At 44.2% G+C, this 121,896-nt stretch overlaps 2 protein-coding genes across 3 annotated transcripts in view; both read right to left on the reverse strand.

Annotated features, from left to right (window-relative positions):
• Positions 1 to 986, reverse strand: part of yl (Putative vitellogenin receptor yl) — a 14,195-nt gene extending 13,209 nt beyond the window's left edge. Inside the window, exons 1-3 of the mRNA XM_075879395.1 lie at positions 851 to 986; positions 483 to 608; positions 1 to 152 (exon numbers count right to left, since the gene is read on the reverse strand). The exon at positions 1 to 152 is cut by the window's left edge and continues 241 nt beyond it. Of these exons, the coding sequence (XP_075735510.1) occupies positions 1 to 152; positions 483 to 608; positions 851 to 899 (327 nt within the window). The 5' untranslated portion in view covers positions 900 to 986. The remainder of the gene's footprint in view (positions 153 to 482; positions 609 to 850) is intronic.
• Positions 987 to 25,189: 24,203 nt separating this feature from the next.
• On the reverse strand, positions 25,190 to 118,734 carry LOC142776188 (uncharacterized). Of its 2 annotated transcripts, none has more exons than XM_075879397.1 (9): positions 118,250 to 118,734; positions 46,729 to 46,936; positions 41,358 to 41,467; positions 37,447 to 37,542; positions 36,711 to 36,815; positions 31,275 to 31,337; positions 30,674 to 30,746; positions 30,334 to 30,424; positions 25,190 to 28,349 (listed from the first exon to the last, which is right to left on the reverse strand). In XM_075879397.1, exons 1-9 carry the CDS (start codon positions 118,268 to 118,270, stop codon positions 27,932 to 27,934), a joined length of 1,185 nt encoding a protein of 394 aa, XP_075735512.1. In that variant the 5' UTR covers positions 118,271 to 118,734; the 3' UTR covers positions 25,190 to 27,931. The 2 variants fall into 2 exon arrangements, with proteins under 2 accessions (XP_075735512.1, XP_075735511.1); XM_075879396.1 differs by lacking the exon at positions 118,250 to 118,734 and adding an exon at positions 82,449 to 83,095.
• Positions 118,735 to 121,896: the final 3,162 nt, after the last annotated feature.

The following is a 121,896-nucleotide window of genomic DNA, read 5'->3' on the forward strand; positions in this document are numbered from 1 at the left end:
CCGGAAGCCGGTACAATTGCTGGAGTGGCAGTCCTGTTCATCAGACGAGTCGTGGCAGTCCGCCTCTCCATCGCAGACCCATATTTGCGGAACGCAGTAGCTGGAGTCGCGGCAGGCAAATTTGTCCGCGGGACAGCGGCTGTGAGTGGCACCTGTATGGAATACAACGATAGCATGAAAAGCATGCGGGTAGGAGGGCCAAGACACAGCTTGAACGTAGTTGCCGAAAGCTGCACACAACATAATGGGGCTGCGCGCAGTGCCTGTGGTAAAGTCTCACAAAGAAGGAAGGGGCTAACAGAACCAGTAAGGCATGAAGTGCAAATACTGAAGTGAAGAAGAAGACGAGGAACCTAACGGCCAGTGCTCAACAGTTAGAACGAGACATCACTAAAACTGTGCTCGCTTCTTTTACGGTTGAACTTTTGAAGAGCTCCGAGGAATTCACGAAACACTGGCTAGAACAAAAAGCCGTCACTCACTGCATCCAGTCTCGTCCTTGTGGTTTCCGCAGTCGTTCTGGCCATCGCACCTCCAGAACATGGCGATACACCGACCGTTCCCGCAGTCAAACCACGCTTGCGGGCACTCGCTGAAGACGTTGCCTACTGCAGAAACAGAATAGTGTATTGGGAGCGAGATATCACATGAAGCAGTACGCGAAACGAAGTCTTCGTTGGAATTAACACCGCTCCTGAAACGGTTCCCCAAACCATAACATCATTACCCACATTTGCGTAACACATCTGAATTTCAAAAATACCTGAAGGTACAGTACGCAGTGCTCGAGAACCAAAACAGCCCGACTGCCATAGTGCAAGCATTACGACACAGCAAAATAGTAGCTCACCCAGATACAAGGCAACCACTGCCAGCACAGCACAGGCGGTAAACTTCATACTGCTGCTTCCGTACCAAGCTCTTCCTAACGCCCACTCTCGAGGAAATTCGCGTTCACTGGGGAAGCATGCCGGTGACAATGCCGGCGGCCGACTGCGCGGTCGTTCCTCAAGCGTTGAATTTATAATATTACCAGCGTGGCCTCTAGCGAATCACAGAATAATATTTTAGTGACGTCATCATTAGAACCCACGTAGCGCTTGGAACCACTTAATGCAGCCAGTGCAGTTGTAGATAACAAAAAAAAATACCTGCAAGAATCGGCCGTCGCGTTAATATCTGTCTTTCTGTTCTTTTTTTTACTTTCTGTTCTTTCGCAAGCTGCGTATACAACTAAATCTGGAACGTGATACCTACCATGTCTATTATGAGTGGTTTTTGATAATATCATACAAGTGAACATCCTCACAAGCTCATCTACTAGAAAGTGATCAATTCGTTTTTACAAGAGACGTTGCTTCACTTCATACACAACAGTGGCCTAACATCGCACATTTATTACACCTATATATATATATATACACACAGAGTATATTATGTCCTATGGGCAAGTCTATATCCCAACAATAAAAAAACAACACGATTTCTGCGTCGCGTCTTGTTCATGCGGCCAACATCACGAAACCAGCCAGAACCATTTGCTACGACCCAGATCTTCCTTTGGCAATTAGCTCGATAAAGAAATAGAAGGCAACACTCGTTAAGGTGCCGTTTACTCGAAAGACGCGGGTTAGATTCCAGTCGGGGTGGTCGTGTATATTTTGGAAGAGGCCCGCATACTTAGATTTAGGAATGCTGACCCGCAGGTCGCGGGATTGAATCCCGGCTGCGGCGGCTGCATTTCCGATGGAGGCGGAAATGTTGTTGGCCCGTGTGCCCAGATTTGTGTGCACGTTAAGGAACCCCAGGTGGTCGAAATTTCCGGAGTCCTCCACTACGGCATCTCTCATAATCATATAGTGGTTTTGGGACGTTAAACCCCACATATCAATCAATCAATAAGATTTAGGAACATAATAGAAAAAAAACAAGTGGTCCTAGCTTTAGGAGCCCTCCATGGTGACATACCTCATAATTCTATTACCCAGTGGCGCAATTGGTTAGCGCACGGGACTTATACGACCGTTATCGTGAGTACCTCATAACTATAACGTTATTATGGCAAGTGAAACCCGAACAATTAAACAATTATTATAATTATTATTACTATTACAATTCCATTCACTTTTCGTGACAAAACTGTAGCGCAAAAAAAAAAGATACCTGCCTATTGTAGAGGACACGGAAGAGCTTGTCTGTCTAGCAGTAGAGCTACCCAGCTTAGCTCTACTGCTATTCCATTTACTTAGTCCCAAGTGCGGTCGTTCATAAAATTTTCGGTATCTAAGTGGTGTTCATCGCAAAAATAATTAAAATAGTGAATGTGCTGAACTTGTGGGCGCGTATGTTAAGCGCAGCGTGCTTTGATGAGTTCTTTCGCACAATTCTTTGAGTGCAAAATTTTTACTAGTGGAGGGGGTTGTAACATAACTAGGTGAATTTCGCTGAAATGACTTCAACACGACGTGATTCGCATCGCACTAATTTTGAATACAGCAGGTCAGGGTGCTTGCCATTCACATATACTCGTGCACCGCATGAAACGAGTGCGTCCTTGTAGGTTTTGATGCGCCATCAAATTTTATTATCTTCAGCGTCCCATTTGAAGGCGGCGCTCGTGTCTTTCACTTCGTGATTACACCCTTCAACGTTGGCGTGATATTTAGGCGACAAAATTGCGGTTCACTGGAAGGCATTCAGGCCGAGTTTAATTAGTGCAGTAAAATGACTTTTGGGCAAGTTTTATGCAAGTGCCGGGCACTTCCGCGTATACTATATAGCCTAAATGAAAAATATTTAGGCACACGACAGGGCGAAGATGCTACCAGTGGTTTTAAGAATATTGTTGCAGGTCCACCGTAAGAGGTATTCTAATTAGATAAAGTCTGTTATCTGCTTGTAGCATCGTGGTACACTATACTTTTATGCAATATTAGGACTACGGCTTCTATTAAGCTTCTTCCACATCGTCTGCCCGCAATGAGATTTTATATTTAGAAAATAAAGCCACGAGGTGGGCACATTTGGTGAGAATAAACCACCCCAAAAAATTACGAAGAACGAGCGCATTACTATATGTCGGCATTATCAGCCTTCGTGGCACATTTAAAGACGCCAACAGCTTATTATCGTGATGTCAGGATTAAATAAGGTCGATATACGAGACGTATCGGCAGTGAATTGTAGCCTACCCTGCCTCGACATGCAGTCACATGCCCGGTATTTCTTGTCTCGCGTGGCTATCGTGCGCGATAACTTGATTCGACTCGGTCTTCAGCGTTTGCCACTGCGCAAGCGTAGATAACAGTGCGTAGCAGAAAAGCGCGAAACCCCGACTAGCTCAGTGCTTACTTATGGCATTCCACGTGTTTTCTGAAGAAATAAGCGGAACAGAGGAGGTAGCGCTTGAATGCAGTGCAGTAAAGACGATAAAGAAACTACTGCATTTTCCACGCTTTAACTCGATGTGGCTAAGGAGCCCTTTATGTGATGGCAGAAAAGGTAAAGATAAGCTTTTCACTTTGGAAGAAGCAAGAAACGTCCTCACTGCCGTCTCCCATGATGCGTTTTGAACTGCCGGCAAAACACGTGCTTTTGAACTGAGCGCCGACTTTAGCATTAAAAAGCCACCACGAGTTCTTCCGAATTTAGCTTATGAAATCAGAGGCCTAATTATTTAGAACCGTGGTCACACTAGTGAAGGTCAAAACTGACGTCAATTGACCAACAAAAACACTACCGTGACCATAACTGATGCAACATACTTGCGTCTTCGTTCATAATATCAGCATTTAACGTACCAAAACCAAGGTATGATTGCAAGACACCACGCTGTTGTGAAGTGGTCCAAACATTTTGACTATCTGGTGTTTTCTTAGCGTGCGCTGACTTCTCACAGCACATGTACCTCAGTAATTTCACCCCCTATTCCCGTCGCGGTAGTCTACTGGCTTAGTTACTCGACTCTGACCCGCAGGTCGCGAATCCCGGCTGCGGCAGCTGCATTTCCGATGGAGGCGGAAATGTTGTAGGCCCGTGTGCTCAGATTTGGGTGTACGTTAAACAACCCCAGGTGGTCGAAATCTCCGGAGCCCTCCACTACGGCGTCTCTCATACTCATATGGTGGTTTTGGGACGTTCAATCCCATATACCATTCAATAAATCAACAATTTCGCCTCCACCAAAACGCGACTGCCGTGGCCGGAAGCGCACCAGCGACCTTCACTTCAGCAGCAGAGCACCGTAGCCACTGATCTACCGAGGTGGACGCGGCTTCTTCGTAAGCCCGTCATTCCTGTTTTGCAAAACTGCTCGTGATCGCCTACATTGTATTGCAACGAAGATGCACGAGCCTACGGGGTGCGGAAGAAGAAGAGTAGTGGAGCGGCGCTTGGACTGTGTGGTTGGGTGAAGCGGACCAGGCCTGTTTCGGAAGTACGCTGCTCTTTCCCAACGCCATTTCACCTCATCTGTAAATAAACAAAACCACTCATTGCAGTTTCGTGGAAGGTGCCGGATACATTGATCTGGACGACCCAGCTCGTTACAGCATTAATCACTCGTTACAGTATTAATAACCCTCATACCCAGGAATTCGGAACATCGCTTTTAGTTCACCCGTTTTCGCACCCCTTGGCTTACAGGCCTTCAACGTCCAGAACTGGCGCGATAACGTATGCAGCGTGACAGACGAAGGGGCCAAACGTAAAAAACAAGCATTTTGATGTTGACTATCGTGACCAAGAGCGAGCCGTGATCGCTGACTGATAAGCGCAAGTCATACGATGAACGGTCGCTTGGTTGCTCGATTGTGAATCAAGTGTATTTTTCTTTTTAATGAATTTGTGCGCACAAGCCACTTGGTTGTGCTTGAAAAACTCTTATTTTGAAAGGGAGTACTGCACTTCTTGTCATCTATTTCAATATATTTCGTCTGGTTGTATAATCGGTGCCACAGGTTCTTCGAAGAAAGTTTGGACGTCTTTTTGTCGCTGCTGTTTTTGCAATCTGCAAAAGCTAATTTCAAGAAAATATCAGCCTATTCAATGCCGATACTTCCTTGAGAATATGCAGAAACAAGCCTCAGGTTGCTAATACTTGTTGGCGTCACATATCAAGTGATCTTTTTTTTTTTTGCGCTATAGCTTGCAGTGACGTATTCTATGCCAGTGACAATCTTTTGGGGAGCTCAAACAGAAGCAGAAAGAAAGGCCAAAATAAATTAAGAAACAAAATTGCTTTATTATCTTCCAAATATGAGCATTTCAAATAAGACACTTTCATTTAAATAACGCTTTTAATGTTTCAAGAGCACATAAGAAAAGTCATGCGAAATAGTGTATTTTATCACGTGAATGACGTGCTATACAGCTCGTCTTCCTTTTTTGCAAACTGTTCGTGGAAGTGTAATGAAACCAATTATATTCGTTTCATTACGACCGTAATGGGAAAGCGTCCGCTGCTACAGAATATGCGACCGTCCGCTGCTGTGATGTAGGGGTTACAGTCCTCGAGTACTGACCCGAAAGCGTTGTGTTCGACCCCGGCCGTGGAGGTCATATTTGAATGGAGGCAAAGTGGTGCAAGTGCGCATATATACTGTGCGATGTCAGTGCATGGTAAAGATCACCAGATGACAGAAATTTACGGCGCCCTACACGATGGCGTCCCTCATAATCATGTCAAGGTTTTAGGGCGTAAACCCTCGGATTATAATTGGAGGTACACAACCGTAAGACACGCCTTCTTGTTTCAATGGCTGTGCGGTCTGCACATTGATTTATATGTGGGGTTTCACGTCTCAAAACCACCATATATGATTATGAGAGACGCCGTAGTGGGGGGCTCTGGAAATATTGATGTGGTCTGCACATCGGCATCAGGTCTTGGTTCGAGACCCAGCTATTTCGGCCACTTTTATTTAGAACGAAGAACACGCATAAGCAAGTTTGAGGATATATCGCTCGTCGGGTTTCCATGCTGCTACTAACGTAATTTTTTCTTGGCGAGCTTTGCTCGAGAACAGTGTGGTGAGATTTTTATACGTGGTAATGTTTCTTAAAGGTACCTTGTAAGACCTATGGACGAGATAGTGTTAAAGAGCTCATTTCGCAGAAATTCTCGTGTCGGCATCGTTCGTTGTGAACGAAAAACGTTCTTGTGCGAGGCCGAAAATTCAAGAGTAATGCAAATAAAACATAAAAAACACTGAAAATCCGAGGAAGGATCGAACCTACATTGTTTGCGTAGTAAGTGGGTGTTCTACCACACTGTCTCGAGTCCGTTTCTGAACATGATGAAAATAACTTCCTCTGCTTGGAAACACACGCGTCCTCTGCTTCGCAGTACAATAAAAAGTATTGTAGTGATAACTCATGGTACAAGCGTTCATTGCTATCGGGTGTCAGAACACGTGAATAAAACGCTCACCTGACTAATCCCATGATCTATTCACGCGTTTATCTGGACCCAATAAAAGTTTATTCATTCACTCACGCGCTCGGAACATGTGATTATTATAATACCTTTATGGTTTAAGGTCTGTCACCCAATAAAAAAAACACACATGTTACCGCACCTATTTTTTTAAGGCCACGTAGTGGATGCATAGCTTGTTAGAAAAGATTTTATACACTAAGAGTTTGGAGCTCGTACTATAGGGACAGGATATCACTATTTCGTTATACTTTTAGAGGCGCAGCTTCAGTATCAGCTAATTTTTTTGTTATTACTTGCTTGACGCACTTATTGGTGAGTTTTTAAAGGAGCCACTAACTGTGCAATTCAGTGTTTTACGATGGTGCCATTCTATGCTTCTGCAACGCAGCATTACACGCGATAAGGGGCCTCCTACAGTATATGATATCACCATAGCTTTTTCATACATTTTCAATCACTGGCTTGGCTGTGTTATAGGAAAATTGATTGATTGATTTGTGGGATTTGTGGGATTGCTTTGTGGGATTTGTGGGGTTGTAGGGTTTAGGAAAAAACTTCTGTTTTTCGTGCATAAGTACTGGGTTCAATTCATGCACAAGCTGACTAATAATATTATTAATTTATTTGCATCTATCACGGCAGACTCCGACACCAGGGCCGACACCACATTTTCGCAACAGATCACTTTTTTCGGTGTATTTAGCCACCAATAAAGAATCTCGCGCAGCTCCAAAAATGCAAAGTTTGTGTAATAACTGTAGTATTGCATGCATCGTTCCCGTTAGTGACGCTTCTAACAACAATATACTCACTTTTTCAAAGAACATCGGTGGCTTACATAGTATTATTATCAGTAATATCAATTATGTTATTATTATTAATCATAACGAAAGTAATTACATTTATATTACCAATGTATTAATCTCATATGATTATTCTATTGCTGTTCTTGTTGCTTTTCAAAAGTTTATTGAATTCTGGCGTAGGGATCGGCCGGTAGCTTAATTGACCAAGGACTCTAATAAGCAGATGTTGCAAGCGAACGAGCAGCGCCTTCGAGCAATGCGTGGTATAGAGAGACCTGTCATGTCACAAGAGATGATGACCCACTATAGCGGGCTGTGGCGGCTGCATTTCTGATGGAGGTGAAAATGCTGTAGGCTCGTGTGCTCAGATTTGGGTGCACGTTAAAGAACCCCGGGTGGTCAAATTTTCCGGGGCCCTCCTCTACGGCATCTCTCATAATCATGCGGTGGTCTTGGGACGTTAAACCCCACATATCAATCATCAACACACTATAGCGTTCGTTCCTCTTCACTTCATTATTATTATTGACTAAATCTGGCAGTGACGTAATTGAGCAAGTCCAGAAAACATTCATAAGCATTTACAACCATCGTTTTGCTAGAAAGCCTCTGGATGTCGTTCCAACACTGCCAGAATATTATCATTGCCATCACTTCACTGCCTACAAAATCGCGCTGACTTCTTATTTCTTTACAAACTAGTTCATGGTATGATATTCTGCCCTTTCCTTCTCAGTTTGGTAAATTTTCGGATTCCGCGTAAGATAGCCAGAGAGAATCGACCATTTGATGTACCTGCCAACTTCTTCCAACGCTATACTGCTCACAGAAAGTAAAGTCTATATAATGTTAACTTTCATGACCTTGATGATTTTCACAGTCCACTGTTATTGTTTTATTTCAGCTTTTCACTGTCATGATAAGTGCTGATTGTTCCCCTATCCGTTTTTCAGGAAGTCTTCCACATAATTTTGTATGTTCTTTTCATTTTTCACTGCGATTCCATGATTCTCATCTTGTCTGTTATTCTTCCCATTTCTCGCTGATTTCTTTTTGTCTATGCGTGTCCGCTCTCTTTATTTTTTTCTGTAGACTGTATTGTATTATTTATCAGTTTATTTTTGGATGCGCCTGCACAAAGACTTTATGGTTGTTCCTGGGCAAGTTGTTATTTATTATTATTATTATTATTATTATTATTATTATTATTATTATTATTATTATTATTATTATTATTATTATTATTATTATTATTATTATTATTATTATTATTATTATTATTATTATTAAACAGTTTTATTTGTATTCTCTGATTGCTACTGGAATTCTTGGTGACTCTATGATAGGTTTTGGACGAAAATACGTAGTCTGCAACACTCTTGTGCTCGTATTAGAAGGGCTAAGCAGAGACGTAGTCACAGCTGGATGTCCGCAGTTGTTTTTGAAGCGATTTCCGAGAAAAATTTGCTTTAGAAACATTTTAAACGCTCCCTAGGTAATTCAGAACTTGGTATCAACTACAGAATTACAAGGAATAATGTGGTTGCCCTCACCCAATCGGCAAAATGACAATATTTTCACTATCAGCATCAGTTATCTGCAAGAATCCCGGCGCGGATGGGGCCACTGATAAACCACCTTCGTGCTAAAGAAAGCAGCGATGCTAAACCTACTGCTGCGTTTACTGGTGATCCTGCATTTACAGCCGATACATTTAATCGCCACTTTGCAAAGGTGTGTGGTGGGGTATCATCAGCTCCAGCCGACCACTCTTGTTTAGATAAATCAATACCTGCTACTGCCTTCTTCCCAATCGTTTCATTCATTCACTACTTATTCAGACAAAAACAATGATTGCCTAGGTTGAAGGGACTTAAGGCAGATTACCTCTGCCTGACTAAGGTCCCTCCACCCATACATTTGCTCCGGTGAAGTAGAAGAAAGGATACAAATTACATTCTGCTTTTGAATGAGGAGTCACAAAATTCAAAATTCAAATTCAACAAGTATAACAGATGTTGACACATACGTTTTAAAATAACACATTACAGTTATCACCAATTCGCAATACCAATATATATATATATATATATATATATATATATATATATATATATATATATATATATATATATATATATATATATATATATATATATATATATATATATATATATATATATATATATATATATATATATATATATATATATATATATAAAATGAAACAAGGAGAAATTTCTGACAGAATTACTAAGCATCATAGAGAAATACATTCGAAAAGAAAGAAATTGAGCAATTTTCATCTAAGATGCAAAAGCACGAACGACGCAAAAGAAATATTTATAACAAATAATACAATTAGGCTCCTTACAAGGAAGGAAGTACATCTTAACTTTTTTCTTCTCACTGTTTTTAGTGTTATGTTCTTTCAAAAGTTCATGGACATAGCTATTTTCATGGAGAAGATAAGGTATTTGATATGATAAAGTTTGCTTACCATATGTTGTTATGAAAAAAGGCAATCGAAAACGATCAAAGCGTAGTTCACAGTGAGTATCGCTTGGATAGCAATGCTCCATATAAGTGCCAACGGTGTTTTCTATTTCATCTTTGACATATAAGCTGAGTTTATGATTGTATAATTGGTAAACAGTAAGTATCTGAAGCTTGCCCAAAAATGGACGAGTATATTCTCTAGTTTGCAGATTTTCTATGTAGCGTACATACCTTTTTTGTAAAACTAACAGCCTGTCAAGATTGGTTTTCGAAGTTGTGCCCCAAATTAAAAAACAATAATGTAGATGGCAATGAACCAAAGAATAATATAGCTGGAGCTTTAACCAGTTTGGAACTAGGGACCTAAGTTTATTTAAAACCGAAATCGATCGAGACATATTAGTGTGTACTTTATTTATTTGAGGTGTCCAACTCAGGTGCTCATTAAGAAATACACCTAAAAATTTAAACAAAGAGACTCGTTGGATTTCATTATTTTTAAACCAGAGAGAAATCCTGTAATCTTCACACTTCTTTTTGCTTTTAAATAAAATAAATTTTGTTTTACTAACATTCAACTGTAGTTGGTTTGAATCTAGCCAGTAAGAGAGTGAGACCAGGCATTCATTCGCTCTCTTCTCAAGATCATTTAGGCAGCTGCCAGAGAAGAACAAACTTGTATCATCTGCATGCATAACTGTAGAATAAGGCACTGGCATATGAACAATATCATTTATATAAATGATACTGTTCATGAGCCGATGGCGTCTTACGACGAACTCGTTTGAATAGTTGCTAGTTTCAAACGGCAGAAACTAGCAGGTATTGATGGTATCTCTGTATCTTTGCGGCAGCGAAATCAGGACTCTTTATCAGAAATCATGCTCTTCATGCTTAACGGATTCTTGGAGACAGCTTCTCTGCCACCATATTTAAAAACAGCAATTGTAAAGCCCCTTTAAAAAGGCGGACTTAAACATAGTGCTGACAGTTGTTGACCTATATCAGTTTCGCCTATTTTTTTCCCGAATAGCTGAGAAATTCTTATTGTAATGCATGACTTCATTTCTAGAAAAAAAATTGTTTATTTCAAATTGCCAATTTGGTTTGTCGCAGGTCGAGGTACCATTGATCTACTTGAAGAATTTTCCGATGAACTGCATGATGCTTTAGAACTTAACATGCTTGCCTGTGCTTTATTTTTTGATATCTCCAAAGCATTCGACACCGTAAATCAGTCTATCCTGCCTAAAAACATGTACTTTCTTGGCTTCAGAGGTCCGTTCTACGATTTTCCTGAAAATAAAAAAATATCTTTCTGACCGCTTCCAGGTAGTTCGAATAGACAATCGGTTGCCTTTCAGCAACAGGCTTTCCCTTAGAGATCGCGTAACACAGGGATCTATTTTATCCCTTGCCCCGCCGTGATGGTCTAGTGGCTAAGGTACTCGGCTACTGACCCGCAGGTCGCGGGATCGAATCCCGGCTGCGGCGGCTGCATTTCCGTTGTAGGCCCGTGTGCTCAGGTTTGGGTGCACGTTAAAGAACCCCAGGTAGTCGAAATTTCTGGAGCCCTCCACTACGGCGTCTCTCATAATCATATAATGGTTTTGGGACGTTAAACCCCACATATCAATAATTTGTTTTATCTCTTTTTTGTTTAATTCATTCATAAATTATTTTACTACTGCTGTTCCGAAATTCCTCGAATTTCAGTACGCAGACGACACTGTTCTTTTAACCAAACACGCCTGTTACAATAAAGCTTTGTCACTACTACAAGACAATGTTCGTGAGGCTGCGTCATGGTTCGCCAATAATTGCTTAGTGATTAATAAAAAGACTAAACTAATTTGTTTAAAAAATTTATTGAGAGCAATAGTGACAACGGTGCCCGTATTTCTTCATGCCCGTGATAGCACTTCCTGTAAGTGTGCTCCCATCGAATATGTTAATTTTGTGAAATATCTGGTTGGGTTCTTCGATAGTGACCTTTCTTGGAATGATAATTTTGCTTACATATGTTGCACACTACGCAAAATCTTATGGTTACATTTTTAATATGAGATCAGTTGCGGCCACCAATATTGAAGTGACCATTATTCTTGCTCTTGAGTAGAGAGTACTGCATTATGGTATCACATTATTTGCTTTCTGTTCTTCATGATGGCAGTGTAGGGTTGATAACATTTTGAAAAACACGTTGGAATTCATTTTTTACACTCGTACTTTACAGACAATGCAGCTTTATTTTTCTTTACTTTGCCTGCCATTTTTCAAAGCGTCATTTATTCCCACTGTGGTATTATGGCCTTTCTGCAACTCTGAGTTCAAAAAAGAGTGTATTGCCCTTTGTATACTGAGAAACACTTCCCATTTTCTTGTACCATTCGTAAAAACATGATATGGCAAAGCTATTGGAAGGGTCTACGTTCCTTCTGTTTTTAATAACCCCCCCCCCCCGACAGTGTTTTTTATCCTGTTTTTTAACGAAAAAACGCAATTTACAAAATGCCCTAAAATCCCTTTAATGCTGCTCAATTATCGCATGACTATTTTCCTACCCTCTTTTATGCCGGGTATAATCAGTTGAAATATTGTTCAATCCTCAAGTCAACATTGTCCTGTTTAGGTAGTATTGCTTCTGTTAGTTTGATGCTTGTGTTATATTGTGTTTTGCAATGTAAAAGAGTAACATGTCTTCTTATCCTGATCATTTTACGTAACAAGCTCTTTATTATACATGTCATCTCTCGTTTGCCGATGTGCCGGGCCTAGCCATCCAAGCCACCGTCTGGCTTCTACATGAAGTTATCTGTGTTGTACTCAAAATGAGAATTATTATTATTATTATTATTATTATTATTATTATTATTATTATTATTATTATTATTATTATTATTATTATTATTATTTACGCGTGTAACCTTCAGGATCTCAGACAAAAAATTATGCACTCGCGAGCCTTTTGCATGGTGTTCTCACAAAATGCATTGTCGGATAGTTTTAAACAGTACGTGTTACGTGCACAGGCGTACTTATTTTTGCGGCAGGGTAGATGTGTCCGCTGAAAAATTAAGCGAATCTAGCGACTGAGAAGGCGAAGCGAACGAAGCTCGATAGCGCTGACGCGTTCTCCTCGTGAAGGCGAAGCTCGGGCGCGCTTAAAGTTATTTAATTGGTTTATGGCGTGCTAAATATAAGCCCGTCGATTGGTGTACTCCAGTGTCAAAAAATTTTCCCTTGAATAAGTACCTGTTATACACAACACGCGGCTGACGTGATGTGCCTAATACACGTCATCTCCTGTAAAAATTACACAAATGAACAAGCTATACTTATAGATGATTTAGCTGCACAAGGCACCATCTCTGCTGTCTTCGTGATGGAAACAAGTGCCCTAAATATTTTCAATATGACTGAGGACTAACACACAATGATGTCAGGAAAAGTATAGGAAAGGTTAGTATAGTAATTGTAATGTAAATATGTAGAAAGAAAAGTGCACAAAATATAACTTGCCGCGGGCAGGAACCGAATCAGTGACCTCCTAATCACGACTTCTGTGCTCTACCAACTGAGCTAGAGCGGCGGTGATCACCCCGTCTATTTTATGTAATATATATCTTCATTTAAACCCGGGAGCATTAGTCGGTGCCGACTAAAAAACCCAGGAATAATTTTTTCGGAGTGCGTGATCATTGTGATTTAAGCTGCATGCAAATACACTTCCAGTTCAAATGCAATAGTATTGAAAGTTGGGCTTGATGGTACGGGTGAATTTTCAGTTTCAGCATGAAAACGGTGAACACGGAAACAAAAGGGATACAAACGAGCGCTGACTCGCAGCTGAAATTTATATTTGAAAAACACAAGAACAGGAAAAAAACATGAAAATAAGTATCAACATTGCGCAGAAGGGTCAAAAAGGAATATAAAAAGTTACATAGGGTCACATCACTTGACGGCGCATGTGCTAAGAATATATGCGAACTCTTTTTCTGTGGGATATATCGATGGCTCACTGACACACGCATCATACGATCGTTTAAGATGGAAAGCTTCTATCACTTCCCCAGTTATCTGGGATCTGTGCTTCGAGAAAACCTATGTATTGGTAAATTCAGATTAACAGCCACATGTGCTGTGGTGCAATTCGCTCAGAAATTCTGAGCGAATTTCTGTGCTCTTTTAAACGCACAATAATGCAACGGCCGCTCTGCTCCACGTATGATTGCCCATGTGTAAGAGGGATCTGATAAACGATACCACGCTTACAGAGCACAAACGTGGACACAATAATAATTACATAGTCACCTCTTTCCATGTCAGTTTACTCTGTTTTACTCCGAACCATTGAACAAATTCTACTGCTGTTTACTTACATGCGGCAATTATCAAGTAAAAATAGCAATACTACCGATAAATATAACTTTATTATGTCCTACTATGCTGACAGTTTTCTCACATATTTTTTTAAATAATTGTTACATTAAACAGCACCATTGATTACCTACGTCTAAGAGAAAAACATTCATATGTATATCAGTGTGTCTTGTCGATTGTTACTTCTCACTTTGAACGTCAAAGAGCTATCCTTATCTTTGATCGTTTACTCTAATTTACCGGAGACTTGTTATTGCTAATCATCAACATATTATCTACACAGTATAAATACGCTGTGCCTATTTAACAGCCTCAAGAAAAACAACCTTGCATAAAAGAGCTGCGAAATTTTTACCTTCTGGAGTAACCGCAAGCACAACGAAGTGCGTGTGCCCCTACAAGGGAGTTTCACCAGAAAACATGTATTTTACAAAAGTGCCCGTTGAACCTCAGAAACTTTTCTGATATCAACTAAAGCTCAGAGGTACGAGGACAGAATGTTCGAGATTTTGTACCTGCAGTGATTCAGTGAGATGAAGGCTAATTGTATTTATAAAAATTTTTGAAATTCTCTTCAATGCAGTCTCTCGTAGCACATAGAAGTCGCTCTCGGACCCAGAAACCTTACGGGAATAAAGCTAATTTTCTCTGATTATGGAAGATTTACAACCATATTATATATATGGAGTGATTTTAGTAGATACTCACGTGTTCAGCTGCTACAAATGTTTAAAGGCCGTCTCCCATTGAGTGACGCTGTCGTTTAGCAGCAAACCCAACAGATGGCGCCAGTTGTTGATGACCAGATGATGGCGCTGAATTTTTCAAAGCATTAAGGTTTAGGGACAGTGAAGGCAAAATAGACTTTAAACTGGTAGAAATAACCACGAGGAGGCTAACTGATTGGTGGCTACAATCGAGGCACGAGTGAAATTCAATGCCTAAACACACAGTGATTGTACTTAACTTTTGGCTAGGTGGCGCGAGCCACCACCCGATCTAAAAGGCACAGTCGGATACATTCATCTATCTATCCATCCATACAGAATTCCAAGACTTAATACTCGACGTGAATTTTCTCAAACAAAACTATTTATGTCTGTTCCTTTTTCCTTTGATTACGCTGTTGTCTTCCTTATTAGTGCAGCTTTTTCTGAGTTAAAGCAGAGAAAACTGACAAATGGAAAATTAATCACTGCTTTCATTCGTGCAGCGGCTGAACCACAAAATCTGGTTGCAAATCAAGGGATGCCTCACTATCTGTGATACATGTAACCACCTCGTGACGAACTCAGTAGGGCTAAGTGACTTGTGTTCCACGATACAGCTATAACGCGCTTCAATTCGAGTGCTCTTCAACACTGATCCCTTGTTCATGCTTCAAAATAAAGGTCAGAATATTCAAACGCACCAGCGGAAATCAACAGCGACTCACACGTATTCGTGTAAAATCGCAGAATGCCCAGGTAACACTCACGATTATTGTTTAGCGCCAAGGTATACAAGAAAAAGAATGCTAAGAAGAGAGAAGCAGAACAACGTGCCCCCATAAGCACCTTCCAAGAGCACTAACAGAATGCGTTCTTACGAATTGTTCAATAAATACAACTCCCTGGCTAAATATGTGCATACAAAACACATTGAAAAGGTCAGAAGTTTTGGTTATTAATCGTCAATGCACCCTTCATTAGTGCATTTACCTCCCGTAAACAGGGCATCGTAACTCCCCTGTAATATTTCTTTCCGCACGTTTTTAACAGTACAGGCATACGATGTGTTCATTCTTTTGATAGCGTATCTAACACGGTTCTCTATTGCTTATGGGGCGTCTCGCTGCGATCTAAATATATATAGCTGGCACGCATTCACCCCTCAAGCCATGCGTCGAACTGAGGAACGCACCAGAGAAACCACCCAGTCCGAGTTCCAGATAATGATTTCTTTCTCCCGTTTGCTTCAGTTTCTACACGCGCTCTATCTCGTTGTCACCACGTGCTCCTAGAGGCACTAACCCAACGTCAGCACTGATCGTCACAATGGCGCTTTTTTCTATATTTCTATTTAATAACACGAACTTACGTTTATCAGGTCTTAGCGCTGTGCGGCTACCCACTGCTGTCATCGTAAGCGGTGTGAAACACACATCATGAAATCACATCCGTTTATGCTACTACATTACCGTCAAGTGGAATGTCAATAAAACGGGCGTCTGACTTCATGGCGAGGCAGGCGTGGTATCGGGTGCACCAGAAATCTCATCCCTCGCATAATGGAGCAACGGACAGCTCGCACTCTCGTGAGGTCACGTGCATCGCGCTGTTAGCGTCATAGCGTAATATGAAACACTGCAGGGAAGGTCACAGAGAGATAGAAACACAGTTCTTTGTGTCAAACTACCTGAAATTATTCAGCTCTAAACACGGTAGGACCAGACACTGAAACAGAATATTTTTTGTAGCGCTCGTTTATTTGTCAATTTTGTACAATCCTGTGTGAATAGGTAATGAGCTTTAGATCTCTATATGAAGTGCTGTTGTCCTATGCGATCAATCGTATATAATGGTATTAAACTGGTTAAGACTCAATGCGACAAGCGCTAAAGACATAACGGAGACACATGAAGGAAATATAGAACACAGAACGAGCCCGAATTTCATTGATAACTGAGCGTTCGCTGCTGCGGTGTAGCGGTTACGGTGCGTTACTTCTGACCGAAGTTTGCAGGTTCGTGTACGGGTTATCGAAAAGTGAAACCATTTGCAAGAATGTAAAACTCACCATCGATTTCTTTGGTAAAGCTATTGCAGGGCAGATAAAGAGCTGAGGTTGCGTCCAGGCCGGGTTAGTATCAGCATTTAGCGGTGTTGTAAAGCGAGATGTCCTGTCGAGGGTGTTGGTGCTATCGAAGATTGATATTCAGGCAGCAACTAGTTCGTCTTTTGTAGCTGCGCCCACATAAAGGAATAATTGTTGTAGACAACATTATAGTTATGTGAAACAGACGACGTGATACTTTACCCACCAACCTGGTCTACTGGCTAAGGCACTCGACTGCTAACCCGCTGGTAGCGGGATCAAATCTCGGGCTTGGCGGCCACATTTTAGATGGAAGCGAGGATGGTTGAGACCCGGGGGCTTACATTCAGGGGCTCGTAAAGGGAGACCCAAGTGGCCAAAATTTACGGAGCTCTCGTAATCCTGTGGTGGTTTCGGGACGTTTAACCTAAGAATTACCTGCGTGATACATTTGTTTTTATATCGAACCTTTTTTTGTCACGACTTTATTTAGTCCTTGCTATCGCAAACAGAGCTTAGCTTATATTTAGCCGTAAAGATCACGTGTGCACAATGCAACGAGAGGCCACATTTTTTATGCGTAGCTTCATTAAAGGACCCCTCACCACCCTGCATTCAATGACTGAGTAGTTTTCTCCTTGCCTTCGATACCCTTCCCACAGGAAATATTTCCTCCTCGCCACCTATTTCTTAAAAACACGTGTTCAATGTCAGCACTAAACGTTAAACCTATCAATCAAACGCGCTGGCCGGCGATACTTTGTTATACCCGCTTGCGTAGTTACTATAATAATGAAACACACAAAATGAAATGAAATCATTTGATCGAACACAGCAATCATGAGAGAAAAAGAAAAACGGGTGAGCGGCTGCATGGCAAAGCAGAGTAGGAGACAATTCACACCTCATATTTTGCATATGTGGACCAATTGAAAGTACGTATAGAATACCGACGTCACGAGAATCACTGTTCTTGCACCTCCATGTACTCCAGAAAGACTAGGGGCGTCAGGAGAGAATAGTGCGGGGGGGGGGGGGGATGTTGAGGGGAAAGCAGTACCACAGAAGAAGAAAGAAGAAGTTTGCTGCAGTACGAAAAACCCTTTTTAGAAGTATACGTTTACGTGGTATTAGAATGGATTTATCTGCGCCGGTCATTTTATCTTCTGGGGCCTCTATTTCTGGGTTCTCCAACGGGAAGGTATGCTTGGCCGTCAGGGTCTATAGTAATTACACTAATTGGTTAATTAAACTACCAGTATTATTATCCTGACGTGTCTACACTACGACATACGTATAAAAACCGGGGTATTGCTTTATTTTATTACTTCTTATTTAGGAAAAAGCTTTTCAGATAGAAATATAATTTAGATGGAGCATCGTATAGTCCTATGTAGTCTGTAACCTTTCTATCATATAACCTCCGTTATTCTAAAACTTCATATATACTATTTCATAAAACCACTGAATTCGTGGCCGATCCTCCGCTGTCACTATGCGCCACAGTTAATACGTGAACAAGAACAAGAAGAAAGAATTTTGTTATTCGGCGAACTTGATTTGGGGTGGGCCTCAGCTCTGGTCTAGGCATCAGCCACGAGCCCTTGTGCTCGACCGGCGACCTCGGCTCACTGGAAAGCCCACAGTTGGTCTTCTAATGTGGAACTGAGCTGAGTCTCGTGGTTGCTTTCTGTTTGGGGAGGAGGGGTCGCCTGCAATCTGCGACGCCAGCATAGCTCTCGCTGACTGGTTCGCCCTTCGCGACCTCCTGACGCCGTGCAGCTCTCGCCGTGTGGTGCCCCGTCCTCAGACTTCTTCGCCTGGATCCCAACTTTCCTATCTCCTTCTTTTTCTGTCGCATGCCTCTCCTATTTCTTTATCTATATCTTTCCACTATTCTTTACATCCCTCCTTCCCCTCCCCTTCAAGTCAGTGCGCCGCGTCGCCCAATAGGCAGACAGAAATTACGTGTCTTTTTTCTCTTCTCAAAAAATACTCATTCATTCTGCTTGGGCATCTAATCTCCAGCACTTCCCTAGTGTGTAGGCCATTGTTGCCCTTGCATGCCATAAACCTTTTTCGGGGGTGAGAAGGGGGGGGGGGGGTTCCATTGTTGAAGGCTTTGAAATACGCAAATTTTTATTATTTATTATCGGTAAAGCACCCCTTCATACGAATTTCGGGAAAAAAAAAGGGGGGGGGGGGGACTAAGGCACCCCTTTTGGCTCGGACCTAGGGGGGGGGGGAGGCGCTTTGAAAGAGTGAAACTGAAACGTTTCAGATGCTTCATCCTAGATTTCGGGGAAAGCATCCCATTAAAATGGTCCTTTTTCGCTCAGTGTGCCATTGTGAAAACAATTTTAGGGGTAGCGGGGGCATAGTCCGATGTGCCACCCCCTGGCTACTCCACTGCTTCAAAGATTACTGCATTTTAAGGACACTGTCCGGTAGGTGGCAAAATGAGTTCAAGAAGGGCTCTGTTCTGGATGCTCAACAACGACCATAAACAACTAAAATGTGCATCATCTGTGCAAAGCTTTGTGTTCCAACCATCAATTGAGCATCCAGGAAATTGATTTTGTACCGCAGGGACAAACTGTCAATGCTGCCTTTTGAAATTCCTGGTCGCGCACGTGAGCGCTGACATCAAACACACAGCCGAGCTCCGCCACGATAACGCCTCCAGCCATACATCCTTCATCCTTACCAACTTCCTAACCCGGAGCAACACTTCTTCGGTCCCCTATTTCTTGTTACGACCCTTGCTTGGCTCCGTGCCATCTCGATTTTGTTTGCCCCAATTGAAAAGAGTGTTTAAAGGAAAGCATTTGAGAAAGCATGAAAACACCAAGAAGCACGTTACAAGGTTCCTTAGAGACGTGCCTGTTGAGAACCTTTGGTGTTCCTTCCAGAGGTGGCAGACACGTCTCCGCAAGTCTTTTGATGCTTGGGAAGTGTAATCGGAAAAAAAAATTGAACCATTTGTACAGAATCTATGAATCAACATTTTTCCCTGAGAATGTGCATTCCAATTATGATGGGTCTTTGTAGGCGTAGACGGGCAAACATACGTACAAGCGTACATGAAGTAAGATTGGATTCCCCAAGACTAAAATGTCTGACTACGCCCGCAAAGCACGCCATAGAGAAGGGCTTCGAAAATGTTTGCGCATCTCTTGCTCACGGGCGTGAGCAGACAACTATCGCCGACAACCGTGGCCGAGATCACCCACTATAAAATCAGTTCCCCTTCTTCCAGTGCTTTTATAGCTTTTAGACACTTTGGCTCACTGTTGCGATGTTGGCCCTTGTGATCCTCGAAGCTTTTTTACATTGCGTGCGCAGGAGACACGTGCATTCATCATCATCATCATCAGCAGCAGCAGCCTGACTACGTCCACTGCAGGACAAAGGCCTCTCCCATGTTCCGCCAGTTAACCCGGTCCTGTGCTTGCTGCTGCCAAATTATACCCGCAAACTTCTTAATCTCACCTGCCCACCTAACCTTCTGTCTCCCCCTAACCAGCTTGCCTTCACTGGGAATCCAGTTAGTTACCCTTAACAACCAGCGGTTATCCTGTCTATGCGCTACATGCCCGGCCCATGTCCATTTCTTCTTCTTGATTTCAGCTATGATATCCTTAACCCCCGTTTTTTCCCTAATCCACTCTGCTCTCTTCTTGTCTCTTAAGGTTACACCTACCATTTTTCTTTCCATTGCACCCTGCGTCGGCCTCAATTTAAGCTGAACCCTCTTTGTAAGTCTCCAGGTTTCTGCTCCGTAGCTAAGTACCGGCAAGATACAGCTGTTATATACTTTTCTCTTGAGGGATAGTGGCGATCTACCTGTCATAATTTGAGAGTGCTTGCCAAATGTGCTCCACCCCATTCTTATTCTTCTAGTTACTTCAATCTCGTGGTTCGGCTCCGCGGTTATTACCTGCCCTAAGTAGACATAGTCTTTTACAACTTGGAGTGCACTATTACCTATCTCAAAGCGCTGCTCTTTTCCGAGGTTGTTGTACATTACTTTCGTTTTCTGCAGATTCATTTTAAGACCCACCTTTCTGCTCTCCTTGTCTAACTCCGTAATCATGACACGTGCGTTAGTTTGGCATAAGTAGCATTTGAACAAAAAGACATCACCTTCATGTCGCGATAGAGCCTGAGCACGTGCTGATGGTGTTGTTTCATTTTACATTCATAAGTACTAGTGTTACCTTAAATAAACTTCACTTGATAGTTCGTGCTCGTCTCTTGTAAGTGCTCCTTCTGTCCTCGTATTTTTTGCGCAACGTTTTACCTTATAGTACTCCCACGTTTAGATTCGCATATATACCCTATAAAGTAGGCGGGCCGCCGCTGTGGCTCAGTTCGTAGAGAATCGGACGCATTATTCGAAGGTCGAAGGTTAGGTCCCTGCGGTCCTCAACTTATATATTTTCGTTCACTTTACTTTTTTTAGATTTACATCACAATTACGGCATGTAACACCTCCGATACTTTTCTGGGCTTTTTCCTATTTTCCCACCCCCGGGCTGAGCAGCAAACCGGATGCTAAGATCTGGTTAACCTACCGGCCTTCCTCTTCACTTCTCTCTTTCTTGCCTGTTGCTTTGAATTATCATGGTGTATAGCACTGTAGAAGCACCCATCCATGCATAGATAGGGCTTGTCGAATGTATCGACCTAATCAATGAATGGATAAACTTCTATTAAAGTCCGACAGTGTCCTTCAGGCGAGGTGGGGGAAGAGGGGATGACCCCTGTCCCTTCCCATCATCCATCGATGATTATGGTGGTGCCTCAGGCGACCACTCGAAGTCCTTGGACCCGGCGGCATGTTCGGCTTGCCGGTCGGCCCAAAGGCCAGCTCAACGTCGGTGAGTGCCGCCTCCCAGCGGCAGCGTAGCGGAGGCCCTGATCACAACGTCTGCTGATCAGCAGCAGCGACCACAGCCGCGGCGGCCGGCCCCTGTACTCGCGTGGTGGTAGCAGCAGCAATTCGCCTCGGAGTTTATCCCTGCCTAACATTCTGCGTGAAGGGAGCGATGGCAGCGACGATAGATTTTCCGGCACACTCCCAAAGCATGAGCCACAGTGTGGCCTTTTACCCGCACGCGTTACACGCGCGCGTCCATCGGGTATAGGCTTGGATGACTCAAACGTATAGATTGCCAGGCTGGGGGTATACGTATTTCTTTGTAGTAATCTCCCAGTCACCGCTTCTCTTTTGTTCGATTTTTCGTGTGGTGGTTGTTATTTACGTCTGTTCAGTCTCTAATGTCGTGTAATGTCGTTGAGTGTGGTCAGGTGATCACACCACGACCATTCCGGTTGTTGCTGTTGTGTTGATAATGTCATCGCCCCACTTTCAGAGGTGGAAGCTGCCACCAAATCGGCCGCGGCTCGGTGAATGAGATCTCTAGCCGTGGTCTGGGCCGCCTGCTTGCCTGCGAGCGGGACGCTGGTGTGAGCCGCGGTCAACAGAAGAAAGACAGTCACATTCTCAGTTTTGAGATAAGAGGACGACGACACCGAGGCCATCGCTCATCCAAGCTCACCGCCGTCCTTGCTGTTATAACTTGATTGAAGTATCCGGGCCGCCTCACACGAGATGCGGCCGTGCGCGAAGCTATAGACGGCAGCTTGCGAGTCGCTGATCATGACCGCAGCCTCTGGTGCCTCGACCAGTGCAAGAGCAATCGCCTCTTCTTCGGCCGCCTCTGTGTATTCCATGCATTTGCCCGTGCGATTCACAACTGCGATCACGTGAGCATGCCTTCCCTCCGGGTATCGCGCGGCGTCCATATACACCACCTCGTCGCTGTTGTCATACATTCTTTGCAGGTCAATCGCTCTATTGTTGTGGGGCCCGACGTACTGCGTCCGGTGCATGTTCTTGGGGAGCGGCGGGACGATGAGATGGCCGCGGACCGTGATCGTACTAAAACATTTTTTTTTAATACAGGTCCACGCCTGATATCGTCCAGAGTATCATGAAGGAGGAGGAGGAACGGAAAGACAGAGATGTTAGCCAGCCTTCTCAAACCAGCTGGCTACCCTGTGCTGAGAAAGGGGGTAAGAGTAATAGAAGTTGATAGAAAAGAGATGTTTAAAAAATGACAACGGTACGATCAGCGACACTGCTTACAGTCTGTCTCTGAGACCACTTTACCGCAAGACGCGCCGCAATGATCTTAATGCCTTGCGTGTTGAGGACGGCCCTTTCTAAGACCCTTTGTTCATAAAAGCTCCGTAGCCTCTCTACTGGGTGGTGCCCATATGAATTATTCGGTGAGTTAAACTGTCAGGGGCATTGATGTTCAAAGTGTAATTGCGTCCCTCGAAAAAAGAACTTAATAGAACTTGTTCCAACGTATTAAGTTCGCTCAATAAGAGAGTGAAAAACGTCCGTTAAAATTGAAACAATTGAAGTAAAGGCAGATGCTGTGGTGGTTCTAGCACAGTGACTAGATTCGGTAGATTGATTTGTTTCTCAATATAGATAAAGTGGAAGCAACGTAAAACACGACTTAAAATATATAGTTTGTCAGTGTACCAACCTTTACCGAATTACATTTTTTCGCGCCTTTTTTTTTTACACTGGCGAAGTAGCTGCTCCAATGATTTCGCATTACCAAGATATATCCGCATGTTCGTACGTATTAGACCAGTGCCGCAAGTGCGGCTGGAACCAGTTGGTAACAGCATAAAGGTGTCGAGTGAATTCACCGAGGACCTCGAGATAAAAAATTGGTGATTTCACCATTGTCACTTTATCCTCTTTAGTCGTGCTTTAGTGTGATACGGTATACCTTCATTATATTTAGGCTGCATAAGTGAACTCAATTTTTCCGTATTCATCATTCTGATCATCTAGTACCGTTGTCACATGGTGCACAGCTGATTGCGATTGAGCCTGATCAGGATCAATATCTTCACTAGGAGCTGTCTACCCTTCTGCATCTCACGTATTCGGATCAGGCCTGATCGCGATAAAGATGGCATACAACACCGATGTAGAATCGTTATTGGTGCCACCGTGGTTGGAACCAGGTACTATTATAGTTACTTGAGCGTGCCTTTCTTGCACCCTTTGGCTCTCACTTTCCGCTTCGAACCAGGTGACTGAGCTAACTGTATTACTTTTAAACGCGAAACATTTCTTTGCGTACTGCAATCCCTTTTGGCGTCAAGCTTCATATCTATCTATCTATCTATCTATCTATCTATCTATCTATCTATCTATCTATCTATCTATCTGTCTGTCTATCTATCTATCTATCTATCTATCTGCGTCTGGGTGCTCTCACGCACCTAACTTGGGCACACCAAAATTTGTGTGGGAGAGTACGATGGTTTGACGAACACGACACGCTGATCATGACATCTATAATGCCACAATCTCGTCAGGTACGTCGTCAAACACTTTCCACAAAAGCAGTGGCACATACCCGGGGGCAGGTATGTACCACTGGTGGCGGGTATGTGCCACATATTATGAATATATTTTATCTACCTAGGAACGGTGAGAAGACACATGAGTAAATTAAACGCCTGAGTTTTAAGAAAAAGCTTTCATGGGCAGCGTTGACCGTACGAATGCAAAAAATAAGTGTCAGTGTTCCAGCAGGAATCGAACACTAGTATTCTACGCGGCAATCAACTAGTCTACTACAGAGCCAAGCCAGGTCTCGCAAATACTTTGCAAATAAAACCTTAAGTTCGTGAAACGCCATGGTTGCAGTACTGGCTATCCAAATTTTATAAATGTTACATAGGTAGTCCTTTGATACAGCCGTCATGTCGGGTTAACGTCAATTGTACTTAGACGCCATCCGCTAAGGTTGATTTGTGTAGCCGTGTTAAGGGCTGCCATCCTCGTGAGCCCCAGAACACCAGCCCTTCATATCGGCTTACCGCTTCTGGTTTGTTAATATTCATGTTGCTGTTGGCATCGTTACGCAACTGCAAACAACTCCTAATATAAAACATATGGGGCTTTTTAACGTATGTGTGTGCGTTAATTTTTACATACATCGAGCGTCACTTGATAAAGTCCTGCTCAATAAAAAAATTAAAACACATTCACCTTGCATCCGCATGCTTCCCATAAGATCAATTCTGAAAGTACGTGAGATCTGCCGATTTTTTCTTGTCTTTTTTCCACTAACATGCTATAGTTCAACGCCCCATTTGTCGTGTTCAGCTAGGCGTATCATTCTATAACCAAGAAAAAATACAAACAAGCACTGACCTATTACAATGAAAAGAAAGTTTATTACCATAAAACTACACATGAAAATCAATGCACAGTGGTGACGCTTGTACAGAGCGAAGTTCAGTATAAAATAAATAGATTCAGCAATGCACGCAAATTGTTTTGTGTGCAAACGGTAACGCACTTGGAACGCAACCTGCTCTTTTTATTTATTCGGCATCATGCTTAAGATTCACAGTCTAAAAGCAGCACACCACGGTTTTTAACCCCATGTAGTAAAAGCCTCCACTTTCTATTTTTCTTTCGCGCATATAGACAAAATTCATGTCGAGATTTAGCCCGGACCTTTTCTTTTTCCTCAGGTTATAGACATAAATTTTAGCGGGGAAAAATCATCTACAGCGAACGAGTAGTCTATCAGGCTACTATACACAGTACTCTGGAAGTCCACACATCTAATGGCAGATGCACAGATCGCTAGCTGAAGCGTGCTCCAAGCGAACCATCCCACCAACAAACATCTGGGTCGAGCATATACCGCTGGGAAAATAGCAATACGGTTACAACCGTAAGTCAAGCTGCTTTATTCTTTGCACCAAGCTACGATGTCTTTCTTTCTTCGTGACACTCAGAGAGAACGTCTTATTAGTACGCTTTCGAAATTGTATCAGTGTTACACATGGTTAAACAAACGAGAACAAATTTACTAGAAAGATTTCTCACCGCTATGATATAACAATGTAGGTGGGTTAGGCTTGAATACATATTTAATATGTCGCCATGGTTTGCGCATCTGAAGCAATAAATAAGTTATTACGCTGAAACTTCAGGCGTAAAAATGAAAATCTTGAGTTCCAAAGAAGTTTTGTCAAGGTTGCTATTGCTGCATGTGTTTAACAAAAACCTTTTTTTTTTTCAGCTACAACAAACGTGTATGCAGAACGGTGTTCAGTTGTGCGTTACGGCAAATTCAGCATTCTTGACTATGGCCCAACGCACTGAAGATGTCCACATTCTTACATCCTCTAACGCGATTTCCAAACTATTTCCAGCTAAAGAAAAATCACTTAGAGCTTCATAAAAAAAACGCTTGAGCTGCTTGTGACATAATTAACACTCCTGAACAGACAGTCAGTTCAACAGTCATACACAAACACGCACACACAGCGCTTAACCTGGCTGATTGCACCAGCTAAGATTGTCACGTCCAATATGATGACCGCGTACATAACAGCCACAGGACCGCACGTAGAAATGCAAAATGCTGGACGGCAAAACACGCTTAAGTGCGTAAAAAAAAACTTCAAGAATTTAAGTAGTATACTGTTGTAGTTTACGGCGACAATTTATGAACATGCACAATTTCAGACTATCTTTTCTTCCGATGCTACACTAGCTTTTCTTTTTCATTCCTTTGTCATCCAGACAATGATGTGGAGGGAACTCTTCTTACGACGCATTTCAGTTGAACCTTAGTGACACTCTACACTTGGATATACCCTTTGCTTAAACCTTTTCACATTGAATACGAATGTTCGTGTAGTTTTTAGCGAGTGTCACGGTCAACTGTTATAAAACGACCCTACTATTGAGGTGTCATTTTCATGATCTCAATATGCACTAGCATTGCAGGTAACGCGTCAACTTTCCGCTATCTGTACGCTATGCCATGCCATGTTACCGTATCTCGTCATTTCCCAATATGCAGACATTAGGCGAGTGAAATCACGCGCAAAATTTTTTGTTACAACCAAGTCGGCATCTTCTTTGCGAAGGCACCTTTGAATCACGAGAACAACTCTCCATATACCGTGCTCATCCGGCATTAAGCTTACACAGTCTCCCACAATGTTTACCACGGTACATTTTTTAGTAAAGAAGATTTTCATGCACACAAAGAAAGTAGAAGCATTTGTATGGTTGCCAGAAATCTGGAAATAAAGAAAAGGTATGAACGCGTGACTCGAGCTGTCCACTTATGCATAAAAGAGTGCGCACTAAGCCACAACTTAGATTCACTGAATGCCACTTATAGGCGTCCGGCGCTGACGAACGCACAAACTAGAAATGTCATATCGATGCACACAAATATATGACTAAAATAGAATCGTACGCCGCACCCCTTTTACAGTTCGTATGAAATGCACATTTTCCGGTGCACAGTTACATATTTATCGGTCAAATGGCTCCGGTGAATGCGATAGATCCAACAGGATACAAAATTTCCTCAAACCCTAGCTTGGTCATTTCATTTGGATTCCTGCAATGCTTAGGTGGTATGAGTGTGGCGCTACGGCCGTGCTGATACCACCCCGCCGTTGAACGTATTGTTTGCGGAGAGCCGCCTTCGTAGAATTAGCTTGCCAGGCATATCGGGTCTATTGCGATCTCACTTGTTTTGGTAAGCTAAACCTCTAGCCCAAAGTTACGAGCTGACACAGTGGCAGCTGATAAAGGAAGCGTCTGACTGCACACTACTGCACTGAACAGGTACTTCACAGCACTAGTAAGAACAAGGAGCATCGTTTGTCACTTATGTGACTGAATATAAGCGCCCGTGCTTCCTAGTGCCCACGCACAGAGAACGACAGGTGCCCTGTTTGATGTCGCTGTAGGAAAGCGCAATGTACCCAGCGCCTCCCGTGTTCTCATTTGATTCAATGGTCCCACCAAATGTTCCTAGCGCTAACCAGGTGCTACGAGCTAGCCAAAGAGTCCATCCCAGGAAATTGTCCTAGGTGTCCTTGTAATGCCTGGACTCGGTGCAGGACCCACATATGCTCAAATAGAGCGATAGAGTAAGATTGTCATGTCCCGGTAGGCCATTCGCACGTAACACTGCTTGGAGTGGGTGACGCAGCTTCCCCAGTTGCGCCCCACCACGCAGTGCCACGTCGGCTGGAACATTTGGTCGAAGTCCTGCTTGATGCTCTCGGCCACGTGCTTCTCGGTCGAGTACAGCTTGACGGCCTGCGTGGCCGACTCGACAGCGGCGCGCTGCATCTCCTGTGGCATGTCCGCCGCCTGGATTTTCACCTCTGGGTTCTCCTCGCCGCCGCATATCGTGGACGCGGTGGGCGTGACGCACGTCAAACGCGCGCCGGCGACACCGGCGCCCAGGATGCCGCCCCGTTCGGAGCCGCCTGTGCCCGCGGGGCGACTGCTCACGTAGAACGAGGACTTGTGGCGCCCGTTTTGCCTGCGTTCAGCGTGAGATACGACCAGGTTGTCGGACGCAAAGTAACAAAACGAGGAACAACGCTTGGTGGGTGACAGAGGAATGTAGAGGCAAAGACAGGGCGGAAAACGAGGAGCACAGCGGATCGCTATCCTTCGAAGGGAAACGGGGTTCTGTGCATATAAGATGTGAATTTGCGAGCTCAGAGTGCTCCTGTTTTATGAACTAGTTTTCACATTTTCACATTAAATAAAAACTGTCGCTATAAACACTTCGCCCAGCTTACTTATTTTCCTGAATCATTACATCTCTCAGAAGTTTGGCCATTGTTTTCTTATCGATCGTTGCTTTTTCATGTTCATGCCACTTCATGAAAGCACATTTCAACTATTCTCTTTCTATTTTTAGCGCTTTGTTTCATAAATTTTGTATCACTTTATGCCATGTTATACAAGTAAGTTTATTTGGTATGCCTTATGCATGATTGTCTGCCATTCCTGCTGCTTTGCCGACTTGTGAACGAGGTCTGGACCTCGCAAAGCTCTTGAGCTTTCGGTCCTGTACACCTCCTAACAAAAGGAAATAAAATGATTGATTGAATAATTGATCGAATAAATGATTGGTTGATTGATCATCAGGTGCAGGTATATATGTCAACATTGTCACTGTCCCGTATATTGTCACGTTTATTTTCTTGACATGTGTACTTCTGGTCTGACGTCCCAGAGAGGCCGCGCTTTCTGTGCGCCGGGTGCGATCAGTTTCGATATCGCCCTTGAAGGGACACTAAAGGCAACTATTAAGTCGACGTTGATTGTTGAAATAATGGTCCTGAAATCTCGTTGTGTTACTTTCGTGCCAAGGAAGTACTTATTTTGAAATAAAATCACGTTTCAGTGGAGCGCATTGGATTAGTGCACTTCAAGTTACTCGCCTCCAGTGGAACGTCACACGTCACTGTTGCCGTGCACAATGTTGCCCGGCTTTATTGCGCGGCTACCGACACACAGTAGCAGCAGAGGGAAAGTAGCGGGAGCCACAGCAGTGACAACGGCCATTGAACAATTTTTAGCCATGGCCTTCAAGATTGCAGGCGTGCTTGGTTCAACTGTGACCGGCTAGATGGCACGACCTGTCCAGTTTAACCAGGCAAAAGTTGAACTTTTGAACCACTCGCACCACTACTCATCGTAACGTTCGGTGTTTTTTTTTTCATAGATCAAATAGAAATGAACAAGAAGCATTTTATTACGTCCCATTATTTAGTCTTTTATTTAGTGCAGCTAGATCGATTACAAGTGTATGATTGTAGGCAGTTCGTCTGACGTCATTGGGATCATTTTGCGAACGTCCTACTATGGCACATTTGTTATCGAGCACTTACCTTAATTTCTCGGTAAGTATGGCACTGCTGTGTATAATATTGTCGTTTCATACGCTCTCATATATTGAGCTTTCAGCCTGACGTAAATTGTTATTTGACTTCATTGTCCCTTTAAAATTCGAATATTAATATCTTGAACTACGTGTAGCTTTTGTGGTTTCTAAAAACTGGATAAGCCATGAATTATCATGTACTGCGACTTTCTATAACATAAACAACTGTGCTGAAGTCAATAAATAAACAGTAAATAACGAGAATTTGTTAATTAGCCGCATTATACCAATTTTAGGCGCAGAAAAGTATTTCCGCCTCAAGATAGAGTGCATGTGCGAAAACGGACGGAGCCTGGCTGTCAGAGAATTTTTTATCAAAAGCTTGTCATGTATATAAAAAAATACCCTGTATATTCCCGTTCTGTAGGTGTGGTGTTTCGCATCATACTCTGAACCCTGAGCCACCAAAAAAATGCATTCTGTTTCACACACTTATACATTTACTGCAACATTACTTCACCTATATCTCTACTGAAAAGGAGCGTCGCAGTGGAATGGACGGAAGGACACAGATTGCACATTGAGTATGGATAAAAATATTTACGCATTAAAACAAAAAAAAACTTACATAGGTGCTATCATAGGCTTAGGCACGTAGTCTTCGACGTCCTTCAGTCGCTCCAGCCTCTCGGAAAAGTAGTCCGCGTTGTTGGACAATTCTGTGGTACAGCACACGGGTCATCTCACTCAGTGAGGCGAAAATGAAAACCGATGAAAGTTTCAGGAAGTTGCTTTTTTGGCTAGCTTTCAGCTGTGTTACATTGATTGCTCAAATGCTAGTTCCGTGTCACTATTCCTTCAATCTCTATAAGCACATAGTACCCAGAACATGAATCTTGCAGGAATGAAAATCACACAAAAATTAAAACGAGAAAACGTTGTCGGCAAAATCTGTTTGTCACGCTTACCTTTACGAAAGGCGCTCAAGCCACCATTCTTTGCTTTCTTGTAAAACGAAATGACGCAGGCTACGCTGTATATCTGCGAGGGTAAAAAAGGCGTAAGGTGTTTTTAAAATGATTCAGGTGGGGACAAAGTTGGGGTGGCTTGTCGAAATAAAACGAATTCCCACTAACTTTATTGTGTTAAGTTTCGAATCGCAGAGCACCGTCGTTTAGATGTAATTCAGCAATTATTGTATAGCGCAATACAAGACATTTATCTTTGAGGTTAAAAAATTATGTCTACGAGCCCACGGGCACACATATTGAGAGAGAACAAGAAACTATGCGACATGCCATCTAAATGACCATCTGAGTGACAACACGTGGTGTGTTTCAGCTGTATCGTATAATGCTGTCATTCACCGTAATTATTCACAAAATTCATGATTATTCTACTACTACTCTAATTGCTCCCTTTAGCGTAAAGTGTTAGGAACAGATCTTCGCTTTTACTAATATTTCTGGCCCAAAAACGGGACAAAGCAGTGCTAAATAATTATTGAGGAAAATGCACAGCACGAGTACGGCTCGAGCTGTGATGGTGGACTGGCGAAACCCTACATACCCGTAGCCCGGTCAGGAAGCCCACAACGATGGACACAAGAACGTCAGTGGTCCCGCAGCTTGACTGAAAACATGAAAAAACAAAACAAAAAGAACATATGTCAGACAGACAAAAGTGCGTTAGTAAGCGAGGCATATGAATTCTATTTTTTTTTTGTAGCTTCTCACGGAGCGTAAATTTACGAACATCAAAGATTTATCTCATTGATCGCACTTGGCATTCAGAAAACAGCACAAAGAAGCATGACATAGTGCGCCACGTGCTGCAGCGCGTGATTGAATGATGGCACACTGACTTCGGAACAGAAATTGATTTCCTGCGACCCATTCTCCTGACAACTTTGCGATTTGTCGTGTCGCCATGTCTCGGGATAAAATGGCAGTGCAAAAAAGGTGTGTTGAGTTTGGAATACCCTTACGCACAAATATTCACTGGAATGTATTCCCGGGGTATCCCGGTCGATGGAGGTGAAAATGCTTGAGGCCCGTGTATTTTTATTCAGACACAGATAAAAGAACCCCAAGTGATCGAAGTTTCCGGAACCCTTCACTATGGCGTGTCTCATAATCGTATATTGGCTTAAGGAGGTTAAATCTCATAAATTATTATTATTATTATTATTATTATTATTATTATTATTATTATTATTATTATTATTATTATTATTATTATTATTATTATTATTATTATTATTATTATTATTATTATTATTATTATTATTCCAGCGTGGGCGTATAGGAGGGGCACGTTGCGTCTTAATTTGCGCGATAGTCTTATCCAGCTACGCCAGCCAGCTGATCCCGTAGATGACGTGAACGAATCATCGTTCTGTCCTGTCTGGGCGAAAAAATCCTGGGAAAGCTTCAGAAAACGCATCCCTACAATACCCTCATGTTTGCCACGCTCAGCATGGCATGTTGGACAGCTGTGTCAATTCGGTGCCTTGCACGACGTGACTGCATTTGAAATCCTATATAGGAGACGCTTTTCGGTTCTCTGCAGCGTTTCACTTGATACATTCCCATAGCTGTGAGTTTTTTAAAGAAATTCAGCACATGACACCATACCCTGTTGCCTTCTTGTACCGTCTTCTGAACTTGCAAGTGCAAGTTTAGAGAGCTGACTCAGCAGTGCAGGACATTCAATGCTAAGAGGTTACAGTGACAGCTTCACGCATTGACCGCGGTCGCAACTGTAGCCACACCAGCTCTGTCCCATGGTGGCCGTCAGAGGCACTAGGCAATGACCACGTTATGAAAATCAAGGGACAATGTAAACACTGCAAATTTTGAATTTAGACTATACACGTCAATGAATGCCGTACATCAGCCCAAAAGCATGGTAGTCGCACCGCACGACTTTGCCCCTCCTGTGAAACTTCAGTTGTCTTTTGATCCAGCTGTACGAGAGCCGAGATCTTCGCATAGCGTTCACTGGGCCTAGAATGTGCAGTCTTGGCAACTCCGCAGCGCTGACTGCATTTTACCAAGTTTTATAGCTACCACCACAAAGGCCACTTCACTCCAAAATTAAACATATTCCCGCAAATATAGTCCCTACACCCATCCCCATTGCTCAAATGTTACATCACTCTGCTATTTTGCACCAAAGGCCCACACCGCAGCCTGTGACCATCGTGGCAACGAAGAAACCATTGGACTTGTCTTTTGTGATCGCCTACAGTGTAGTGCACAGTGATGACGTCTTAATTAGCAATGCGTTCAACAAAATAGATAATGAAAATCTGTCGGAGAAAAAAATTTAACGTCATTTTTAACATGCAACGTTGCAGAAGAAGGCTCTGCAAGTGCTACGGCACTTTTTTGCAAATGACTGGCTTTTCTGAACGGTTGTAGCCAAGATTACCTTCCTGTGTGCGTCTTTTTTTTTTCCTCCTGCGTGCACATGCTTTTTTTTTTCTTTTTTTCTCTTTCTCTCTACACCCTCTTTTTTGCCCCTACTTCCCCACTCCCAGTGCTTGGTCGTAAACCAAATGCTATCATCTGTTTAACCTCCCTCTTCATCTATCTCTGTCCCTCTCGCAAGACAGAAGAACTTGAAGATAACAAGATCCCAAAACCGCGACACTGCAAACATTCATTATTAGATTTTTAAAACGAAGCACTGCTAAGCACGCTAAAGAGAACGCACGGGATGTATGTGAGAAAATTGGCGTCCTAACAACCAACGTATACTTGCGCAAGCATATACAGCGTGCCCCAGCTATCTTTAGCCAGAGTTCAAAATATGCCGACCCACGCAATTGCGAAGCGAGAAAATGGACGTTGCTGACCGTTGCCTGGATTTAGACTAGTTTTCGTGTTCTGAAATATGGCCAAATTACATATGTTTAATTAACTAATTGATTGATTGATATGTGGGTTTTAACGTCCCAAAACCACCATATGATTATGAGAGACGCCGTAGTGGAGAGCTCCGGAAATTTCAACCACCTGGGGTTCTTTAACATACATCCAAATCTGAGCACACGGGCCTACAACATTTCCGCCTCCATCGGAAATGCAGCCGCCGCAGCCGGGATTTGATCCCGTGACCTGCGGGTCAGCAGCCGAGTACCTTAGCCACTAGACCACCGCGGCAGGGCATGCTTAATTAACTAACTTTTGAAGGAACGAAGATGGATAAAACGTTTCAAGGGGAAATGTGTATTGGTTTGCAAAACGTCCGATTAGACCATTTCTAACTTTTTATTTGTTAATTAGTGTTTTTCTGCTAACAACAAATGCCCATGCAATATAAAAAAATTGGGGGAATCTTCGCCTTTAAGAGTTGAACGCGATAGCTAAATCCGGTCCCTAGTGCACCCTTCAACCACTAAGTGCATACTTATTAATATGTTTTGTTACATACACACGCACGTACACAAACACGTACACAGTAGATTGGACCAGCACGCACACAGTAGATTGGACCAGCACGCGCTATTATCGCCAAATGAGCTCGTTTTCATTTTGACACCTGTCAATCAAAATGCGTTAAAGGGGCCCTGAAACACTTTTTCAAGTAACTATGGAATGAATTCACTAGAAGAGCTTATTGCCTCAAAATTTCAATGCCGCAAGAATTTTAAGAATCCGCTCTGCGCGAGTGGAGTTACAAAGGCTTGTCGCATGCTGCAATTGCATTATCTCTTTTCTCGTCCCGACGAAAGTGCTGGAAGCTAAGTAGGGAGGGGTGGCAGGGCAAAGAAACTACCACGCCTCGTGACCTTGAGCACTTTTTTTTTCTTCGAATGCCCGACTTTTCCAGCGGGATCGCGCGCGCATGCGTGGACAAGTAGCGGCCTCCCACGGCTATCTCGGTAACTTGATTTTTCGGTCACAGATGCAGACAATTTTTCACTCACAACCAACGGGGCCGACGCCGGTGGCGGGTTTTCTGCGACGCGATCTCTATCATGGTAAAATACCACGTGACAAACATGCGCGTGTCAGTACGCACGACGATTCTAATGCTCCCTAACGTTCCGCATACGAACGACCATAAATAACGCTTGCCCCATTGTCCTGTCTCGACAGGGCCGCAACGATGGTAATGGCTTTGCGACGAACACGTTTTGCTATTGGTTACAAAAGCGATAACCGCTGTGACTGCTTATTGTTGTCATTAGCCAGTGCAAGGGAAGCGTATCGTTCGTACGCAGAACATTGGGGAACACCAGAATCACGGCGCGCGTAGGCGCGCATGTGGATTTGTTCCGTGGTATTTTTTTATTTCGCGGACATTTGTAGTTAGCAGAAAAACATTAATATTTATCATATATAATATTCGAAACTGCATAATCGGACGTTTTGCAAAAGAATCCGCAACTTTCTCATTTAAATTTTTATTTATCTGCGTTCCTTCAAAAGTTAGTTAATTAAACATATCTAATTAAATAATATTTTAGAACACAAAAAAAATGTCTGACTAACTCCAAGCAACGGTCAGCAACATGCATTTGGTCGCGTCGTGATTGTGTGCGTCGGCATATTTTTACACTCTGGCTGAAAATTGCTGGGGCACCCTGTATATACCAACATATAAATAACCAGGGTGAACAGTGGAAGTGCCTCAGACAGGCTGGCCGATGTTTCAATATGAGCACCGATTTCGATAGGTCCTCCCACCTAAACGTTGGCAAGCCTGTCTGAGGCACTTCCACTGTTCACCCTGGTAATCCTACTACGTGTTTCCATCTGTCGGTGGTGATGATCTCTTTATTTCTCCCAGAAAGAAAAAAAAATATGAAAGGAACCAGTACAGAGACTCGTGGCGCTATTACAGAGAAGGTCAGCGTGGATTCCTTCTCGGTTCCCATCTTGATTTTAGAGTAACATGTAAGGTCATACTTTCAGTGACATATAACTAACCCAAAGAGCCGTAATGTCCATATTATAACATTTAGCGCACAAAAAAAAAACACAGATCAAGAAAACGATCGTCTGTCTCTTTCTTGTTCTGTATTTTGTGCGCGCTAAATGTCATAATATAGATACATGCCGACTCATCCAGCAATCTGTTTTACTGCCCCGCCGCGGTGGTCTAGTGGCTAAGGTACTCGGTTGCTGACCCGCAGGTCGCGGGTTCAAATCCCGGCTGCGGCGGCTGCATTTCCGATGGAGGCGAAAATGTTGTAGGCCCGTGTACTCAGATTTGGGCGCACGTTAAAGAACCCCAGGTGGTCAAAATTTCCGGAGCCCTCCACTACGGCGTCTCTCATAATCATATGGAGGTTTTGGGACGTTAAACCCCACAAATCTAATCTAATCTGTTTTACTGCAAGCCGTAATGTGTGCTTTTTTTTTCGAAACGAAGTATAACTGCCTCGCACGTACAAAAACATCTGATCCCACTTAAGTAGCTCGAAAAGCTTCATTAAAATGTTCATAGAGGATGTATAACAGAGAAGAAGAACTTTTCAGTTCGGTCACAATATTGGTTGATAAATTCTGTCTCTTCAGTGCGTAAGTGCAAATAATAATGAAAAAAACTTGCATATATCAGTATCACACAAAGAACTCGCATTACGTGTCTTTTTTTATTGTTACTATTATACAGCATCTGTTTTTATCGATGCAATATATATTGTGCAGTAAAAGATGAGAGAGTTGTTTTTTGTCAATTTTGTACATTCAAAAATTTAAGTTCCATAAACTAGTGTTCTGTGTGCTCGTTTCAAATACCCGAGGCCGTAAAAATTATACAAGAGCCTTACTCTGCACATTTTGTAGTAGCACTTGCATGGTTTGGGATGCGAGGCGCTATCGTCGTCATCATCATCGTCATCATCATTATAATCTTCATCATTATAATGATCATTTTATTGACAGCGCTGTTTGTTAGCAACCACCTCCCGGTACATTTTTCAGCGTGAGGTTTTGTTCGCTGCATTTGTTTCTTAGAGTAGGAAGAATGGAACGCTGATACAAATACCTTTAGCGTTGCCAGTCGCAGCGCGGTGAAGGCAGCGAACTGGTCCGCTTCAGTGATGTATGGTGTTCGCATCGTCATAGGGTACAGGCGGTCTCGCATGACGTACTGAGGAGAGATAGAAATGGGGCTCGTATCATTCTTGTGAACAGTGAAGATACAGTATTTAGTTTCCACGGCGGAATTATGATGGATGCACAAAGCATGAAGTTATAACCACATTCACACGTCACTTTTTTAACCGTTTTTTTTTCGCGGAATATCTGATGGCATTTGTTGAGCGGGGGCAAAGTGCGCTTTTTTGACATTCCTAGCACTTCACTCGTTGTATTATCAGGATAAAGGGAATGTTGCACGAGCAATTTATGCAGGAGGGGGGTGAAGGGTGGCATTCTTCTTTTAGTCATTCGCCACAGATTATCATTATGCTGGCCCACAAAACTTAGTTATGAGACCCGAAAATAAATATGACTTATATCTCGAAAAGCAGCCTATGGGTCACCCTGACAATGTAAAGAATGGTTTCATCCTGCTCGTTTAGAATGCTCGTTTAGTAGCTAACGAGCACTTGTTCAGCGTATGCCACTCTTATGTCTTCGCAAAAAGCTATATCGCGTCACTTTTAGTAGAAAAAAAAACAGTGTGACAATACATTCAGAAATTAAACACATTAGGTACGCAAACAAGGCAAAACATTCAGAAGCAGTGCGAGGAAAAATGCTGAAGATGGATCGTTTACCATAATAATCCGTAGTAGAACGAAGCCGGTGCTAGCAGCGATATCCACGGCTGCAAACACGGACAGAAGCAGCACCGTCCGCAAGGATACGCTGCCCTGTGATGCGTAATGTCAAATTCGAAATTAAATTTGCAATCAGAAACAGACTTCAAGAATGCATGTTCGAAAGTATCGTGAAGCAATGTAAATTTAAGCTGCGCACTGAACTCCACAACACTCGCAAAGCATCACAACTTCTGTCATAAATAAAATGAATCATCGATCTCACGCAGTGTCGGACTGCCATTTCAAGAAGACCGTGCTTTGTGAAATGGTATTATTAAATTTGAAGCATTTCTCGGCATACTGTAAGCAATTTTGGCGTCTGTCTGTCTGTTTGTCTGTCTGTCTGTCTGTCTGTCTTTCTGTCTATCTGTCTATCTATCTATCTATCTATCTATCTATCTATCTATCTATCTGTCTGTCTGTCTGTCTGTCTGTCTTTCTGTCTATCTGTCTATCTATCTATCTATCTATCTATCTATCTATCTATCTATCTATCTAGCCGCATACGTCTGGGTGATCTCGTACCTTTAACGTGGGTACACCAAAATTACTACGGAAAGGTAAGATGGTATCACGAATACGACGCACTATTCATGACATAAATAATGTCACAATCTCGTCGTGTACGCCGTTAAACACCCTCCAAAAAACAGTGACACATACCCGGGGGCAGTTATGTGCCACTGGTATGAGGGTACGTGCGACAGGTGATACACGTTTTATTTACCCAGGAAACAGCCACCACACCCTGGGTAATTTAAAACTTGAGCATTAAAAAAAAAGCTTACATCGGCAGCGTTAACCCCTGGAATGCAAAGAAAAAATGCCCCAGCAGGAATCGAACCCTAGAATTCTGTGTGACAATTAAGCATTCTACCTATGAACCAAGTCACGTCTCGCAAATTCTTAGCAAATAGACCCTAATGTTCGTGAAACATCAATTCTGGTTGTAGTACTAGCTATAACAGTACTAGCTATAAACATTACATATGTGCTCCTACTACAGCCATCAGTTGTAGTTAGACACAATCCACTGAGGGTGATTTGTGAAGCAGTGTCGAGGGCTACCATTTTCGTGAGCCCAGCCAAACATCAGTGCTTTATATCAGCTTACCGCTTCTGGTGTTGTTAATACCCGTGTTGCTGTTGGAATCGTTAAGCAACTGCCAACAACTGCTAATATAAAGATATGTGACTGTTTAGCGTATGTGCGTGCGTGGACTTTTACATATATTGAGCACCACTTCATAAAGTCTCGCTCAATAAATGTTAAAACAAATTCACCTTGCATACGTATGCTTCGCATGAGATTGATGCTATTCTTCTTAATCAAATTAAATTGTAAAATTTTACGCAGTTTTTATACTGTAAGAAGACCAGAGAATAAACAACAAACGACCTCGAATTTAACCTCATTTTCGTTTCGTGGGCCATGCAATAATAGCGATGTGCATCGTGTGGACCAGACACCAATGCAGGCCAAGTAGCCTTGCGGTTCTGACCGTTTTGTCCTCTGAGTTGCAAGTTTGTGGGGGTTTATTGAGTGTTCTGGTCGGCAAAATAGGCACTGCACCCCCTTTTGTTAACGAAGACTTCCCTAGATTATTGCATGATTCAGTTGCAGTTGTGTGAAGCGGTCCTGACTAAGGAGGTTATGTTCGGACCTAAGGCGCTGGGGTAGTGATGCGAGATTGAAGACATGTATCCGTGTCAAGGCGAAACGCACCTATGGTGGGCTTGTTGGCATTACACATGCAACAATTGATATCAGCAGTAAGTAATATCTTGGTTGTGAATGTAAGGAGGGCGTATAATAACAACAAAGTGGAGTGGCTCTAATATTCTCGGACCATTACCAACCACGTACGGTACACTTCGGTCCTTTTCACCTCAGTACAGTTGTGTGCTGTAAAAAAGCGCACTAAAATAACCAGGGGGCTAATACAGCGGTGATGGGATACAGCATGTTTTCAGGCCTTCCAGTGAAGCTTTCAGACGCGGGTGATCTTACTGTACCTTCTAATTATACGGCGCGTGCCCGTGTGTGCGCCTAAACAACAAAATGCACTGTGTACTGTGACAGCTATTAGTCCCGCGTCACTCTTAGGGTGTTTTATTGCATCACCTAAATGTACTGCTGCAAAAGTGGCTAAAGCATTCCACTTTTCATGGACAAAGTAACGAAAACTTTCAAATTGCCATCCTTTGTAATTTCTATTTTCTCCTTGTTATGACGCAAGCGTTCTTCTACGGGAGATCTATGGCTGTGCCCATTTGGGAAGGTCACTCAAAATTCAGAAGTCTCTTAAGAAAACCAGAAGAGTTGATGAACAGAGAAACTTGAAGTGTGTTTTGGATTTTTAACTCTATCAAACAAACCAAATCACTTCTGCGCGTTTCTGCGACAGTAAACACACCTTCCTTTTGTGGCTTCCGTTCATAGCCACAAGGTTTATTTATTGCTGTTAGGCAGTAGAAGCACCCTAAATGTGGTTTCGCTCTTGCAACTTTTCATTTATACGATTCCTCGCCACGCCTTTCTTCAATATTGTATCACTGTAGCCGGGCATTCTATGTCCGAACGTAACCTCCTGGTCTGAACATATTCACAGAAGAACGAGAAAATATTGCCATTAGTGCAAGAAAGCGCCGTCAAGTGGGGTGGGTTGCAAGGGGTTCAGTGCAACCAGGTCCACGCGTTCGACAGCGAAGTGTATTTTGTCGTGGTCCACAAAATAACGTTGAAGGTTATTAGGTTGACGGTCTGGTCGACAGAATATAGTATGAATTCTTCCTCTGCTCTAAGCCACTGAATTAAGTGAGAGACATTTCTGTGATATGGTTAGCAGAACAGGCACTGCGTTAATTTTGCGCACCAAGCGACGTCCTCATTATGAGGCACAAAGTAGCGAGTGATTAATGGTCGATTTCGATAATCCAGAGTTTTATTCTTACCGTACATCCAAATTTGATCTCATGAACTACATCGCACCTAGATACCATTGAAAATGTACCCATCACGGACGCCATTGAACCAACTACGTTCCTCGACTCCTAAAGTGCAGCAGCACGTCGCCATAGCCATTGGGCTACAATAAAACATGGGATGGAGTGCGTTATCTTGACAGGCCGACACTTTTCGACGCGTACTTTATAAACACGGAGTAATATGCCTGGGAAGTAACTGCTCAGCTTCAATGTACAGTTTAGGTATATATTATAAACTTGTGATTAGGGCGTCTCTTCAGTCGTCCAGAAAAGCGAATTCGTAGCACTAGCACCACAGCACCGAGTCTCAGCTGGTGCGCCACCAGCACACACTGGATTCCGTTGCAATATGCTCCATCTGCTCTTGCAACATTTTTTTGAATAGACAGAAATACTAATGACAAACGGTTCATACATACTGATCAAAGTACTACAATTATTATTGGTATGAATGTCGAATGTCAGCATAGCACTCAGCAGTAGTCGACGTGCATCTTTCAACTTTAACCGCACGCTCATATTCTGTTCTTGTTACTTCTTTGGTCGCACAGCGAAGCACCGTCAAGATCCCGACCCATTCAATACTTTTCAATCCTTTAACTGTGTGCATGTCTCTGCAGAGAGAGGGGAGGGGCGGGCACGGTTATCAGTGCGTTTGAAGAAATTAATGCTAAGGTTCAAACTTGGGCAAGTTGGTTCACATACATCGTAAAAAATACAGTGCGAAAACAACAGAGAAAAAACATAAGTTCTCTCCTGTTTCTTCCCTGTCGTTTTCACGCTGTATGTGTTTTTTGTTTTACGGGAAATTGTTGGCCGTTGCAGCTTCCACAACCCTGCTTTCCCCACCATAGGTGCAGTTTCAGAGCAACACTTACATCATCTTTGGCCTGCTTGAGGGCGAATGCCATCCACCACCAGCTGAGAATGTAGATGATCACGAACACAACGCTCAAGGCAAGCGTCGTCCGCGCTGACGTCAGTTCCACTGCGATTGAACGCGATCACGTTATACGACATTCACGGTGAAAATTGCACACATTTCAATTTCTGTTATAAAAATCAACTAGGCCAAAGAAGGTTAAATGACATGATCAGGGTAAGTTTAGGGGAAAAAATAAACAGGAAAGTCACCACATTTTTAAAATACTTCTATGATGTTCGTGGTGCGCACAACTTTGTGGAGTCTTCTGGCGTTCTAATTGGTGGATTGCAGTCCTAACAGTTTTTTTTTTCGCGCTCTCTTGCAGTTTAGTCATTCCAGCAGCCACAGCGGGAAACAGCACAATATTTCACTGCAAATATTTTTCTCTCTTCGCAAATCAACAGCCCCACAAATGGCGGCAAGCCTAACCTGAGTTGCAAAACAAATGTATTTTTTGTCCGTGGTGAAGCTTTTTAGAAAACAAAAGCATCGCGGAGTTTCTTAGATGGTCGTTTCTTAGACCATAGTGACTTCGCTACGCTTCAATCGCACCTCTTCGGCATGGCGACAGAATTTCATTGAACGCCTACGAATACCTCGGCCACACAAATATACATCGTGGTGTTAGGTGGGGGAATACAGCGATAAATAGTAATCCAAAGGGATCGTTTAGCTCGAGCATGAGCGAATAAAAGCGATGTCCAAGGTGATGTTAGGCTTTGTGAATGAGTCTCCGAATTTGGCTGTGCAGCGATAGTGATAAAAGCTGTAGCTGTAAAATTTGCAAGGATGATTAAATATAGAAACCGATTATTTTATCGATCACAATTTGTTTTAATTGTATTAGGTGTTTTCGTTTCGTTTTATTTTTTTTTTTATTTTTTATACATACATACTACATATTTTGTTACGTTCTAATGTCTGCAGAGTATCGCAGTTTTCTGCAAAGGTAGCAACCAAGGCTTTACGAAAGTGAACTACGTCCAGTTTGCTACCCTACACGTAACTAAAAAATACAAATGCACTTACGCTACTGACTTGAGCTGCAATCATGTAAGTGTGACCAAATAACACATGTATTTTTTGTTTGCTTACGTACGAAAGTTTCTGGGGAAAAAAAGGGTATGCAAAGTTCCAAAAATGTAATTTTTTTACAAAAACGCAGAAATCACGTAAAACTACATTCGGTTTCTCTACCAATGCTTCGAAGAAAAAAGATCAAACAATATAATGAAAACCGCAAGTGCCGAAGGGTGATATTTTTTGAAAGATAAAAAAAAAATCTCTCCCAGACGACTGCAAAATATCAAAATCAAATTTTAGTTGGATATAAAAGGCACGCCACCTTAAAGATGACCTTGCAGCTAAGACATCTCTGAAAACTTTCCTTATTCGTGCAATTGGACACGAGGAAAGGGAAGTGCTTTGAAAATCACACACACACACACACAAAAAGGAGTGAAACCCTTCATGTCGCGCTGACGCGCACTACAGGAAAGAAACAAGGGTTCAAGCAAGCGCCGGCATGGCTTCATCCTTCTTGCTCTCACGTCTGTGTCCTGCTTGTCCTATTTTTGTTCTCGGGAACATGACCTCCGTTTAACGATTCTGTCCCCTAAAACACTGAAGGCTCTGAGATTGAGCTTCTCTTTGGCCATCAGGAGGACAAATTCAAACAAATTATTCAAACCTAATTGCTTACCTTGGACATTTCGTTAACTACAAAACACTTTCAGGAAGCATATTAAATAAATTATTTAATACAGGATATAATTGTGAAGCCAGACACCCCAACTTTATTTCTTTTTAGTAGTAAGCATGACGTCAGATTTTTGCCGTATGTCAAAAGTTGCCAAAAAATTTGCATTCTCATGCTCTAACGTTTACTTAGTTATACAAGCTTAGCAAACCATGTCGACAAAAATTTGTCAAGTTTTTCGTAATAAGAGATGTGTAGCACACAGAGGTCAGTGAATTTTTTTGTCATGGAATTTTTTTGTAACATGTCGTTAAGAGCGGGGGCTATCGTTATTTTCTGATGCAGTATGTGGGTAAAATTGCACTCAACAGTCAATGTAGTCTCAGGATTGATAGAACGAGGCTTCGAGCTAATCTAGTACGTGCCCTGCTATTACTTTATAATATCCTGGGCGCCAAATGTAGATTCATTGCCGATGCAGCAGCCTCTCATAGATATAGGAGCCAGACTGACGTGTATCTACCCTGTGAACACCCACTTTACATGTTTTCGTCGCCAATTGTATGACCAATCATCAGTTAAATGTCCGTCAGAGACACCACCAATCTGTCAGTAACGTGGGAATATCTGCGACGTGTTATTTATTAATACACAAGACACATAAATTATAACCACCACAGAAGAGAGGCAAAGAAGAAAAGAATGCCTTCTTCTGTCTCATTTTTCTTCTGTGGTAGATACGCGCCTTGTGTAAGCCTGCAAGTATCTGTCCAGCATCAATTATAACTAAAACATAGCACTTTTCAGCCTATACGCTTAGAGACCGCGATATTTGCGGATCGTGAATATCACCGGAGGCTTTCTGTAAGTATTGGTATTGCGTACTAAGGTTTCTAAATGTGAACCACGAGGTGGCATTGTACTCGTGGATGGGAAATTAAAGATTTGAACTGTAGTAAATTCCGCCCACTGGACGCAACAAAGCAATGCTGAAGATTAGAGGTGCAAGTGCAGAGTAATTATCACGGCGCTGCGTCATGGTTTCACGTAAACGACTACACCTGATATCCCTGAAGAAGGAGGAATGAATATACCTGCGTGCCGTTATTCTTAGAAGAACAAGTAATGTTGGTTAAGACTGAAGTGGAAGAGCATATTTTTCTTTAATGCTAAAGGCAATAAATAGCCTCTTGAGGAGAATAAGGTGTGATGACCCAACAGTATTTAAATTTTGGATGCTCCGAAATTTAGCGAAGCTCCTTATTAAAATTGTTTCCTCTTTGCGAAGCTTCGATTGTGTGTGTTCTTCGCAGTGATGGAATCTCAACCTTTCGCGGACACCGGACACCTTAGTGGCAAAAAGGACATAAGAAGGGTATAGTCATGCACCTGGAATATATTATCACAAACTGGGCTGTTTTTGTAGAGGCGCGTTAAGAAACTACAGCGTCAGCTATGAACATGCATTTACCGGGTTGAGGATTGCGAAATTAAAAAAGGAGTAGAAAGACTCCGAAACAGCTGGTGCCAAGTACAGAATGTTTAATGTCTGCACACTTTATAAAGCACCGTAGAGGATGCAGTCACAAACGCCCATGATGGAACTATACAAGGTGTTTCAGAAAATGTCCAAAAATCCTAAAAAAAATAAGGAAAGAGAGATGTCACGCCACCTTTATTATCACTATTTTTGTGGTGGCAGGCACCTTATGATGAGTAGAGACATTAATTACGAGAGTACTGGATTACGTTAAGTTAATTTAACCTTTTTTTTTAGTGGAGACCAGTGGAAGGGTCGAATAGAAAAACTGCAGCCGTTCTTACAAAAAACCTGCTGCTGCTTTCAAATTTCGCAAAAGGAGCCGCTGGCAATAATTAACGAATAATCGGACCAGTTTCGCCGGCGCGCGCAACTGCCCTACTTTTCAGAGTCGTCCAAAATGAACGGACGTCGATGTATACTAATCTTAGATCGCCTAAGCTTCGTGGCTATATGCGAGTTTCGTTCTTGATTAGAGTACTCATGGTGCACGTATACATTAACAAATGTCGAACACAATTGTAATTGCGATCATCGGGGCTTCAATTTCGGTTTCGCCAGTTAATTTGGGCGAATTTCATTGCTTGGCAATAATACCAAAGGCCAATTTTTGAAAATCTCGAAGCAGTTATATCTCCTTCAGGGGAAGCACAGCGATTCTCCAACTTGACCTGACCTCCTGCTCCTTCTAATTAAAAGGTTTATAAAAAAAGTTATTCAGTTTAATAACTGCCGAAACTCCTGAGTCTACTAATGTCAAGTCTCGCGCCTCCAAAAAAAGTGATTTATGAGGCAGCGAGCAATATTTCATTTGTGTCATTCTGTTTCACGATTAAGACACATTTCTTGAAACACCCCATGCAGTCTTGATCTAGATATTAGGATGACCTCCGTGCATAAAAACTTTGTTGTCTCAATAAATTCATAAATTGCTTGGCATTCAGAGGATTTGATGGTTATGAAAGTTATGGTGAGTGTCCACACTCATGTACATTCTTGAAAGTCATCACGAGAGGCTAATACACCGCCACTGCGGTTCTAATAAACTATTTCTTATTATCCCAGAACTCACCGCCTTTTCCTGGCTTCTGCAAAGGGGCTGAGTAAAGCAGATGAGAGAACTTTAACGCGCCTGCAGACAGGTACGCTACGCTGGCCTGCAATTATCAATCACTTCGACCCGAACACGGATATGTGGTGCCCACACTGTGGGGAGACCTGTGACATCTTTTACATGGTGTGGGTATGTGCAAAAATCGCCACCTGCCCCCTTCTTCCACCCTTTCCCGAAAGGCATGGGAGACTGCCCTCCTCCATTGCTCCTTGCTGGAGTCTCAACAGGCTCTGGTGAGACGGGCGCGAGTCGGGGCCTCGTCATGCGGTGTCCCGGACTAAGGGACGCCGACCATGTAGCGGAGTCATGTTTTGGCCCTCAAACTCACTTTTTTTTCTACAATAAGTGATTCTATCATCATATGCAAAAATTAAGCCAATGATATGAAGACGTCTTATACTGTCGCGTCCTCCCCTTTTATTTCTATTTTGACATATCATTGTTGTTGTTCCGAAGAGAGTCATAGGACGACAGCATTAACTTAGAAAAAGGGTGCCTTTTTAACCTCGTAAAGGCGCATAATTTTTCTTTAATTTAGTCGGTTTAATAACCACAAAACTGAATAATGAGTTGCAAGGAAGGTTGTGGTGTACAACGACACCGAAATCATTTTTAACTAACTGCAATGCAGGAGTTTTCTAACGTGCACCAAATATGCGGTAAGCTAAACCTTTTTTTTTGGGGGGGGGGGGGGGGGGCTCCAGCTTATATAAGTGAGGTCGCCGTGGCCGGCATCTACGGGGCCGCTTGCTCGGGCTCAGCATTCTCGTGAACAGCAACCTCCTGCTCAGCATAGACATTCAGTAACAAGAAAAAACATTTTTCGCTGTTGATTCATGTAGATTCAAGTATTCGTTAGTTACCAAGACACGCACCCAAAAGCAACGTTCCTTCTGAGCAACAAAAGCTCAGAAGGAACGTGGCACATGGAGCGCATTCGCGTAAGACAAACTCACGGCCGGTATACTCACGCAAGAAGGCTTCAAGGTCGCCCTTGAGATTCGTCAGCGTTTGCCGCGTTCGGTCCAGCACGATACTTTTGTGGTCGTCGGCGCCTCCCAGTAATAAGTCCGACTCGGAGGGCATCCATGCTGCCAGCACCACGCGCAAGAAGGCGATCTCCTTGCTGGCTTCATACAACCTCCCTGACAGCAGAATGAGTGCCAGGAAAGACAGCCCCTGCAATCATGCAAACCATGCCGTCAGTGTACCACAAACGGTGTTCATTTTCGACGAAAAAAAAAGAACACAATAACAAACAAGCAAAATGTGAAGTGATACGCGCAACTTACCGGAGGAATAGCATTTTAATCTCTGAAACAAGCTATCAAAATAAATTCTGACTTCCAAAAGAGTGAGAAAAGTGTCCCCGGTCGTACGTAATCTATAGGCATAATTCACGAGCTTACTTTATCCGTACAACAAACAAATTCATAAATAAATAACAATACCAAAGGATGACACCGCTTGCTAGAAGGGCTAACACTGTTTGCATATGTTGCCCCAACTCATTCCATTTGCATCGACCTTCGTTTTGTGACTGGATCATTAGCTAAAAATAATTATGTCAGAAACATTCTCTTTTGTCCTTTAATGAAGTAGTCCTTGTGTTTTATCCTAGAACAAACCATCTTCTATTCGTTTTCCTGTACTAAAAAACAAACTATGCAGCGCAGTTTTTCTTTCGGAAATACTAGGCTCCATCCTAAACTCTTTTCTTGCTTTGCCAACGCATACCTTCATTTTTCAACTCAAATTGGCGTACGTTGCATCACTAATACATCTCGACTTATCTCGAAACTATACTAACAGTTCAGTCCCTTTACTCTGTATGCGTCTGTAATAGCGTGGTCTGTTCTTCGTACTTATTATGAGATTCGGTGCAAATGCAATTTAAAGAAATATCATCTAACTGAAAATCTAACAACGCATGTTACACTGATCCATTTTTGGTGAACAGCTAATTACGTTATAGCTGCATGAAAGTAATTCCTTTATTTTTTGTGAATATTTTAGTTTAAACTTAAGTCAGATAAAACGTACGGGAATACGTTTGTACAGCACTGCACGCACTTATTAAAGAGTAAGTAATTTCGCGCATCAGCGCCACTATACTCGAAACTTTGTATAACTGCAAAGCTGTGACAAGAGAGATGAGCCCTTGCCTTTAATGTCCATATATTTAAAAGTACAGGGAGGTTCAAAAATTCTCAGGCCACACTCCCATGGGAATATAAGGGGTAGTGGCCTGGGAACTTTCGACCCACCTCCTGTACAAAAATTGGGGGATCCTTAAGCTTCACGATCAAAGGCCAACTGCAGCGATATTTCGAGGTCAATCGTAACTCGCTTGCTTCAAGATCACCACCGAAACTACGTATTGAGAGGTTGCGTCGTTGGCCGCTCAGGCATTCAACAACTAAACAGTTGCAGCTGTGTGGCCGCAGTGTGCATCTGGGTATCGAAACAGCTGCCGAGAGCGGTTAACCGAAACAATGCGCTCCGCACTGTGGACGCAAACCTGGTTCGATTTCGGACACAGAGAGTAGCGTGGGAAAGCGTTCGTATTCTCGACGCATATTTAGCACGCGGCGGATCATCCTGCTGTAACCCGAATTCCTCCGTAAGTAGTAGTGCCATGCACGCCTGCTATGCGATGCTCCGGAATTCAAAGCTATCTTAAGATTACCAGTTTTCATTCTGTCCCAGAAATGAAACTGACTTATCCAACGACAAGGGTATGCCTAAGGTGCCTGCATAGTTTCTCGCTTTTTCTGTCCAAGATTTCTTGAAAGGGGGGGGGGGGGGGGAGCAGAGGGTCTTGTTAATCAAGAGTTGTTTTTATACCCTCTTGTACGCAATTCTTTTTTTTTCTTTGAACTCTCTCTTAACTATCATTAAAGCTGCACTTGTAATGATTGATTGATTGATTGATTGATTGATTGATTGATTGATTGATTGATTGATTGATTGATTGATTGCTTGATTGATTGATTGATTGATTGATTGATATGTGGGGTTAAACGTCCCAAAACCACCATATGATTATCAGAGACGCCGTAGTGGAGGGCTCCGGAAAATTCGACCATTTGGGGTTAAACGTGCACCCAAATCTGAGCACACGGGCCTACAACATTTCCGCCGACATCGAAAATGGAGCCGCCGGGATTCGATTCCGCGACCTGCGGGTCAGCAGCCGAGTACCTTAGCCACTGGACCTCTGCGGCGGGGCTGCACTTGCGAGTGTCCGCAATCAATGAGTAGGGTGTGCCCCATGATGAGATGCACTATACAATACCCCCCGCTACTTTGTTTGCCTGAATAAAAGTTGCGAAAACAAAGAGATAGTGTTGAAGTACACTTAGTTCTTAACTGATTAGGTTCGAATACTGTCATCGCCATTATCAGCCTTTTTTATGCTCACTGCAGGATGAAGGCGTCTCCCAATGATCTCCAATTTGCCATATCTTGGGTAAGCTGATTCCATGTTATCTCTGTGAACTTCTTCATTACGTCACTCCATGTCTGTAATGCACTGCCCTGCTATGCTGGGTTTCATTCCGTTGCTCTAACTGTTATTATTATTTGTACAAAACGCAGTGTTACGTGCAAACTAGTACAGCCCCCTTTTATCGTAAATAACACGAAAAAAAGCCTCCATCTGCATATTCTATTGGAACAAGAAGGATTATATTTATTACAAAAGCAAAACGTACGCACACTTCCAGCATAATTCTATGAAATGGTCTCATCATTTTTATCCTTTGTTTTCCTCATCATCATTTCGCCAAGAACCCTTCGGGCTACCTTATTTTGGACATACTGCGCGTTGGACAATCTAGTGCTGACATCTCTGATGCCACCTCATCCAGTTTTTCCAGCAATTATACACGGCACCATTTGTCATAACGTGGCAGTGAAACCGTGATGCGATTAGCTCATGAGGGTGCGTAATTTATATCGAGCTTCGTTCCGAGTGCGTACATTCAGAACTTCTGTTGTCATGTATTTTCCAAGTCACCAAAGTAAACGTTAGTGTGTAAGCTCCCCTTATTATTTAGGTATGCTCCAAACTATCTTTAATCAGCAATCAATTTCACGCTGATTTAACCAGGAAACTGTGACCCTACTGTCATGTAACATGAATCACTATAACAAATAATTTATAAAACAAAAAAAAACTTTCTTGGCTGTGCCGCGTTTCGAATCTAGAGACCCACGCTCGGAAGCTGAGTGTCTGGGCTAAACAGCCACTTTTTTTTTTCAATCGGAAAGCAAAGTTTTGGACTCCCGGGGATATGTCAAAAATGAATAATCAGGCATATCGAAATACATATCGAAGACACGATAACCAGTTTCACTCTAAAGATCATATATCCGGCTTCTTTGAATGACTAGTTCCTAATAGAACTACACTGCAACCGACAGACAATTTTCCCACTGAAGACATTACTTTTAATTCCGTAACTGTACTACAATGCCACTTACTTACGTTTAATTAAATTAATATGGACAAAAATACCCCTTACCGCCTGTGGTATCCGAACCCACAACACTCGAATAACGCGTCCGATGCTATACCCTTTGAGCTACAAGGGAGCGCACTACCTCATTCACTTTTGTGGGGTATTTATGTGTGCTTAATTCCTGGGAGTGTAAGCCTGAGGGTTCATGCCTGAAGGTTTGTGCTTAATTTTAGGAAGTGTTTCGTGGAGGCATTAAGTACACATATATACCTACCAAGAAAAGTGGACAGGGGAGTGCCCTCTATCATAGCTCAAAGGGAAGACAATCAGACGCGTTATTCGAAAGTTGTAGGCTCAGATCCCACCGGCGGAAAGGGTAATTTTGCGTCCACTTTATTTTCTTCATATTTAAGCTAGAATCATAATAATCTGGTTAAGAATCTACAAATAATCTTTCATGTGCCTTCCTTGCAAAAAATGTCGGCTGGTTATATTAGTTGTGTTTAATACAGAAAAACGACCTCCTCGGACAACTTCCACTACTTCCGCCATTTCTAATAGTTGCGGAGGAGGAGGAGGAGGAGGAGGAGGAGGAGGAGGAGGAGGAGGAGGAGGAAGACAGGGAGGTTATCCCGTTCTCAGACCAGCTGGCTACCCTGTGCTGGGGAAGGTGGTGAGGCCAGTAAAGAATAACAGAAAAAAACATGTTACAAAAAGGAAGAGTGTTTTATTGACCACGAAGATTTAGCATCCCTAACCATCAGTGTTGCTCTCAAAATGCTATTCAGGCCAACAAGAAAGACACGGTCATAGGGTCATGTCTTCTCATTCGTCTGCTTAAGGTCACGCCTGCAGAACGCGCATAAATGTAAGCGATACGATCGTGACATTGGACTAAAAGGTTTGTACACAATGTAAAGCCAAAATGGTGCAGTGTACTTATTATGAAAAGTGCAATTTTGCGGCAACTTAATGCCAAACACGCCGTTTCGGTGATCGAGAGACGCGCCTCCCATATGACCGGTTCAGTCGCCGAGCCTGTTCATGTTGTGCAGAAGGACCTGTAGCGTGATGTGCCAACGATACAGTAAGCCCCTGTACGGCGTCCATACTTCGAAATGGACCCGTCGTGCAGTATGACATCGTAGGCGAACTCAAAAATTAAAAGACACTAAAGCTTCGCCTTTATATTTGAACGCGATGGCGACAACGTGTTTCTAGTGTGCACTTAAAACACTTAGTGCGTGAAAAATTTTTGAATTCGCTATGCACCCACTACATGGACTTAAGGAAACAGGCGCCGTAGCATGTGTGCCTTTTGTAGTGGGGTACCGGCTTTCAACTACGGAGCAATTATGATATTTACATATTCTGACACCCGTTGGCAACGGACGCTTGTACCACGCATGATTACTGCAATATTTTATGTTTCATCGTGAAGCATGTATACAAGACGCGTGTGTTTGTGAAGCATGAAAGCTACTTTCACTGCATTTCCAAGCAGAGGAAGTTCTCACTGTTTTCAAAGCAGAGGCGTGGCCGTGTGTTCGCTTGCCAGAATGGGGATCGAACCCGGGTCGCTTACCACGCAAACGACCCGGGTTCTATCCCCATTTGGACCCAAACAACCCTGGTTCGGTCCCCTCTCTGCTCCAGGATTTTTTATCATTTATATATCTTATTTGAATCGTTCTCAATTTTTCGGTCACGCTTAAGATCATGATTTTTCACAACCAACGACGCCGATGCCGGAATTTCTGCGAAACGAGCTCTTTAACGGTATCACATCGATACCCGTATCCTTGACATAATATCAACGTGACTTTCGAGCGCTGACGAGCCGCTGACACACATCTCGTACCTTGCCGGTTCCTGTGAGGAGTGTCAGCTGCAAGGGCGACTACGTGTTTGGCAGGGAAGTGACAACGAAAACGAGTGCAGGGTGAGTTCTTAGGGCCATATTCAAAAATATTATTATTTCTTACGAAAATTTATAATTCGATAAGACTTGCTTCTTCAATTAGCGATGAAGTGAACAAATGCTGCCTTATGAGGACATTTACGTGGACAGAATCAGTATGAAAAATACGGACAAGTATGCGATGAATCGTTTTACTGTCTCTGATTTCATAATAAGAGGGGGGGGGGGGGGGTTTAAAGTCTGTTATAGCCGTAAACACTTGTGTACAAAAATACACTTTTTTTAAACCATATTGAGATTTTTTTTTAAGAACTCGAGTTAGCCGAAGAAAAAACAAAAACTCCTAGCAATGAGTTTGTTGTTCTTGAAAATATGTAGCAGTCAGTTTAGCAGAAAATTTTCAGAATTGTTAAACAATACAACTAAACAGAACATCTGCAGTAGCGTAAGTGCTGTTTCGAAGCTGAACACGCAAAAATGAATTTTATATGCATTTTTTTTAAATTCACACAGTTTAACACATGCAAGTGAACCTTTTAGGAGGTGCCACGGTCTTGAAAACTTTTACTAACAAATGTTTAGGCACAAAACGTGTGTTTGAGACACCTGGTGTGTGTGTGTGCGTGCGTGTGTGTGTGTGTGTGTGTGTGTGTGCGTGCGTGCGTGCGTGCGTGCGTGCGTGCGTGCGTGTGTGTGTGTGTGTGTGTGTGTGTGTGTGTGTGTGTGTGTGTGTGTGTGTGTGTGTGTGTGTGTGTGTGTGTGTGTGTGTGTGTGTGTGTGTGTGTGTGTGTGTGTGTGTGTGTGTGTGTGTGTGTGTGTGTGTGTGTGTGTGTGTGTGTGTGTGTGTGTGTGTGTGTGTGTGTGTGTGTGTGTGTGTGTGTGTGTGTGTGTGTGTGTGTGTGTGTGTGTGTGTGTGTGTGTGTGTGTGTGTGTGTGTGTGTGTGTGTGTGTGTGTGTGTGTGTGTGTGTGTGTGTGTGTGTGTGTGTGTGTGTGTGTGTGTGTGTGTGTGTGTGTGTGTGTGTGTGTGTGTGTGTGTGTGTGTGTGTGTGTGTGTGTGTGTGTGTGTGTGTGTGTGTGTGTGTGTGTGTGTGTGTGTGTGTGTGTGTGTGTGTGTGTGTGTGTGTGTGTGTGTGTGTGTGTGTGTGTGTGTGTGTGTGTGTGTGTGTGTGTGTGTGTGTGTGTGTGTGTGTGTGTGTGTGTGTGTGTGTGTGTGTGTGTGTGTGTGTGTGTGTGTGTGTGTGTGTGTGTGTGTGTGTGACAGCCAACAGCCTGGGGTGACAGCCTGTTGGCTGTCACCCCTGTAAAAAACCGCGATGTAAAGTTTGTGCCCACATGACCACTGCGACTGTTGCTAAAAGCACGGCATCTAACTGTTCACTTAAGATTAAAGGGGACGATAGCAGCAACATCATTTACTTACTCGAATGCTCAATCTGCCACATGCAATACATAGGTCAAGCCGAGACATCCTTTTGCATCCGTTTCAACAACCACAAATCACACGTAAACGGTTTGCCACATCTTCCATTGTCCAAGCATTTTCATCTACCAGGTCATTCGTTTGACAAGATTATGGTGACGCTATTAGAATCAGGCTTTAAATCGCACCATGATCGCGAAATTCGAGAATCGTTTTTGATTCACAAGTTCAATAGTTTGTTGTCCGGCATTAACGAATGCGTAGGCAAAAAGTGTCCTGCCTTTCTACGATGCCCTGACGTCCGCAATTTTGCGAAATATTTAAAGAAACATCCCTAATGAATTATATACTTCCTAAAGGTTATCACATATATAATTTTTTTCATGCGTGATCCTCGTCGTCAATCGTGAATGTTACAAATGCCTTTTTACATGATCATAATCTTGTCTATTGTATTACATTTTTTAATGGTTTTTAGTGTGGTCACTGCTGTTTCAAAGAATTTTTGTGACACTCACATGCTGATCGCACGTGTTCATGCCTGCCCATAAAAGCGGCCACATACTCTTATTTCTTTTAATCCTGACGAAGTCCGTGCCACGACCGAAACGTAGAGTAAACAACTATTAAATTTTCGTAAGTGTGCTCCTTTATTTCTCAATTATATTTGCACCGGACCCACAAGACTTTTTTTAATCATATATATATATATATATATATATATATATATATATATATATATATATATTTATTTATTTATTTATTTATTTATTTATTTATATATATATATATATATATATATATATATATATATATATATATATATATATATATATATATATATATATATATATATATATATATATATATATAATGCGAACGTTTTTACGTGCAGACACACCTGTCCCATCAAAATGCTACGACTGGGCATCATTAAATCTTATACCAGTTCCCAAGTGTCACAAGGTCTAATAAATTAGGAAGAGAATATTGAAAGGATGAATATGCCACAACCGAAACCACACAAGACATTGAATCAGCACAGGTTTGTTTACTCAAAAGGCTAAAGGCTTCGTCGTTCTCTTCATCGGTCATTGCGCCGAGCTTTCTTTAGTTGTGTCAGTGTAGTGAAATTTATACTCCCCTGCCTATAAGAAGCATCGTTTACATGCCGAACTATAATGGAACGGATACTCTGACAAGAATAGGAAATTAAGAGCGACGTGTACAAATTTGCTCGCACTGGGAGTAATACGGCTTCGACCGAGGTACGTAATGGACGTCCTACTGGCGTCGACGCCGATGACGACGTAAATGGTAGCTTCGCTTTAAGGAAGCAGTTCGAATGCAATGTCACTGAGCCATAAGACAATCCTATTAGGGCCAAAGAAGCGGCATCAAAAGTTTTCTCTGACCAACCACACCAATCATGTCCCATCGAAATGTGGCATGTGCATCTATATTGGCACCCGTCAATAAGTATTATAAGGTACGTGAAAAATGAAAGGAGGAAGAGAATAACAAAAAGACTGATAATGTAGTAAGAATATGCCCTTTCCTTGTCCCCACCTTTTTTTTACGCATACGCATTCGTACTGTATAGCCCTGTGAAGCAGCCACGTGGTCAGACAATAGCTGCTTCGCAGGGTTCTTTATGTCAGTCTGTTTGTCGGTTTATAATAATAATAATAATAATAATAATAATAATAATAATAATAATAATAATAATAATAATAATATATTTAGGGTTTCACCTCCCAAAACCACGACATGACCGACGACATGACTATGAGAGACGCCGTAGTGGAGGGCTCCGGAAATTTCGACCACCTGGTGCTCTTCAACGTGCATTGACATCGCGCAGTACACGCATCTCTACCCCTTTTCCTCCATCGAAATGCCACCGCCGCGGCTGAGCTCAAACAGTGTACCTCTGGGTCAGCAGCCGAGCAACGTATACGTGCACTGTTCCGCCGAAACGGACGTCAGTTGGACACGAACACAGATACAAAATGTTAGCGAAGTTCACAGGAAAGGTAATTACACAACGGCATAATTTACATGACCACTATTCCAAAATAACACTACATATCAAATGCTGGGTTTGACAGAGTGTAGCCGGTGATATGAGCCCGCTTTCCGAAGAAAAGTAAAAGGGCTTATGGCATATATTGCTTGCCCCCCTCGCGTTGCTGGTTGTTACGCATAAGTGAGTATTGAAACCACAGCGCGACTTTCGGGTACGTGTGCTATTTAGACAAGGTAATTAAGAAACACATTACTGAATTCGTCTTACCAGTGGCACGTAGAGGCAGGGCAGTTTTTGATCTTCTCGATCGGTGGAGTACATCTCCGTTTTTCCTCGAGAACTTTCGGAGGGCTTAGATGCACAGCGATCACTCGCACTCGACGTCTCTAGTCCTCGTGGTGACGCGGAGTTTTCTGAAGAACATGTTCACTGTACTCTAGCTAACGAGCGGGCAAACCTGACAGCGCATCAGCTCAGCCCTGTCTCGCGACATAAGCTCAATGCGCGGAACACGGAGGTCCGAGACAAATCATTTCAAGGATAGGCGAGTAACCTGAGCCCTGCGGAGACTGCGGCATTTGTTCGAGATGTTACTTGTCCAACGCCGTAGTATAGGCTGAAGCTTCAACACTGGACTTCACTGTCGTTTTGAGCCCGATTTGCCAGGCATTATGTCCAAGCGGGCAATTTGCTCGCTTACACTGGCAATGCATGCATATACGATACAACAGCCACTCGAACTTTACTGCAACGGTTCGTGAGCAAGAGTTCTTCGGTTTCGACACGAAAATGTCACTATAGCTAACACTGATTTCAAAGTATTATCGCCTTCTGCTTCGACAAGTATTCACCCAACGTGAAATGCGACTAATGAACATTCCTATGTGGCATGGAGTAGATGTGTTTTCGAGGAAAAACTGGATCGCAAAGTTTGGAATATTGTCTACACTCGATCTGCGTGAGTAAACGTCGGCTAGTCTCTCATCCTATCAGAACACAAATCTTCGGAACAGACGAAAGTCTGTTGCAGGGGATGAACAGCAAAATGATACGCGAAAATTCTTCGTCGAAGGCATTAGCTCCCAAAATTACCTAAAGCAGCTAGTATTCAATGACCTAAAAATTGGCCCTTCGTACACTTCAAAACAATGCTCAAACTTAGTGAATGTTGCAAAACGCACCGCCAGAAGAAAACCAATACCATGTTGAGTGCAAAAAGAATAACTGACCTCGTCTCTGAAGATCGAAATGGCAAGCTATGTTGAAAAGGGATGTCAGTTATACAATAGTCAGTCGTAGTGGTACAGCTTCGTAACAAACACAGGAAATATAAAGAATGACATAATGCACGAAGCTGAATTGGAGAAATAATTCACATAGTCCGTTTAAGCAGTGTTCAAGTCCTATTGCGTTTAGCGCTTTCTTTTGGTCAATACAAAAACAAGTGAATAAACTGCCGAAAGGCACGTCAGCGAGTCACTACACCAACGTTTCAGACTACACCACAGTTGTGACGAAAATTTCAGAGTGAATGAAGATGCTCTCTAAAACAACGGCTTTACGACGTTATAGCAATGTGCGTTCCGACGTTCTGAAATGTCCACTGAATTTCAGAATGTTTTAACGAGCATTGTATGACAGAAACGAAGGTAACGCGCACTACAATGGGCTTTCTCGGGGCCCCTACCGCTAAAATGTGCAGGCGGTAGAATAGCAGTGGTGCAGTATTTCTGAATTACGAAACAACACTGATTTAATTAAGGACATAGGACGGGAATCTGTAGGTTTTAAACGCCAAAGCTGCATACAGTTGTGAAACTGTGCTGAAAAGGAATGCAAAGCAATGCGATACGGATACAGTATACAAATTGTTCAGTATTGCTGTCCTTGTCCTTATGAAGTGAAGGCTGATTTTTCCTATACTTGACCAAACATACATCAAATCCATAGACCGATTACACAAACACTCCTGGTGGTGTTCTCACCACAAAAATGTTCCCTTCCAACATGGAATTTTCAAGACCGAATCCGAGGACGAAGCAGAGTATACTGCTGTGCATAAGTCACCACTAATATCGCCATCGCAGGAGCCAACGGAAGAACTTGGAGCGCTCCCTCTACAAGCAAGCAACTAAAACTGAGCCCTGTCTAATTATAAAAACAAGTCGCACAATTTCAGTTGCGCACACCAGGACGTTGATATAAACCAAGCCACAATTGGATCTCCACCGCATAAATCACTCCGGGATGCACACCACAGCTTTGTCGAGATAGACCATGGAACCCGAAACAAAGGCCTCACGCTGGATTCTTTCCTGTGGGCCACTCACTGCGGAAAGACAAAACGTGCGCCGTCAGGGATTGCCTTTCGTTGGCACATTACACTACGTGTCAGCTTCTCCACGCACACAACGAGTAGCACGCACAACGCCGGGAACGCTCAGCACACGACCACCTGTACTGACCAACGGGAACGCAAGGGCCGACTAAAGGACATCACCGCAAACTGAGGAGCACACGTCCGTCGAGCCGGCCGGCGCATCACCGCGAGACAAGAATGAGGGCATTCCCGGAACCCGTGGAGGACCTCAACAAATGGACGGATGCGCGCAATCCGATTGTGACATCTGACCGGTTACCCGGCCGTTCGACCTCAGCAAGCAGCAGAAGCTGACGGTTGCCGCAGGCGGCGCACGGTTGCGTTCTGGGGGGGAGGAGGACGGTAGACCCGTCGAAGACGAATATTTCCGCTGTCGCTCTGCTCAGTGTGCACAGCTAGGTGTGCGGAACGAACGAATGGAGGGGGCAGGTCTGACGGCCTGGTCGGCCCGAACTTCGCAGCAGCGGCGACTTCGGCAGTTACGTCCGGCCTACGCAGCCGAGGCGAGAAGGCTTGAAAGAAAAAGAAAGAACGACCGGTTAAGGAGGGCAGACGGGCTACCGTAAACTCGAGTTCCAGCAATTTTCTTCATGCGAAGAACAGTAGTGGTCGAAAAGGAGGGAAGGAGAAGAAGTCGGGTTCACCCCCTCTCTCTTCGGAGTCCTATACGTCGCAAGCGGCTGTTCAAGGGACATTTACCGGCGTTTAACTCCCCCCCCCCCCATTTTTTTCTCCCTGTTGGTGTCTGCGCAAATGCGGACCCTGAACGAGAAGAATGCGGAGCCTAGCTGGGTTTGTGAGCCGAAATTGCTAACTGCAGCGAGGTTAACTCACAAACAGACACAGAATCGGACAGATCCGAAGGCAAGAGGTCAAGATCGTGTTTACATTCTTCTCTCCTCTCTTGTTCTAAAAGGAAAAGGAAGTAAAGATGCGGTGGAGGAAGTCAGTAGGTGGTGTCAGCGGCGCTACATGGCAAACATGAGTCATCGTTCGGAAGTCAGACTCAACAAAACAGCAGCTGAGGCGGTATTCGGTTTGAATATGTGACCTAGATGTCTCGGCACGCCGAGGACGAGTTTAATGTGCCGGTAACACCAACCAAAGGTGAGGAGGGAAAAAAAGGCTCCAGGCAGAACACGTTAGCATGCTTCTTTCAAACGGATGGTGGATAGAATGATTTTACGCTGCGCCGCAAATACCTTTTCTCAGAACTAGGTATATATACTTGCAGATAGATCATGGAAAGGTCACTGAAGCCGCAGCGCAGATAAATTATAGTGGCACCACGCTTGTAGGTAAAGATTCACATGGATGGCTTAGCGGTATATTCGAAAACATTCAGTAATTGAGGTTCGCACATACGCGGAAGTTCAGGTTTCTGAATACGCGTACCAATGGTCATAACTACACAAGTGCTGTTGAAAACTTCTGTCGTCTTACGCGCACCACTATTTAGAATTTCCCAGCTGACCGGTTCGTTAAAAGAGACTGGGCCATGCACAGCTGCCCATTATAATGCTGTGCACGAGCCCAGGCCTGCCCGTAACTTCGGGCTGGGCTTGTGCTTAAAGCCGCAGGGCCGGTCCCACTTGACTTCACGGAGACATGCGACATTGAGTGTGGAATAAACGTTTCAAGTTTATATCCACGCTCAATACTGACACCGACCACATTTCAGCACAAGTGTCGCAGAGATTAGTCGTTGCCCCCTGATTTCTCGCTAAACAATTTCTTTCTTCTCATGGCAATCATAGAAATATTGAACATTCTATTGTTTGTCTCAGTAAATAATATCAATTTTTTTTTCATTCCTCTTGATGCGTGAGTTGTGTTCATTCCTCTTGATTTGTGGAACAAATGAGGTGGCGAAAGTGTTAGCTAATCAGCACCTAAACATTAACTTCGGTGCTAACGCCTGCTGAGCCATGGTGGCAACCATTTAAGAGATCTTAATACACAGATTATAGAGTTTTGAGCTTTATGTGCACATTCTAGAACCTTCAAAGTGAACTAGTAAATTCTGTCATTGTGGCCTTTCGCAACAGCGAGGTATACGTTTAAGACGGTCAAATGTAAAAAACATGAGATTCCTGCGTGTACTGTCACTTCAATGCGATACGCGAATAAAAAGTAAGTGATTGGAATTTGTAGTACGTGCAAATATGTATTGCATTACCACGTCTCATCACGCCTTAACAGATCTGTATTCACGAAGTAATCTTAAGTAGACGTCTGTCTGAATTAGGCAAGTGTTACAAATTCAGGTAAACTTAGAAATGTATTTCGGTATAGAGTATCGGAGTATTTCCAAGAGAGGAGAGATGTAATGCCGATGAGGTTACGCATGTGCAGGACAATCAATTTGTTACCTTGCACGTAGGAAGATGGTGGGGGATTGAAATATGGAAAGAAAAGAGAGAGAATGACCGCACATAGAACAGCACACACATGCACACACACACACACACACACACACACACACACACACACACACACACACACACACACACACACACACACACACACTGCAGTTAGTCACAATCCGTCACTCTTGCGGGGTTCACAATATTGTCACAGCCGCCTAAGTCCGTTTCATTGGAAAGTCTAACCAGGGCCTTCGTCTTCTTCCACTGCGGTGTCTTCTGTCGACGACACGTAAGAATGCTGTCAACACAATGGCATTGTTTCATTGTCAAAGAGTGCTACAACCGACGCCAGGGAGTGTCTCTGAGCATTATATCCCGGACAGCCACACAGATTATGCTGTAGTGTCTCCTCGCAACGACATGCATCGCAAAGAGCATGGTCGGCCATTCCAATGCGAAAGGAATAAGATTTCGTGAATGCCACCCCTAGTTACAAGCGATCAAGCAGTGTGGTCTCTCTTCGGCAGAGTCCTGTTGGCCTACAGCGATTCACGAAAAGAAGACTGGTGGCTTTGACGATTGATCCGGTTGATGTGCATGGTTGGTGGACACCGTAGAAAGAGCATTATCTCCAGCTATTTCAAAAGATCTCGTTATAATATATACTGATATTTGAGTACTAACAACATCTAATTTTAATGGATGTTTATACTATGTATATGGGCTATGAATTTGTATGGCTTTACAGTCATACCATGATGAGTCTTATTAGATGTACAGAATTCAACTTATGCAACTACTGTTGTGGAAGGCTGGTCTTATGCTTTAGTTTAGTATCAGCTGAGATTTCGTTATGGCAATTTATCTGGCTGAAAACGAAGTGCAACAAAAACAGGGAAAAACAAAGGTGGTAGCAGTGGCAGTTACTTCCGTCCCATTGATAAATGCTGCTACGTCGGCGACTAGAACACAACAGACTCTCGGAGATATATAACTTAAAGAGCAAAAAATTAAATATGTCTTAAAGCAGGTCACCACCGTTGCTCTGGAGGGTGCATATATATTTGAATTAAAAGCCAAGGATGTAACCGAAATTGTCGAGGCGCATACGGCTGCTCAGTACCCCATTTGTTTGGAATTAATGTGCCTGGCGCCGACAAAACGTGTTATTACGTGTTAGGTACTATGCACGCCTGCATAAGTAGCTATATATACTGCCAGGATAAGCAGGTGTATGCAGAGCATTTGCATATATATTAAGTCGTCACATTAGTATATACACCAGAGACATATAGACAGAGGTTAGAGGTCCAACTCTACCCCACCCCCTCCTAACTGAAGTACTCCAAATGTGTATGTATACATATATGGATGCGTCCAAACAAACACACGCGAACAAATACATGGTGGTGTCACAAATATCGTTGTATACTATATAAATAGCTATTGAGGTATTTGTTCAACACCGGCCATACAGCGCCCTATATAACCAGACGCGCATAACTAACTTTTTTTTTTGCAACGACATTCATATGAAGAGATCAGTGCGTGGAAAATAATGCAACACTGCAAGCCCACTGCAGTTTTTGTTGAACCAGAAAATGAAACGTTTGGCATTTATATGACTGCCTTGAGAGGGAAAAATTTTTTTTTAGCCAGAGATCAGGCGATAACAACAAATCTCTGCGATTATTTTGCTGAAATTTGATTCGCGTCTTCAGCGTGTACATAAACATGAAACGTGAGTACAACGAGACTCTAGAACGTGCGCAACCAGTAGCATTGATTACGGCGATCGATATTTCTCTCTGTGTGTATACAGTCACTGTTAATAAATTATAGCAAGCAGACACGTTTGCGCACTGCCAAACGCACGCGGCACGCCACGAAAAACGCGACACGACGACGGGAGAACTACAGTGACGACTGGCAGTTGACGAAATAAACTCTAAATTTCCTCGCTTCTTGACATATTCATTCTCGCTCACGCGTGGTTGTCACGCCGACCCCGCATTCGACTCTGACAGTGTTCCATCAGTCGTAATCACATTCTACAAGCGTTCGAGAGGCGTGGTCTTGAACCCGACGGCCCGGTGTGCCCCACTGATTTTCAGAGTAGTACTACGCGCGCGGTGCTCCGCAGCCCGGGTGCGTGGTTGCGCCCCACTTGGTGGACGCTCCGCTGCCTCCGACTTGCCCACCTCCCTTTCCTGCTGGCGAACGTCACGCGCTGTTTCGGCCTGTTACGAAGTGCTACGCAAGCAGACCAGAAGCTCTGCTTTCCGTCTTGGGAGTGGTATGCGCTGCTCCTTTCTTTCTTTTCCTTGCGGTTACTGCGCCTGGTTTAAGCAGTCAGCCACGTAACCAGCCGTGCAGTGCAAAACGTTATACAAGCAAGCACCAGCGAACCGCAGTATTTTGTTCATTTGCATAAACTATCCCCGGAAGCTTTATGCGCACATCCTATGCGCATAAACCTTAGATTCTAGATGGCCAAACGGCAATTTCAACTTTATTTTCTGCGAGACAGACGTAGTTAAAAATAACACCAAAAAATGGAGACCGTATGAAGATACGTGGCCCGGTGCGAAGCAGATAATGGAGGAATGGGGTAACGCCCGTATTGTCAGTTATCCAATGGGTGTTGTCTCGTTGAACATGAGATATTTGGATTGAGTTCGGATGCAACCGATTTGATTGATATGTGGGGTTTAACGTCCCAAAACCACCATATGATTATGAGAGACGCCGTAGTGGAGGGCTCCGAAAATTTCGACCACCTGGGGTTCTTTAACGTGTACCCAAATCTGAGCACACGGGCCTACAACATTTCCGCCTCCATCGGAAATGCAGCCTCCACAGCTGGGATTCGATCCCACGATCTGCGGGTCAGCAGCCGAGTACCTTAGCCACTAGACCACCGCAGTGTGGCCGGATGCAACCGAAACACTGTGTCAAGTAATATTTTTTTAGCAGATTCAACTACCGTATTAACTTACGCAATACCAGCTCTGGTCCTCACTATAGTCAGTCGTGGTTATACAATGGCTAATGTAGTCTACGGTTTGTCAACATCGGCTGTCCGCTGTTGTAACAATATTTCCTTCGACCTCGATCGGGTTATTCTGTTGTATACGAGTTGCAATGTGTAGATGTGTGAGCGGGTAGCAGGCGCAGTATTTAAGGACTCGAAATAGGGCCGAAACGCACTGCCAATCTTCACGTACCCACTCTGGCACATTAGTATAGAGAACCAAGCGTATAACTAAGCCAGCCGCGACTCTGCTCACAGCTATAGCCCTACAAACAGAAAACACCGAGCACAGGTATGTGTCGCTGAAATTGGGCACGCCCCGCGAATCCCCACACGTCCACCGAAATATCGCAAAACGTAGAATGCGGCGAAAAGTCGTACGATTAGCACATAGCGATTCAAGGCCGCGCAGAAAACGTCAAGTGCATGCGGCAAGCTAGACAATAAAACGACGAATGTCGGGAGATAAAGTACACATGCTGCTCAAACTGACGACTTTCAATGAGCATACGCTGAATTCAAGAAATACTTCCTCTACCTTCATGCCCTTTTCACGGAAATTCTGGCACTTTCTGTAACTTTTCTTTAAGTTCCTGGTCACCTCTGTAACATCTGCTTCACAGCTTCACCGAGTCATCCATCTTTACAATGGGGAATGACTCATGAATTATGTTTCGTTTTTCAGTCTTGTCTGCGTTGTGTTTATCGTATACTCGAAGCATGTAGTTAACGAAAATGCTTCAATGCCCGTAAGCGTGAGTCGCACCAGGCATTTTAAAAATACCTAACCGATAATCTCAGCAAATGCATTTGGAAACATGAAAACATACACATGCCGCTACACACACACACTCATTCACTATATAAATACGCAGTCAACTGCTTGATAGAAAAAATAGCCACAGAGGATGCTGCAATAAATCTTTCGGTTTGTCAAGCTTAGCGCTCTACACTGTATACGTCTAAATATACAATTTCCCCTCTTGCGGTTCATCATCTTGTAATGGTACCGTTTTGCACGTCTATAGATTCATAAGTGATTACCAGTAGTAGTACAATCACTATAGGTAGATATGTAAACGTGTATCAAATTAATATACTTATGTCACACACATGCGTTTTCAGGGTTAATTAAGTTTTCGACAAACGTGTGAGTCATAGCCAGTTCGGAAAAGCTGCTCTGATTTAAAATGTGATTAGGGGTAAACAGCAATTTACGAGCACTCTAGACATAGTTTCTCCTCGTGAGACGTCTCTTTTGGTGTGTTTTAAGGTGCCCAAGACTGTGAAAACAAAAGAGTATAACATGGAAAAAATATTTCAAACGGAGCCACAAGGATATGGAATCAAAGGGAAGATAAAAGAAACCTAATGCATGGCAGTCACATTCCCCACGGGCACACGAAAGCAACATGCGACAGAAGATATATGCACGCAGTGGCCACAAGAGGAAGCACGCGGGCCTGCAAAATCGCGTCTTCTACAGTTGTCGGTGCGAATGTGTCCTTGAATGAAAATGTAGCTGGGAAAAGAACCGGAGCTTCTGCAAGCTAAGTAAACACCGATGGGCCACTTGCAGGCGCACTCAAGCGGACGACAAATTTGCGTTTTTGCATACGCGAAGGGCCTTCAAAGCAATGGCCTGTCATCCACTTTGGTCGAATGCTTTCTTTGGTAAGAAAGACAAAAGACCGACTGAAAATGAGGCCTAGGAAGTGGGACGTCAGTGCATGCGATTATGATTTCTACGCCATGCTTTCTTGGGCCATGCGCGAATGTCAAGTGACAGTGCGTATATACAGGGTGTCCCAAGTAACTTTAGCCAGAGTTAAAAATATGCTGGAACACGTAACTACGACGCGACCAAATGCATATTGCTCACCGTTGCCTGGAGTTAGTCACACTATTTTTTATGCTTTAAAAAAATTATCATAAAAAGCATCTTCAGCAGAAATCAAACACTTTCCTAATGACCTTCTTAGTGATCGCTGAACTACATATGCATGCACTTGTGATGAGCAGCTGTAAGTAGCTATATACGAAGTGATGCGTTACCTCTTTTGTAGTGGGCTCAATGCGGAAAAATATGCGTGCGTGTGAGCATTCTATTGCAAACTCCTGTATGCGAACTGCCCATTTACAGGTACTTTTTTATATCAGCTTGCTATATGTTTTTTTCTTTACTTGTTCATTTTTCTTTCTGAGTGTTTTTAACGCCGCAACGATTGTAAAAATAACACAGCCGAGGTAGTATGAACGCAAACAAAAAAAAAAGCTCTGTGAATTTGACCCCCCTTTTATTGACTCTCCAAACTGCGTACAGAGAAAGCATACATGATCTCGACTCCACCAATAACTTGTCTGCGCGACTAGCCCAGGTATCGTAACAAGACAAACTTGGGCTAGTTTTCCGTACTTCATAATCAAATGGCAGCGCAACCACACGCGGCCAGAGGAAAGCAAATACAACGAAACTCAGCGCTGACTCACAGCTGATTCTTTTATTTTAGAAACGACACTTATAAAAACAACCACCCTAAGTTTTTCAGATGCGTAAAGTGAAGGAAAAGTCAGACGCAGACACAAGTGCCATGTAATGTGGGAGGGGCATATTGCATTCATTTAACGTGCGAGGGATAAATGAACCAGTGGGGAGGAATGTAACCATAAGGTTGAAACAAGACTCATTGAATACAAGACGGTATAGTCATTTGGCTTTGCATGTGAACAGTTGTGATTGTGAACCAATATTCAATGAGGTATTTATTTTGAAGAGACGGAAGAACGTGTTTGTTAGAGAGTTAAACGAGATTTACTACAATAGGAAGCAATCTGGTTCATGCATCTGTGAACCATCAGTTACTTGATTGTGAGTTGGTATTTTTAAAACAGTACATGTGACTTTATAGTGCAAAATTTTTCTTTGGCTTGTTTTGTTTTTTATACACAGTCATTTGTGAGTTCCTTCAGTTTGCGCATGCTGAAAGCGTATGCTGTGGTTGTACTTATAAGTGTCGTTAATGAAAAATTAAAAAAAGCAGTTGTGAGTCCTTGCTGTGTTTCATCTACCTTTTTTTTCCCTCTATCCGCATGTGGTTCCGCAGCCGTTCCATTATGTAGCGCAAGTATATACTACGTGTTCGGTGACGTATGAGTTCACGGCGAGCGAAGAGGGGCGGTATGCATGCGAAAAGGCCAGGCCTGACGCTAATAGTGGCGGTGAGTTCCAACAACACCTCCTCTATTTTATCAATGCCAGCCATATGCGCCCTATCTAGTCATCACCATCTTCTCCTCTAACCCTTTCCTGCTCTCGTCTGTCACCTATAGCCTTTACTTGTGCTTTGTGGTCATGAGAGCCTCTCATGTAGTGCCTCAAGAGAGAAATCATATGAAGTAATCTTTTGTTCAGTTGTGTACAGATCCGTGGGGCGGAGTCTTGCATTACTCGTGTTTACAATATTGGCCGTCACGCTGGCTTTGTAAAAGATACATTGTTTTGAGATAGCGTGTCGCAGTTCATGGCCGTATGCGGGCAACCAATGGGGAAGCGTCACTGGAACGTCACCACGTGCGCTGCGCTCTGATGCGGCAGTGGCGTTGCCTCGAGCCACAAAGAAGGAGCATGAAGGAACAAATATGGCAGACGGGTGATATTGATGTGGGGAACACGTCTATTGCATCTAAGGGGGCAAGTGTGCCGCATATATAGCGTCATATAGCGCCGCATCACGACCACTCCCTGAAATAAGGTGGACCGACGGACGGCTCCCGTTGAGAAGCTCGCATTTGCACTGGCATTAAAAGAAATAGAGGAAGCGTTGGTTCCATTCACAGTGATTCCACTTAATCCACAGCCACTAGCCTGAGATGGTTGCCGCCTACAGGCGGCATACATTTCGGACTAGAGAGCCAAAGTCGCTGACACCGGCCAGTTCTTATACTGAAGTGAGCATATCGTGGATGTCAGCGTAGTGTCAATGCCGATATCTTCTTGTCAGAAGAGACAAGACGATGGATGGCGAAATGCTCACATATAACAAACGCTTGCATTTTGTGCACATAGTATAAGCGTAATCAAAAGGTTGAAACGGATAAAAAGTCTTAGACGAGATGATTTCGTACGATTTATTATCAAGTACCACAAACGCAGGTGCGCACGTATACGATTGAACGCATTCAAAGAGCCTAACCTTCCCGCGTTCAAAGACGAAGGCGTGGTTTCTTCATCGCCTTATTTCGCTACCCTTCCTACAGACGATATCTCGTGTTCGCCACTTATTTCTTAAAAACACGTGCACAATCACAGCACCGCATTCAGTCTATCAATATTTCCTGCTTATCGGATAAATGCTGTTCTTTCCGCTTGCGCAGCCGGAAACAGTGAAACTACTTGATCGCGCACAATAGTCTCGCGAGAAAAAAAAATAGGACAGGCGGCTGCGTCCATGGCTGCACGGCAAAACAGAATAGGAGACAATACACATCTGATATTTTGCGTGCAGGGTCTGAGTGAGGATCGAACCCGGGTCAACTGCGTGGCAACCGGGTGTTCCACCACACAGTCACGCTTCTGCTAGTGAGCACAGTGAAAATAACTTCCTCCGCTCGGAAATGAAGTGAAAGTAACACGTGTTTTACAAACACGTGTCCTGTATACATGCTTCACAATACAACACGAACTATTGCCGCAATAATGCGTGGTGCAAGCAGACATTGCCATCGGGCTTTGCCATGGGATTATTGCCATGGAAATATTGCCATGGGATCATTGCCATGGGATCATTGCCATGGGATTATTGCCATGGGATTATTGCCATGGATTACAGCCAAGGGATTGTTGCCATGGGATAATTGTAATCCCGCCATAGTTCAAAGCCACTCACCAACTACAAAGGCACACACGCTACTACCCCCTAAAGCAATAGCAAATTGGAAAAGATTTCATACAAGTGTCTGAAGAACGTACTAGGAACAGAATATCGTTATCACGTTCAACTTTGGGGGGGGGGGGGCCTTAAGGGCGCCCCCCCCCCCTTTTTTTGTTTTCAGATGCTGGTAGGGGCCTTTTAAAATATTGAAAGGCTGATAAATGTCGCAAGAATTATACACGTAGTCATCTTCACTGGCGTGGAAAGGAAGAGTTACACCCCGACAGCAAATCTTTTGCATTTCGTCTGCATATCCGCACAAACATACATACAAAGGGGTTCGGATTACCAACCCGTTTTCATTTTTGCTTTTCTTGCGAATAACTCGAAAATATTTTTTGTTTTCTTTTGGCACCCATTATAATAGTGACCGGTGGAGCCCGGTGACTGCCCGTACACAGAGGCAAAGAAAAAAAAACACAAGAAGTGAGAGAAAGATAAGATGAAAGCTACGCTGGATAACCAGAACGATGATCCGATTTCCTACCATACATAAGGTAGGGAAAGAAAAATAAAGTATCAGCAAGAAAATTGAGGCCATTTTATATTAGAGGAGTTCAGGGGCTCTGGAAGGCACCGCAGGGAACTATTTGACCCCCCAGTTATTACAAGACACCTGTGTCTTTATTTTATGTGTTTTTTTTTTGCATATCACCCCCCCTCTCCTTCACCCCGCTGCTTTTACCATGCTCTCGCAAGTGACGAAACATGTCAGAAAACGTACACGAACAAATGTACATTCCGCTGTAACGGCTCGGTTCTACAATGTATGTCTGCCACCTACCCTGCAACATATAATAAAAAAGCAGACAAGATAGCTAGAGTGCTTGTCCTAAACAGACTTAATTTCGATGGGTGTGGCCACATAAACCGACAGCTAAGCGAGATCAAAAACAGACCAAGGTCATTCCATTTCACATCTGACAACTTCCCCTTGCACCCCTCTTTTTTCTCTTCTGCGCGAAACACGCGAGGAGAACGAACTCTATAAATAAATATATCGCAGATCATTTATCTTTGAGCTGGTCGTTATCTTTCTCGGCCTTTCTGCGTCCTCTTCTCTCGCCCTCTGATTGGCGCTTTTCCTCGAAGGAGTGCTGTCGCAATGCATGCGCGTGCCGGCAGGAATAGTGACCACCGTAGCCATCTTCGACCATGTCACGCCACTGCACTCCCCCTTTTACTCAACTAGCCGCCAGCCTGCCCAGCTTTCAGTGGGACACGCATCCACTTTTCCCGTTGGTCACGCCACACGGCCCTTTTTTGCATCGGTGCGTTCCGTAAGCAGCCCTCCGAACGAACGCGTTCGCGAAGGGCCGCCGTGCGGCCGACGCTCACGCGCGCACAAACACAACGCGTGAGGAGATGCTGTCCCCTTCCTCGGTTCGCTTTCTTTTTCATTTTGTCCTGCGCGCACGCGGTGACTGCATCCGAACGCGCGAGTACACAAGTTATCCACGCATCGCGGTCCGCAGGCGGGCACGAGGAAGGCGGCCGCTGCCATGGACGCTTTCTGCCGTTTCATTGCTTCCTTTCTTTTCCCCAGGGCCTTGTCGGCAAGCTTATCCTGATTGATTTGATTGATTTATATGTGGGGTGTAACGTCCCAAAACCACTATATGATTATGAGAGACGCCGTAGTGGAGGGCTCCGGAAATTTCGACCACCTGGGGTTCTTTAACGTGCACCCAAATCTAAGCACACGGGCCTACAACATTTCCGCCTCCATAGGAAATGCAGCCGCCGCAGCCGGGATTCTAACCCGCGCCCTGCGGGTCAGCAGCCGAGTACCTTAGCCACTAGACCACCGCGGCGGGGCAAGCTTATCCTCTCAACATAAGTAAAGCAGCTAAGTATACTCGCGAGATGCTCAGGTCTGCGAAATGATTTCGGCCGCCGTAAGTCGCGAAGCGGCGCGGGCGGCACCGATTTCTCCGAAACCGAGCATCGGCTGCCTAAAGCAACAAGTGCCGCATCAGAGCTCGTGACACACCGATGAAAAAGCGCAAACGAGTTGCTATCAGGCGCGCAAAAAAAGCAAGGCACCATCCCAATCATGGCCTATCCCCCTAGGTGGATTGCGCCAAGGTGTTGAGGAACTAACCAACCAACCATCGCGAAGCCACTGTGCAAGGCATGCGGTGCCGTAAGTGCCGCATTGTATATGTAGACGTGCGGGACCAATGTTTAGTGGCCAGAATTTGTGGCCACTTCGAGTACGCACTCACCCCCTAGAGACAACTCTATGCCTTAGCAGAGCTGTCTTCGATAATATCTGCTTGTTGTGCCTGTTGAGGCGCTCTCTTACACCCACCGGTATCTCCTCTAAATTTCATAGACATTCTGTGACCCACTTTATAAGTGAGTGAGTGAGTGAGTGAGTGAGTGAGTGAGTGAGTGAGTGAGCGAGTGAGTGAGAGCTCTAGGCCTTAACTCCAGTGGTTAGACGTCGTTGTTGCTTTCAAAGGGCACACTATGTAGCTGGCCGCATAGACGTGCGCACGGGAGGGGGCCAGGAGGGCTGTAATGTCAACCCCATACAATGACATGAAATGGACAGGGAGCTGCTGCTACTTTGGGGCGGGAGGTGTGGGTCGCAAAGACATTTAATACATTGACATAATAGGAAGGGGCGCACTGTGACGAACCTTAGGCCTACCCGAAGGGGAAACCTGCGTACGCCTCTGGTCAACCGATCTCCCTCGCATCGGTCTTCGATGGTCACCCCGCTTACAATGGACAATTGCGGTATACAAGGTCGCGACGCGACTTCAGTGCGTTCATCGAACACCGTTATTTTCATGCCTCATCACAAAAGAACTACGCTTGACTGACGACGTCGACACAGTTGCGGTCAAGGGATCAAGACCTTTTTCACGAATAAGATGGATTGATGCGGACACACCGCTGCCACTTCGAGGCCAATCTAGAAAGGTCGCTCTGCGCGGGTAACTTGCACGTCGAAAAAGGAACTCGCAAGCCGATGTGCACATCGACTGTGACCTACAAGTCCCTGTAGTTTTCAAATAAATGGCACTATTCAAAGCTGTCCCAGATACTGCCGGCCTCACTTCATCACAAGATTGGTGCCAGTGGTATAAAGCCTCGCAACAGTGAAGTCTTGGTGAAAGAAATGTTGCATGTATTTTCGCATTTAACTCGTTTTCTTGCTATTAAGAGCTCTAAACTGTTTCCTGAGACCGTCTGTCCAGCTATTATGCGGACAAGAAACCCAGTCGTCACCAACGTCATTGAGTCATCGTCAAGTGGCCCCTTCTTCTTCAGCTCTACCGTAACCATAGCGCAAAGGAAAAAAAGAATACGTTTGCCAGCTTTTCCACTGCGTTTCTGACACTGCAGACACTGCGAGTCTGCGTGAACCAGGTTATAGTAAGCGAAACTTTGACGAGTCGAATAAGCGTATAAACTATCTTTTCCTTTAGGGAAAAAAAAAGATCCTACCAGAATATTGCATATTACAGCAACGTTAGGTCTATCTTATGCCCACGTACAGACGGAATCGCACTTGTTGGGAGCGGCGAAGCGTGTGGTAGTGGACGCTGTTGTCCGCTGCTACTGCTACTTCACGTTAGATGCAAGCTTCCCGTTTTGCTTTAATTATAGGGCAATGACCTAGCATTCAGTGGGATTATGCTAGCTCTCATTACAGCGTCAGTCTTGGCACACTTCTGTAGAAAACGGCAGATGAAATGACCGCTTGGGTGTTCTAGACAAGCGTGATTGGGTCTGTACTTGCTAATATAAAAGTTCAGGGTGTATTGCAAGCACACGTAAATAATATCACATGAAGGATTGGTGGTAATTTCTGTTGTCAGAAAGCTCCTCATAAATTAATAAAAAAACAGAGTATTGCTATGAGTATAAGCTAATGCAAATGTTTTAGCGATTGTACCGGGCCCAGAAGAACATAATTATTCACAGCATCTAGAGTGGCATTGGCGGTAGTTACAGCACCACTGATAGTACTATCGCATGCACTATCTATGGTTCATGGGTAGTAGTACTGTTGCTAGTATTTTTACACTATTGATAGTTTAAAAGAAACTACCGAAGCTACCTGTAGTCGATTTGCCGATAGGTTTTCACATGATATTAAACAGTTTCATACCAGAGCTTCAGAACATCAGTTGTTTGTACAGGCGAGGTTTCACGAACGCGTTTTTTTTTTACGTTTACGCTCCTCTTTTATTGCGCTATTCTTTAACTGAACCTTCTACCCTGTTTGAGAAACTCTATAACACTGAATTCGTGGCCATTTTTCCGTATTACGTGAAAGCGGTTAGCTGAGCTACAAGCAAGCAATCAAACTTCATGGTGGTTTTCACTGTGTGAGGAGGTTTTTGTCGAAGGAAATTAGCTCGAAGTGATTGAAATAACCACATTCTGGCTTCTTTGTCCTGCATGCTCAATGGTGTAACACTTACACGAATACAAAATCATAGTCGATAAAGCACGATGTCCTCGCATTGAAAAAAAAAAGGAGAGAAGAATATACGTCGGGAAGGCGTGTGTCCGTAGCGTGGTACGCCCATAAAATAAACAAATATTGCAAGAACATAGCTTACTAGAACCAAAACTTGGGCTATTTGGCTGTAATTCATTATGCAGGAACAACAGCGCTAAAAACAAACAAGGACAAAAAAACGACATGACGCCAGCGCTGACTCTCAATTAAAACTTTTTCGAAAGCTCACTCATACGCTTATAATGCACTGTCCCACTCACAAGACACAGTATAGCGTCTGTATGCGCAACAGAATAATCAGGACCGACGAAAACAACTGATCAGGACAAAACAATACGCGTGTGAGATAACCCCTACAAAACAATATAACCGTATCCAAGCAAGAACATATATGACATGACGGTCTACAAATTACTAAACGCCTTTATCGCGGCAGCGTTGAATCCAAGTAGTGAACTAATGGAAACGTCTTACATTAAAGGGAGGGGAAGGTTGCGTGATGATATTAATTGTTAATTGTCAAGGTTCAACCTCTCAAAATAACCATATGATTATGAGAGACGCAGTAGTGGAAGGCTCCGCGAATTTCGACCACCTGGCGTTCTTCAACGTGCACTTCAATGTAAGCACACAGGGCTCAAGCATTTTCGCCTTCATCGAAAATGTGACCACCGCGGCCGGCATTCGATACCGTGACCTGTGGTTCAGTAGAAGGTTGCGCGAGAAACTGTTCGTAGCCTTTTATGACAAAATGGCCCTTGTTCGTAGCCCTTGCCCCGCCACGGTGGTCTAGTGGCTAAGGTACTGGGCTGCTGACCCGCAGGTCGCGGGTTCAAATCCCGGCTGCGGCGGCTGCATTTCCGATGGAGGCGGAAATGTTGTAGGCCCGTGTGCTCAGATTTGGGTGCACGTTAAAGAACCCCAGGTGGTCGAAATTTCCGGAGCCCTCCACTACGGCGTCTCTCATAATCATATGGTGGTTTTGGGACGTTAAAACCCTACATATCAATATAAATCAATTGTTCGTAGCCCTTGGTGCCCCAGTTATCAGTGAAGCCTCGTAATTGCTGTGGCGTACCTCTTAAGTGCCCCTAAAGAGCTGCGCCAAACACGCATCCGTGAATCAGGGGAAATCTCGGCAGGCATCTTCAAGGTGTAATTACGACACGGGTATTGAATGTGGTGCCCTTTTTTTATCTCACTGAGTGAAAAAATTAAGACGGAAATGCCTCCATATACTCGGCTTACTTCATCCTTAACTATCGCGCTATAGTCCTTCGCCATGGCGCTAGCATGATTGAAGATCACAAAAAAGAATTGTTATTACAACACAGAAGTGTTCGCCAACATAACACCCGGCTTTGCTTTTGTTGCTTCGTTGGTTAGTTTGTTTTTATTTTGTCTTAGTTCATTCAGCCCAGGTACAGAGCTACCTTTGTCTAACCTAAGGCCGATTCGACGTTGCCGGGACACGGCTGAACGCCTCTCTTTTCGGGTCACACCCGCGTCGTCGTTTGTCCTGGTAATGACACCGTTATACTCGATCGAGCGTGCACTATGAAAGCATCATTCATGCATACGCCGTTCCCATGAATGTAAGGCTACGGGACCGGCGCCAACGACTGAGACGGCGATGCGCAGTGGATCGAAGCCCTTCCCTTCGACTATCATGTAGTAGTTGGGCTATATATACGTGCAGCACCGAGACATCGCAGAGCTCTTGCTTCAGTTTCTTCACGAGAACGCAGGCGTAGACTTGCATGTAAGCACGGGCAAAAATGCGTTCACAGGCTCCCGGGACGATGTATTCACACAACCAGCAGGAGCGCACCCAGAAACTGAGAATCTCGCTGCGTATAAAACGGAAACGCGTGCAGATATGTACACGCCACACACGCTACGAGAGGGGCAGATTTGCATGTGTGCGGGGGGGGGGGGGTGCACGTGCGCGCGCGTTTGTGTGTGCGCACGTTTTGTGGAGAACTTCGAATACAGTTGTAGCCTATTTCGTTCTTTCAGAACGGGGCTCGGTCATGTACAGCAAACTGGTAATCCTCGCCTACGTATCTGAGTGTTATCGTGCCGAATTTCGATTGTCCCGGCAAGTACACGCGTATTGATTTATCTGCAAGATAAAAAAAATAATGTGGGCGAGCACCAGAGACCAATAAGGTTTTCTGAAAAATGGCTGCTGGAATTGCGACTGCGCGTATACTGCTTGTGTGGAAGTCCTACTTTCTTTCTCTTTTCTTGATATATCTCTCTCATAGATTGAATGCCCATTATCACACTCACACTACATTCATTTGAGGTCGGCGTTCAGCGCAGTGACCCCTTGAAAATTAAGGATCTTGTTTGCAGCGAGTGAGGATTATCATAGTAGTGGTACATCTACTTCAAAGCAAAAACTGATGATTTTCATCTAATACTGGCGACAAAGCGGCAGGCACTGCGTTGCACTGCACAGCAGCCTCAATCCTCGTGCGTCCTCCACCCCTTTCTCTGCGTTCTTTCCTCCGGCGGACGACACAGCGTCAAGAGATGTGCGAGCGGCTCACTTATGCAACCGGCCATCGAGCCGTGGCAGCCACGAGCCGTCGTGCGCGACGTGTGCTCTAGCCGTTCTCCTTCGCGGAGAAGGCGCGGTGTCGCCGCGCTGCGAAACAGGAACGGTAGAAAGAATAAAGGTTAAGTACACCGCATCAAAGGAGGGGGGCGAGGTCGGCCCCAGCCCAGGTCAGGGTGAAGGAAACCGCGCGCGGGGAAAGGTCATGGCGACGAGGATGCAGCTGTCTCTTTGACAGCGTCCCATTACTCTATCTAAAGAGTAGGAAGCTTTGGCGGATGCTGGTTAGGGGCCTTGGCTCGCCACGCAAGCGTTAAAATCGGCGCGCGACCCAGTCGCTCGAGCCGTCCACCCGGCGACAAGATGGACTTAATACCGTATCAAGGGAACCATTTCGCGTGCACTTCGCTCTGCGGACAAGCGGATGCGCTCAAGATTACGGAGGCCGACTAAGCGATTGGAAAGGGGGTCCCTTTTGAGTAACTGGGTGATGAGTACCGATCGTGGTGGCCTTACGTATAGCTTATCAGACTTCCTTCAGGAAATAAATGACATGGTTTTCACGTTTCAGCGCTATATATGCCCGGCGTTACGACGGCAGTCATGGCGAATTTCTGCAGCTTATAGTTTAGATAACCTACACGGTTACGTAAGCGGCTCAGCCATGTCACGACACGAGTGTTTTCTGACACAGGCTCCGTGTGACATCGTAATAAAGATATTTATGTAACGGTGGAAACCACTAGCATGAAAGTGTCCGCTGTGAGGCGAAAATATAAAAATTGCTTGTGATACTACACTTGGCACCGTGCTGTGGTAACATGGCATCTGGCAATTTTTTTCTTTGAAATCACCTGATTTTTCTAGGTCTTTGATTCACTTCTTAATGAAATATCTGTCACTAAAAAATAAATACTGCATAGCTGAGAATGTTTCCACAAAGCTTTTTTCACTATGTTGCCAATCGAACAATTCATACATAGCTGTACACTAGGAAATATTCGCAATGTACACCAGCTCCACGAAAAAAAAACTAACAGCCATTTGATCTCTGTCTTGAAGTTCAGATCTCCACATTAAAAGAGAGACTTGTGGCAACACCGATTCGAGTATAGATTGCATCCAGTAACTCATTCTCCTTCATATATCACCCCTTCGGCGACCTGTGCAGTACCAGGTTGTAAAACTACGTGAGGTGGTTCAGGTTCTTCATGGCAGTGGTGCAAAAAGCACAAGGATGCATACAAGTAACACAGAAAGAAAATTGACGTAAGCTCACAAAGAAAGCTCTAAAGGTTACTTAGCAAACGGCGGATTTACGTGGTAAGCATGGTGTCAGTGAGCGACTGTGAGCCTTCAGAAAAATTGAAGTTTTTCACACCCGTACCAGAGGCTCCTTTCACCGCGGCAGATTTGGTTAGCGCCACATATCGATCATACAATAGATAATGATTATTTTATTACAAAACGCTTTTGATAGCATCGCGAAGTGTACGGATGAATTGGCCACACCAGAGCTTAAGGTCCAGGCTATGGTTGCCCCTTTCTTCATCTGCGATAGGCCCATGTTTCTGCGCGTGTTTCTGACAGCACGGTCCATTGGACTTTCCATGTTCATAAAAAAATGTCAGAACAGGGCATTCCATTTGACTAAAACGTGCTTGCTAGGCGGGATTCATAAGTCGAAAAACTAAGGATGCTTTGCGGCGGACCGAGTGTTCTCGTTTTGTGGGTGTCTATACATGTACACACTCGAAAAGAAGATGCACCCGTTGGGACGTCTGAGGGTCCCCCATTATTTTCACGTTGCCGGAGCTATCAGCTTGACATTGCATCCTTGAAAGGAAAGTGGTGAGAGCCGTGTTTTCAAGAAAAAAGACGCAAGCAAGCAAAGTGGCAATTATTGTGGCGACAAAAAACAAAAAACACTTCCCGAAGGAAACAAACTGTCTTCAAGAGAGCAAGTGTCACACTGCTGCCCCGCCGTGGTGGTCTAGTGGCTAAGGAACTCGGCTGCAAACCCGCAGTTCGCGGGATCGAATCCCGACTGTGGCGGCTGCATTTCCGATGGAGGTGGACATGGTGCAGGCCCGTGTGCTCAGATTTGGGCGCACGTTAAGGAACCCCAGGTGGTCGAAATTTCCGGAGCCCTCCACTACGGCGTCTCTCATAATCATATGGTGGTTTTGGGACGTTAAACCCCCCAAATCAATCAGTCACACTGTTGCCTCTGCCGCAATCAGTATGAGCTGCGCAGCAACATACAAGATAACTCACGTATAGTATACGTATACGACAAGCCGAGCGCGTAAACAACATTGCTGCGGTAGCAGGTCACATTACTTTGGAAATGCATGCAGTAGGTCAGTGTTCACCTGCATTGAGCTAATGCAGCACGTAATTAGCAGTTTATTTGTTTCATTATTGCAACCGAAAACGAATATATTCTGCCAGTAATCCGACTGCTGGTGGAACAAAAAGCCAAACAACTTTGCCAAACAATTTTCAACTTTGGCTGTTTCATCAATTACTCTGCCTAACTTAACTCCCGAAAGTTAAAAAAACTATTCTTTGACCCTGCCTCGTTTCCTCGATCTTCAGAAAACCTGAAGCAGCTGACCACTCGATAAGCAGTAGCAAAGACCTTGTTTAAATGTGCACGGGTCCATCCCGCTATTACGTGGTTGTCGATAAAATTCCCGTGGGAAGCAGCATGAATGCTTAAATATACAATGAGAGTGCAAAAGCCTTCGCTCAATTATTTTAGCATGTAACCATTTTTAGAGTTAACAGCCATTATAAAGACTCCACCGGGGGACAAATTCTTAAAATGTTTGCCGTAATAGATAGACCAAATAGCGAGAAAGAAAAGGTAGGCAGGTAAGCTGGGCACTGAAGGCAGCAATTGTAAGTAAGCGACTGTCCTGTCTTGTCTTTCTACACTTCTGCATAGAACCCTTCATACTTTCATGACACGTTTTACGAAATAGCCCAGAAAACTACTGTTACTTGACTATAATTGACCATCTCTAAAGGGTCAAGTGCTGATCGGTGTTGAAAGCCTGAGAAGGTTGGTACAGAAGCATAGCTTTGACTGAGTAGCGCATAAGACACGAATGGAAAGGATAGAGACGTAGATCGCACAGCACAAGCCCTTATGCTGCCTACGTCCATATTTTTTTGTATCCGTGTCTTATGTGCTGCCCAATCGAAGGGTTAAGTCCGCGTGCTCGAGAGAACTGTTCTATCAAGCAGTGGTGCCTAGTATGACCTAATTTGCTATGCACGATACTGCTTGACACGTTCTTTGCGTTCCTCGTTAAAAGATTAAATGAATGACAGGGCTAGTTTCATAAGAGACAACATTACCAACACTCAGCCAAAGATGACACTTTTGCCGGGACTATACAGGTGGTATTTTGCAATTGAATGAGCACTTGCACGCATAATGCAAAAGCACTAAACTTGTCAGTGAAGTCTACTACAGCTGGTCAAGTATCCCGGGCAGTAGCAATAATGGGGCAATGACTTGTTTTCTAACAACATTTGATATAGTTAATTCGGCTATAGAGAGGTTAAATTCCAAACTTTCAGGATGTTTCGGGGAGCTCACGTTTTCGTGTTAGCAGGCAAACGGAAATCACAGGATGCAGAAAGCTCCGAACAGGGTCGGACGAGAACCGTCGCATTCAGCATGGTATAGCCGATGGCTCCAATCAGGGTCGCCGTGGGGTATATTCGAAAAGAAGCCAGAACTCACGCTAAACGTATCCAAAGCAGCCATGCCATTTAATTTTACCGTCATACCTGTTGCTGATTATTATCGACGCGCTATTATGATTAGAAAATTTCTACCACTGAACACTAAGTAATACCATTTTAAATAAGGAAGACCGCAGAAATAAGAGAACCATGTTTTCTGCTTGCTCCGTCTTCAAGCCTCAGATGAGTGCACTTAAGTTAATAACCATCATCTAGACTACGCCTACTGTAATTGTAATAAATTCTGTTTGTCTTGCATATAGCTCTTCTCAGATACAGAGTGATTTTGGACCATTGCAGCCAACAAGCCAGTACTAGCCAGCACAATTTTTCGCTCAGCAGCGTCCCATCCGACATGATTAGTGAAGCTTACATAATTACATGATTAGTATAGCTTACAAGTAAGCTTCATTGTGTTGCGGATCAATACTAGCCGCGCATCAGAATCACATACTTGCATTAGCATAGATGGCGAGTAGCGTGAGAAGCGTGCTAGCGACGCGTTTGCTAACGTACACGCTACTTCGTACTTGGAGGCGCGCCGCGCGTTTCGTTGTGGTGCCCCGATACGCACTCGTATGTGGGTGGTAAGAGGACGCATGTGCGCATCGGCTGAATGACAAAACAGCTTAGAAACGGTGCATTTTGTCCGAGAATTATGCGAAAAACGGCTACCTAGTGTGTCACAAGTTAAAAAAAAAGTACCCAGAAAGTAACCGTGCAGCGAAATTGAAGTTTTAGTCGTAAAACGAGGCCATAAATTGGTCAATTTGGTGCAAAGTAGACCCCAATGGTGACTCTGGTAACATTACGAGCTCTGCGAGCTTGGATACCTCCGTCTCACGAGTTCTTGAGAGCTTGCAGAAGAATGACTGAAAAACTGACACGGGCCCACCGTATTCGTTAATTTATAATATGACACGTTCGCTATTTACATGGGAGCCCCGGTGATTATTTTCTCAGATGACCAAGAGCTTGGCAGAGCCTTGTGGAGAAACGACCGAAGGCTTGGCATGCATGAGTGAGCCATCTTCTTTAATATGGGGTGTCATATAGTCACTATTATTAATGACTGGTGCGAATGTTTGTTCTCAGTTTATCTATCCGGAGTACGCACCGAACCATGCCCAGGTGGACAATAGGCTTCCAGGCATTTTTCATAGAACTGTCATGTACATTTAGTTGCGCAAACGCCAAACATTCGCAAGCTTCAAGAGAGAAAACAGGGATGAAAGCAGAGTTAGAGGAAATGATTGACGACTTCTCGTGAAATCAGCTTCAGCGACGTGTCGTGTTGCGCCTTGTGTTCGCTGCCAAATTATGCGTCATTGCCTGTCTATTACTCTTCCTAGACTTCAGCCCATATTGACAAAAGGCTGATTATATCCGTGATCTGTGAATAGCGTATAAAATGGCTCCATCTCTTTAAGGACGATCATGTACGGATGTTTTTCTGATATTTAATTTAGTTCAAATAACCTGCTTCTGTTTGGAGTATACCCCAAAATATTGCGTTAGCGTTAGCACTAGCGTAATAAGATATGCCAATGCACAAACTGTTCTAGTCATTTAGCTTTTAATTCAGAAACAAATGAGTATATATGTGCTGCTGAAACCTAGAAAACGACCCTGCTGCGTACCTTTTCCAACCTGAAGGTACGATCCCCATCAGCGTATTCAGGAAATGCATTTATGGAGCACATTTTACTGGCAACAGTCCTGTATATGATGCACCGATTTTTTGCCGTAGCTTCAAAGCTTGTTCTGAACGCCATGTCGTAAGTAACTATAATTTGGGGTAGGGGTCTATTTCAAGCTGGAAACGTCTCCAATGTCCCCCACCATAATATTAAATACATATACATTCCTAGCCTGTGCAATTATAGGCTTTCTGAGTGAATTTAGCGTCGACTGATATTGGATATGGCCATTAAAATGCTTTCACCACTGGTTTATTTCATTGTAGAGTCACTCCTTCACTTCTGCGCCGACACTCCACGTCACAACGACCCTTGCGCGAAAAATTTATTTTTTGGTTCTTTTTTCTTCTTGTCTTTCTTCAAGTGGCATTAGGAAGTAAATATAAGAAAGAGGAAGCATCTATATACTTTCAGCAGCCCTGTAAGATTTCAAGGGAAAAAAAAGCATTGATAGCAAAAGGTATATGGTTATGTAGTGACCAGACACAGCCAACGCTGTTGAGAGAAGTTCCGCCTATACAGGGGCGCGCAATGAAAATTTGTTTCTCCAAACTGGCATGATTGCCATAAATTCACATCCACAACCTTTCACTGCCCAGAATGCCATGAATGTAAAAATGTTGTATGCCTGTTACACCGACAACACATTCATATTGACTGCCCAACGCCGTCGCACGAATGGTCCATCACCGCAGAAACCAATGATGCGAAATTCCCGAACTATGTTGCGTTCATTGATAGTAAAAAAGGAGGTCAAACGTATAACTTCCCCAGACCAAAAACAGCTTGAAAATTACGTACTTCTTGCTAGAGCCGTAATCCGTAATCAGCAAGAAGTTTTATACGTATATATAACTTCTTGCTGTTCTACGTGTAATTGAGTAAAGTACATTCCATCCATAAGCAAAATGCCCCCTGCGCCCACTAGACAACTCCCGTGGAATCCGGTGGATACCGGTACAAACGTTATTAGAGCCTATATGAATCCAAGTGTATTCGTCTGACTTACTGCTAAAAGATAATAAAGAGAATACGTATGAAAAATAAATTTAACGACAGTACCACAGCACTTTGCTTTCCTCCTTCATTTCTTACGAGCTATCCGCCTTTGAAAGTATGCTTACAGATATAGGTACTCACAATTTAGAGATAATCAAATATGTTGGTCGGTACCATTCCGATTTGCTTCTGCTTCATGCATACCAAGTAAGCTTGAGCTCAAATTTCTCCAATTATTTTGTTTCGGCGCCATGCACATAAACAGTATGGATACCTAAAAGTTAGAATAGGAGGCAAATAAAAACGTGTTTCTGTCTGCATAGTATATAGCGTCGGCCGATACAACCACGCAAACACGAACCAAATGTCGTGTTTGCTGCACTATAAATGGTTTTGGCTAACTTAAGTATTTAATATACGCACCGCGGCCGAAAGACTTGTATTTAATTCACCGCATTCGTAAATTCTTATTAGTTCGCTGTAGAAGATGTCTCGCACATGGACATGTGAGAAGCATCTACTAGCAGCACAAGTTTGTCCGGTCAGTGGATCAAGGTCGTACAGAATTGCCGTTGGAAGCTTTTCTTGACACACAGTGGAGACAATGAAAAACAAGACACTTCTCACCATGGCATAGTGGCAGATGACGATGGTGCCAGACTTGAGATCGGCGAAACCACTGCAGCTGGTCATCGACATCATAACTCGGAGATGTGAAACGTCTCCGTGAAATCAGTCCGCAAATTCCAATCAGATGAGTGGTGCACACACAACGACGACGGAGAGAAAAGATGGCTATCGCCACATGGTCGATAACACCCGAACAGCAGCGGCCGGCGGAAAAGTGGCACCCGTTTATCGGTGTCGTCTACGGTCCCGTTAGATTAGTTTAAGCTCAGGCACATCTTCGCAGCGCCGAGCATGCATAGCGGGTGGTCCCGGTGGTCTCCCAAGCGGTCGAGCACGCAGACGACGGCAGGACGTCGACTGGGCTGGCACGTGTGCGCGCGACGGATCGTAGGCGCGCGACTGGACAGGATGACCGGACCCGACTGAGCTCAGAAGCTCTGCCCAAATAACGAAGCGAATGACCGCGCTGCGAATGCGGCATGCAGGTGCCCCCACCAGGAATTATCAGGTCCGACAGGGAGCGCAAAACAGTTCTCGCTGGCCTCGACGCTCGCGTGCGCGGGCTCCGATATCTGGTCAATTGCGGGAAGAACGGCGACGCTTCGCGCCCGTATCGAGGCACAAATCGGGGGGACCTAGTTTTTCGGCTGCGCGGCGCTAACGGAAGTCTGTCCCTCGGCCGCCGGCCATGTTGCCGAGAGAGAGAGGAAGAGAAGAGGAAAATAGTAGCACACGGAGGCGAGCGGGCGCACGCGAGGGCAGAAGACGAAGAAGAAGAAGAAACATGCGACGTCGAAGAACGGCGGCCTTACCTCCTCACCGCCACGGCCTCAGCTGGACCAGCCGGCCCGGCAGAGGAGCCAGCAGACGCGAGTCGTCGAACGCGTGTAAAGGCTCTCACATGACCTTTTGTCTGGTAGTTTGGTGGTGTTGGGACGGACAAATACAGAGAGAGGAGTAGTCGAGGTACAACACCTGCAATGTTCTTCTTAGTTCCTTTTTTTTTTTCTCTTACGCGATGCCCGACGGCCGCTTAAGCGAGGGTGCCCCGTTAAATGGGAGAGATTCCTTCTTCCTTTGTGCTCCTAGGCTTCTTCTCAAAGAGCATGTCTCGAGCACTATTCGCCGCCGTTGCTGAAGGGGCGAGGAGCAACCAGTGACGCGGGAAAGCCCCCAACGCCGTTGCATCGCCGTGACCCAGTGAAAAAGCCGCGTAGATCAACGAAAAATGAGCCGCAAGCGGGCTTCCCCGCACGATTGTCGCTCTACAGCGATCCGTAGGGCAGCGTTCTCAAGTACCAAAGTGAATGAGCTGGCGTCAACTAAGCCCTTGCACCATTTCGCATGGCGTATATAGCGCGCACACACCACGCCTTGCGTCGGTTCCGTATTATCTCTCAAACAGCGCTGTCGGTGCGTCACGCCAGGTTTAAGGTTTGCTTCTGTTCTGACGGCAGCCTGTCACAAGGCGCAAACTATGCTCAGCAGCCCGTCCATCTTGCTCTGGAGTATGTGGATCGCACCACTTATGTCGAATGGTAGTCGCAAAAATGGCACGCACACGCTGAAGTTCGATCAGTGTGCCCTTTGCAGAGGCCGCATTATCACAGCCACTATCATCAATAAGAACTGTAATGTCAGTCGTCGTGCTTGCACAAAACGAATTCAGCAGAGTTCTATAAATAGATGATGAAGCGTTATGGAAACATGAGCCAAAATACCACAGGTGCTGCTTCTGATTTCAGAGAAGAGTGCACGCTTATGGAAATGACAACAAAGAATCAGCTACTGTGGTGTTACAATTTTTCATAGTCCCCATTTGAGCCAGTGTATAGTGCTAGGAGCACCATATGAGACTGTCCAAATTATAGGTGTCGATTCCCTGGCTTGATTTTCTGCGTGGTGGTCGTTAAGTCATCGCTGCTCCGGTATTTTTAATATAGCCCGCTGCATCGCACGTGCTAAATATAACCTGAATTACACAACTGAATAAGAAAAGATGTTGCATGCTCCGTGCATTCTCCACGATGCAGCTCTTATACTACAACGCAACTCAGACTGAAGGATGAACAGAAAAATGGAGGCCGGCGCTGAGCATCAAGTTGAATATACAGTGGAAGAGAATGCAATATACGCACAGAAAAAGACACATGGACACGTAATATCAAGAATCATCTGATGCAAGTTAAAAATTAGCATTAGACTTTTATTCAATGATAACATTTGTAATGCAGTAAATTCATAAAATTTTCGTCTTATTGACGCAGTTGTCTTTAACAATTGTGCCAGATTCAATGGAAATTCTTATTTCGTCATTTAACTGCTTCGCTTGGCGCGTGGTTTTATTTAAATTTATGGGTACAACCATCCTTTCTACAATGAATATTGAAGAAGCATTTATTTCCCCTTCAGCCATTAAAAGCAATCCTCTGATACGCGTACTACCTTACAATACCCACTTTTTTACCCGACTTATCTTTCGCCACCGGTTAGCAGTACATCACACCAAGCACTTTGCAAGTACAATTTCTGCAGAAGGGTCCCTAGATGCGCCTGACATACTGCCAGCCAGGACGTTTTGAAGTGGACAAGTTCTGCCCCACATGCCCCCATGCAGTCGCCAAAGCCATCGTATATTATTTCTGGGTGCATAGAAAACCACAGAACCACCTGCGCATTGCCGTATCCATCCCAGAACACGATGAACGTAGAGGATGAGCTCTACTTTTTCTGTGTTCTGTGCGTTGAGTGTCAGCAACGCCGTGGGAATGTCTGTTTCGGTGTATTCCATCCGACATAACTACGAGCAAGTGGCGTGTGCACCCAGATATGCACGCTAAAGCGCTTGCTAACCTGGTGTGAGAAGGACTTGTACAATGTGTTCCTAAACAGGAATACGCTATTCGTACCACGATTGCACGCTCTGCACTGCATGAGAATGAGACGCTGTTAGCGACGTTCAGAAGAGCGTCTGTTGCGCGACATTGCGGGGGTTTGATTTTAGCTCATTATACGAGCGCGTCTTTCTCTCTCGAGAAGGAAGGCGCACGCCTTTCTGTTTTAAATTCCGACAATCTTCGCACCGCGCAGGCCTGACATACTTTTCAGACGCGAGGGCCACCATCAAATAATTACTGTGGGCAGGTGCATCGGCAGAATTTTTTTTCTGGGGAGGAGGAGGGCACCCCCGTTGAGATGGTCATTTTTCGCACTGTATGCCATGGCGAAAAAACTTTTAAGGGGGGGGGGGGGAAGCCTGCTACAGACTCACTTTACTTAATCCTTGGTGCAGGAAGTAATTCGGCATTTTTAGTGTAAAGATTACAATAATTGCATACCTATTCAACATAATCCACAATCTTCTTCTCATTACTACACACTCGAGTCTCATTACTGCACACAGCTGCATCTTGCCGGTACTTAGCTATGGAGCAGAAACCTGGAGGCTTACAAAGAGGGTTCAGCCACAGCTTCCTAGATTTTTCTTGCCTGGCGGATTATCGATGGTCACTTGGACAGCGGCAATCGTCAGAACTGCAGTGGGGGCGCCACTTCAGTAGGGTTGTCTTTAAGTAAGTTTTTACGTTTTTAGAGCTTGTATGCAACAAAAATAACGTAAAAAGTTTCGAAAAGGCGTAAACGTGATTATAATTAACCCGTTCCAATAGCACTTTGACTTAGGCGAGTTGGTACATAATTGGATAGCCTTCAGCGCAATTTAGACGAAGGCAAATGGAGACACACAGCGCTCGTCTGTGTTCTGTGTCTCTCCATTTGTCTTCGTCTAAACTACGCTGAAGCCTATCCAATAATATAATTAACCCTGCGTAAGTGACGCCGCCATAGATGACGGGCATTTCGCACTCATTCAGCAGGCAATACCTTCAACACAAGGCATAGCCCTTGAATTAGCAAACGCCAAAGCTGCTGATCTCAAAGGCCAAGTACAAAGACCCTTAACCCTACGTAGGTGGCGCCGCCATAGATGACGGGCGTTTCGCGCTCATCCGGCCGACAAAAAAAATATAGCAGGCTATGGTTCAGCTCAAATTGAGGACGACGCAGCGAGCGATGGAAAGGAAAACGATAGGTGTAATCGACTAAGGTTGCATGGCGGGCTAGTTGGTTATTCATGTTGTTCGAGGTATAGCGCATTCAGGACGGGACAGAGAAGACACAGAACACATACACGGCGCTGTAACCTTAAGGTGTAACCTTAAGAAACAAAAAGAGAGCAGAGTGGCTAAGGGAACAAACCGGGGTTAAGTATATCATAGTCGAAATAAAGAAAAGGAAATGAACATGAGCCGGGAATGTAGCGTGCAGGCAGGATAACCGCTGGTCATTAATAATAACTAACTGGATCCCAGAGAAGGCAAGTGGTTTAGAGGGAGGGAGACAGTTAGGTGGGCAGATGAGATTAACAAGTTTACGGGTATTAAGCGGCAGCAGCAAGCACAGGAACGAGTTCACTGGCGGAACATGGGAGAGGCCTTTGTCCTGCCGTGGACGTAGTCAGAATATATATATATATATATATATATATATATATATATATATATATATATATATATATATATATATATATATATATATATATATATATATATATATATATATATATATATATATATATATATGCGCGCGCGCGCGTGTGTGTGTGTGTGTGTGTGTGTGTGTGTGTGTGTGTGTGTGTGTGTGTGTGTGTGTGTGTGTGTGTGTGTGTGTGGTACATAAAAGATGCTTGTAACGTTTTGGCAGGGGAACAATTTCACACAACACTTCAGGGCACTGGCGATATGAATGAAGGCCTTCTTTTGTAGCACATGCACTGTGTCACTGTGTTAATGTGAGACCATGTGTTATTTTCCCCCTCCCCCTAAGAAAATAATTATCTGGGGACGAGAAGGGCGTGTTATAGATCAACAATTTCTCTCCACAACAATTTTTTCCTCTACTTAGGTCGACTAAGTGTTTCCACAACTTAACTGACCCACCCATCTTCGCAGTGGGAATTAAAACCCAATATTTCCATAAAATAAGAACATCAGATGAAAGCTATCATTAAAAAATTTTAAATCATGAAGAAAAATTGACGCCATGATTTGAAGTCGACCCAGCCTGACTCAAATCTTAGACAAAATCATGGTTCGTGGTGATATTCCAAACAAAAAGTTCAGCAGCGGCGGTTTATTCTGATCGCATCTCCACGCGCTATATGCTCGGTGTCCTTAACACTCAATTCCGACGCTATGGGATCCTTAGATTTCAAAACGGGAAGCTAGAGCTGCTTGTAAGCACCGATTTATCAGCGGATGTTTTATTAAGTGGGAAGCTTTGATCGCTACAGCGTTCCCAATCAACCATAGAGCAATCGCAGCTGCAACACACTCAACAGCACGTCACAAAGAAAAATTCCAATAACGCATAGTATCAGAGTATCGATCATAGCCGACGGGAGGAAGAACGCGCGACTAATGAATCGTTGCATTTCGTTCCACGCAAATAGAGTCTTCCATCTTGTACGCTCGTTAAACACGGCCACAGACTCTGCCCCCTTTTCACGGAACACTGCAGGTATTCATGCGTACGCGCATCGTTTCAAGTCATTTTTCCCCCTTTATATTTTTTCTCTACGCCTCTTTTTCCATCCCCTCCTTTCAGTTCACAGTGCCTTTGCTTTTTCCCGGTAGCACCGGCTAGACGTGTTTTTTGCCTGACCTTATTGCTTGACTCCATCCACCGTTTTCTTTTATCAGCCATTGCTTATGCAACTTCTCGCATCGCTCAGTTTATTGGACCTGCAGTTCGAATTTTTAATAACACTATATTGTATGAAACCTACAGGCCATATAAACCTTTCAGAAAATAACTAACGGCCTATTGAAGTCTCCAACCAATGTGATCACGAGTGTGGCTTCTCAATGGACTCTTTCAATATTTTTTTTTCTTTCTAATAGATTTCCCGTGGCCCAGGTGCCTAGCTTATTTAAAGCATTTAAGCCCTCTGCCCAAAATGTGATTGTGTATTGTGGCTTAGCGAATTGCGGTTCACGAACGAATTAACGCATATTAATAGCTCATTCATTAACCGATTAGCGTGTCCACGACCAACCCAGCACGAATGCTCCGTCACGAAGAGTCCTAAACTGATGTCATAACCACGTTGGAATTGTTGCATAGAGTTCCATGTTTGGTGTAAAACGTTACGTAACCTAAACCGCGTGAAGTGCATAGGGTTTGGGTTTATGCAGAAGCGCTGAATGTCGGCCTGTTCTGGTAATGCTCATGTAAAATTCATATTAATCACAACACTAGTTTTCCTTGTCGCCCATATTATCGGACTTAATTTCACGCATATTTATTATACGAGCCCTGAACTATACATCTCCTGTCAATACAGATGCGCTTGCGCAGACTGCAAAGTTCTAAACAGCGTAGTCTGTATTGAGGATACGATGTAGCGTACGCCGTCTCATAGAAAAAAAAACCTAAACCCATTTTTCCGAAAAGTCCCAGATGTTATAATAATATTTGCTGGGGCTTAACCTCTCCAAACCACGATATGAATATGAGAGACGCTGTATAGTGAAGTCTTATGGAAATATTTAACACGTGACATTTTTTAACGTGCACCTAAATTTACGCACACTGGCCTTTTCGTCTCCATGGAAAACACGACTGTCGCGGCCACCATGGTGAGTAATTTCCAAATGACAAAGAAACCGCACCTTTTAGACGCGTCGTGAAAGCAGCCCCCCCCCCCCCCCCCTGGCTTCTTCCTTTACACGATTTTGCAACGAAAGCTGCCCTTCCACCCTACAATAGCCGTTTTTGATGGCACTTGCGCCGACTGACATTCTCATTTGTCTTTTTCAACACTTTGGATCATAACTTACGGTGTTCCAAATACTCAGAAAAAATCTAAACATAATAGTGGTATGAGATCGATAGTACTGATTAAAGTAAGAATTGGATATCGTATACATATATTATTGAAACATAAGTTCCGTTAAGAAAAGGGCCAATCAGCTGCTAGGATAACTAATAAAAGTTAATTGAATCGTTTCATTGAAAGAGCAGTTGATTTTCTTGTAAGCAGCTGGGATTGGTGCGGCAGCTAAGGGATAGGACCTCAACCGCGCGCTTCTTTCTTTTCTGCCTATAACATTGGCTTCAGCAGCGCAACGCAGTACGTAGTTAAAGGGGCCCTGCTACACTCTCTAGCATGGTTGGAAAACACAGCCGACTGGTAGTAGAGGCTTCTGAGAACACGCGAGCCGAACATTCCAGCGCAACACGCGGCTTGGAATTTCATTTTCATTATACAAATCAGCTAGAAATTGTTGTCTCTCTTCTCGACAAATGATGCCATAAGCCCAGATGACCTCGACATAAACCTAAAGTTTGCTGTTGTTGGCTAATGCGAGAATCGGGAGCCACATGCTTACCGTGGCCGCCGCAGGATGCCGCTACATGGCCACGCACGCACTCGCATTCACAATAAAAGCAAGTCGCACGTTCAAAGAAAAGAAAAAAGAGGGTGCTGGAGGTCATGACGCGCCCTAAGAAAGGGACGCATTTTTTTAATACTTTGTTATCCCTTTTCCAGTGCATCTTTCGGCGCGCTTGCTGGCACGAAAGGAGAGATAGGGAGGGCTTGAAGCGTGCGACAAATATCTGTAACTCCGCTCGTACGTGATAGATTCTGAAAATTTTGGCGGCAGTTGATTTGTGAGGCAATTCGCTTTCTTTCAAGTTGCCGTTCAATGGTCACTTGTAATAGGGTAGCGCGGCCTCTTTAACCAAAAAAATACAGCACGGCACATGAACTTCGAGCTTCGAGTGCCACTACCAGACACCCCTGTCAACTATAAGAGTTGCCTCCACTTTTTTCTTCTGTGATGTTGCACGCTGCTGACGCTGCTGGCAGATATCACTCACAATGATAAAGAGTACTTATGTTGTTGCCAAGATCTAACCTGGTGCGCTACGTAAGAATCAATTGTGTTTTAACTTTGAGCTATTCCGGTGCTCGATGCTGCAACACAAAAAAACTCCTTCAAATGCGTCCTATCGCGCAAGCAGTCACGTGTACACCTACGTAGGTGAGCTGCGTTGCGGTTGCGTATCACACTAGTTGTTAATGGCATCAGAACCGCACAAGGAGTGGGTGCTGGGAGAAAGAGAGAGATAGAGGAAAAACAGGGAGGTTAACCAGGAAGAACTCCAGTCGGCTACGCTGCAATGAGAAAGGCGAAAATGGTACAAAAGGACAAAAGAGAAGGAGACTGTAAGTAATGACACTACAAAATCACTGCCTCTACGATTCCGTCCGTTGTGGGAGGGCGATTGTCTAGCTTGCCAGATGTGGCTGAGAGGGCTGATCTTTGGGCGTAAGAACGGGTGCATTCACAGAGTATAGGTGCGCCATTGTTTCTTTGCACCCACAGAGTTCACACAATGGGCAATCGGCCATTCGAGAATACCACTCCAAGCCAGAGACGGACTAACAGTGTAGAATCATGTCGTGAGAGGTTGCATGGTACCTGCAATTGAAGATCTGGGTGTAAGGCATGTAGGTGTGTACTTATAAATGTCCGCGAAATTGCATCCCAATGCGAAATGCGTAGCGTTGGTAAACGCAACACCCGATCATAGTCTACACAAGAGCCATGCATGGCACATTGGTGAGCAAATGACCAGCCTCCACTCGGCAAAGCCTTGAGGGGACTCGAAGACTTACCCCCTTCACTCTGTCAAGTGAAGGACAAAATTCAAGTCGAGGAGCGTTTTTGAATACGTGGGTTAGGGTTGGGTCAAATTAGTGCAATCGGGGATGCCTGAAGGATGGCTCATTCCGTTGCAATATGGCGCATTGTCGAGCGAATGAGCGGAGCATCCGTGCAGCGTTTGTCCTAGAAATCGGTAGCGGAAGTGTTTTCTGTATGGACTGAACCGGCCGCTTGATTGACCATTTTAGTGTTTATAACACCACAGTGAAAAGTTATTTGGTGTCGTTTCTCAATTAGGTGGTCGATTACCTGTGTAGTCTGTAATGCCAGGTGTTCGTGTGGTCCACGGTGTAACGTTGACAGAAGAGACTGCAGTGTCGACTTTGAATCGCAGAAAATATTTCGTGTGTCGGCTCGTCAACTATAAACTGTAAAGCGGTACGAAGTGCGGTACGAAGTGCGGTACAGTTGATATATAACAGCAGAGATGCTGTTATATGAGGGGGCCAAGTATGACAGGCAAAATATGAAAACAAACACAGCGGGCTCCTTTATATACTATGCACGAATTAAAAAATTCGCGCAAGCTAAGATGTGCACACGAGAACAACGCATGCGTTAGCGTTTGAAATGTATAGACGATCTCGTTCATTTCTACTACCTAACCAATTACGTGAATGAATTTTGGAGTTAATTCAACTGTAGGGTCCGGATATGTTATCGCATCTTGCGTATTGAACACTGAGCTGCTCTTCTCGACAACTATTATATATCGTTCCACAGCAGTACGCCAGAACATATATGAAAGCAGAGACCAGCCTTTTTTCTAATCAAATCAAAGAGTAGTAAAGTGATCGATCAACTTCACAGAGGTTGATCGATCTAAAGCAGCCCCACGGATTCCTTCGATCGAACAAAGCTCAAGTCAACGCCAAGAAAAATACGTGCGTTCCGTGATTACCACAACGACTAACGACTAAGTACCGAGTTAGCTTTTTCTCCTCTTTTCTTTACTTCGTTTTTGTGCAAAAATATATATCCGAAATGTAATTTGGCACTTCATTCCACAGCAGAGCCTCGAGCTATAGCATAACAACCAATGTCGTTGCCTCAATCCGGGCCAAGACATATCAGACGTGGAACATGTCTACGCACTGTGAATGTGCGGCCTTACTTCTCTCCCTGTCCTTCTTGCACATCCCAGTAGGGGCGTCTCTTTCTAAACCGGCCCATCGATAACGCTCACGTGTGTAACATTTGAAACGACCCAGCTGATAAATTAGAGTACGCACATGCGGCAAGTGGCAAAGTTTTCGTCGTCCACGAAGCACCTCGGCAGCGAGACAGCATTACTTACGCGCCGTCAGAACAGCCTCGCGTGCCGCTCTCAACGTGACCCCTTTACGCTTTTTATCGCGACCCGTCTCGGAAGCGTGGATGCACTGGCGAAATGAATGGCACTTGTAAGGAAGCTCCAAGTTCGAGGCTGCAGTCCCGGTGGTACATTTATTTTATTCGATCGACCTTATCAGTTCCGTGTGGGAGCTCGATAACATCAATACGCCGACGGCATCCGTGTCTCAATGTTGCTAAACGTGGCAGTAAAGTAATGGCAAAAAAGTGCGAACTGCTTTGAGCCATGTTCTGTTTCTTCAAAAAAAGACGCGTATGTGGGACGCTTTTTCAGTGGCGTGCGCGAACAGTGACGCCAAAAAAAAAAAAAAGCCAATTGGACCAAATGGCTACGAGCCATAAGCTCGTTTTGTTGCAAAGCTGTTCCCAACCACAATTAAGAGCTGTAGTAAAAAAAAAAATCTCGGACTCCCCCACCTTTCGAAACACACACTTTGCGGGTTTATACCGATCTTATAATGTTAATTGTTCGAGTTTACCGTCCGACCAATCTCATCACGACTTTGACTACGTAATGAATGTCGCAGTGCATGCTGGTGCATGTAGTATTCGTTAAGTTCAACCCGGGTGCACCGATGAGCAGAGTCAACGAGCTTTAGCGGCCTTAATTGGATAAATTACGATAAATGGGATCACGTTCCCTGTGCTTAGACACTACATCGGCAGCCTGAAGCAAAATGACTCGGATTTTACGCCTTTCAAAACGATGCCATACTCTGACGAATGTGTGCCACAAACAAATAAGGCCCGACAGAACAGCAACTAAAGCGCACTATCTTTCTTAATCTGTTTGGTATACAATGCATGGCAGTTAAACAGTGCTCAACTGCGTCATAACGAGACTGCCGCACGACCGATCAGCCGATTAGTGACTGCCAGATTTCTTACATCACATGGAGTTTATTTATAGGCATTTTCCCGTAAGAGAAAAAACGCCGCCATGCTGGGCTGCACGCGAGAGTACAAAGGCTGACGTCCCAGCCTCGGCAGTGCATTTTGGGAGGTCACGCCTATTTTTGACCAGCCGAGGAAAGAAGTGCCGCCATATCCCCGAAGTGAATGATGATGAGTGGGCAAAGCTCCAGAGGTAAACCTAGTAAACCATGAATCATCCGTACATTTTGCCCACTCGATTTTATTACATCGCTCCCCCTAGCGTACGTCACCGCACTAAATCGAACGATTGCCTTCAACCAATGACACGCGTCTATGTGACATCATTCATATTTTATAACATCTCGCATCTTTCATCAACTACAAGTACCGCCATCTAGTTTATAACATCTTGCATCTTTTCATCATCAGCTACAAGTACCGCCATCTAGTGAACACTACATGAACTAAACGAGACGTAGCTACATACAGGAGACGGTACCGTCATCTAGTGAACACTGCAAGAACTAAACGAGAGGTGTCTACATACAAGGGACGCACAGCCCACGCCTTAAGGAGCTTCGCCCCTAAAATTATGGATAATCCGTTTTCACGGGGGTCGCCATGTTTCTTTTTTTTTTCACCAGTGCTCGCTCTTACTCGTCCATTGCGCGCGCACCGACGCTATGGAGACGCCGAGAAGACGATGCGGCGCAGATGTAAACATATAGTGAGCACCAGTGGGGAGCTGTTCTCGCAGTTTCCCTTCTAGTTGACATGCCCACTTAAGCGTAGTGAATTTAGTTACCCGAAAAATGACGAACCGTGACGTAATTGCACGCTTCACGATGTCAACGCATCAAACCCGCCAGCACATTCCCAGCGTAAAAAGAACGAAGGACAAAATGTACAGTAACAAGACTCTTAAACATGCTTAACAAGTCTAAACTTGTGAAATAACGCGTTAATGTGTTTGAAGAACGATGCCGGGAATGCTTACGGACCATCGAGGTGCGTCAGGTGGGTGGCCGCGTTAAACACAATTCAAGTGCTAGTGCTGCGCCGCCGCGCTGGTCTAGTGGCTAAGGTACTCGGCTGCTGACCCGCAGGTCGCGGGATCGAATCCCGGCTGCGGCGGCTGCATTTCCGATGTCGGCGAAAATGTTGTAGGCCCGTGTGCTCAGATTTTGGCGCACGTTAAAGAACCCGAGGTGGTCGAAATTTCGGGAGCCCTCCACTACGGCGTCTCTCATAATCATATGGTGGTTTTGGGACGTTAAACCCCAGAAATCAATCAATCATCAATTCAAGTGCTAGGGCGATTAAAGTTCATGCACGGCACCCGAGATGTGCGTCTGAAAGCGGATTTCTGGGGGCAGCATTCATTGCGGTAAAACACATTCGGTATTTCAAATTTGTCTCGAGAGTTGTGAAAGCTTCGTGACGTCAAAATAACGTTGTGGATCAGAAACCGGAAATAGGCGGCGCGCTGCTTGCCGAGCTCCAGCCAATCAGTGGAGGTCGAAGAGAACAGTCCACTAAGTGGACACCACAAGAATCTCGCCCATGATCGCCCCCCTGCCCAAGGGCACTCTCCATGGGCTCCAAGGCAACGTTGTAGGTGGCGCCATCTGATTCTAATTTCACAAATCAGCTGCAAAAAATTGTCTACAAGTGCATTACAGCGTTATTTCTGAGCTGCTGTGTCCGTTATGGTCTAAGAGTTACTGACAGTAATCAATCCAACATTTTATTTAATCCTCAATTTCTTCGATAGCAGCAATCCTGCAGTCACTCGAGGTGCGTCTGCGTCGTGGGCACCGCCGTGTGGTCACGGCATTGACGTGCACGTGTATCCCTCACATTATATATTAAAAGGCCTCTGGTACGCGCAGTCCGCTTGGCTACCAACGCGACGAAGATCCAAGCGGACAAACCGTCACACTTGTCTCAATCGACTCTTCAAGAGTCCAGTTCTTTTTGCCCTGAATGAGCGATGTCCGTGAGTACTGTGCGTGTGCGCATTATTGTTGAGTTGTCATTCGATAATCACACTACGATACGCACATTTTGATACGCATATTGGCGAGCGTTTGAACTTTAGAAAAAAAAAGCAGAGATCTGCAACAAAATGAAACTTCACCTTCAACCAGATACCAACATTTGAAGCTGGTCTGTAGCAGGTATACAAATCATTTTCCGTCCACGAATTCAAACACGACCTGCTTCTATGATTCATAGTCCTACTGACTCGTTGGCTGGAATGTTCTAATCTTACTCTGTCTGTGGTAATTATTCTTGTCTAAGAAATGTATATTAAAGTACATGGAACTTATAAATTGTTCGTTTATTTGCGATGTGCTTATAGTTCGAAGACCAAGCAAGAAGAGAAAGGAGCTGCGCTCTTATTTTGTATTTCATAGCTCATTCATTGTGACATTATTTATTTTTTTAATAATAATGAAATTTTTTTCATAATACAACTTTTCTATCATTTGGCTACAAAATCGGCGATAAGATTAAATAACTTCACTACTTTGGCTATTGTTTAATCATAAGTTCTGGTTCCTTTTCGATCCCCAACGGCAACCCTCGGTGGATGCGAAGAGTTGTTCTCTATTACTTTAGGGCCTTTCCATGCCAAACGTACCACACATGTGCTCAACCCACTCAGATCCTCTTCTAAAAAATTGTCGGTAATTATTTTATTGCACAATTCACTCTCCTGAAGAATTTTCGCAAAAAAAAATGATTTTTGTCATTTACGGTGATTTGAACGCTGCCGTATGGGCTAATTCTATGTTGTCAAAAACAATTCTCAAAAATGTAGTTTCACACGGACCTCCATTAATCTTTTCTGGTGGCGATAAAAGTAACGTCGCTTTCTGTTACTTTTTTTTTTCTTCAACGAGCGTCCAGTACATTGTGTATACAAAGCGCTTTGTGATGGAGCAGCCCCGCCGTGGCGTTATAGTGGCTGAGGTACTCGGCTGCTGACCCACAGGTCGCGGGCTTGAATCCCGGCTGCGGCAGCCTCCACTCGCGATGGAGACGAAAATGCTGTAAGCCCGTGTGCTCAGATTTGGGCATACGTTAAAGAACCTCAGGTAGGCGGAATTTCCGGAGCCCTCCACTACAGCGTCTCTCATAATCATATGGTGGTTTTGGGACGTTAAACCCCACATATCATTCAAATTATTTGTGGTGAAGGAATACGGTGATTCTACGTCAATTTTTACATTTCTTATTAAGAATTATACGAAGCTAACAAAAACAATAGAACTAAGTAATACGGCGGTATAGTTGGCAGTACGCATGTCGGAAAAATTTTCGAGGCTGAATACCGAGTAGCTTCGAAGATGAAGGGGCTCAAAGATTGAAATTTTTGTTAAATACCTCCCATTTGTTTTTATTAGTGATGCGGTTCAAGTAAAAATGCGTGCTCTTTCTCATTTGAAATTGTGCACAAAGATTGGCTTTTGCCGAATTAAATAGCGTAATTTTTTGTTTAGGTGAGAACAATTCTTCCTTTTGGGAGTCCACCGCATCACTGGGAGCCGTAAAGGCCAAACCACGGTACGGCCGCAAGTCCGGTTCCACTCCGTTTTTCTGGACCGTTTCAGTTTTCAGCCGGTCTGGAGACGGAGGCTGTTCACGGTGGGGCCGCACGAGCGGAATGCATGAGCACGCTGATTGGCCGACGCGACGTTCGCGATGTGCTGGCAACCGTTAGGCGAAACAGAGGTGTTTGGTGGTGACTATCATCAGCAGGCGACACAAAACATACACTTTTGCCCTTGCGGGTTCAATTTAAATGAAGTTCGTGTATTGTTACGTTCTGTTCTGCAGCGGCACTAGTTACATGGTTGCGGTCGTAGACGCTAGAAGCGCTACAGAAGGACCTTAACCTGCGTGATTGTTGATATTCACTTAAGCTACCGTATCTAGCACGTAATTAGCCTATCTCCACTATGTTGCGTTCGGCGTGACATCGCAGTGCCTGAACGTGCCCGCGCTTCAGCTTGTTAGAACACGAAGTTCCCGCACACGTTTCAAACCCGATGATTCAGGTAGGCACGCTGACGACGATCAGGCCATCGATCGCGAGGTTACAGACATGTAGCGTCGAGCCAGACAGACACAAAGCTCAATCAACCCCCCCCCCCCCCCCCAAAAAAAAAAAACGCTCCTCCTTAGCGCCGCGGGCCGCTCTAATGAAGTGCGCAGCGCCGGCTCGATGTGAGTGTGCAACAAACCAGGGCTCGGCAACTTGCTGCGGCCGGGCCTCATGCGCGTGCCCCCGCACGACGTCCGAACTCCAACCCCCCCCCCCCCCCTTACTTTGTGACATTTTATCTTAAGGCTAACATAACAGTTTTGTCCTCAAGTAGATTTTCACTCGTAAGTTTCAATTGTTTGTAAATTGCAGCTTTGTGACATAAATACCCATCGCTTCTATATATGGATCTATTCCAGTTTTTTACATTTTTCTCAATTCGCCAATTTTTTTTCCTTTTACCTGTGCTGGATTCCTCATCCTACCAAGCTGAGAATGTGAGGGGAGATAATTACAGGTAGTGAAATATTACGACTCATACACAGACCAGTGGGCAGGCACACATTTCATATACTTGACATAACGAAAAGTACACAGCGTGAGACAGCACAAAGGCAAATACTCCTACAATGCACACAGACATGTGTCGATGTTCCCTTTACCTAGAAAGATTCCCCCGAATTGAAACAACAAAATACAGCAATCATATGACAGTGTGCAGTGGCGATGGAAAGAAAGATGGACAACATGGCATCTACATTCTCGGGTGTTTCTCATTTATTTTTCAAGCAGTTATAGCCTGAGTGGTCATGAAAAGCACTTAGAGTCATCCGTGATTTAATCAAGAGCCATACTAGCAATAATTATTCCACACGAAGGTCACAGTGTGATGAAAACAGCATGCGGTACTGTTCATGTCTATTTCCAACCCACATGTACATAGCTTTTCTCAATGTGCCCATTGTAACAGATGTCGATCGATGCAATACTAAATGTGAGCTGAAAACACCAAGGGATATGACGAATTGCACATTTTATTAATTTTTACACGAGCCCACTATATAATCAATCAAAGAAGGGAATTCAAAGAGCTCGTTTTTTTGTTTAACTCCACCTTAATAAAAAACAGAAGGTAAGTAAGCCAATAAAGGTATGGGGAATGTTAACTGTACTGTTTTAAGTGTATCGTAGCCATTGTGATATAGATGTGCATAACAACAAAATGGACGAAAACCAAGCTCCACCGACAAGCACCAAACCTGCAATCTTCAAATGATGCACCTCATGCTCTACCGTAGCTCAAGTTGTATAGCATTGCCCGCATTATCCAAAGGTGGCAGGTTCAGTACCTGTTGAGGGCAAGTTATCTTTCCATCCACTTTGCTTTATGCACATACATATCACAATTATACATTTACAACGGTGCAATTTAGGTCCCCTGTACCTTTCCTCAGCTTCACATTTTTCTGGTTTTCATTATCCTGCATAAGTGAAACTGGAAATTTTGCAAGAAGAATGCAGCAGCACCCGAATGATTTCATAAAGGGCAATGCAAGCTTGAATGCCACAACGGACCATCACTTGAACACTAGCTGTGTCTGAATAAAATAATCTGATGGTAATCACATCTAACTAAATTATCATGTCCAATCTCTATTAATGCATATGAACGATGACAAACTGAAGTCTACACATTCAACAAATACCTCTTTAACTAGATGGTTTTTACAACTATACATGTTATTTCAATTGTTTATATTTGGTATCACGTTTTTACCATGCATACAACTACGATGCCATTATGTCTTCCCTTTGTGTTTTTATGCATTCCTTGCAATGGTATATGTGGTGATTCTAACTTTTGTACAATTGTACATATTGATGGTTGGTATTTTGCTTGTGTAGTTGCCTCATAATCTACTTCCCTTTCTACTGTATAGTTATTTGCTTTTGCTGGTACATATCCCTGTATTGCTCCTGCATTGGTTGGTGCAAGCTCTTACCCCATCTTCTGTTTTTAATTACTACACTTGATTTACTGAAAAGTAAACAGCAACTGATTCACTAGGTGTCGATAAACTAATTTTGCAACTCCATATGACCCACTGATTGTGAAGTTTTGAAATTATATGAGGATTGGCTATGGGACCAATGTAAATATTGTTTTGCTTCACATCCATCTATGAATATTCAGTCAAAATAACTTAACCTCTGGGGTTTGAGACTACATGTAAGAGAATGAAAAACAACATTATCGAAATAAAGACTGCTCGGTTACTATGGAAGAAGCCAGGTCAAGGAAGAGTTGAGCGGGTTCTGACACTCTTCACAGCTTCTTCATGCTTGAACTTTTTGGGTTGCACTTAAGTATTTACACGCCTTCACATTAAACACTTGTGGCTAAAGTTTGCCGTTCTCCCCATAAACATTGCCTGAAAAAAATTCCTGGGTTTAGCCATGGATTGAGCCCCTTTTGCAGGACCCTGTTGGCTATTGCAGCTTAACGGTTGCTAATTGCTTTCCAATTAAAGATTGCAAAGCCACATCTTCCATGTCCATATGTTGGGTCTCCTGTTAAGTGATTGCAAGACGAATGTTGTCGGACGCTGCGTGTACTAGTAGTGGCAGTTAGTGTCTCACTAACCATATCAGTTAAAAAAGTGTTTGCATCTTACTGGCTTCTGTGCAGAGCAACTGTTCAGGCTTGTCGCTATTTTGTGTAAACATACCAGCTCATGTGAAATGGTATGAGGTCCACATACATTCTTGCTCCTATATCAGATGGCTTGTGTGTGGTTCTATGTTCACATACCTTAGGCATTGAAGGGTAACATAGTCACATTAAGACAGAGGTCCTCTGGGGTGTTCCACTGAGTCTCGTGCCGGGTCCATTGGGCAGATCGGTTCCTATTGGCTATACCTCACTTGCAACCCCCCCCCCCCCTTTTGGTGCACTCAGTCCTGCCTTGTCATCCGAACAAGCACAACTATCTGCGAGTATTTCACTGAATTAGTAGAAATGCAATACAGTGCATGTTATGAAGCCACATTACTGATGCACTAGTATTTAGTAATTTATTTCTTAATGCGTTGCCTGCATTTCACCCGAGGGCAATGCACAAAGAGGATTATCGCAACAATAACAAATGCACTGCATGAAGTGAAACAGTGCTTACAATCTTAGCCTCACAAATTCAAACACATTGATTGTGGTTCACAATAAATGACCTGAACATTGCTTGACCATTTCGGGAAAAAAGAAAAAAAAACGTAGCATCAAAACGGTTATACGCACAAAATACACACAAATACATTGTTGATTATCATAGTGGAAGCTCACAAAATTCATAAATAGTCTGCCATGGCATCATCTCCAAATGGGTCAGGGTAAATAAAATATGAGTGACATGTAGCTTGCACAACTTCAATGAGTAGTTTGTCTATTGATTCACAGCATGTAAGCACAACAAATTTGGCTAAGCCCTGGTCAGCTGGCTTTTTTGGTTTAACATGGCGAAAAGCAACAAAATCTGTCGCTTTCTTCTTTGGTTAACAATTGTTGTGGAAAGCGACAAGCCTCGGAGCATGAGGTTATCGACCTCTTTTAATTGCACTGCAATTTCAAAATCAGTCTAAAAAAATACATGGCTATGCATCATATCGGCACTTCAGACTGCTGGAGCTGTTGTCTAAATTACAAATTGTTTTTTTAGAGCATAGCTTGGTACACTAACTGGTCAGTATGATCAGTTACACTCATTCAAAAGACATGAGTCAGTACGAGTGCGTGGAGAGTGAGTAAGTAGACACGAGTATGAATGTGAGCAAGTAATCTCAAGTGGGAGTGGGCATGAAGCGGATTCAATGAAATTTATTTTCATCCTGTAATACAGAAAGAACTGTGATGAAAATCTGTCTTCAGAACAATTAATGTTGAGAAATTTGATCACAAGTGAACTCAACAGTGATTAACAGGGCACTGTGTGAGCGCAGGAACACCGAAATGAGCTTATTGAGAAGCTTTACTTTTCAGTGATACTTTAGTTCCATAATATACTCCAACAGTTCGGTGCAACGAACTATGAAGTTCAGCCTCATGGCATGATGCAATTGTAGTGGCACTACACATGGCTTGAAGTCTTCCGCGTATTGCAGCATAAACCTTACCGTGTGTGCTGCATGGACTATGGGCGTCACTTCTCACCTGCTTTCTTAATTCATATGATTGCATGCATTCACAGTTTCACATTGCTTGCAGCACTTGGGCAATGTTTCTTAAGAGGGGGTTATAACACATGTACTTATTCTTTGTTTTCACTGCTATTGTGCTTCACTAAAACCTTACTGTTGCATGTTTTCCCTCATAGCAAGCCACACCTTCACGTATTGCAACATTCTTTAATGGTGCTCTGTCATAGAGTACCGCAACATTCTGTCATGGTCAGCGCATAGCTTTTTTAGTTTCTAAAATCTGTAATAGCCACTCTCGTCGTCTCATCATGCACTAACTCGCGAAGGTAAAACATTTCCTGATCGTGGTCTAAAATATTTACATTGAACGATATGGCCACAGTGTAAACTATATGCTCTTGCCGGCCCTGCTAAAGCACCCCATTACTGACTGCATTAGATATTCGTGCTCTTCAGCCCACTTACGGGCAAAGTGTATCACCAAAGAAACATAAAAAAGTAGAGGCCAAATGCAGGCATTCACTACAGTAACTGCCCATTTGGTATCTTTGCAAAAAAAAAGACAGAATAAAATATTTCAGAAAAACTTTGTCTGACAAAAACGATGAGAACGGTTGATAACGATTATAACAATTAGTATACACCCGATGTTTTCCAGGGCCCCTAAACAGCCTCTCATACTACGAAAAACAATCGCGCTATTCTCTCGTCGCTTTTCTCGTCTTTTCGGCACATTTCGTGACGCGAGAACGGTGATTCACGTGACGTCACTCAAACTGTCGATTGGTTCATATGAAAGTGGTCCATTTTCCATAATGAATGGTCTCCTGCCAACCTTTTTCGGTGCAGTCGCCCACCCATTCTTCCTTGCCCCGCATGGTTATCGTGCATGATCGACTGATTCCACTTCGTTTCTTTCATTTACAAATGCGCAAGCGGAGATCGCCGCGTGTAGCCGACAAGCTCCAAGGTATGATTTTCGCAGCTGTCACTGCTGAAACCTGTACACGTGTGTGTTTTGTGAAGAAATATGTGGTGAGGGGAAGATAGCGCCTTCAGAAAGGGTAGTGAAGGCGAGAAAGAAATCACTCTTTTGACATTGAAATTGGAGTTGTTTAGGGACCTTTTAACAAAACGCAGTAACAACCAAAAACACCTCAGTGCTTTCAAAGCAGCACGCGGAAAATGTCATCTCGGATGCAGGGTTTCAGAATCCTATGTTACGCAGCGGCACGATTATCAACCGGAAAGGGGATTCGTAAGGATATGCAAATTAGTTTATTTGCACTGCGCTTAGTCGGTGACGCGTGCGGCTTCGCGCATGCTCGACAGGTCAAACGAGTATAGCATAACAAAACGTAACATCACACGAGGCGTGCCCGAGTCACCGCGAGACAGCCTATACCGTATACAGAGTGTGCACAAACACACACACATCATCGTCGTCGTCATTATACAAACGAATATAGCCTACAGCCGTCGTACTCCGCGACGGCTGCCACGGTCGACTCGCACGGGCGGTGCGCAAATCAGAGCGCGGCGGCAGGCGCATGATACGTCGGCTTCACGGCAGAGCCCAAGTCGCGAGAGGCCAAAAACGGTGCAAGGGCTGCGAAACGGGCGAGGAGAGACGGCGCAACGCTCGCACAGCGCCGCTGCATTCGCCGAGCGTGGATAACGACCGCGCATCTGCCTTCACGCACGCGTGAACCCCTCGGAGAGAGAGGACGACGAGGGTCCGTCGGTAGCGCGCGGTGTACGAGGACACGACTCAATGGACGACCAGGTTAGCGGGGCCCGTAATATTCGGTCAAAATGAAGAGAAACAATCACATGTCTTCTCGGTCGTTGTTTGCACTGTCTGCGCGCTTTATTAAGAAAACCCCGCTCCTGCCCCTTCCGTTCTTCTTGAGCGGGCCCAACAGAGGCCGCGGCGACCACCGAGAAATGCGCGGTGGGCGGGTCCGCCGTGCAAGTCAAGCGGACGAAACCTGTTTGCATATTGAGTTGCCGTTCCGCGCGCGCGACTGCTTCTTGTCTGTGCGGCGAGATCCGCTCTAATTACTCCCGTCTCCGGTCGCTTGTGCACGGGTTTGATCGCAGCGTTCTGGCCGGTGTCAGCACGAGGTTTCCATTGCTTGTCACGTATTGGGCTTCGATCGGCATTTCGATTGCGTAACATTCATCAAGGGCGTGCACGGAAAAATGGTCTGCGCGCACACCAACGTTACGTATACAGGACGCCCCAACTAACTCTAGCCAGAGTAGAAATATGCCGGCGAACTGTACGACGACGCGACCAAATACTGCATGTTGCTCACTATTGCATGAAGTTAGTAACACTTTCTTTTTCTGTTGTACTTAATTGCTTAAGTAGGCGACATTAGTTAACTAACTACCGAAGCAACGGGCTGGGCAATGAATTCCAGTTAGAAAGTTGTGTATCAGTTTACAAAACGTCCGATTGTAGTTTCAAACTTTCTCTCTACTATTATGTATTGGTGTTTTTTTTTTCTTGTTTACTACTGATGTCCCCTAACCTTCGGAGATTATGACAGCCATTAAAACAAGAACTTAGAGATTTTTTGTTTTAGTGAATGAAGAGTATTTTTTTTTTTTGCAAGACCAGCTTTTGCAAGCTTTTCCTATTTATTCGATGTCATTGTCATTGAATCATTGGTTCAGTGTGAATGCTAGATCCTTCAACGCGCTTCCTTTTAAGCGATCACAGACAAAGCTGCCCGCATTTCGCCAGGGGCGAAATGAAGGATGACCCATGTGCTTATATTTAGGTGCCCGTTCATGGACAACAACACGTGGTCGAAATTTATTCGAAGTCTCCCACTATGGCGTGCCTCATGATCATGCCATGGCTTTGGCACTCAAATGATCTTTTCAGAGTGATTTTTACGCTAGCCTATTACTTACGAAAAACTTCCGGGGCTTGATACGAGCAGAAATCATTCATTCTTTTTTTGTCCGAGTTTTCGCGCCTATTTGCTGTATTTATGCGTTCTTCCTTAACGTTAGGTCATCTTGTTTTTTTTTATTCCTCCTACGTTCTGAAAGTTTTTTTTTTTTTTTTTTTTGCAGAAGCCCTGCAGGAAGTATGCATGAAATACAAAAGATCCAGTATGCAAGCACACACATTTAGGATCGCATAGCACGCGTTGTCAGCCTACATATTGCTTGTACAGGGGCAACACGTACGCTCTCAGCTAAGAAATAGAAAAAGAGTGATATCGCATGGCACCCTTTTGACCTGAGCTGCATTCAAACCCGGAAGTGGAGACACCGAGAGGCACCAAGGAGGCAAGCACCGAAAACGGAAGACCCGCCAAGTGTGTATGCACGCGATTTCCGAAGGATCGCGTTTTTTTTTTTCGTTTTTTGTTCTCGTCGCGTGAATCCCCAAGATCCACGGAGACGGAAGTGTGACAGCTGAGGCCAAGCTCGATTAAGTTCCATGCCGCTTGCACCAGAGCCTTGCGAAAATTTGGAGCAAAAATGTAGCCCGCCCCATTTCGGTTCGGAAGTGCCGCATACAACAAAGGCTTGGTACACACACACACGCACGCACACACACACACACACACAAACACACACACACACACACACACGCACGCACGCACGCACTCACACACACACAAAGCAGTGACCTTCAAAGAATCGCGGTGACGTCCCGCGAAGCGCTATCAACAGGAAACGTCGTTTCGATTGCCACTCACGTCCTCACCGGCATTCCCACAGGGGGTCAATCGTAAAATTCTGCGCGATTGAATCTGTACTCGACGAACGCCTCCGGCAATGAGGGCGGTACGAGGAATGCGGAGAGGCGCTTTCATGATTATCTACTTCACATTCAGAATGTGCGGTATAAACCGTTTTAACGGCGAGCAGGAGCGTTGTCTCTAACAGGTGCATTTTCTTCCCTATCCACCCACTGTTCGGCTACCGCCATTGGTCCAAGGCTGATGCGTGGCGATGGCTGCGTTTTGCATGAGCGGCTCATGAGAGCTGCAGCGCATGCAACAGCCTTTTCTTTAGTTTTTTTTTTTTTTTCACGCGCTAAAGCACTTCTGCTGTCGGAAATTGAAATGTCAGACTAGCGCAGGTCGACAGGTTACAATGGCGCTGTGTTTGTGTGTTTGGCTGCCACAACAACCATTGAAAGCATAAAAAGCTGGCAGCCGAGACATGCGAGGTGCAACTTCCTTCGAAATTACTTTACTATGTGACAAGCCTCCTTTACAGAGAATTCTTTTCAACCATTTCTTTATTACACAAGCTTGTGATTCAGCTTGGGTGCTGGTACACTTCACTTGCAGCAACAGAAGCAATGTCGAAGCTGAAAGTTGATACAAATTTTTTTGTCCAGAATTCTTTTGTAACATCAACATCCCCCATTTCTATGAAACAGCCCATAAGTTACAATGCCTGTGGCTACTGAAATATATGCGCGTGCACTTTCAAGATTATCGAATGAGCACTTTCCAAAGTGCATGACAGAAAGGCCTGCATGACTTTTGTGCTATTTGGCTCAGGAACGTGCATCTAGCACTTTTTGATGGCACGTCATTTCTTGACTTGTCAATATTGCGACAATAACTCGGGCAGTTATGTGACAACTGCACTGTTTTTTTTTTTTTTTGAAGCAGCCCAAATGTCATGAATAACCGACCCAGAATTGTTATTGCCTGAAGAAGTGCGCTTGTCGTCATGCTTCTTTAAAAAAAACGACTGCAAATACTGTTAGAAAAAGTAAGCGCACTTTCGGCGTATATCGGTGGCGGCTGCTCGCGCCGAAGCGAACTTACGCAATGCTGTGCTTCTATAGATGTGCAATACGCTTATTCTCATGTATTATCTGTGTTGCTTCTACTGGGAAGTTTGAGCTAATCCATCGCATATCCATTTGTTATCCTGCGCCACAATCAGACACAAGCTTTTGACTATACGATGAAGACATGATTCGACCCAGGCATCGGTACCTAGTTGTGCTTTCTTCGTTTTATAAACTTTGTGTCGCGGTGTTCTGAGCGAGACCAGATGGTCTGCTAGCGATTATACAGTGGTTCTCAACTTAATGAAGCATGGCAAAGAAACCCGAGTTATTTTAAACACTAATTCACGCAGTTAAAGTGCAGCAGGGCAATGGCGTACGCATTCACTCGTCTCTATTTACGTTTCTCCGATTACTTCGAGAGTTAACCGAAAAGCTTCACGCTAGTGCATACTCTCGGAACCCAACAAGGCCGCCTAATCAAGACAAACTATAATTACCCCATTTGCACGTGATACTCAAGGAATGCATTGAAATTCTGCTCATCTCCTGTCTATCGTCGGCACCTCTGCGGGAATGTCTCGTGGGTCGCTGACGCTTTCTTTTTCAAAAGTTTCGAAGCTGACAGTTTAGCGATAACTTACTTGCGTCTTTACAATCGCAAAGCGTTGCTGTGTTTTGACTGTGTACCACGAAGAACAGCAATACCCTGTGTACTGAGCGCATATGCATGGCCTCAGATATCCACACACCGACACGGCGGCGAACCATGGCAGATGCTAGACTGCGCATACGGCTGAAAAAAAAATGACAGCCTCCTTGTGAAAATGGTTTATATGCGTACGGAAAAAAAAAAAGCCTTCTGTCCTGACATCGTGGCTGTCGCAGGTCTATACGGTGGTAAGCGGGTGGGTGCGTAAGGAACAAAAGTCTGCGCCGATTTGTCTGGAGTGAGTGTACCGCGGCAACTATATGGACGTCACGATTGACCCCGCACGTGTTTCGGGGCATGGCCCGCACACGTCCACAGACGACACAAATTCGTGCCCGAACACGTGGTGTTCGCTGATACAACACGGCGAACGCACGACAGGACAGGTCGCCCTGCCGCGAGCTGCCTACAGGCTATGTACAGTGTTGCGTTTTCTTGCTTTCGTGTTTCTTTTTATCGGTATGCAGGATTATCGAGGGCCCAGGGTTTGATCAAACTGGCGAAAACGCTGTCTATGCGTAATGTTTTACTTTTTGCTGTTGTTACTCAGCAAACGTATATCCTCTGGGCACGCCGTGAGACAGGCATGCATCCTAAACCCACAATGGTTATAAAAAAAAACTATTTCCCTGCACTGCGTCATTTTGACCTAGTTTATGAAAGTTCCTTACGCCGTAAGCATAGGTTTAAGACTTCGACCTATAGAAGGACATAACCAGATAGTTGAATCTCGTGTCTCCAGTTTTCCTCAACGTTGCATGTACAGGTGAACAATGTACGTGCCGATTGGAGTCTGTATGTCCCACTGTATTATTTCTGCATATACCAATCACACTGCAGTGTTCTGTGCAAATAAGTGTTTTTGTTTTTCGTAACCTTGCAATGGTGCCGAAGGCCTCGTATTTTGCCGGTGACAATTCAAGGGGAGGTAAAAGCCAGCCGTTGATAAAACATTTTATTATGAGGCTGCGGGTTAGTATGCTCCACGGATGATTACGCGGTACTTATACACATGGGTTCGCCAATAATCTATTTCGAATTTCTACATTGCGCTGATGTGTTCTATAGTAACGTATATTTATCTCAGTCAGTCAGGAGTTAACACTTTAAAAAGGTTTTAAACGTACTGTCCCCCATAAATAAAACCAAAAATTATTCAAAGGTAAACTGCCGAGTGTGGCTTTGTTGAACATAATACCACCTAGTGTTTAATTCACAAAAACAAACTAATTCATTAAGTTTTCATCAGTTAGCTACTGGAATATATTGCGAGTGATGACTCGAAGGCGATAAGTTCGCAAGGCCTTCCCACTTTGAATGATGTTTCAGGGTTACACTAGTATCGAGATGTTCATTCCCGAAGACTGCGACAAAATGAAAGAGCATTCCAGTTACCTGCGTGTTTCATTGTAAAAAAAAGCGCGTCTTGTTAAAAGATTAACTGGAACAACGGTGCATTTTCGCCACGACTTTTTTGGAGTTGCATAACTGGATATCCGCATGTCATCCTTAGAATTTATTCCAAGTTCATATTCCTTGCAGACTCACCGGCTGCAATTCATCAGTTGCACATATGTACCGTGAATCTGCGTGATTCTTACTTCGTTTGTGGACTGCAGCACTTGCATCGCAATTAACTTTCCAAGTAAATTTCGTTTCGCTCGAAAAATCTTCATCTACGAAGTCTTTAAAGTTCTGTATAAGAAAATATTTGTTTATTCTTGTTTTTTAATGGCGCAAAGATACAGTGGAACACTGACGTTTCCCAAGCCATGTCGTATTCTACTCCGACATAGCTGGCTGAAACGCAATTTAAACAATTGAAATGATGGCAGCCGCAAGTGGAGGGTGATACAAGTGGGCAACGAATCCATTAATTAGGTCATATTTATAGTCAGCACCAACCTAAATGTAACGTTGCATGGGCATCACTGCCCAACCAAAGAATAATTTTCCTAGGTGTACTAGGAAATTGCGCTCCCTAATTTTTAGGACGCCAAGTGATTTTACCCGCGTAAGACAGTGTTGACACGCCACAAAAATAAATATTTTTGTGTCGATCGTTTTAAGTTGAAACCTTTAGTGCCCTGGTTAATCTTACGAGAGATCCTGATGTGAGCACTGGTCTGAATATTACTGCTTTAAAAATATAAAGAACAAACTTTTGCTGTCCCAAAATCTTGGTATTAACATTAGCGTAGTAACAATGTCTCAGCTTCCAGCGGATTTCAGCCGGCGCAAGGGCAGGCGCACCACGGTTCTATATCAGTGAACGCTGCACTGATTGCCCCGCCGTGGTGGTTTAGTGGCTAAGGTACTCGGCTGCTGACCCGCAGGTCGTGGGCTCGAATCCCGGCTGCGGTGGCTGCATTTCCGATGGAGGCGGAAACGTTGTAGGCCCGTGTGCTCAGATTTGGGTGCACGTTAAAGAACTCCAGGTGGTCGAAATTTCCGCAGCCCTCCACTACGGCGTCGCTCATAATCATATGGTGGTTTTGGGACGTTAAACCCCACATATCAATCAACCAATCAAGCTGCACTGATTATTTGGGTGCTCAACAATTATGTGTTATACGACGCTTTTTATCAGAGGATATAGATCATAACAGTTTGAAACTACAGCTGATCTTAGATAGACAAGTATATCTTATTAACGAATTCCATCGGTGTAGAGTATTGGGCATGTTGCTATGGCATTCTAAAACTGCTCCTCATTTCCAAAAATTCTCAAAGTGGTGGAAATGAGAACGTTCAGTGAGGAAGCTGCCGTAAATACGGGGGGGGGGGGGAAGCGACCAGTAGCAAACTTGAGAAATTATTTCTTGATTAAAACAATAAGTGAATGAAATAGACACTTGATTATCACTGTACTCCATTAAGAGGTCTGCGCAAATTATAAATATTTCTGCACAGGTCCATGCTACAGCCACCAGAGTTATTTCGTGATTTAATGTTTTATAACGTGCATCACAGGCGGGTGCCTACAGACATTGTTTAGTTTGATAAAAAAAAACGAAATCATACAGATGGTAAAAGTCAGAGAAGAACCTTCAGATTTGTCCCGCCTGTTAATTACGAGAGCTTTGATAGTAGCACCATGAGTGCCTCCACGGGAGACCTGTTAAATTTATGCAACAAATATTTTTATCTAGCAAACTTTATTCTTGGCATGCCTTCCGCGAATTTCTCTTGACCATATATGTATGCAAGTGTCTCGTTTAGGCCACTGCATTTAATGTTAGACAAAGCAACCTAAATTCTATACTTTCTGAAGTCGTGTCTTTTTACACATTCTTAGAGAGGGCAAATGAAAACGGTGACATAAAAATATAATAAAAAAGGGGGGAGCGAGGAGACCGGCCGGAATGCGGCTGAGCCTGTTCTTCTCTGAGAGGAGCGCCACGAAGTAACCACGAATTTTCACCGTCACGCAAATACAAAAAAAAAACATACCCGCTATAGTATCAGCAGCCATGAACCGAATGAACCAAGGCGTACGCAATTTGCACACGCCTCGAAGCGCTGTGCGCTCGGCGGCCACCAACCCAGGATTATTTTATACAACCTGCTACGGCACGCTTGACGTGTTCCGCACCGGCCGCACTGTATCAGCCTGATCAAGAAGCGGCTGCCCTCTATTTAACAAATCAAGAAAGGCGCGCTAAAGTGGGGGGAAGTATGATAAGAAGCGACAACCGAACGGCTTCTTCCATTAACGAGAAAACCAGATCAACTGGTCATCGTCTGCCTAGCTCAAATGCGGAAGACAGGGCGCGCCTCAAGTGGTCGCGGATGAGCCGTGCCGTAATCGGGAAAGGAGGAGCGTCCGCGGATATGTCAGATAACACAGGGGAGCCAGTTGTCCGCACAACGACATTCCCCAGCGCCGCTTCAAAGTCACGGTCGGCGTAACCGATCCCCTGATCGTATAAATAACGGACGTGTATTCGCTGCCTTCGGTCTATTCCATGCCTGTGAACATCGCTGGCTCCGTCGACATACTACGGCACCCACCGTTGTTTAGAGCCAGGCAATAGGTCTACACAGTTTAAATGGGACGGCGTGATAAGAGGAGTCAGAGAATAAAAAAAAAAACGCTGATCAACGGTGTTCAGAATGTTTGCCGGTGAAATACGTCGTTCAGTGTGAATGCCGGGTGTGTACGTATATTGAGTGTAGATATATAAACGGTGGACGCCATGCTATTTATACCGAATTTCAGGTTTGTAACTGAGCTTAATTCCTGTGGTGTTTCTCTTAGGAGCTATTGCTGCCTCACATATATAGCACACATTTACGTTTCGACTGCGCTGTAAAACAAACTGCTGTGCCGAGCTTCACGTGACTCAATGATTTAAATGAATAAATAAAGAAATAATTATTCTGTGTGTTTCTTTTATTCTTCATTATATGTGAAGAGTGGCGAGGGTATAGCTACATACAGGGCTCACTGCATGAAAATAACAGTTACAAATATACACTAAAGCCCAAATAATATTGAAATTCTCAAAACATAGCTATCGCGAGTCGGCACTCCTAAAAAATTACAGGGACTTACTAAGTTGGAGGAGGGAAGCGCTTCTCCCACTATTTACTACTGCGGAAGTAACTGAAGGCAGTAACTGCTAAGTTAGTAATCTTACTGCTATGACACTTACTAATTTCAGTTACCACCTACAGTGAGGTATAGTAATGCAAAGTTAGTGGCTTAACTACCACAATCTCAAATTTTAAAATAATGAGACCCTATGACACTGTCTTTTCATGTGATTATCATGGTAATCACATGAAGAGACAACACAGAGACATTGTGGTACACACTATAACGACATCCTAAGATATTAATGTATACGAGCACACACATGTAGGCACGCATAATATATTAATATTTCTATATGCTACCTCTAACAGTACCACCCCCAATATATATACGTATATATAGCACTACTTCTGTGTAGCACACACTTCCCAAGTGAGCTAACCTCAAACAATGCTTTCATTTTCTTTTTTATACCCGGATTTTTATACCTCACTACTTGCACCCAGCCATTTTGGCAACCATCACAAATGTACCCGAAAAAAATCGTGCTCATTTTGCCCATCAAAAGCAATGGTTTGGGAAGTTGGTTTACACATTGAACAAAGGCATTGTTGTAAATTATTTGAAGGTGAATAATATTGCCGCCATTTTTTTATGTCACATACTCCTCTCGAAATGTCGCCAAAATGTTCTGTGTTTGCATATTTTCATTGTAATATTGTGCTGGGTACGAATATATGAGTAATGAATACCTGCCCCACCAAAGGCTTATTTGGCGTTAAAAATATTTTCGCACCCCTGAAGTTTGATAAAGAAATCAGGAGAACAAATCTCCAATTTGAAATGGTCATTTCGTTCCACATTGAGATGCAATTTAAACCACGTATAGGTAAAATTAAAAAGCAGCTTAGTGCGTCAATCGAAAGCAAATAACTACTGTTGGTATATGGCAAGTTGCATGCTTACAATAATAGTTTTAAGGCAAGAAATAATTTTTCAACTTCCCCGTTCAATGAGGAAGTGATATATGACCAAATATGAAGATACAGATGCCGTTTTGTTCCCATGAAAGTTCGGCCGCCGTGGAGAACCCACAGTATAAAGCTTAGCAGTGCCCCAACTTAGCCGCTGAAAGAATGCATGGCGGCTTCAGTTGAAAGCTATAGTAGATGAAACAAATTAACTCCACGTGATATTCAAGCAATACGCCTGTCAAGAACGTGGCCTCTCCTGCGCGGACCATAAAGAATTCCGTGAAAGGAGACGAAGAATATCTCGGGTTGTACATCCCAAGACATCGATATGATTATGTGAGACGCCGTAGTGGATGGCTCCGGAAATTGGAACTATCTGGTGTTCTTTCACGCGCGCTGACATCGCACGGCATACGGGCCTCTATCATTTATCCATCGAAATGCGACCACTACGGCCGGGATCGGACCGGTGACCTTCGGCTCAACAGCCGAGCGCCTTAACCACTGCGCCACCGCGGTGGACGGCAAGCAGCTTAGAGCATCTCGGTCGGAGCTGAGCAACGCTACCGTTCGTTCCGAACTGTCAAAACATATTAACACGCAGTTTTGTCCGTCTTTTTTACAGCTAAAACTGCTATCAGATCACAACGGCCACGTGTGCCGTTTGTGCACCGCCGTCACCACCACCGGTGTCCGTAACCAATATCGTGCGAAATACGAAAAAAAAAAAATGCGTAAAGGAAATACACCTTTGACACAAAAGGGTACGAACCCGGATCGCCTGCGTGCCAGCCCATGTATTCTACCAGAGAGCCACGCCAGTGCTTCAAACTTCGTTTTAAACTTGCCTTAGTCAGTCTTGATGTCGGAAAAAAAAATCGCGTAAATATAACTAATAAAGCGTTTTAGAACAGCAAAGGAACAACCATGCATCACACAATTCGAATTGTATACCGTGTGGGTCGACGAATGCTCCAACCCCTATTACAAAAATCAAGTCAAGTTCTTTGGCTTCGGGATTAATTCTTGATAGTCGTCATTCACAGCATGAAAAAAAAATGCACATAATTTCTTGCAAGCGTGCAGCAGGTACAGCATGCCTCACCGAAGAACAACGAAGGGTGGCAAAGTGAATGCCTCCATTGTACACACGTGATTTATGGCGTAGTGGGTGCCCTGCAAGCGCGCTTGTAGCAGGCACTCCAAAAAAAAAGTGTTGAAAAAAGGCTCTGAAAGGCCGCTCTTCCAGCTTTCACTGTGACTGTGCTGCGCGTTCCATGCATGCCTGGCGTCTTTTTTTTTTTTTTTTCTCAATCACACCACGCGAAACGTATGCAATCGTTTAAGCGCTATATTTGGCGCTGTTCCGAAGACTTGAACGAGATGCTCTTTATACACGTATGTGATTTCTTGTATTGATTCGTGGTAAGGAAGAAGAAAGCAGGTGACCGAACACCTAGAAACCTCGTAACCATGTGCTGTACTGCATCGTCTTTCCTTGGTTTTTTTTTTTTTTTTTTTTGTTATAATGTTAGATGAGACACCCCGTGTAGCATATGCAGCTGCCCTTTGACCATGTCACGAGCGTCGCTCAGAGTCACGCTACTCAGCTTGCGCTGCACTTCGTGTATAGCTGGCTCACGTAGCGAAATGAAACGAGGAGGAGACATCGAAGTGCAGCCTTGGTCGAATTGCCCTTCTGCCACAGTGCACAAAGCAATTGGACAGACACGATGCTTAGTAGCAGCGCAATCTGTATCATTTCTGGTGTATGAGGGCGATCAGATAGTCATCGCATACACACACTGATTTCTGTAGTCAAAAAAAGAAACGTCGCCATGGTGCTTCTGACTCGCGTGGAACCAAGTGCACGAGCTGCAAGGTTTATAAGCCCCGCCGCGGTGGTCTATTGGCTAAGGTACTCGGCTGCTGACCCGCAGGTCACGGGATCGAATCCGAACTGCGGCGGCTGCATTTTTGATTGAGACGAAAATGCTGTAGGCCCATGTGCTCTTGGGTGCACGTTAAAGAACCCCAGGTGGTAAAAATTTCGGGAGCCCTCCACTACGACGTCTCCCATAAGACCATATATGGTAGTTTTGGGACGTTCAACCCCACATACCTATCTTCATGGTTTATAGAGTGGTTGTGTACGCGAAGTATGCCCGATGGAGCGAACTGCAGCGTCTGAGACGAACTGCGAACTATATACTCCGCATGAGGGGTGCAATTTAGTGCTATGGATGACACTGCTCGCTCTTTGGTTTACGAAGGAGTAAATTGAAGAACGAACGGACGAAAATTGCACTGACCGAAACGTAGTGATTTATGTTTGGGCTAATTCGCTCAAGAAAACTGGCTTTTTTTTTTTTTCGTGCGTTCAGCGATATGAAGGAGAAGAAAACAGCTCGTATATCTCAAACAAAAGTACCTTAGTTATAATCATGCGCAAGCTATTCGTTCTCGGAGCATATATCAGTTCGATTGCCAAGGCACCAAAGTGCCGCTGACAAAAAAAAAGTGATTACTTTTTCTGGTATATGTGTGGCACCAAGAGATGAAACAGTGTTTAGTCACGCAATATGCACCACGATAAAGATGTACCACATATTGGTTATTTGTCCCTTCACTAGTCACGTACACTGGGAATATGTATACATTTTTTTCGGCGTTTTCTCGACGCTCATGTTGGATGCACGGAACATGAATGACACATTGGACTGTAGTATTAACGCTATAGTGTTAAAGGGACACTAAAGAGAGAAATGGTTTTCTATCATTTTGGAAATCACTTTTTTCATAATTTCGAAAATCCCACGCTTCCCGCACGAACCGACTCGGTAAGCGAAAAAACTCGGGAAAAAAAATGCATGGGGCGACGCCAGCTTGAAGTTCCCCCTCCAATCACCATGACGTCATAGATTTAACAGAATCCACTCAGGCCTACGTAGGTCCTGATAGGTAAATATGGGGCACACCATCTTTATAGCGGGCCATATATTTAACATGAAAAGCTTCAGGAAATTCGGTAATGTTGAAAAAACACGAGAATTGCACTTTAAAATTCGTGACGTCGAGCACGGATATTACGGCGCAACATTTAAAAATGGAACTTAAACTTTGATTTTCTGATGTATTATACACTTGGGATGATTGGCGGAATGGACGACATTAGAATTCTCAGAGCACGTTTTAACAATTTCAATAATAGTTTATTTTTAGTGTATACCTTTATAGAGCTCGCTTCTCGGAAATTCCGTTGTCGGTGTCTGGTTCTAAGTAAAAAATATTCTTGTCCGTGGCTAAAAAAACAAGAAATATCCAAATAAATAAATATTAAAAATCCAGGATGTTTACGTGGCAAGCGGGAGTTTTGCCAAACAGCCACGGTATTGCTTGGAACTGCTATATATGTGAAAAACATATCAATGTCGTGTAGCAGAACGAATGTTTTTAACCCATGTAATACTGCGTGCCATAAGCATAGAATCGCGCCAGGCGTCCAGACATGTCAACTGCGCAACGAGTGGGAGTTTTAAAGGCCCATGCACTCATTTAAAGGCCCACTCATTTAAATACCCACTCATCAAGGCCCACTCGTAAAGGCTCCCTCAGACATAATTAAGCACCATCAGCTGCAAAAGCATCAACGAAGTGAGCAGTGGCTTGAGCTCATGCGTTGCCTTACGGACGCGTCGTGGACCCTTCGCTGACTCGCAAAGGGAAGAGTTGTAACAATACTGATTGTTGGTCTAGTTGGTACTTGCTTGATGACATGCTTTGGCCGCGAATAAAACACACAAGGAGTAAAGGAACACTCAACGACAAGCACAAGCGGCTTGTGCATGTCGTTGAGTGTTCCTTTACTTTGTGTTTGCGTAATTCGCGGCCAAAGCATGTCATTAAGGAAGAGTTGTGGTGTTGTGGGCGCTTGACAACTCTACTTGCAGCAGGCATTCTATAGGGTATAGTTTGAACAGGTTAATGTTACGAGCACTTTCGTTCGTTTCCTTACGGCAACGTTGAGGCATGCACCGAGAACCGAAGCCAGCATATAGTAATTCAGAAGGCAATGCGCACATGGTCCCATTATGTCATCGCGTTCTCCACTTGAAGTTCAAGCATCCTCTAGGTTTTCCTTTCAGCTCTCTAGCCTGAAATTCTTAGCATATATAAGTATAGTTTTTGAGATCAGCAATTGCCCACACAGTTATGTCTCTTTTCTCGTTCTTCGTGCTCTTTCTTCTCTAAATGTCATATGCCAGTTAGCTCCACCGCGATCTATCTCGATTTCAGTGTCAGGAATACAGGGTATGTTCTTCTGTTGCAAACAAAGCTGGTAGGAGGAGATGGTAGGGAAGGGTGTGGTTTACGTGCATAACCCTTCGCCTTTCAATAAGGCATTTCACAGTGTGTTGATCCCTTCGGACAAGTGACTCCAAGGGCGAACAGCCAAAATCACCAAAGTGTATACAACAAAGCGCAAACATACAGCAGATAAACTTGACTGATATTTTGTTCAAGATACCTACTCCCTTCCACTTTTTTTTTGTGTGTAGGTGAGCGCCACCGCCGAGTGAATTCATCACAAAACGCCGATTGACGCTCTTACATTTCTTCACGAGAAGGAAAGCTAACAAAAAAAAAGGCTGCTCTAAAACACAAAAGAGCCTTCTCGGCAAGGAAGCAACTAAGTGGAGGGGGCTGGGCACAAAGGATAAGGAAGTAGAGAATAATGGAAGTTATTCGGTAGCGCATTTTTTCACGTGTTTGTGGACGGAAAACTTGCTTTTGCATTCTTGATTGCTATAGAATTTATAACACCGCGGCACACATGTTTCGTATCATTATATGACGACACAACACTGTCGCTGGACTGGAAACAGCGGTTAAGGTAACCTTTCCAGTTGTCACAAAACAGCTGATGTCGATTGCCAAATAATGTTTTGTCATGAAATCCTTATTAACATTGGTACTATGGTATGAAACTATTTCAGCTTAGTTAACAAAACTGTTTCATACGTTTGCAAGTAAGTACTGTGACTGGCATACTTAACTGCGAAAAAAAAACATTAAGTCACTTGGTTGACCTGCAGTGCATACACAACCACCGATTCAAATATAAAAACCTCCCGAATTAATATCAATACATTGAGTATATAGAAGTCGCGGAAGAAAAGAGGCGCGGCATGTCCGGAATATGCGTTCGGGACAGTCTGCGCGACTTCCTCCGAAGGCGCCGACCTCTGATTAAGTACGCCAGTTTTAACATTTGCCATTTTAGTCATGTAAGGTCATATTGGGACCTCCAATAGAAAAGGCGTGTTAGCCCTTAGCAGATTACAAAAGCCATTGCTATGGGTTCCATTGCTCCTTGTAGAAAGCTTTGTGTCAACCTTTTGGCCAAAGTAAGTTGAAGAAGAGCTGACCAAAAGGTAGTATTTCGGTCGACCTTCCAGGTCCAGAACATTCGCAAGCACGCAGACACCCGGTTAAACTCGGGGAGCATTCAATACTCACGATGTAGTTCCAGAAAGGCATCCCATTTATGTCCACCCAGTCCGTCTATGAAGAACTTATCGTCCGTGCAGGGGACAACAACCGCCGGGTAAAGGTCGCGCAGGTGGCCGTAGAAAGACGCTCCAGTTAGCGGATCCCAAGCACGGCGATCGGTAACGTCGACAGAGGTAGGGGCGGTCGCACACGACCACGTCCTGCGTCGTTCTGTTCCAGAGAACGAACGCGGCACACCGAAATCGGAGCACACCGGTGGGCGCACGCACACACTTCTGGGCCGGCTCAGCCAAGGGTGGCGCGACCGCCAACGATGATATGGCAAATGCGGCGACAGAGCGGAACGATGAGTGCCGTCGCAGCTACGGAGACTCCGGAGAGGAGGAGTCACTCGCTGTTTGCCCCCAAGACGTCACGCACGCACACACAATCGTGCGCGCACAACATACACACACAGCGCGACAGGACCGCGACGAAGTTGCCGAAAAAACAGCAGGAAAGGAGGCCACGGCGAGGAAGAATCTGTATCGTATTTGGAAAAGAAAAATGTCGGCTAAGATGCTCCGTAGGAGCAGCGGGATTCACGGGCAGCCCGCACGATCCGCCTGCGCTGACCAAACTTCCGCTCGCCCCGCTATCAGCCATCCCCTCACCACCGTTTTTTTATTGTTGTTAATATTATTTTGCTGTATGTTAGCGAGAAACAAAAAAAAATGCGCGGCGGCAGCCCTCATAGTTGTGCTCGGCGGGCTTCCCCGAGGCAGCTCAGGACGAGGGCGAGGAGAGGCTCAGTTTGCAGTTGTGGGATCGCCACTATAGGCGAGACCCGTTCCCGACGGCTGCCGAATCGCAGCTACTGGCTGCAAGCGTCACGTGACAGGGCGCTATAAAGTGGTAGTTCCTCTTTCTCCTTCTGGTTCCGTAAATGAGATGTACTACAGGAGGCGCCCGTAAACAAAAAAAAAACAGCCAAAGACAAAGCGCTCCACATTAAGGTGAGCAGCCGGAAACAGGCGAGAAAGAAGAAAGAAAAAAAATGTCTAAGGTATACAGACAGTTCTCGCGGCGCCCAGGGAAACAGGGCAAGGTGGCGAGCTGTGCGGAGGAAAGGGAGAAGAGGTTACGGCTCGTCTAGAGCGTGCTGAAGGCGGTGAAGGGCATCGACGTCGAGGGCAGGGCGATGCGCGGAAGAGGTTCTTCCTTTGCGAACAGCAAGCCTGAACCCGAAGCGCCCCGAAGAAATTATTTCTTCCACCAATTCTGTCAGTCTGTTCGGCTCGCCGCTCTCTGTGTGTCATGTTTGAGCGGACGCATGTAGTTATGTTCATCTCACTAGAGTTCGTTCTCGATCATCAACTTCCTATTTCACAACCTACTCCGTGCATTTGGTGTCACGTGCTGAGAAAGCCGTGGCTCTCATTTTGCTGCCTTCATTATGAAGAAGCATAATCGAGAATGTAAGCCCCGCGTGCGTGCGTTTGTTCGTGCCTGCGCCTCTCTATATGTGTACGTCTACAAGGCTGTGTGTGTGTGTGTGTGTGTGTGTTTGCGTGCGTGCTTGTGTGTGTGTGTGTGTGTGTGTGCGTGTGTGTGTTTGCGTGCGTGCTTGTGTGTGTGTGTTTGCGTGCGTGCTTGTGTGTGTGTGTGTGTGTGTGTGTGTGTGTGTGTGTGTGTGTGTGTGTGTGTGTGTGTGTGTGTGTGTGTGTGTGTGTGTGTGTGTGTGTGTGTGTGTGTGTGTGTGTGTGTGTGTGTGTGTGTGTGACGCTTACGAATTTACGTGACCATGATTTTTAGTTGTTTCGTGTCGGCGTTGAGATGTGCTCTTCGCGGGGAGTTCCCGTGTCAGCAACACGAGAGTGTGGAGCCTTGCGGTGGAAAGGCCATATGATCAAGGTTAATGGAGGATACCACAGGCTGAAAAGCCGCCGAGGCAAGCGCAAAGCGAGCGCTCGAGAGTCTTCCCGAATGCAGTGCAGTGCGCTAGAGAGAAGGAGAAGGAGCAAGGTATATAAGAAAAAAAGGTCGCTGCGCTTTCTGGAGCGCTGGCGCGATTTGAGGAATGCACTCGCGTTTCGTGGCAGGAGAGCGCGTTTTAAGCTGCACAAGAAACGGGGCGAGATGAATTATCGTGTCATCGCATCCAACGGCCTCTCATTCTTACTCACGAGCTGGATCCAAGATCGCGAAGCTACAGTCTTTTGTTGAAGCATTAATGGAGAATAAACGCCTGGGCATCACGTAGGGAGAAAAAATGGGGGGGGGGGGATATTTCTTTTGTGAGATTTTTGACTGCTGGGGAGCTCTTTTCTGTCGCCGCGATGAAAACAGGCTACATCGCACGTCAATGGCCAAGAGTGGATGACGAACCGACGGAACCAGTGCCGATTACCGGTCGCAGATATTTATAGGCATAATTCATTCCTGCGGTACCTAGACATCTACGCTGGGCGGTAATGGCGTTCAGGCAACCACCAATGCAGGGTCATTTCAATGGCTCTATTGTGCTTCGGCTATTTATCGGAGTTGTGTAAAACGTTTTCCCAGGCCGGAAGTATTCGTTAGCGTCATATGGTACACGTTTTAGTGGTACAGTACAACTTAACAGCTATTCCGAAAACAATAACTATTCTTGCTGCAATAACTTAATCAGTGCAAGAAATAAGGCCGTATTAACCTAACCGGCGGACGAAATAAGCGAAATAACAATGTCGCACGCACGTATACCGGTCGGTGGTCTAGTGGCTAAGGTGCTCGGCCACTGACCCGCAGGTCGCGGGATCGAATCCCGGCTGCGCCGGCTGCATTTCCGATGGAGGCGAAATGTTGTAGGCCCATGTGCTCAGATTTGGGTGCACGTGGTCGAAATTTGCGGAGCCGTCCACTACGGCGTCTCTCATAATCATATGGTGGTTTTGGGACGTTAAACCCCACATATAAATCAATCAATCGCACGGATACCGGTGAAGACTCTCTAGTGAATGTTTAGCCTACTGATAAATACACAAACATGAAAGTAAGTGCGCATGCGCAAAAAGAACAAAGAAACCACTTGTTATTGGAAGACATATCCGATCAATTAGAACAAATTTCAGTCCTGTTACGTCTAATAGATCGATTGATTCGTCACATTGGATGCTCCGAAGCAAAACTGCTTTATGAACGCCGCGCGATGGTTGGCTCCAGATTAACATTGAAAACTCGGGGTTGCCAATAAGTATATATATATATATATATGAACGTGTATCTTGGCATCTATTTGGTTTACACGATAGATTACGGATGGGTGGTCTGTCCACTGACTGGAATGATCCGCCTTCCATTACTGCCTCGTAGTCTTTGAACAAAATATGTTCAGACACTTATAAACTCCTCAAACAGAACTGTAATTAATTTTACACAATGGCACATCCAGGAAAGCTGGCCCACTGAGATGGGCATGCATGATACAGATATGCCACATATACGCCACCTTTACTACAATGTTAGCTCTGCTAGAGGCTCATGTACTGTGCGATGTCATGTCACGTTAATATAATAGCAGAAGTTGAAATTTTCAGTGCCCTCCACTACAGCGTCTCTCATAATCAAATCTTAGTTTTTGGTACGTTACCCCGGTTATTATATAATGGTCGCTCAAATTGGGCGCACGTTTA

The sequence above is a fragment of the Rhipicephalus microplus genome, chromosome X, assembly GCF_043290135.1.
Source record: "Rhipicephalus microplus isolate Deutch F79 chromosome X, USDA_Rmic, whole genome shotgun sequence".
Taxonomy (NCBI): Eukaryota; Metazoa; Arthropoda; class Arachnida; order Ixodida; family Ixodidae; genus Rhipicephalus; species Rhipicephalus microplus.

What these genes read in the sequence shown, in the direction of transcription:
- LOC142776188 (XM_075879396.1), bottom strand. Translation starts at nt 82,523, where the DNA reads ATGATGTCGATGACCAGCTGCAGTGGTTTCGCCGATCTCAAGTCTGGC. An exon ending in CGACCTTGAAGCCTTCTTGC is followed by an intron (nt 41,468 to 46,728) that starts GTGAGTATACCG and finishes GTTCAATCGCAG; the next exon opens with TGGAACTGACGTCAGCGCGG. An exon ending in CTTGAGCGCCTTTCGTAAAG is followed by an intron (nt 30,425 to 30,673) that starts GTAAGCGTGACA and finishes GCTGTACCACAG; the next exon opens with AATTGTCCAACAACGCGGAC.